This window comes from Megascapheus bottae, chromosome 4 (assembly GCF_031878675.1).
Source record: "Megascapheus bottae isolate mThoBot1 chromosome 4, mThoBot2.hap1, whole genome shotgun sequence".
NCBI classification, from domain to species: Eukaryota; Metazoa; Chordata; class Mammalia; order Rodentia; family Geomyidae; genus Megascapheus; species Megascapheus bottae.
In genome coordinates this window covers 83,181,364-83,324,980 of record NC_143512.1, presented here as the reverse complement: position 1 = coordinate 83,324,980, position 143,617 = coordinate 83,181,364, and the positions used below count along the sequence as shown (strand labels likewise).

General features: G+C 46.7%; 1 protein-coding gene and 1 long non-coding RNA gene across 3 annotated transcripts; one reads left to right on the top strand and one right to left on the bottom strand.

Annotated features, from left to right (window-relative positions):
* Window positions 1–39,454: 39,454 nt before the first annotated feature.
* On the bottom strand, window positions 39,455–40,634 carry LOC150064704 (uncharacterized). Its single transcript, XR_016535186.1, has 2 exons — window positions 40,278–40,634; window positions 39,455–40,140 (listed from the first exon to the last, which is right to left on the bottom strand). It is a non-coding gene; the product is annotated as an uncharacterized LOC150064704 (long non-coding RNA).
* A 505-nt stretch (window positions 40,635–41,139) lies between these two features.
* Ice1 (interactor of little elongation complex ELL subunit 1) lies at window positions 41,140–89,397 on the top strand. Of its 2 annotated transcripts, XM_090332153.1 has the most exons (19): window positions 41,140–41,279; window positions 48,200–48,258; window positions 49,207–49,241; window positions 51,601–51,619; window positions 53,499–53,610; window positions 54,823–54,899; window positions 55,759–55,796; window positions 58,421–58,503; window positions 58,698–58,737; window positions 58,822–58,878; window positions 65,490–65,576; window positions 68,488–68,897; window positions 70,159–75,636; window positions 76,884–77,052; window positions 78,973–79,133; window positions 82,519–82,709; window positions 84,823–84,929; window positions 86,772–86,870; window positions 88,893–89,397. In XM_090332153.1, exons 1-19 carry the CDS (start codon window positions 41,196–41,198, stop codon window positions 89,072–89,074), a joined length of 7,488 nt encoding a protein of 2,495 aa, XP_090188279.1. In that variant the 5' UTR covers window positions 41,140–41,195; the 3' UTR covers window positions 89,075–89,397. The 2 variants fall into 2 exon arrangements, with proteins under 2 accessions (XP_090188279.1, XP_090188278.1); XM_090332152.1 differs by lacking the exons at window positions 41,140–41,279; window positions 48,200–48,258; window positions 49,207–49,241 and adding an exon at window positions 64,238–64,327 and having other exon boundaries at window positions 51,570–51,619.
* The last annotated feature ends 54,220 nt before the right edge of the window (window positions 89,398–143,617 follow it).

Genomic DNA, 143,617 nt, shown 5'->3' with positions numbered 1-143,617 from the left:
CTAATACACTTTGGTGGGAATAAAAACTTGTTCAGTCACTCTGGAAAGCAATATAGAATTCTGTAAAAAGCTAAGCACAGAATTATTTTATGATCCAATGATTCCAACTCCCGGGCATTTATCCACCGCACGATCCAAACCAGGATACAGTATAACAACCAGCACAGCCATGTTCGCTGCATCTCTACTCACCATACCCTAGACATGAAATCAGCTTAGATGGCTCTCAATGGGCAAATGGATCAAGAAAACGTGGCATGTGTATGAAACTGAACAAAGAGTGGAAGAGCCACTGTGGTGTGAACAAAACCACTGAGGAATCATAGATTCCAACCCATTAATGTTAGTGAAGAAACTAAAAAGCAAAGTTTAATCGAAGTCAGATGAATGCAGATGGAAAGGCAAGACTGAGACTTTCACCGCCTTCTGTCTCTGTCCCTCACCACAGAAAACAAACCCTGCCCCCTTGCCACATTCCATGTACCTGCCATGAGCCCCAACTCCGTACCATGGTCATACCATGATGTGCAGACTTGAAGGACAGGGGACTATTGCAATAGACACACCTAAGACTGACCCCTGTCTTGGTGGTAAAGGCCCCATGGGAAAACCTTTCGTAAGTCTGCGTGCAGCTTCAAGACTACAAAGCTGCTGCTGGAGAAAATAGGACAGGTGAAATGATAAATGCACATTCTGGGCAGGTATGGTATTCAAAAATAAGCACCAAATGCCTATTTGGGCTATCAGCATCTCAGATCTCTTTCTTCCTTCATCCTGCCCTGTGAACAGTGTGCATTTAACGCCTCCGCTGATGGTAGGCTGGAAATCCAGGCCACAGGACTAGACAAGCAGGAACCACAAAGCAATGGAAAGTGTGGCCTGCCATTGTTTTAAACTACCCACAACCCACAACAGTGTCCCAAAAGCTTCACTTAGTGCTTGCTGGAGCTCACAAGGCATTGTTCCCCTCAGATGGTGAATGTTTCTCTCCCTTTGGAAACATAGTAACAGGAAAGACAGATGTACCCCACTCCCTCTGCAGAATCCCCTAAGGGCTGGCTCCTTCCCTGCTGACAATGTGGCCAAAGAGGCAGGCAGGGTGGTGTGCAGTGGTTTGGACTCTGGGGAGACACAGTCACAGACAGAGCAACTGTTGGCCTTGCTGCATGTCCTTTACCTGAGGGCTGCCCACTCCTCGGTTGCTATGGAAATCAAAACATTGATGTGGAAGAAAAGACAGCGTGTTCCTCTCTATCATGGCCAATGTCTTCTCTAATAAACACACAATAAAATTCTCAGAGAGCAGAAGAGGGCCCAAAGTGGCCTGGGTTTGGGAATACCACGGTTAAAGTTTCTTCACAACACCTCGAGGTCCTGATGTGTTCACTAAAATGTATCCCTGAGGAACTCAAGCAGAAAGAGATGCAACACCACGCAAATTATCATTTCACTGCACCACAAATTTACTGTTGCAGGGGTATGTGTGTGTTTCCTAACATGAAAACGATTGCATTCACATGAAATGTGAACTTATTTCTTTGTGAGATCATGGCCAGCCCAAGGTCTTGCCGGCCTTTTCACTTTTCAACAAATCAGCATAGCCTCGCATAGCTACCCCTGTAGTGAGACATGCCAGCACCCCCACAGTCTGCCGTCACTCACGGGACAGGGAATCATCACTCATTAGAAAACAGTTTTATAAATCTAAACATGTCCACTATCTCTTACGAAAACTGCAGCTTCGGATATTTAAGTTACTTCTTAGTTGTAGTTACTTTAGAGAATGCTCTTCCCACAAAGCCTAGAAATATGTAAGATATTTAATAACAGGTCTTTGAAATTTGTGGAAAGGAAGTATAGCTACCATTCAATATGAATACTATCTTCTGTAGGGTAAGAGTATGTGCTTAACAATGGACTAAGCTCACAGACTGATTTGCTTGAAAAAAATAATTAGCTTTGTATGACTGCTGATCACGCAGTCGAGTCAGTGGAATACACTACTGTTCTCATCTGACTTCAGCTGTGAATGGCAATGTTCAGTACTTCATAACTTTTCCATTAGCTCTTACCGTGGATGAGAACCGGTTCTCTCATGGAAAACCCACACCTTTTCCACAGCACAGATTGCTCTTATTGACCTGCGATCATCTCCAGAGACGGTAGATGGTTCTTCACAGCCCAGGGTCAGGCTTCCCTGCTGGCTCACCTCTTCCCAGATTAAAATGATGTCCCAAGCCTGAGAGTCAAGCTGCTGAAGTGCTAGTTGATCCACTCATATCCCCACTGTCCCAAGACACTACAGCCGCTTCCCAAAGTCCCCCGAGGCTCCCCCCAGCTTCTAATGCTACATTATTCTCACAATCTCCAAAATGAGTTAACTTTGACCTTAGAGAAGAAAAGGTGAAATGTACATAAAACCTCTCATACCAGGTAACTGTCTGGCTTATATTCCACAAGGAAAACCCAATATTCTAATATGCAAACATAAAATCATAGATGACTGGATGGATGGACAGATGGATAGCCATATTAAAAATTAATGTTGCTAGGAAATCATTTTAATATGATCAAAGGATTTTGAAGTTAAAGTTATAGAGCCTTAAATTACATGATAACCAGGAATTTGAAGCCAAAATTTCCCTTCCATTTTTTTTTAGCAATCATATAACCAAATTCCTCTAAAGGTAAATTCAACTCAGTGTTACCAGATGTTTCTAATGTTCATGTGCAGACATGGTAATTTTCTTGTAAGTTACATGGATTACATGAGCACTAAAAAAATGAAATAGAAGTTAAAGTAGTATTTGTTTATGTGTGTGTTTCTATAGTCTCATAGAAATAGCTTCATGTCCTACTTAATCTTAATAGAATACAAGATACAGTCAACCACCAGGTATGCTAAGGCATTTGCCTTTAAAAAGCCCATCTTCAACTTTGCAGATGGGAGAATTTGCCAAGGAAAGCATTCAGACCCTTCCCCGTGGAGTCCTTTGAACAAGAAGGGGGACATTCTTTGATGAAATGCACTGGACTATTCTCACTTATCATGAAACATACACATTTCAGGCTGGAATGTCCTCACACCTAAAAGCAAAATAAACCAGCCTCAACTACATAAACATAAATCACGGAGTGACAAGGAAGGTACTAAATGTATCTTCATCCTGCTGTAGATCTTAAAAGAAATAGACATAAGCACAAGCTTAGCTACTGTTGGAAGCACTGCCAGAGCATGACTCCAAACAGATGAAGGATCTCAGGAAATAATCTGTATTCAGAAAAAAAATGGGCAAGCTGTAGAGGCAATACAGTTTTTTATGTGTGTACTCGTCCTGGGACTTGAACTTTGAACCACGAGTGCAGAGCTAACAATGCAGTTTTTTTTTTTATCCTACTGATTGGTGAAATCATTTCTTCCAAGAAACATTAAAGTGATGTATCTCAACCTTCTAGCATTTCTGAGAGAAGGTAAATAACAAATACAGAACAAATATTCCAGCTGTTTGACTGTCTCCAGCTGAAATGTTTTGAATGATGTGATTGGACCCACCTGTGGTCGCTTTGTGTGCTGAGGCGCCTGAGTGATTGTCCCTGGCGGGGGGAGGGGGGGGTGGGGGGGGAGGATCGTGCAGCAGGCTTGGCCCAGGATTCTCACTGCTGCATCAGGAGGGTGGCTGGTCATGGTTCATGCTGTGGTCACCAGTACTGGACAGCTTAGCCTTCCACTTCCTGCTTTATAGGACAGAGGACTTCGGGGACCATGTGCATATGATGGATGTTTTAGACCTGGGCTTTGTTTGTTTATTTATTTATTTATTTATATTGATTTATTTTTTTTAAATAATTTTTATTGTGATTAATAGAAGGGTTACATTATATATTCACCAGATAGAAGGTGCATAACTTCACAAACATTGATACCCTTTCTCATGACGTGGTTCCCATTTCCCTCCCCCTCTCCCTCCACTTATCTTGATTTTCCCCCTTCCCTATCTAATTTCAAATAATCAATTAAGCACATATAAAATATATCCAATAACAAGGTGAAATATTGTAACAATATGAGATAACCAAGGGATGGCAAAAGAGATGAAAGATAACATAGTACATTAAGGACAACAGTCACTCATTATATGGCTTTTTCTTTCCTTATTCTGGTAGACCTGGGCTTTTTATATCAAGTCTACACCTTTCTAGAAGTGACGGGAAAGGACTGATAGACTGAAACCAGGGGCGCTGCTTGGAAGTGTTAGTTAACAGCCAAAGCTGCAGGGACACATCCTTAAATAGAATAAGAATGACCATATCATTGTAGAATATTGAGAGCCAACCATGTCTAATATTCCATATTAAATCCTTCTAGCTCTTTCAGCCATCCCTTCAGCCCAAAGAATGACTTGGATTTTTATAACCTTGGATGGCAATGTAATGATGATAGCATAAAATGGTGACAAAAAGATTTAGGATTGCATTTGGGCTTTGGCATTTTTTTTTATTGTAATTAGTAAAAGGGTTACATGATATTTGCCAGATAGAAGGTGCATTAATTCACGTACATTGATACCCTTTCACATGTCTTGGTACCCGTTTCCCTCCCCCCCCACCCCCCACCCGTCTTGGTTTTCCCCCCTTCCCTATCAAATTTCAAATATCCAAATACAAATAAGTTCAATATATCACATAATAAAGTGAGATACTATACCAATATGAGATAACCAAGGGACAGCAAAGGAGATGAGAGACAACATAGTACATTAAGGATAACAATCATTCATTATATGGCTTTTATTTCACTATCCTGGAGGTCCTTTTAATTAGCTTCACATTATATGTCCTTATGTATCAAGATTTTGCTCTATTGCAAATCTCTGCTAGTAGAGCCCAAGGTTTCTACTGATTATGACGAATGAGGGAAACCATTGAGCCTAAGTTCCTTTGAGTCTGGCTTACTTCACTTAATATGATTTTTTCCAACTCTTTCCATTTCCTAACAAATGGGGCGATGTCATTCTTTCTGACAGCAGCATAGAATTCCATTGTGTACAAATACCACAACTTGTTGATCCACTCATCAACTGAGGGACATCTAGGTTGGTTCCATATCTTTGCTATGGTGAATAGTGCTGCAATGGACATTGTTGTGCTAGTGGGTTTAGTATGTCCTTGTTTCTGGGTGGTTGGGTAAATGCCAAGTAGTGGAATTGCTGGGTCATAGGGGAGTTCTATGTTTAGCCTTTTGAGGCACTGCCACACTGCTTTCCATAGTGGTTGAACGAGTTTGCACTCCCACCAACAGTGTAGTAGTGATCCCTCCTGGCCACATCCCCTCCAGCATCTGTTGTCATTCGTTTTCCTGATCTTGGCCATTCTAGCTGGAGTGAGGTGGAATCTTAGAGTTGTTTTGATTTGCATTTCTTTTATGACCAGAGATGTTGAGCATTTCTTCATGTGTCTATAGGCCATTTTTGTTTCTTCTTCAGAGAAGACTCTCTTTAAGTCTTTGGCCCATTTTTTAATGGGATGGTTGTTACTTTGGAGGTTAGTTTTGGAGTGATTCAATTTTTTGAGTTGTTGATATATTTTAGATATGAGGCCTTTGTCAGTTGTTTGGTTGGTGAATATCTTCTCCCACTCTGTAGGCTTCCTGATTAGTTTACTAGCTATGTCCTTTGCCATACAAAAGCTCTGCAGTTTAATGCAGTCCCACTTATCCAGCCTTTCTCTGATTTGTTGTGATTCTTGGTCTTTATTAAGAAAGTTTCGACCTGTGCCAAGGAGGCCTAGTGTATCTCCTATTCCTTCCTGTAGAGTTTTCAGTGTGTCAGCTTTTACCTCCAGGTCTTTGATCCATTTGGAGTTAATTCTATTGCAAGGTGACAAAGAAGGATCCAGTTTTAGTTTTCTGCAGGTGCTTAACCAGTTCTGCCAGCACAACTTGTTGAAGAGGCTATCTTTCTTCCATTCTATTTTTTTGGCTCCCTTGTCAAAGATTAGGTGGCCATAGGTCTGTGGTTTAATATCTGGGTCCTCAGTTCTATTCCATTGGTCTTCAGGCCTGTTCCTGTGCCAGTACCAAGCTGTTTTGAGAATTATAGCTCTGTAATAGAGTCTAAAGTTTGGAATTGAAATTCCTCCAGCGCTGTTCTTTCTGCTAAGAAGTGTTTTTGCTATACGGGGTCTTTTATTATTCCATATGAAATTTTGGATTGCCTCTTCTATTTCTTTAAAGAATGACATTGGGATGTTGATGGGTATTGCATTGAATTTGTAGATAGCTCTTGGCAAGATTGTCATTTTCACAATGTTGATTCTTCCAATCCAGGAGCATGGGAGGTTTTTCCATTTCCTTAGTTCTGCTTTAATTTCCTTTTTTAGGGTTTTAAAGTTTTCGTCAAAAAGGTCCTTTACATTCTTAGTTAAGCTAATTCCTAGGTACTTTATTGTCTTTGAGGCTATTGTGAAAGGAGTTTCTTTCCTGATTATTGCCTCATTCCTCTCACTGTTGGCATAAAGGAAGGCAGTTGATTTTTGAGGGTTGATTTTATAGCCTGCTACTCTTCCAAAGCTTTGAATCAGCTCAAGGAGCTTGGGAGTAGAGTCTATAGGATTCTTTAAATACAGAATCATGTCATCTGCAAAGAGGGATAGTTTTATTTCCTCTTTCCCTACTTGGATCCCCTTTATGCTTGCTTCTTGCCTTATTGCACTGGCTAGGAATTCTAGTACTATGTTAAAGAGGAGTGGAGAGAGTGGGCATCCTTGTCTCGTTCCTGATTTTAGAGGGAATGGCTTTAGATTTTCACCATTAAGTGTAATACTAGCAGTAGGTTTCTCATACACAGCCTTTATTACATTGAGGAATGTTCCATGGATTCCTAGTTTCTCCACAGCTTTTAACATAAAGGGGTGTTAGATCTTGTCAAATGCCTTTTCTGTATCTATTGAGACAATCATGTGATTTTTGTCCTTGCTCCTGTTGATGTGTTGAATTATATTAATTGATTTGCGTATGTTGAACCAGCTTTGCCTCCCTGTGATGAATCCTGTTTGATCATAGTGTATAATTTTTTTGATGAGTTGTTGTAGACGGTTGGCCAGTATTTTGTTGAGAAGTTTTGCATCGATGTTCATCAAAGATATAGGTCTATGGTTCTCTTTCTTTGATGAATCTCTGTCTGGTTTGGGGATGAGAGCTATACTGGCTTCATAGAATGAGTTTGGTAAGGAACCTTCATTTTCAATTTCGTTGAAGAGCTTGAGGAGTATTGGTGTGAGCTCTGCTTTGAAGACCTTATAGAATTCAGCTGTGAATCCATCTGGCCCTGGGCTTTTCTTAGGTGGAAGTTCTCTGATTGCCATTTCTATTTCAGAGCTTGAAATAGGCCTGTTGAGTTGGGTTAGTTCTTCTTGGTTCAGTGTGGGTATGTTAATATTGGCTAGGAATTCATCCATTTCATCTAGATTCTCAAATTTGTTGGCATAAAGGTTTGAGAAGTATTCCCTCATGATATTCTGGATCTTGGTAATTTCTGTCGTGATATTACCATTTTCATCTGCGATTTTGTTTATTTCGATATGCTCTCTTCTTTTTTTGGTAAGATTTGCTAAGGGCTTGTCAATTTTGTTAATTCTTTCAAAGAACCAACTCCTTGTTTTGTTGATTCTTTCTATAGTTTTTTTGGATTCCAAATCATTTAATTCTGCTTTGATTTTAATTATTTGCTTTCTTCTACTGGGATTAGGGTTGGTTTGTTGCTCTTTTTCCAGGAGCTTAAGGTGAGACATTAACTTGTTGGTTTGCAATTTTTCCAACTTGTTGTTATAGGCACTCAGCGCTATAAATTTTCCTCTGAGTACTGCCTTTGCTGTGTCTCAAAGGAGTTGGTAGTTTGTGTGCTCCTTACTGTTAAATTTCATAAACTGTTGGATTTCTGTTCTGATCTCTTCGATGACCCATTGGTGATTCAACAATGTGTTGTTCAGTCTCCATGAGTTTACAGGGTTTTCGTTGGTGGAGATGATGTGTGTTCAGTTCCAGTTTGATGCCTTTGTGGTCTGAGAGTGTGCATGGATTAATTTCTGTGTTTCTGAATCTGTCCAGGTTTGTTTTATGGCCTAAGATGTGATCTATTTTGGAAAATGTTCCATGTGCTGCTGAGAAAAACGTATATTGTGTCGTTGCTGGGTGGAATATTCTGCAGATGTCTGTTAGATCTAGTTGGTCTATATAGTTGTTCAGTTCTAAGGTTTCTCTGTTGAGTTTTTGCCTTGTTGATCTGTCCATAGGTGAAAGTGGTGTGTTAAAGTCACCGACAATCACTGTATTTCGATCTATGTATGGTTTCAGTGTAAGTAAAGTTTGCTTGATGAAGTTTGGAGCTCCGGGATTGGGTGTGTAAATATTTAGGATCGTTATGTCTTCCTGGAGGAAAGATCCCTTTAGTAGTATGTAGTAACCTTCTTTGTCTTTTCTTACTAATTTTGGTTTGAAGTCTATTTTATCTGATATGAGGATGGCAACTCCAGCCTGTTTATGGGGGCCATTAGCTTGATAGAGTTTATTCCAACCTCTCACTTTCAAAAGATGCTTGTCTTTTTGGGTAAGATGTGTCTCTTGAAGACAGCAGAACGATGGCTCTTGCTTTTTGATCCAACTAGACAGCCTATGCCGTTTAATTGGAGAGTTGAGTCCATTGATATTGAGAGTTAGGATTGAGAGATATTTATTAGGTCCTACCATTTTTAAAAGCTTTTATTTGGGCCTGTGTCTTGACAGTTCTTGTGGTCCTCAGGTGGTATGCTGTTTAGGTGCCATTTCTTTCCCTATATTGCATTTATTTTGGTTTTCTATGTATAGAACATCTTTCAGAATTCTCTGTAGTGTTGGTTTTGTTGCGACATATTGTTGCAGCTTTTCCCTGGAATGGAATGTTTTTATTGTTCCCTCAGTTATGAATGAGAGCTTAGCTGGGTATAGGATTCTTGGTTGGTAGTTATTTGACTTAAGGGCATGACATATATGCTTCCAGTCACTTCTTGCTTGCATGGTCTCTGCGCTGAGTAATCTGGGGTTATTCTGATTGGTTTTCCTTTATAGGTTACTGAACCCTTTTCCCTGGCTGCCTTTAGGATCCTTTTTTTGGTTTCTACTGATCCAGTTCGGATTACGATGTGGCGGTGAGATGTTCTTTTCTGGTCAGGTCTGTTTGGGGTTCTAAAAGCTTCTTGTATCTGGATGGGTCTGCCCTTCTGGATATTTGGGAAATTCTCTGAGATGATTCCTTGAAGTATATTTCCAATACCATTGACCTCTTTCTCCAGACCCTCCTTAATACCAATTAGCCTTAAATTAGGCTTCCTAATTGTATCTTGGACCTCCTGAAGCGCTCTCTCATTTTTCCTAGATTTGGATTGACTCATTTTCTATTCTTTCTCTATAATAACTAAATTATCTTCAGCCCCGGAAATTCTCTCCTCTGCATTGTCTAACCTGCTATCAAAGCTATCTACTTTATTTTTCATCTCCCTTGCTACTAATTGCTCATTTTTGATGCCTTGCATCTCTTCTTTTAGATCAAGTATGGATTTCTTTAGCTCCTTGATTTCCATTTGAGTGGTTAGCTCAGTAGCTTTATTTTCTTTGAACATTTGCTGGAGTTCGGTCACCTTTTTATTTGTGGATTCTATGAATTCATCCATCTTTCTTTGAACAGCCTTTATTATGGCCTCCTTTATGGCTTCTTCTTTTTTACTTATCACCTTGTTTATGGTTTCCTCTTGTTCAGCTATGGCTTCCTCCCTTATCTCTTTCTTTATATTTTCACATTTTTCATTAATGATGTTTATCAATTGCATTTGTACAGCACTTGGAAGACTCTCCTCTAGGTTTGCCAGTGACTGTTCCATTGGCTGTTTACATTGGGTGGGGGAGGTGGGAGGTGTTGTTTCTTGATTTGACATTTTTCTTGAGTTTCTTGTTCTGCCCATTTGAAAATGGGAGCAAGATTAATACTAAACACGATTGTAGTTTTTCAGATATAACCAATCTAGACCTCTGTAGCTGGCAGACTCTAGATGTTCACAAGTTTTGACTGGTGTTATCACTCTTTCTTTTTGTGCAGTTACGTACTAGTCTAATTATTCGCTGATAAGCGATTTATATCCAAAACAATAAGCCTCTCAATCCAATCTCTATTGTCTTTAAGTCCCTCTGAGCCTAGAGAATGATTAAACACCTAGATATACAATGTTGCTCAACAGCCATCAAGTGTAGATCCATGCAGTATAAGGGTTGAAAGAGGAGCAGAGGTCCAGAGATAGAGAAATAGAATGAGAGAGGTCAGGGGGTAAATAGGTAGAGTATTTGAGTACAATGTTTGGAAAGTATTAGAATAAAACTTATGTGTTGCTGCACGACTAGCTCTTAGCCCAACCAGTGGCCTCACAGTGGACCATGGGATGGATCTGCAAGCTTCCGTCTGAGCGTGGTTGGGGGACGTTTTCCTGTGCTGCTTCTAGGGGCGGCCCCAAGCCAAGGGTGTGGGGATTGAGAGTTTCAGGAGCTCTCGGCAGGACCAGCAGGAGGCCCCTCTGTTCCCAGGGGCGGGGCCCAGCTGGGGATGTGGGCTCCAAGGGCGGAGCTGCGCCTTTTTGGTTCTCAGAAGGGGAGCTTGGCTGCTGGTAGGCCCTTCAGATCCCTTCTGTGTTTCCACTGCTTTGTCAGAGTCTGTGACTGTGGGGGCGGCCCTCGGTGGTGTCTTGCTCAGGATTCCCAGCTGGAGGATGCCCCGCTCGAGAATTGAGGGGGGGCAGATGCTGGCTCCTGTTTACCCGAACCCCCTACCCACTTTTGTAAGGCAGGGTCTCAAAGCCCTCCACTCTCCAGATCCAGTGGCCTGGGTGAGGAGCCTGGTGGGCGGGTGTCAGTCTCCAGTCAGAGGGCTGGGGGTTGAGCCCGTTGGGCGGGTGGGAGTTGGGGCAGCCCCGCCTCCCTTGGTGGGGTGCTGGGACTTATGGGTGGCCCGCCTGTCAATCTCCAGTCAATGGCCTGAGGGAGGGGGCTGTTGAGGGGAGGGACAGGATTCTAAATTCCTTGCCCCCCTGCTCCCGCCAGTCTTTCTCGGGCGGGGTGTTGGGGTGTGAGTTAAGTTCTATTGCTTGGCACCCACTCCGCTTTCCCGATGTGTTTGGGGATGCGCTGTATTACTCACGCCTCTGCGTCCATCTGCGGATGCTCCACGGTGGTGGGGAGTCTTTCACTCCCCTCGGGTCTCTGCTGCCACCTGTGTTCTGCGTCTGGGTTCCACCGTTTGCTGTTCTGGTTCCGCGTCTGGGTTCCGCTGCTTCCGCCGTTCGCTGGCCCGGTTCTGTGCTGGTTTCTGCAGCCGTTGGGCTCCCAGCCTGGCGCCCTCCACTGCCGCCGCTTTTCGTGGGTTAGAGCCGGTGCCCGCCCCCGCTTTCCCTGCGTGGAGCCGGTGCCCGCTCAAGCCGCTGTTCGCAGCTTGGTCTGGTGCAGCTTTCTGCGGCTTTGGGCGAGAGGTGTGGGGGGGGGGTCCTCGCGTTCCGAATTCTTTGAGAAAGTTGGATGTGAGCTTTATCTGGATTTCTTTTCCGGTTTGAGTCTTCTCCGTTGCTTTTTGAGTTTGTTGATGTGGATTTCTTTAGATAGTTGGCTCGTGGGACTCCCTGGTTCTCTCTTTTTGTCAGAGAAAGCAAGGCAGCGTCCGGCTTTGGCATTTTTTGAGAGCGAAATACTCTTTATAATCACTTTCTTTCCAAGAAATGAGTGTCCAGGAAACAGACAGTGGGACCCTCAGACCCGGGAGTGTGAATCAGGAAGGAGAGATAAGCCAGTTTGCTGGCCACTTGGAAAATGGAAATGACGCAATTAGTGAAGAAAACTTTGAGATGTTAGACAGCATTCTCCTCTGTGTCACATAAATACATTTCTTCTCCTATGGCCACTCACATTTCTAATGGCACACAAGACACATGCACAGATTCCCCTCCACAGACTTTCCGTTTTGTTCTGCAAGAATGGACATGTACACACAGAACCCATTTGGAGAAATGGTTCAGGTCCTGACAAGGACAAGTTAAGGTTTCATTGTAAGTGGTCACTTATAGAAAGCCAGGCTGGAGTCCAGGCTTGGGGAGAGGGCTAGAGGCATTTCTCTCTTCTCCCCTCAGCTCTTTCTACCTCCCAGGGTTATAAAGATTCGGTGCCCTAGCATCCTAGATTTGATAGTTCAGCAACAACTCTCAGCACATGAGGACATCCATGCCAGTCCCGGGTAAGCTCTCATTCCAGCACTGGCAATGGAGAGTGGTTTGACTGGTTGTCTTGCCTTGGAGCCAAAGACCAAACTCAAACCGGAAATAAAACCCAGTCTCTTGCCCTATGCTTTCCTGAACTGGACTCCAGCCTTTAGTTGTGTGTAATGAAAAAACTGACTCCCTGGGGTCCTGAAGAGAGGAGGGACGGGGCACCAGGTCATGACCACCCGGTACCAGGTACCTGACGTCAGACTGTCTCCTGGTGCTCCAGTCCTGTAGGGCATGCTTCACTGATCTGGTTTCTGAGAATGACTGATAGCTATTTCTCTGAGTGGTGGGATTATTGTGCAGAAAGGCTGAGAGTGCCTTTACATGAAAAGAATGCAGTTTGGTGTAAATTTGAAGAAAAAAAAAACCAAGGTATACTAGGAAAGAAACAAAAAGTGATGAATCATTTGGTTTCTTGAAGTAGTTAATAATAAGGCCAATCATTCGATTTCATTTACCCAAAGTCCTGTGAGGGATCAACTGGATCGACCCTTTCTCCTGGAACTCTTGGCATTCCAGCGGAAAGGAGTGCACTCTGTGATTCTCAAACTCCCAAGCACAGGAGGGCCACATTTCAGCTTTGTGAGGCCGCTTGCGGCTGACCCGGGGGGGGGGGGGAGGCTGAGTGGGCGCCGGTGCAATGTGGTCTCTCGATTGCTCAGCGAGCCCATTGCTGCTGGCCCAGTGCCCCTGCTTTGAGAACTCCTGAGGTTGCTCCTCAGCCTGGTATGTGGAAATCCTACCACACCCTGCCTGAGCTCTGCACATGGCAAAGAGGAGTGGAGAAGATGGATGCAGGAGTGGCCAGTTAACCACCAAGATTTTCAAATATTTGATGATCTCTGCATCACATTGGTCACTTGAAAAGGAAACTTGTTGAAGCCATGGGGCCAGAGACTGGATAATTTTTCTTCTTCCTCTTACACCGGAGGCATTGGCCTTTGACTGTGGTTTCCTTCCAATTGATGTCAGGCTAATACTGGACAGAATTACACCCTGTTGGTCACTCTTTAAGGCCTCCATGGAATTTGAAGTGTCTTTTGTTTCCAACATCCTGAAATACTTAAATAACGCCTTCCAGATCAAATACAATCTCCTGCTGTTGTTTGTTTGCAGTGTTTCTGAGGTCACTGGAGAGCCCCTCCCGAATGCTGGCACACAGCTGAACTCTTTTTACCTTGGAGGTTAATTGGAAAGAACATCCTGGAAAGAAGCAAGTAATGCAACACCGGGAAGGCAGACAAGAGTGAAGCCTCAGGCCAGGCTGCTGTGCCACCAGTGAAGACAAATGAAAAACCCAGGACATAACAGTGCCCGCCTGCTGGGTCTGAAGCAACAGAGTGGACAACTTGCCCTTGGCACTAGCCAATCCCAGGGTTTGTTCTTTCTTGGGGTTTGATCTATTGTACCTGTCAGGGAAAAAATCAAAACTCTGCTGCTCAGGGTTCAGACACAGCCACACTGCTGGAGTGCTGAAGACCCACAGCTGCACAGACACCATCTCCTGTGACGTCTGCAACACAGCGATCTCTGCAGAGGTGGCTTCTGCACACAGGTCCCTTCTTTAAAATGGCGCCGATGGACGATGGAATGTGATTCCTTTCCTTCCAAGACCTTATCTCTTGCCAATTCCAATCCACATCGCTGACTCACTGTGGGGTGTCTCCAGCCCTTCTGAGGCAGGGTGCTGGGAGGAATTCTTCAGGGTCCTGGGTTCGGAGTCCTTGACAGCACCAGGCAGTGTGAGGACACAGTAAGGAAGTATTTGGAGTAGCAGGAATATGAATAAAGAAAAGATCAGAAGACAAACTCACAGACCAACAGGTTTTATCAGACTGAACAACGCGAACTGAGCACAGCGTCCGTGACCTCTTCAGCCCCACTGGAGAAGACCTGGCTCGATCTCCTTACAGCCCATGTCTCTTTTTCTTAGGCAGAGGAGTGAAATCGGGTGGGGTGGGGGTGGGGAGCAGGATGGGAGCAGGGAGGGGCTCTTTGTGCAGAGATGGAGGTGGAATGGGAGAGCCATTTAACCTTGTATGAGAGGTTTTAACTGCTTCTTGTTAACCAGCAATACTGCCTACAGTTCGCCAGTATCTCTACTACAGCCACAGGGTATATTTGGGGAAGAGAAAGGTGAGGGGAGATGATTTAGTTTGTTGGGCAGCCGGGGCAGTTCTGGCATTTTTCAGGATGTGGCTGTATATCACAGTGTCTCCAGTTTAAGTTCATTTTCCATCAAAAGCAGCGGCCATTTTGTAAAATCTCAAGAGGACGAGGCAATGTAGTAGGCACTTGTAGTTCCAGCTACTTGAGGTCACAGGTGGGAAGATTAGGTTTCAGGCCAGCTTGGAGTAAAGATTGAAACCATACCTGATAAATAAGCCAAAAGCCACAAGACTAGAGAGTGGCTCTCCTCAGCAAGCAATGGCCTAGCAAGTGCACGCGAGACAGCTTGAGCTTGCGTTCCCTCAGATTGCAATCTCAGTCAATACCAAATAAACGCAATGTTCTTCTCAACTGGACTGACTTAGTTCTAGGTGGACGCACCAATCCTGTTGCCCTCTACTTTTTATAGTGTACATGAAACCACTTTCGATCAAAGAGGACAGGGACGGACGTAACTAGGAAATTAGAACATCGGTGTACTTTTTTGCTCTGAAATTATTAGTGCCTTTGTGAATTTGGCTTTTACGTGAGTGCAAAGAGAACTAACTGATGTGTGTGGGTTTTTGCAATGTGATATATTGCAAATTCAAGTTTATGCACAGATGAGGAATCCTCCTGGAGTACACAGATGTGCCATCAGATATCCAGAGGCCAAACACCTAATAGTGTGCTGTGTCTCTGTGGCCCGCTTTCGCTGTGTATACAGTAGGTGTATTAAGTGATTAAGAATAATAACTAATAGTTATATTTGTATATTAAAACAATTACAAAAATAGGTTGTTATAAGTTAGGTACCTATATTCTGACTGTCTCTCCTCCTCCTTCTCTTCCACCCTCCCTCTTTCCCTTTCTCTCTCCCTCCTTCTCTCCTTTTCCCTCCTCCTTCTTTGGATTTATTCTAATATTAGAATTTTCAGTCCAAAGTTGAGCTCAGTTCGCTGAAAATGAGGACAATAGCAACATTGCAGACAAAGCAGGAGTGCTCTCCTTATGACTCAGGTTAGCATATGTTTCCAACCACTTGAGAATTGTTTGGACACTTGTATCTCTTTATTCCTAAAAACGGACATTCTGTAATGCATCTATAGTAAGGTTATTATTATTATTTCTCTCTGTTTACCATGAACGGAGTAGATGTGCACGCACAGGCAGAGCATGGGGCTCGGTGCATCGGTGACTTCACAGTAACTCAACACGGAAACCCAGTATCTGGATTCCAGTTTTGTCCTGTGGGCGATTCAATCAGGTCTTTTATTACTGTTTCTCCAGTCTGTGACTGTACATTACTTTGGCTATAGCTTTGTACATCATGGCTTCTGGAACAGCCGCTCGAGGGTGTTTTTTGTTTGTTTCTTTGTTTGGTCTATCGTAGCTGTGACCTTTGGGAAAGACCGGCCTTTCCATGCTCTCCGAGTGCACGGTCTCCTTCACTCCTGCAGACGGGACCTGCTCTCCTCTTGAGGGCTCTCCTGCTCCTGGCATGGAGCTGTCTTCCCCTCTGGGTGCGGCGATTCTTCTTAGCTTGTTCATGTCTTAGTCGGTTTCTCCGCATGGTGTGCTGGTATATTCTCCCTGTCCTCCAGGGAGACTCTCACCAGAGGAGAAGGAGCTTCGGACAGTCCCTCACGCAGCCCCATCTGCTCCGACCCTGAGCACACAGAGCTTCCTTACAGTTAGGATTTCCACCTGAGCCTCCCTCTTCCGTGATGGCTGTGAACCTGGTCTCTCAGCCTCCAACACCCAGCCCTTCCACCAGCCCCTCTCGGGGCAGGAGCTGGGCTTCCTCTCGCCTAAGGCTTTAGTCGATACAATTCATTACAATCGACATACATTTGCAGACGTTATTTCCAATAACGCATTATCATCTTTAATTATGTCACAATTCTCCTTGTCCCAGATTTAACAAGTGGCTCCTTCTCATGGCGACTCTGTCCTTGTGAGATGCCTCTTCTTTCTTTTCTTGGATCATGGGATATTTCACACTGATGGATTATTTCTCTTACCAAACTCCACTTCAGGCAATAGGTTATGGCTTTTAGACACTGGAATTGTCTTGTCATTACCAATTCTGGTTTCACCAGAGCCCAGCCTACCCCACATCTGATTACCCTAAATGTCTAATCTTGTTCTTTGTCTCCAGGCCATCCTGGGGTTGTGTGGTAGATGTGGTTTTTTTCCATATATTTTTATTGTAATTAATAGAAGGGTTACATTCTATTCACCAGATAGAAGGTGCATTACTTCACATACATTGATACCCTTTCTCATGTCTTGGTCCCCATTTCCCTCCCTCCCATCCCCACCCCTCATCTTGTTTCCCCCCTTCCATATCCAATTTCAAATAACCAAATAAAAATATATCCAATATATCAGATAACAAGGTGAAATACTGTAACAATATGAGATAACCAAGGGACAGCAAAAGAGATGAGAGATAACATAATACATTAAGGACAACAATCACTCATTATATGGCTTTTGTTTCTATATCCTGGAGGTCCTTTCATTTAGCATCATACTATATAGCCTTATGTATCTAGGTTTTATTCTATTGTAAATCTCTGCTAGGAGAACCCAAGGTTTCTACTGATTAGGACAAATGAGGGAAACCTTTGAGTCTGGCTTACTTAGTGTGATTTTTTTCTAAGTCTTTCCATTTCCTTACAAATGGGGCGATGTCGTTCTTTCTGATGGCAGCATAGAATTCCATTGTGTACAAATACCACATCTTGTTGATCCTCTCATCAACTGAGAGACATCTGGGTTCGTTCCATATCTTTGCTATGGTAAATAGTGCTGCAATGAACATCATTGTGCTAGTGGATTTAGTATGCCCTTGTTTCTGGATGGTTGGGTAAATGCCAACTAGTGGAATTGCTGGGTCATAGGGGAGCTCTATGTTTAGTCTTTTGAGGAGCTGCCATACTGCTTTCCATAGTGGTTGAATAAGTTTGCACTCCCAACAACAGCGTAGTAGTGATCCCTCCTGGCCGCATCCTCTCCAGCATCTGTTGCTATTAGATTTCTTGATCCTGGCAATTCTAACTGGAGTCAGGTGGAATCTTAAGAGTTGTTTCGATTTGCATTTCTTTTATGGCTAGAGATGTCGAGCATTTCTTCATGTGTCCACAGGACATTCTCATTTCTTCTTCAGAGAAGACTCTCTTTAAGTCTTTGACCCATCTTTTGATGGGATGGTTGTTTCTTTGGAGATTAGTTTTGGAGTGATTTAATTTTTTGAGCTGGTGATATATTTTAGATATGAGGTCTTTGTCTGTTGTATGGTTAGTGAAGATCTTCTCCCACTCTGTAGGCTTTCTAGTTAATGTGCTAGCTATGTCCTTTGCCATACAGAAGCTCTGCAGTTTAATGCAGTCCCACTTATCCAGCCTTTCTCTGATTTGTTGTGATTCTTGGTCCTTATTAGGAAAGTTTCGACCCGTGCCAAGGAGACCTAGTGTATCTCCTATTCCTTCTTGTAAAGTTTTCAGTGAATCTGATTTTACCTCGAGGGCTTTGATGTTTTGAGCAAAGATCTTGTTAGACTGGTTTTGCCAGACTCTCCTGGACAATTGCTGTTCCCTTCAGAAATGTTCTATTCACACCCCAGCCCTCCTGTGTCGGGTATAAATTCCTGCTTTTTCTAGTGGCAAACAGAATTAAACCATTTCATACTGAGGTCTCTTATCTCCCTAGTGACATAGATTTTTGAATTAATATCTGGGTCCCAGGTTCTCTGATTGTCCCAGTTTGTCATGTTGTTGACAAAGGTCATCTGCAATTGCTTCACCAGCCCTTAGGATGTGCTGCTGTCACACCAGGGATAAGGAGTTGACCTCAGTGGGTTACTCTGATGTTCTAAGGAACCCTCCCGTCAGTGTTTACAACTCTTGCGTGGAAAGTCACGAGTCAAGTGACTCCTTGGGTAAAAGAGACAGCAATCTCAGTGCGCCTGTAGAAATTGTTGCTGATGGCACCAAGAGAGTGGTCCTCAGCAGGTGTGGAAAGAAGGGGTACAGAGCACCCCAGGAGCTTGAACCTCCCACATGCTCAGTGTGCTTGCTGTGTCATTGCTTCTCTCCATGGGACGCAGTGAATTCCAGTGCTGGGCACAGGATGTCATGCCTGTGGATTATGTCACTCAACTTCTGCCTCGAGGAAATGACTCTTTCAACACCCTGCAGACGACATGGTTTACTGGCTTGGATCTGGATGGATGTAGATTCATGAAAGAACAAAATTATTTCTTATCTGGCCAAAGGGGTGGTGAGAGGAGGCCAGGAAAGTCTAAGACCCCACTGATCTGGCCCTTGGTGCTGTAGACACTGCCATGCTCACTGCCTACTCACTGTTCCAAATGCCACCAATGAAGGGATTTCCTTTTCTTTTAGTGACACTGCAATGCAAGCCTGAATGAAGTGCCTTGAGTAATAGCTGTGAAGTGTCTCAAGAACCAAGAAACAGCACCTCACTCTCCCATCCTATCTTCCCTGTGGCCTTAGAGAGGGGCACTTAGAGACAGTCCTTCCTCTCCGTGTGCTCAGACAAGCGGCCCAGGTTCTTTCTTGTGTCATAGACTGGTGTGAGTCCATTTCAACTCCCCTGTGCCATGGCTGTGAGTCTGTGTTCACGCAGACTTTCTGTATTTTGACAACGTGGGCTTGGACTTTGAGTTGACTTCAGCCAAGCCACCACTGTTGATGACCACAGATGAACTGAGAGTCCAGTCATGGACTGACCTCTGTCCCTCCCTATTAACTAATTCCCAACTCTCTTCTGTTTGGACCTGATCTAGACAGCCTGCTTCACCCTTCAGATTCCAAGTGAGATGTGTCTACTGCCACAGGAAGAATGGCCAACCCTAAGACTGCCAGGAGACCCCACCCCAACGCCGAAGCTGTGCCCAGCCTCACCCTGGGGCCTGCCCACCACACACAGCCAGCCCTGTACCCTGTGTCCCCAGACCTCATCCAACTCCTCCCCCCAACCCCCATAATTGCGGCAGTCACTCCCACCCCACAGAAAGGCTTTTGGAAGTGGGTGCTGGGGTGCAGTCGGGGTGAGGTAATTGTGTTTTAACTTTATTATGAATGGGTCATGTTTCTAGGAGTAGGAGCATGCCTGGCAAGTGGATTTGAGACCAAACTCTTGGTTCCATCACCAGGGATGGGATTCGTGTTCCTTGGCCCTGCCAGAAACACAGCTGTGTAGACAAGCCTCAGTGACCTAAGCTCCCCAGCTATGAGCTGGCCAATCCAGCTGCTAAGGGGAACTCTGCCCCAAGGTGTGAGAGGGAGGTTTCGTGGTGCAGTCTGGCCGAGAGGGTCAGCAGCTACAAGGAAGGGGATCACTGTTTTAGGAGCTGCAGATGGACTGTGTGCTACAACCTGGAAAGTGAGAAGGCTGTGGCGGCTCCTCTCCTGGAGTAGGGAGAGAACTGGAGGAGGAGGAGATCTGAGAAAATCACCAAATGGAGAAGGCAGTGCCTCTCAAGAAACACAAAAGGATGGACTTGTCTGTCCAAAGGACAGAAAGGTAGGTAATAAGAGAAACAATGTATGTTTCAGTCCTAAAATATTCAGTTATTTGCTGGAAGGAATTAGTGAGACGTAGAATCCTCATGTTGATCTTGCTTTCTTTAGTGGTGCGTGTACACAAGCTCACACTGGCGCAGGACTCCTTGCAACTTGAGATATAGCGTTTGCCTGGGAATTTCTTCCCTTTCTCTGGTTCCTGCCTCCCAAGCAAAGTCTTCCAGTTGCCCCTGACACATGAATCGAGAATCGAGAAGCTCCCAGACGACCTGCTTCCGTCCCCCATTTCCTCTCCTCCCCTCCTGTCATTGTTTCCTCCCTGGGACAATGTGACAGGAAGAAAGAGGACAGCTAAGAAGTCTGAACAACTCTAGTTCATTTTAGCCAAACTTTTCTGCTTATTTTTGGACAATAGGTAACGTAAGTTGGCTCAAGTGGTAGAATGCCTACCGAGCAAATACAAGGCCCGCAGTTCAAACCCCAGTATTACAAGAAAAAAGTTGATAAGGTAGTACTAAAGAATGCCTTTTCTAGTTCTTTTGAGAAAAACATTTTCAACAATATCCCAAGGAAAAAAATGCAATGGAAATCTCTCAATGAAATTTACTCATATTTCTTTATCTCATATTTCTTTCAATCAAATCTAAACTGAATCTTCAAACTAGAGTAAGAAATTCAGTGAATGGGTATCAATCACTATATATGAGTAGGTAAAAAGTGGACAATATAGAAAGCTATATAACAAATTCTAATGTTCATTTTCTCCAGTTAACTGGTTTAGAAATTCCTACATTAAGTCCCAGAGCTGGAAACTAACTCCTTTGAAAATGTGCTTATTTTATCATTTGAATCAGCTAATGTAGTAAATAAAATAGGGCAGGTGTCACCAGTGGAGCTTGATTCCCACTTACTCTTGTACTCTTATGACATGGTGTTGTTGCTGGGTTATGGATAAATAAAATGATGTGATGGCTGTGATGGATGCCTGACTCTCTTGTTGTCTCACTTCCTCTAAAGTGAGCTTGGAGAGAGGAGAACAAAGTCACAGGATTGTCTCAGAGAGAATGAAAAATTGCTCTGTGTACCTTTCTAAGAACTTGAATTCTAAGAAAGTCATCAGACCAAATCCCACAGCGGAAAGCAAGCTCCCGAACCTTCTCACAACAGTGACTCATGGTCTACAATTGCTAGGTCAATTTCAAGTATATACATTCATCTAAAACACACAGGTACAATTTTCTTCATGACATGTTTATAACAAAGATGTACATCATTATTGATGGAAGTAACTTTAAATCATTTAGTTTGATTTTCATTTACCTCTGGTGCCTGGATTAGCACCACATTGATTTCTTTATCTGTTGCCTTCTGTTTTGCCTAAAGTCCCAGTGCTTAATTTGTAAACACAAACAGTAAGTTACTTCGCATTTTACACTCAAAGATGATTTTATTATATATTTCCATCTTAACAAAGCGAACCTTTATGAAAAATTGCCTTGAAGTATCAACAATGGGACCATATCAGTTCCTTCTTGGGCTTCTTTCTACAAGTTATGACAAATACAACTGCTTGGTCAAAAGAACAAAAACAAGACAAAATACTGGATTCCTGGATTATTTCTCATGTGCACCAATCTAATTGCACTAAACCATATTTTCAAAAGTAAGGAATTTAGAAATAATAGCATTTAGTCCACTGAGTTCAGTGGCACATTTTGTCAGTACCCTTAAAGTCCACAGAGTTCAGATATTTGCAATACACTTGAGACACGGGGCCCAGATTCACTGGAACCCAAGAGAGAAGGAAGAGATGTGGTTGGGGAGGCATTAGGCTAAGGCAGAGCTCAGCTACCACTCTGTCTTTCTAATTATAGAGGTGTTCCCTACGGCATGTCCCCTACTGCCAACCTGCAAACCCAGGAGCAAAGAAGCCAATGGGCTTGAGTGTTTGATGATGACGTTATTGGTGGAAAGGCCTTTACTAGTCCTCTTCAGTGAAAGGTCTACTTCCAGCAGCTGAGCATGTCTGAAGATGCATTGTTATAAACAGTGCCCTCTCCCTCATTTTAAGAAAATATGTTCCAAGACCCCCAGAGGACAACTCAGCCTTCTCAGCATCTGATGTTTTTCTTGCTCTATTAAGTAGAAAACTTGCAGCTGCTCACTTAAGGAAGCACTGTCCTACCTGGATTGCCTGCCTCTCTGTCCTTCCACTGCAGAGCTACTGTTATGTAAAATGAGTTACCTGGATTGCCTGCCTCTCTGTCCTTCCACTGCAGAGCTACTGTTGTTATGTAAAATGAGTTACCTGGATTGCCTGCCTCTCTGTCCTTCCACTGCAGAGCTACTGTTATGTAAAATGAGTTACCTGGATTGCCTGCCTCTCTGTCCTTCCACTGCAGAGCTACTGTTATGTAAAATGAGTTACCTGGATTGCCTGCCTCTCTGTCCTTCCACTGCAGAGCTACTGTTATGTAAAATGAGTTACCTGGATTGCCTGCCTCTCTGTCCTTCCACTGCAGAGCTACTGTTATGTAAAATGAGTTACCTGCTTGGACACCAGAACTGAGACACCAAGACAGTTGCTCTAATAATCAACACAGCTACCAAGTGAGTAGCTTCTGGAGCTGTGTAGTGTGGAGATGTGCAGACCACGTGAAGACCGTGGAGGACACTACAGGATGGTACAGGGTTTCATCGTGCTTTTCGGAACAGTGCAGAGTTTGACATGAATGACTCATTTCTGGAATTTTCCACTTAATGTCTTGGACTGTGATAGCCTGGTGAAGAGCAGATTTCTGTACATAAGTCTGCTTCTATGAAGAGTTATTGACTTGAGCCTCTGAGGTAGGAACTTGATCTCTGATGGCTGAGGAACTCTTATGATGTTATAGATGGCCCAGGAGAAGATCTGGGATTGCTAAACTAGAAACGCTTGTCTCCTGGACTTTGAGGCCGTCAATCTTGAAGTCTTTTTTTCTTTAAAAGAAAATAAAAAGCCATTTTTTTCCTGTCAGTTTCAGGCTTCTCGGTGAAGGTCTAAGATGAGGGATTTTTGTCCTGGTTTGATTTGCCCAAGCTCGAACAATCCCAGGCTCTTTAAAGAGCACAGTTGGGGAAAATCCAGAGGAGCAGACCAAAAGGTACATGAGTATGAGGTGTTAGCTTCCTACTGGAAGCTTGCTGACCTTAGCAGTATCCAGTGCTTTCTCCTGAGCAAGCCAGAGAAGGGAAATGTCACACAGAGATGCACATGCTGATGTACACAGATGTATATCTTGGCATTTTGAATCTGTTTCCCAGCCTGTTTTGTAGGCAAGATCCCATACAGTAAAGAGGCAGACAGAAGGAAATAAAACAGATAAGACTGCTTGTTCAGAATAAGTCTGACTTCCATCAGTTTTTGTTTACGAGCACACAGCAATAGGACAAGAGCATTCATTGTGATGATTTTGTAGATGCATACAGCACACTTTGAACAAGTTCACCCGTCTATTTTATTCTCTTAAATCGTGCATAGAATTCATAGCAATCTGAGATGGAGGCTAGAACGTGCAGTTTCCATCCTTCCTGCTCCTGTATGCCACAGTTTGGAGTCTTAAGAAGGATCCAAATTCAATAGGGATAGCTATTTAAGATGACAAAGTCAATTGATTTAAAATTTCATTTTATTAATCTCCAGGAATTTGTCTCTAGTGGATCTGATGACTCAAGGATTTCATGTTGGCCTCCTCTGAGAGCTTGGGAAAGCCCCATGTGCCCACCAAGGAGGAAGGGAAGGAGGAGGATGATGAGAAGGAAGACACAGCTGATCAAACACAGACAGGCGGGGACAGCTGCTTATCCCAACATCAATGAGCTGTTTTGGTTGATGCAGATGTAACTGAAATGCCCCGTTTGCATTGAGCTCACCAGGACGGGAAAACCATCAGAAGCATCAGCCTGGCCTCAGGTTATGAGCAGTGCCTTGGTTTTCATTGGCTCCATCTTACAGCTGTTTCTAAATTGGAGCAAATGATCTGGCCGCAAATGTATGCAGATCTCATCTCATCTCATCTGCAGACTGACACAAGGCGACATCACAAATGAACATAAAAGATCTTCAGTCAAAAGGGCAGATCTTCATGTGGAAAAGAAGACACAGTCCTCATTCCCTCTGCACAGCGACAGCGAGTCTTAGCAGAGCAGACCGGCCTGGCAGCTGTGACTTCGTAATCACCAGGAAAGGCATGTTCCCCGCAACAAGTTCAAGACCGCCATGTTTGTGCAGAACAACTCAATGCAGATGTTGGCTGTTGCATGGAATGTTTTACAGTGGATTCCATTATCGAAACTTTTATCATGCTCAGCCACATCAATCACCCATGAAGAATAAATATGCCTCTTTTCAACCCGGAAAATACTGGGCGATGCTTGGGTTTAGAAGGATTGCTGCAACCACATGCTTCGGTACCATGGACCAAAGAAAATCATTTCTTCCTAAAATGACTCCAGTCTTTGCAATCGTGATAACTGGAAGTCATTTTAGCTACAAAGTTTGGCAAAACTCAGGTTCAAACATGCACCGTCACATCTATACACATATGCCAGGCAAATCCTTAATTATTGTAATGCGTTAAGAGAGTGGATCTCACCAAAAAGAACTCAGCTGAGTGGTTTGCTTGTGGTTGAACATTTCCCCCCTGTGAAGCTAGAAATATCACGGTAAATGCGGTGATTAACAGCATCCATATCTGCAGCTCAGAGAGCGTTGACACAGATGTTTGGCTAATCATTCACAGCAAATAGCTGTTCCCATAAAGGCCAAGATTAGTCGGAATTGGCATGCATTTCTTTCTTCTCTGAGCCTCATGTGATTATAGATGATGTTTTGTTAGAGTGTTTCCATGCAACCTCATAAATGATGTAAAACCCAAGAAAAACACAGACCCTCTGCCAAAACCAAACGCAATACGCATCAGAAAGACTGTGACTTCAATTCAGGTAAAGGTACCCGGAAACTTGCTTTGGTCTCTTGTCATTCAAAACCTGAGGAGAACCAGAAGACGCTGCCCTGACATTAATATCCACGTAAGTCCCACGAGGCTGCCAACATCCCCACCACATGAAGCTCCATGGACAGTGCAGCCTGGCCTCCAGTGGACACGGCAGCCAGCACCCTCGGCCCCACGCCTTCTCTCTGCAAGAACGTGCTGCCATCAGCTCTTCTATCCCCCCACCACGGAAGGCCTTGTGGAAAACACAGAAGCCAAACTGCATCTTGGAACCAGAAGACACACAATCTTGTTCTTGGGTGTTCCACCACTAAGCCGTAAGCAAGCAAATGTCTGTTCCTCATAAGTTACTGAGCCTCAGGTACTTTGCTATAGCAACACAAACGGCTAAGACACAAGAACCTCATGCAGTCATAAGCTATCGCTGTCTTATCAGCTCTAGTTTAACCCCTTGTTTGCCTAGTAACTCCCAATGCTTGCACTGCAATATACCTGTACATGCTGGTCTCATCAAGGAATAAAAGTAGCAAGCTTCTCCTAAACAAAGTGTGCAGGGAACAAGGGAGAAAAGTGGGCTACATTCTTTGTACCTTCACATCTCCTGCTGCTAAAGAGCTTCTTCTGTTTGCATCAGTTTCCAGGATCTTCCACTCTCTCTTTACCTGATACCTCCTGCTCGCTCCCAAAGGCCAGGTTCAGGGACCAGCACATAGCCAGCCTCTTCTGAGATGCATTTCAGCATCCACCACCCTCCCTACTAGCCCGTGAGCTTCCTAGAGAGGAAGATCTGTCTTTAACGTATTTCCTAGCACTGTGCAAAGGAACTTTTGGCAAAGATAAATCTGCTGGGCATGTGCCTGCCCCAGGGTGGCACATGGGGTGCTTGGAGGTGTGGGGGGTGTGACTGAGGTTCAGTGCGTCTTGGCTGTGTGTTAAGTAACTTGACCTCATATTTCCATCTCTAGCGGTGATATCGCGCATCGCTCTCTGTTCTGAAACCTAGGGAAAGTACGCATCTTCCTTTTGATTATTCCTAACCTCTGGAGAAGAGGCGTGATGCTGCCTGGTGGGACAATCCCCTAGGGCCTCCCCGGCCCCTCTGTGGATCTGGAGACGTGGACTGGAGCAGTGTCTGGGCCCATGTGCTGCTCTGGAGGAAGCAATTGCACTCCACGCGCTGGGCTCAGGGTCCACAGAGGCCCTGCTAGGTGGCAATGCTCCTGTGCTTCCCTGCCCTCCCCAAAGGGGCATCATAAGAAGACGGGGCGTGAGCAGGGCCAGGCGACAGGGACTGGGACTGTGGCATGGTGACAGGCTCTTTTAAGCATGTACTTCTCCTTTGAACCTGCCAACTTCCAGGTGTCATCTGAAAGCAGGAGAAAAGCTTGAAGCCTCTCCTCCCTTTCGTGTCAGATTTTGCCCAGAGCCCTTCTCTCTGCAGTCACCCCGTGACCATCCTGGAAACCGGAAAGGCTCATCCACATGGTGCTCTCACCACGACCAGGGAATAGCTGACGCCCCAGAGAAGATGGCTGCCTGGGCCAGGCCTCTGATTGCTAGACTACTGGCGACAGGAGCTGCTAAATAATTATGCCAATGTCTCCCTCCCATCTCAGTGCTCTGTTCAACCCCAAAGCTCCCGTCTGGCCCCTGAAGATTGATGGACAGGCTCACTTCTCCTCCGTAGTGTCCTCTCTGTCCTCTGCCTCCTTACCTCTTCATTTGGGGTGTTGGGGTGAAAGGCTTGACTGACAGTTTGGACCTCTAGTGGAGGATCTTGGGCCTAGACTTCCTGGTAACAGCCCTTCATGTGTAAACATCATGGGATGCCAGGACTTGACACCCTAGTTCTCAGAGTTCAAGGCTCTTTCTGTGACACTGGGTGGTAGAGAAGCTGGCCGGGGTGGGGGCATCCAGGGGACCGAGGAAGAACTTCAGAGCATGAACAGCTTGTGGATTGTCCCGTGCATGCTGGAAAGACATGTTCCTGACGCCCCGGAGAGGCTGAGGTGGGATGAGACAGGTGGGGACAGGGAAATGTCCAGGAAAGCTGACCGCCACAGCCACCACCACTGTGTTTCTCCCTGAGACTTAAGGTCTGTCAGCACGAGGAGACCATGCCAATCGAAGCACAACAGAGACCTGTCTGCCTTTTCTCCATCTCAGAACAAAGGAAGACTCGGTGAGGGAGCTCATGGCTCCTGTGGCCTGTGTCAAGGCCTGTGCACGTAGCGGGCCGGGGTTCACACACTGTCGCTTTTCCAGGTCAGGGAAGTTGCGCGGGGGGGGGGGGGGACACTGAAATGTCCCCCAGATCTTCTTACGTTTTATTTCTCACAGTGGGCTAACAGCTATGAGATACATTTACATTCCCTGTTAAGCAAGCCACACCATGGTCATTGCACAGATATGATGTTTTCAATTATACTTTTACTATCTTGCTGTTGTCTTCCAACTTTGTAATCCTTCTTTCTCATCACTCTCTGGTAATTCCTGATCTGTAGCCCCTTCTCCTTCTCACAGGACAGTCATTAAACTGACCCAATCACCAGGAAGGAGTGGAAAGAATGAATGGGTTTGGCTTTCAATATCCCTAAATAGGCAGCTGGGAAGTGGCTGAAAATGAAAAGCAGGTGGCTTAATGCTATTAACAATGGTCTGCTTGAGGAAAGGAGCCCGGGGCTCCGCTCCTTGGGTTTGGTTTTATCCATGACTCCAGGGCTCTGCGGGGACAGCCTGGCAGGGACGCCCACTGGGAAGAGAAGGAGGATGCCTCGGTCCTCTTCTCTCCCCTGTGCTTCCCGTGGAAGTGGAGAATCACAGCGCCCACGACCAATCCGGCAGGAGTACCTGGCCAGCCCAGCAGAGAGGAGGGTGGGGGAAGCAGTTAGGCAGGTTTTAGAATTTTCAGCACCTTCTTTCCCAGGCTTCCTGAGCCTAGAGAACCACATTCAGACAATCAATGGCCCCAGAGAGTCGGGTTTGGCTTGAGTTCCTCACTGGCGAGGGTCTCTCTATAAACTTTACAAACCCTGTAACTTTTACACACTTGCAGTTAAAACCCCAGAATGTTCAATGAGAGGCACTCTGGGATGACACTGGCATGGCACGAGGCTGTCACAGCCAAGTCAAATGCATTGCCAGTTGGGGAGCAGGAAGAGGAAAGAGGCACTGTGTTACCAAAGTGCAATTGTTGCTAGTTATTTCATTGCCCCAAATGGGTGGAGCATTATAGAAACTATGGGCGCTAAAGTAGACCCTTGAAACCATCCACAATTCCACCTTCCATCAGTAGAGAGTCTAGACCCAGGGAAACAGGCAGCAGGGAAAGGACTCGTGGCGGGTACAGAGCTGACTCCTAAAGCGGGCCCTCAGGGTTTTGGACGTGGTGTGCAAACTCAAATAAGGTCGTTCAGTCACACATCTTGTGGGCCACCTCGAGAGCACAGGAAAGGCTAGTGCAGGGCTGTCCTGCTGTGCGCCACATACAGGAAGTAATGTGGGAGGGATACTGCACGACAGACCGCTCCAAAGACAGCCGCCCTCCCCTCTTCTTCCCTTCCAGAGTCTGCATAATTGGTTCAGTCACATGCTCTTTGGTGGGGAGGGGGTGGCCTTGGAGCTTGAATTCAGGGCCTGGGCGCTGTAGGGCTCTATCAGCTGAGTCATAGCTCCATTTCCAGCTTTTTGGTGGCTCTTTGGAGATAAGAGTCTCAGGAACTTTATGCTCAGGATGGCTTTGAACCACAATCCTCAGATCTTGGTGACCAGAGCTACCAAGACCTGGCGATCAAATGCTACTGAGGTATGACTGTGAAAGAATCTTGTAGATGGAACAAAGGTGAAAAGTAAGTTGAGTTCGAGAGAAAGAGCCCAGCAACAGAGTGAGCCCTGAACCATGCCAGGCCTCTTCCTGAAGGGAGAGACTGGAGGTGAGGGAAGCAGGCGGGAACCTCACAGAGAGAAACCGCAGTGGCCTTCGTGGTGGTGGACCTTTAGCCCGAGAGCGATGAAGAACTGAGTTCTGTCAGAACCTGCATGAGACGAACAGGCTCTTCACTTGAGCCTCTGGAAAAGAAGGAAAGGCAGCAATACCCTGCTGTCCCCTGCGAGAGACTTTGGGCAGAAAGCCCAGTTTCTCTGTGCCCAGCCATCTGACCTACAGACTGCAGAGAGCTGATGCCTAGCTGCAAATGCACAGCAACTTTCCATGGCACAGGAAGACCAGCCAGGCGTGTTTAGAACCATCAGCCTCAACTCTTGATCCAGTCCCACCATCCCACAGCGGCATGCTATTGGTGTCTTGCATGTCCACCAGACCAGAGAGATGAGAGCTGACCTCCTTTCTTCACTGGTGCGTCTGCTCAAGAAACGCTCAGAACTTACCTGTGGACATGGATGCTGGCCTCGAAGACACAGCTAATCCCGCTCTGGTGGGTGGCGAGTCGTATTCATTACAGTTCCTTTTATTTTCAGTATGGGAGACGTGTTGTATGTGCTTCCCAACAGTGTGAAGTAAATGGCTTCGTTCCAGCTGCAGCCTGCACTCAAAGGTTGACTTCTGCCTCTCGATGTACCGTGCCATGCTCTTCCAGTTCTCATACTGCCAGGGGCATCACCAGAGTCCAGGCCTGGAGGGTCCTGACTTAGAGAGGTCTGCTCAACACTGGCTCAGACTGGCAGCTCCCTGCCCATCTCACCCCCAAAGCACTCCCTCCAGACACTGTGCAGTCCCTGGGACCCATAGGCCCAGTCTGAGAAAAACTTGTTCAGAGGCTAGGAAAAGTGGACAGAGTTTCGCAAGGTACTGGCCTCGCTATCTCATGGGCTATCTCTGTAGGCTATCTAACAGTCAGGCTCTCAGCTAATGGGAGGACACTTCTTCTGGTCTTGGGGCCACACATTCCCGGGCAGAGGAAAATGAGTCCTAACGTTAGGGATTCTTTTCATTCTGAAGACATGTGGTCCTACCTTTCAGTGAGCAGAGGGAAGTTTATGCTCTCAGAATACTTACTGAGACCTGAAAATAGCTTTCTGGCAGGGACATACTTGGCCTTAGAAAGAAAACACACTCTCCCTAAAAATATAATGATAACACCACAAAAATGGACTCTGGTGTTTTACACCTACATTCCTAGTTACTCAAGAAGCTGAGACCTGGACAATCTTGGTTGGAACCTACCCCTGGGCAGAAAAGTTAAAGAGAATCTTATCTCCAGTGATCAGAAAAATGCCTGACTGGAGGTATCGCCCAAGTGATAGAGCAGTAGCTACATACACAAAGAAGTTGAGCAAGAGTGAAGTGTCCTGAATTCAAGCCCTGGTACTGGCACCATTTTACTTACCTAAATTCTATAAAAATAAAGTCTATCCATTTGTAAATAAAAACCATTGTCTAAAAGACCTGTTCTATCAGATAAAGAAGTATATTATAAATCAAGGGTAATTTCCATGCTGTGGCTTTGAGCCAAGACACAAGTCTAATCCAGGGAGTACATGAGGCACTTGAGCACGGCTCAGAGACTTCACATATGAGCAACAATGACATCAAAGATGAATTATGCAAGTGTTGATATAAAGAGAACTGGCTAACTCTTTGGGGAGAAAAGTTATATCACTAGCTCTCATTTTATTTTAAAATGAATTTCAAGTGCAATAGAAATCTAAATAGAAAATAAAATCCTTAATATAGTAGAAGAAAGTGTAGTCCTGGGGCTGAGAAAGAACATTTCTATAGAATCCCAGAAGTGAAGCCATAAAGAGAAGCAGTGATAGAGCTGATGATTTATGCAACATATAAATTCCTATATTAAAGAAAAATGTGCTTAAAAAGTCAAAGAAATTTTTAGAAGAAAATATTTGCAAGGCTCATAAAAGACAAGTGGCTTGAAGTGTGTGTGTGTGTGTGTGTGTGTGTGTGTGTGCGTGTGTGTGTGTGTGTGTTGATCCTGGTCTTGAACTCAGGGCCTGGGCATTTTTCCTTAGATTTTTTGGTCAAGGCTAGCACTCTATCACTTGGGCCACAGCTCCAGTTACAGCTTTTGGGTAGTTAATTGGAGACAAGCGTCTCAGAGACTTTTGTGCTTGGGCTGGCTTTGAACTGTGATCCTCAGATCTCAGCCTCCTGAGTAGTTAGGACGGTAGCTGTGAGCACTGGTCCTTGGCTTTGAATAATTCTTGTAGAGTGAGAAAAGGCTACATTTCTTACAAGGAAAATGGACAAATGACCTGAATAACAAAAGCAAATTGTAACACAAATGGCCAAACCATCCATCTGCCATTTGCCATTTCTGATAATGAAATAAATGGACATCAATAATGAGAGGCTTTGTGCTGGTTTGATGACACAGTCCGTGGACGCGACGGCAGACTTCACAAATTCTTAGAGGACAGTGCAAAAAATGATCACAACTCGAAGTGAGAAGATGACTGCCTTTTCATTTCTTATGAAGGCTATGGGCTGTGGTTTCAGTCACTGCTTTCTACTGAGTAGGAGAAATTAGAGCCTGTGGTGGTAGCCTTAGAAAGCGTCCTAGGTCAAAGCCCAGGGCTTTGGTATCTTTCTGATCATAGCTCCCTCCTTCACCTCCTTGCAGGGCTCTTTGGTAAGGATGTCTTTCTCTAGGTCAGCTGCTGCAAGCCTGCTGGTCACATCCATGTCTGAGATGAATACATCTTCAGATAGAGCCAAACTACACGCTTCTGGGAAAGACAGGCTTCCAGCTTTTAAAAAAAATGATATTTAGAACTTTTACAAACATTGCGAAGTCCTTCGGTGAGGACACTGCTTCTTCAGAGCAATGGTGGTTTAGCTGCTGAGAAATGACTCCCTGAATATAATTGCTGGTGAAAGGCAGGGTAAATAAGCTTGTAACTTCTCTAAAGGCTAAAATAATTATATCATTGCGACTGAGTTTGTACTTGCTAGGCAGGTGTTCTGTCACTTGAGCCCCATCCCATCTCTTTTTTGTGTTTACTTCGGTTCTTTTTTTCAGGCAGAGTCTCAAGCTTTAGCCTGACCTCAGCCATGATCCTCTCCTGTAGCTGGGATAAACAACAAATGCATACTACCGTGCCAGCCTTACCCATTGAGATGGGGTCACCAGCATTCTCCCTGAGGGCGGTCTTAAACCAGTGATCCCTTTCTCTTCTGCCTCTCTCTATACAGTAATTTCTTTTCAAAAAAATAAAAAAACCCAAAACAAAAAAAAACCCAAAACCAAAAAGGAGTAGCAATTCTATCATTGGTTGTAATCTCCAGGTAATAGCTAGAGAGGCGGACATTGTTTGGAAGTAGTGTTGGTAGTTGCACTTGTGAGCTGGGGTCATTCTGGCATTCACTCCATGATGCCCATCACAGAAACAAATCTGATCAGTTGCCCATACCTGACTTCAGCACACAGGCACCACATGGGAATCCTGTGGGAAGACCCAGGACGCCAAGCTTCTCAGCCATAGCAACTGTGTGGTCACTGGGTTTGGGACTCGCACCTGAATTCTCAGCCGCTCAGAAGTGGCAGGTCTGGAGGACTACAGTTGGAGGATAGCCGGGGTGGGAGTGGGGGTGGGGAGAAGTTACTGGAATGTGGAACCCAGTCTTAACAGAAAAAGCTGGATGCAGTGGCACAGGCCTTCGAGCTCAGCTACGGTCAGAAGCATACATAGAATGAGTGAAATCTAAGCTTGCCCAGGCCAAAAAACAAGATGGTCTTGGAAAAGAAACAAAAGCAACATGGGAAGCACAAGTCCCTAGAAAGTAACTGCAATGTCATCGGTACAGATACATGTTCATGGTCAGGACATATTGGTAAGTAAAAAAAAGAAGATGAAAAGCTATCTATAATGATTATATGACCAGAAAGATGTCTATCTATAGCTATGGATAAATGGATAACGATTCTGATGCAGAGAGAGGGGACTTCAGAGCTGGGCTCGCTCTGCTAGGGTTTGAGCATACCCTCTCCACCTCCACCATAGGGCAAGGCGGGCCACAGTGGTCCACACAGTCCAGTGAATGCAAAGTTTGCCTGGGTGGGTGAATTCCCACATAAGCCCCGCTTTTCTGGTGGTGATGTGTAGAGGAGGAAATCCTGCACTCTATACCATATGGGAATTTCATCAAATCTACTGGAAAACAGGAATTTCCCCTGTGGAAAAAAAACAAAACAACAAAGGCTTTTAGATAAGTGAATTCAAAACATAAACTCTGGCAGGAACAAGAACTTTTGTTTCTTTCCTTCACTAAATTTGTGCCACTTGGTGTGCGGACAGGAGATCCTATTTGTCAGGTTTAAAATGTATTGGATTCTTTTTGTTTTTGTCAGTGGTAAATATATGGCTTAAACATAGTTGTTCACAGAGAAAATTTAACTGTCTTCTTCTTGTCGCCATTTATCTATGGAAAAATAACACCCTTTTAGCTTCTCAGGATTCCTGTTTAGTGAGTCAATATATTAGTCTCATGTTGAGGCAGAAAATTTGAAACAGCAGTGAACAATGTTTTTATACACACAAGACATACCTATCTGTGCTGACTCTAGAACCTAAAGCATTTCATGACCCCCTCCTGGGCTGGTTCCATGTGCTTTGTTTCCCACTCACCCATTATTCCCAAGCAATCATGATTGTGGGTTAAACCCGGCTTTGCGAATTGGTGAGATATAATACACCTTATGGCAGACTCTGTGATAAAGTGTTTCTCAGGATTTATGACTGACACATTAACAAGAGTAGAGCAATGTAAGACATAAGGAAAAATGCAAGAGACAACACAATCCAGTGTGAGATGGACTTCATGAACCAATCCTATGCTAAATTCTGGATGAGTTACTAGGACAATGCAGGCATCTGACTCAGATGAATTAGTGGTAAGTGGTGCAAGTGCTAGCGGGGCAGGAAGGTTGAGGCAGGGTGCACAGATGAGGTGAGGCAGGCCCTCTCTGTGCAGACATGCAGAAGGAAGGCAGCTCAAGGGATGGTTATAATACTTGTTTCATAGAAGAAGTTTGCTGGTGGCCCTTGTTTTCTGTTTCATGAATGACTTTGAGAAGTTCACTTGATTTCTCTTGTTTGACTTCTCTTGGAATCAGTCTAGTTTTAGAAGGATTCTGTCCCTTTATTTCATTGACAATTCTTGTCATGATTTGAGTAAGCTTATTATTTGGATATTTTCCCTCCATCTACTCCTCATTTCTTTTATTATGATATTATCGATTTAGCTTTTATGACATGCTGTCTTATTTGTTCATGAGTTTCATGAAGTTTTTTTTCCCTGGGTTTACTCATCTGAATCCAGAGGGTGTAGAGGTTTCAGTCTCCTAAATATTCTTTATTAGTGACTTTGTAGCTTGGTTCAGGCGTATGAGTGTTGGTAGTGTGGATATCAGTTGACAAATCGCCATTCTCAGTGCTCAAGATACTGTGCTGGACTTCTTTATTCTCGGGGTGAGGAATCATGGTTCCAAGCTTATTGTGGCTGGAAATCCACAGTCTTGTGCTGGGGTTAAGTTCTAAGGAAGAGTGTCACTGTTTCTGTTGTGGTCTTCTTAGATACATTTAGGATTTGAGGGATATCTTTTTGTTCTTTAACCAGAACAAGTATAGGGAGAATGCTGAGGGGATAGTCCTGTCAGAATAATTCCAGGCATTTTCATATATGTATATATACACATATGTATATGTGTGTAATATATATATATATAGTGAAGGAGTGGAAGTTAAGCTTTATGCTTTACAGGAGAGTTAAGTGGAAGGGTGGGGTGAGGTAAGCAAGCTGCAGAAAGAAAAAAGTAGTTCCAGTTGTATGAGGTCAGGACACACTGGAGTAGTCTGGGAGAAATGAGTAAGCATGTAAGCACACACAGGTGAATATGAGACAGGAACCACATTTTATCAAAGAGAAAAACAGGAGAAAGACAAACAGGTAAAAAGATTAATGAGGCAAACAAAGGCAGAAAATGAAAAAACAAAAATGAAAAAAACCTCCACAACAAACAAAACAAAAATAAGAACAACAACAACAACAAAAAAACCAGGTGATATTCAGGTAGTCTGGTTGTTAGGTGTCAGCAGCGGTACTCAGTAGACTCTATATTGTAAAGGAACTGTACAAGTTTTGGGTGGGGACGGGATGTAAAACCTGAGAGAGAGAGAGAGAGAGAGAGAGAGAGAGAGAGAGAGAGAGAGAGAGAGAGAGAGAGAGAGAGAGGAGACATTGTCCAAAAAGAAATGGATTCTACCTGACATGTAATAGCAGCCCCTCTGTACATTACTCATTTTTAAAAAAAATTTAAGAAGCGAAGACTGGATAATCAGTAATGGGGTTCAGAAATGACAGTTTAATTAAAAACAGTGGGGTGAATCCCCCCAAAGGCAAAGTCCAAGATTATAATGAAATGCATAGCAGTTCTATGATGCAATGTGCAACTGAACATGAGGTGGCCTTTTTCAGATTTGCAGATGAAAGAAACCATGGGGTAAGACAAGTACCGCACTCAAAATAGTGGAGTCAATGCAAGGACAAAGGCAAACAGACATAACACGGCAGTTAGGGATTCCAGGTTGTTATCTATGACTAATATGCATATTTATAGTTTCAGTCCAAGTGTGGCAGTCTTGCTTCATCATAAGATCTCACGTGGGAGAAAGACTTCAGAGTTCAAGCAATGACTTATAGCCCTGCCTCTTTTGTCTGTCTCAGTGGAGAGTCTCATGGCTGCCCGACTGCCAGGTTGGCAGGGGTAGGGGGATAGGGGAGAGAATCACTTCTACATCATGATGAGATACACCAGACATCTTTGCACTGCTGTAGCTTCCTACTTGGTGGAAAGACTACAGGGAAAACCCATGGTTCCAGCCTCCCACTTCCCTCTGCCATCTGTGCAGCAATTCATGGCCAGCTTGTCTTCCTTCTTGGCTGTCATGGGCTCCACCGAAAGTTCTCACTGAGAGATGCAGTGTAGTGAATGCACAGAACGGTTCTCAGGGTCCCCCCTCCCCCGGTGCAGTAAAGAGGTGACTCCTTCCATGGTATGGACACAGCCCCAGCTGTGTCCCCGCAGTTCCAGGCACCCCAGGTTGAGTGCCTGGTGTCCTCGAGTGCAGGTGTTGGGCATTTGAGTGACTGGAGGGACCTTATAGGCCACAGGTTTCTCTCCTACCCTCTTCTTTGGGACTGGCGTTGGGGCACAGCCTGGCACATGCATTCCTGCCCAGAGCTTCCTTTTCCTTTACCACCTCCACCTCGAGCATACTCTTCCTTCTCTCTTCTCCACCTGGAGGCTGCAGGAAGATTCTTATGCAACCAGCTATTGTAACTGGTCACAGACAGCCCCCACCCCGCCCCCCACATACACAACAAGGCAGAACCACAGACCTTTAAATGGTTGCTTGAATATTGTGTGAATTTGAATTTTATTCTAATTCAATTTGTTGCTTTACAATAGGTATTCCCACCAGCTGAGTGAACCTGATACCCCAGGAACTGGCATACTCCCCCCCCTCGTCCCCACACCTAGCCCCAGCCCCTGGCTTCACACCCACTTGAGGAGCAGCACTGAGGCACTGAGACAGAAGCAAGCTGGTGCTCCCTGGCGGCAAATTGGGGTACCATTGCCAGAAAAGGAGTGTGTGGAAGAACTGGGGCCAAGCTGGTAGACTGTGTACAAGCAGACCACAAAGAGTTCTGACCAAATGCTCTCCACTGGAGGATGGGTGGCTCAGTGGCCCCTCATCTCATGAGTCCAACAGGAGTAGTGTATTTAAATCTAAAACACACAGGAAAACATTCCCATCTGGTGGCTATATGCTAGCATTACACCCACGAGCTGAAAATCAAACCAGTCCAATCAGTGCACACAGTCCCTTGGCTTTGTATTATCTTTCGCGGTAGAGGAGGGGTTCAGCAGCATGCCCACTGATGAGTGCAATGCATCTTGGTGAATGCACCCAAACTGCTCCTTAAGACATGTCTCGAGAAAGAAAAATAGTAAACGCATCCAATGAAAGATTAGCTCTCGCCCTAAATCGAACTTTCCATTTAGAGTTTCCCCTGGTTTACAGATCAACTTGATTAGCCAGCTCATAGAATCACGTGTTTCTAAACAGAATCAAATGTCTCGTTTCCGCCGGGTCTGGTGCCTGGCAGTCGTGTCGAGGTGGGGAGAGTGAGGACACTCAACAGGGAATGGGAGCCCACAGGTCCGTCCACGGGAGGACAGAAAAAAATACGTTTACATCCTTGCCCCTTCTTCTCCCCATGAGTGAGCTATTTTGTGTTGCTAAGAACACAGTGCTACAGCTGGCAGGGTATTCTAAAGAGGCGATATCGGCTCGGGCTCTCAGGTCCAAGATTCTTAGGCTACAATGGGGTCTTCATGGTTTCTTCTGGCAGGACACAGGGCAGCAGGAGGAAAGGAAGAGGGGTGTGAATGTAAGTCCTCTTCTCTCCTGAACCCTCCCCATCAAGCCTTCAGTGGTCAACGTAGTCACCTGGGGTCTAAGCCTGCTGGCTCCATCTAACCCGAATCACTTCTCAAAAGCATATTCTCCAAGTACTTTGTGATGAGGAGGAAGCCCTATTAGTGAGCTTCAAGGGTGACAAACCATATTCAAACCATAACATATTCTCCTCCTTTCTCTCCCTCTCTCTCCCCAGCCCCAGCATTTTAACAGGTTTCAGAATTAATTCAAATGTCAAAGTTGTATTCTCTGGGCAAATGCTTTCTGGTGAGAGTGCTTAAAACATCAAAACCAGGTTACCTCCGAGACACAACAGCAGCACAGACATGGCTAAGACATTAGCTCGTGGGCTCTTGTCTGGCCTCCCAGGGGTAGTGCTCCCTGGGATCCACCCAGCACTACTCTGAGGTGCAGGTTCAAGGCCCCATGACAGCTCTCGCAAGCTTCTTTGGGAACCTGACCCCTGCAGCTCCCTGCAGCAGGTGACGAAGGCCAGTGGGCACCCCTTCTGGCTCCAGTAGGATGTGCAGATGAGGTCTCTTGGGCTGTGGCAAATGTCTACCTGGCCTCCTGGGCTTTCCTGTGAAGTCAGGTGGGTGGAAACTGCCATGACCCTGTAGCTTTCATGTTCTCTCTGTGCCAGGAAGCCCAGCGGCACTTCCTTGTGAGGGTTACACTTGAACAGAGGTTGAAGCTGGGTCAGTGCTTTGTCAGATAAAAGCAATAACATGCTGAGGTAGCCCTAGCTACTGAGTCTTTGCAGTGGGGCAAAGATTCGTCTGGCTGGCTCCTTCCTTCCCCCATGAACAAGCCTTTTCATTTCCATGGCAAGGCTGCCAATTTCCCAAATCTTTGTTATCATTAATTATTAACTCTGAAGTCTCACTGTAAATCTGACTAAAACCAGCCAACAGATTCCCATAGCATTCCTGGGTGCTCAGTTCTGTAATTTCCTTTATGGAGTAAATTGCTGTCACTTTTCAGTTCAGCCTTTCACAAAGTCTCAGGCCATGGGCTCAATGTATCCAAGTGTCCTCACAACCTCCATCCCTATTCTTTTCTTTTTCTTTCTTTTTTTTTGTGGGGCTTGAACTCTAGGCCTGGGCACTCTCCCTGAGCTCTTCAGCACAAGACTACCACCCCACCCCTGGGCACTCTCCCTGAGATCTTCAGCCCAAAGCTACCGCCCTACCCCTGGGTCTGGGCATTGTCCCTAAGCTCTTCAGCTCAAGGCTACTGCCCTAACCCTTGAGCCACAGCAGCACTTCCAATTTTCTAGTGCCTGGGCTTGCTTTGAACACAATCCTCAGATCTCAGCCTCCTGAGTAGTTAGGGCTGGGATTATAGGCGTGAACCCCACCCCCCCTGCCCAGCTCTATTCTTATTTATACCTGAAGTCTCAAGCAACAAAATCACCCCAAAACATTGGTATATAAATTTTGCATAGCAAAATTTTGACAGCAAAGTTTTGGTTTCTATAAGGTTCACTTCTCTGAATTTCCGGACTTCTGCCTGTCTTTCAATCCCAATGCCTAGTGTATATATCTAGATATTTTTTTTTTCATCACTCTAGTCCTGGAATTGATTTTGTCTTGTCTTTTCAGTTACTTAGTAACACATAGATTCCTTTAAATCCCTTTTCTGTTACTAAGTACAATACCACAGCCTGGAAACATTTTAGACATTGGTTTTGACACATAGATTGAGAAAGGCTGAAGGGAGCATGTGGTGATTGTCTTTTTGTCAGCAATCCTGAGATACGGTGTCATAAAGTTAATGATTGTGCTCATGTGTATGTGTTTCCTTCCTCTAATCTTTCTTTTTCAAAGCCTCCAGTATTAAGGTGGTTGTGTTCCACCGGAATTACCTTACCCAATCCTAATTACTCATCATCCCTACCTCTAAATAGGATAGTGAGTAGTTTACCATGGGGATTAAACTGAGATGAGTTTGGGAGAAGGTAAGCCATGCTCAGACCAAAGCAGGAGGCATTTAATATGTATCTCAAAATAGATAATGCCATCAACAAACAGTTAATAACCACTCTCTACATAGCAAATCTTATCGCATACAAAGCATCATTCATTCAAAATGTGGGATTAAAAAAAAATGAAACAATGTTATGGGACGAAGAGAAAGTGGGTGTTTCTTAGGGCGGCAGAGGTAAAACAGAGAACCTAGGCCAGGAAGGATTTCCACACACGGAAGTGGAAGAAAAGCTGTCCCACAGAAGAAAAAAGAAAAAAGTATGTCCAAATCACGAAGGTGGCAATAAAGATTCCGTATCTTGCCATGCTAAGAGTTCGCAGGGCCTTGCCAGGGGAGAGGTGAGAAGGCCTCCTCCACTTGATATTTTGGGGGAAAAGTATGCAGTTGGAAAAAGCAAAAAAGGGCAGTGATCTGAAAGGTAAATTTTCCTAGGACCCGAAGTCATGACTGTCAGTTCAACAGCTCCTTCCCGGCTTTCACTTTCCCTGGTGATTCTGTCTTTCTGTCCACCTGTGTGACAGAAAACCGGGGAACCTGGCCGTCCCACAGGTGGGATCAGGCCTGTCTGGCGGAGTGTCCCTGATGTTGCACATCTGGCGTCCCCAGTGCACGGCACGAGGTGGACAGGTGGACCAGGAAAGGGCTGCCACCACAGTGAAGAAAACCACCTAGAGGAAAATCGGGACTTTGTTTTTCTTTTCTTTTGCAGTGGCAGGGTTCACCCTGCGCGGCCAGGGGGAGGCTGGGTGCGATCCACAGCCCTGGGTCTTAAGCCTGGCCATGCCCTCGCCCCATGTCTTCTGACCTGGGCTCCGCTGCTGCGCTGGGAGGGGAGGGAGGAGACCAGGGCGGGCTTCGGGGCGCGGGTTCGCTCGGCCAGCTAGGCCTGGGGTGGGAACGTGGCCTCCCTCGGCTTCTCCGGGCCCGGGTGGGGCGGACGCGGACCCCGGCTGGGCACCGCGGCCACGGGAGCCTGAGCCCCGGGGCCCAGGCCAGGCCCGGCCACCGCCGGCCTGACAGCGGAGCCGCGTCGCGTCCGGGAGGCGTCACCCTGCCTCCCCCGTGGCCCCGCTCCGTCTCCGTCCTCCCCTCGACCCCTCCAGTCCGGTCCAGGCCCCACTCCCGCGACGACGAACCGTACGGCACCATCCCGGGCCGCGCGCGGGGCCTCTCCCACTGCCGCCGCGCGCGCGTGACGTCATCGCGAGGCGCCGCCCCCGGGCACGCCCCCCCCCCCCCCCCCCCGGCTTTAGGTGTCTACGCGAAGCCCGCCTCGAGGTGAGCGGTCCAGAAAGGCGCCGCCCTTCGTGGTGAGGGAGAAGGTTCCCCGCGTCCCGCCTCCTCGGCCGTCGGTGTGCGCGAGCGTCTTGCCGCCGCGGCTCGAGGCCTCGCTCGGCGTTTCCGTCCGGGCACCGCGCCGGGCAGCCCGCGTCGCGGCGGGGGCGGGGCCGGCCGGGGCGGGGCGGGGTCCTGGCGGGAGCGCGTCGCGCCGGGCGGGGTGGGGGGCGCCGCCGGGTCTCGCGTTTCTCTCCCGGCGCGGAGGTGGCGGTCGGCAGGGCGCTTCGTCGTCTCCACGGGGACCTCCGTGCACGGATGGACCCGCCCGGGCCCGGCGGGGAGCGGGGGCCCGGCAGGCGGCGGCCCCGGCGGCGCCCGCGGAGGCCACATCGGGGCGAAGCCCAGCGTCTGTGAGGCGCGCGAGCCCCGGGCCGAGGGCGGCACCATGATGCCGGGCGAGACCCACTCGGCGGCCCCCGGCACGGCGGCGGACCTCGCGCAGTGCCCGGGCTGCGCCTCCCTGCAGCAGGTACGCGGGGCCCCGGCGGGGGGGTGGGGGTCGGCCCGGGGCCCCGCCCCTGGCCCTCCGCCCCTCCGCCCTCCCCTCCGCCCTCCCCCTCGGTCCCTCCGCCCCCCGGCCCTCCGACCCCCTCCGCCCTCCACCCCCCTGGCTCCCTGGCCCTCCGGCCCCCGCCCCTCCGCCCCCTCCGGCCCTCCGCCCCCTCCGCCCCTACGGTGTCCGGGGCGCCGGTCCCTCTGCCCCGCCCGCCCCCCCCTCCACCGGGGTCTCCAGCCCAGCATCTCGCCCCGCGGGGCGTGGTCTCGCGGTCTCGCGGGGGGTGGGGGGTCCCCTTTCTTCCCGACCCCAGCCCGGGGCCGTCGGGGCCCGGAGAGTGACAGCTCAAGGCCTTTCCTTCCAGGAGGCCCCGCGCTGCCCGCCCGCCAGTGCTTTTTGCAGGCAGGATGTTGCATCGTGCGTGCATTGTCTGGCTGCACGTCTGGGGGCGGGGAGGGGGGGGCCCGCATTCCCAGCCTGAATTTACAAAGCCGACTGGCATGTTCATTGCATGACTGAAGGACTCCGAGGCCTGTGGGTGGAGACGCGGTTTGTAGCAGCAGCCTGGGTTGTGGATTCTTTCCGCGGCCTTGTCAGTCTTGCTCCAGATCCTCGGGGAACCAGGGACTGGCTCAGAGTATGGATTATTTCCTGCAACGCCCCCAGCTAGCTGTCTGACGGCGGAGCCTCTTTTGACTCCTCGTCAGAGTCTTCACGGATGAGAGCATCACGTACACCACGGTTGAGCCTTGTGGTGAAGCAGGCGGGCACAACCTATCCTAAGGAAGACCCTTACAGTGTTGGGGAAAGAAAGAAAGGAGGGTGTTGAGATGGTGGCTTTGTCGCTTGGTTGGGGTGATGAGAAGCCGTGTGTTGGAGCCAGTGGCATTCGGAGGTTGAAGGGAATTGCTTATCCTTGCCTACTGCCCCGAGCCTTCTGGGAAGGGGGGGGATTGACAGGTGGAAAGATGAGTGTGTGAGGGGCGCAAGAGTGCCTTTGCCTAGCAGGACTTGGACAACCTGGCAGGAGCAGAGGGGAGAGGGTTGATGATGTCAGACTGGAAAGAGCTGCAGACTAGATGGCCGTCAGGGGACAGTGTGGCTGTTACTGTTAATTGCAGCAGCGTCTCCGAAGGTACTCCACATGTATTTACTAATAGTTGGGAGCGGGAGATTGAGGACTTACGCTGGCACTCCAAGCACAATTGTAACCATCAGCGTTGTGAAGCTATCTTATATGGCACTCCTCACTGCCTTAATCTCAGACACGTAGGTGAATCTCCTGAAGCTTGGGTCGTTGTATTTATTATTTGAGCTGGTTGATTGGTTCAGCAGATATTGATCCCCTGCTGCTGGACACAGAAGATTCTTCATCTCCTGGAGCATCATTCCTCCTGGGCAGGGCAACAAATAAGTCAGTGTTAGAAAATGATGAATTATCAGGGAGGGCATGCACCAGTAAGAAAAAGGGTAGTGGCTGTGGGAATTTAGGTTTCCCTAGGGAAGCTACCTTGAGCAAAGGGTGAGCAAATGTGTTCTGTTAATACAGTGGCAAAAAGCATTTCACTAAGAAACCTGGAGTATATGGCTCTGTCTTGATGTAGGTGCTTGCCCACGTTTCTGGGAAGACCAGGAAGGCCAGCAGGTCTGGAGTACATGAATGCTCAGAGTCTGATGAGAATATAAATGCACCAGCAGGCTTGGTCGTGTGAGGGTACAGACCTTTGTAGGTTCTGGGCTTCTTTGAATGAGATAGTGAGTCATTGGAGAAGGAGAAAGGAAAAGGAAGACAAGACAGAAGGGCTGTTAGAGATACAGGACTGAAGTTTTGGCATGACGTTAGGTAGGACCCAGATTTTCAGCCGTTTTCTCATTTACTCTTTGTGAGCACTATGTCCTTTCCATGGTCTATTATACTTGTAGGCAAGAGTAGAGGAAGCCAGTTTTGGTAGATACTGAGTTCACTGTAAGAGTTTTACAGGGAGTTAGAAGTAGGAGGAAGATGAAAATGAAAGAATATATTTTTTACTTAAACTTTGAGAACCACCTAGTTAATGAGTAGCCTTTGAAGATGAACATGGAGAAAGAGAAAAGGTTAGACAAACAAGGAATACGTTATAGTGATTCAGTATTGGGAACAATGAAAATGGGGGAAGAATCAATTTGTTATAGTCCTCTTCAGGAAAGATATTTCTGCATTTGCTGTACATTGCCACTGCAGGTACTATGTTATATACTTGGATTAAACTTTTGCATGAGAGAGAAACTGTAACATTGGTTCTAATAAATTGAAATGATCTTGCTGAAAACCGACAAGCAGTGTGTTATAGTCTTTCCCATGTCAGTGATATGACTGCATTCTGACTGTAACTTGAAGGTAGCGGGTTTCAGAATTGAACTCATTTACTTGACCTGAAAAGCTTCCTTTCATATCTTCTCTTTTTTCTCTTTTGCCTCATTTACTAGCTAAAGAAATGCAGTTGGCTGCGCTAAGATTTTTGCTGCCTGCAGAAATATATCTGAATATATATATATTGAGTGCTTCAGTTTATTGTGAATAGCTTTCTAATGTAGCTTCCTTAATCTCCTCATTTCATTTCCTCACTTTCCTTGAAGACAGTGTTTTGTCATTGAAATCCAGTCCACATGGGTTGCAAAACTGTCAGTGCTTCAAACCAATGTGGTCTGATGATTGCAGGTATATTAAGTTTTAAGTCATGTTAATCAACTATCATGTCACTTTATTCTGGTGCAGAGAGCCCTGCTTTGCTGACTTCACTAGAGCAAATTGCCCATACTCTTAGGAATCCAGATGACAGTTTGAAGCTCTTGAGCTGATGAACTAGGTTCAATTCAGTCAATTGGGTGCTTGACGGACCTGGGACAAAATTGAGCTTATAATTTGTATAAACCTGTGCTCAGCTCGCATTTATCACAGATAGAGGTTGGAACGTCATTGCTTGGAACTTGAAATATGTTTTCCCTCGTCTGTTGTTATACAAATTGTTCTATGACAAGGCATGCTTACAGAATTGTAATTCATTTACCAATCAGTGATTGACTCGCTCCTGGCATGTGGTGTGCTGTATAGTTTTGAGCAGAGGCAGCACAGGGCTCGTTGGAGTTGGAGTTAGAGAGAAAAGGCGCCCACCCTGGGGTTAAGCGTAATGTCATTTTAGTAGGAGATGCCCAGGGAGCCCGTCCTTTGGGCTGCTCTGTGGATGTGCACAGCCGAGAGCTCTGTGAAGGAAGCAGCCTGAGGTCAAGGACATGGCTTGCAGGTCACTGGAGGAAAGAGATGGGGAAAGTGGTGTTTGCAGAGGCTGCAGGCTGTGCAGAAGGCCGGAGGAGAGTAGTTTACTACAGGTGAGGGCCAACAGAAAAGATAGAGGTTAGATTTCCTAAAAAAATAGGAACACTCTCCAACAATATCACCTGTGGTTCTTCACATGCTGCTGCCAGTATCAGCGTGGCTGTTCTGATCTTTCACAGCACCATTCCTGTTTGCTGCCTGGACCAAGAATGGCTTCTGTCAGGAACGTATTACGTTTCATTGTCATGGCTCTCCAGTCTCCATTTAGTCTTTGCCATTTGTGTTTGTGGAAGTTTATGTTGTAGAGCCTTGCACTCCTCTGGAGACATGTGGCGAGGAGGAGACCTTCTGGTGTCACACTGTGCTGGGTAGCCAGAGATGACACTTGGCCCCAGTGACTCCCTAAGGCTTAGTAACTAAGCTAGCAGAGGGCAGAGGCACACCAGTGGAGTCTCAGGGGACCCACGTGAGAACATATGGACATCCCTCTGAGACTCAGGATGGCTGGTCATGTAGGCGTCCTTGCAGAAAGGAAGCAGGGGTTCTCCATAAACCACATCACGCAGTGAGGCAGGCAGTGAGTGGGGGAGAGTGCTTTCCCGGTTTCCTCCTTTGCAAATGCCAGCCTGTGACTGATCTGGTAGGCAGGCCTTTCTAACGCAAGTGCGTTCACTGTACTCTTCCCTGGGCACACACGCTTGGGTGCTGAAACCATAGTGTGCTCAGAGTCAGTGATGCCCCCAGCATCCTGTCTTCCATCCCTGAACATCATCAGTGGGTGGGTTGAGAATCTTCTTTCACCTCTCTGTGTGTGTTGAACTGGCTCCCAGATACCCCTGGAGTCTCTCATTTAAATAAGGTAGGGCATATTTGCAAATCATGTTCACACAGCCTATTCTTTAAGTCATCTCTCGATAAGTTAACACAAATAATGAGTAAGAGTGGCTACACTGTATTGTTTAGGGAAAAAATCAAAAGTCTGTGCATGTGCATGTTTAGGACATAGAGACAGCTAATAGTAGGTAGTCAGGACTTCAGTCTGTCTTGGTGTGAGGGGACAGATTCTTCAGCCAGGAGTACCCAACAGTTCTCTACGTAATAAACTTAACTTTATTATACACATGTTTGTGCTCTACCGTCTCCGTACACATTTTTTTTTTTTGCCAATCCTGGGCTTGAGCTCAGGGCCTGAGCACTGTCCTTGGACTTTCTCAAGGCTAGAGCTCTACCACTTGAGCCTCAGCACCACGTCCAGCTTTTTTTCTATGTATGTGGTTCCAAGAAATTGAACCCAGGTTTTCCTGCATGCTAGGCAAGTACTCTACCACTAAGCCAAACTCCTGATCCTCCCTACACTTTTTGAATAAGGAAAAGGAATCTAATTTTATGAGTCTTGTATATTATTAAACATACTGAACTGTGTAAAAAAATTCAAAAGTCTCTTTCTGAACCCAGATTGGAGAAGCAACTTCAGCAGGGTTGGGGATTAAATCCAGCATGGTGTGAGAGTAGAGCAGATGTAGCATTTAGTTGTTCTTATCCCAGGAATTCAAAACTGCTTTGCCATTAGACAATTTGCTATGTTACACTGCAACTTATAAAATAAAAGGAGAGGAAAAAAACCATATTTATACTAGAGACCAATTTAATATAGTAAAATTTGTAATAGACTTTTTAATAGACTATGTATAGAAGGTTCATGACGTGTTGAGAGAATATTTATCAGAAACATGGACCAGAACAAATTGAGTCAATTGTCATTTAAGACAAGGAAGTCTGTCATCTCACCTGCTATTCACCATTGTTTTCAGGGCCCTTTCAATCCAAGAAGGCCAGGGCAAACAAATGAACCATAAAATAATCACTGTGGGCATGGAAAACTGAAATTTGCAGATCAGTTATTTAATGTTGTAAGAATTACTTTGCACATACTCTGTTTAGCTCCTTGTATCTATTAAGAAGTGGCGCCTTTTATATAATGAGCAAGTCTACTATAATTAGCAAGCCATATATATATATATATATATATATATATATATGGATCTGTAATATCCCTACACAGCGGTAAAAGCAAATTGGTAAATGCAGTACAATAGAAACATATAAAGGGAGATGTCATGGAAGGGACAGGAGCAAGTTATCTTGAGGCAGAGACATAAAAAACTTGCACAGAGGGAATTCAAGATTGAAAATAGGTAAATGTAGTGTTTCATATATTTTGATTTTACTATGTATTGCCAGAATTATTTTCAGATACTACAGCTCTAGTAGTGGAGTTTTCTCCCTCACCTCAGTACCAGAGTTTTATTCCAATACAATATAATGGATGAAAGATGAATAATGCAGTGGATGGGGCTTTGAGCTTCATTAGTGGAATTTATATTCCTTGATGCGAGAAAGGTGGAAGGCCTTTTGATGTGCCTGCTGTCTATTCTGGACTCATCATGTCTGAATTGACATTCTATATTCTTTACTTCCTATAACTGATTAGTAAGGTCTATAAATTCTTTTCCTATTCTTTTTATAAATGACTGTTTGAAGCAAGCCATTCTTCTGTTAGCAGTTTTATAGGATTCAGTGCCATGTGTATGTGTGTATACATATATTTATGAATATACTATAATATGCTATAGTTATATATGAATATATGTATTAATATATACTATAATTAACACAATATGTTATAATGTATTGCATTTATGCATATAAATATATATATATACATACAAACATCTATCAATATACACATTTGGGGGAGAGTGGTCATGAGGCTTGAGCTCAGGGCTTGGGCACAGCCCCTGAGCTCTTTTGCTCAAGGGTAGGGCACTACCAATTTGAGCCACAGTACCACTTTTGATTTTCTGGTAGTTATGTAAGTCTCATAACTTGAAGGCAGCCTGGCCTGCCTTCAAACCTTGATCTTCAAATCTCAACCTCCTGAGTAGCAAGGAGTACAAGCATGAACCACTGGTACCCAGCTAGATACAAAATTTTGATTTCAGATACATTAAATTTGCACTTTGGTGTGTAATTTAAGAAATCTTTATTAACTTTGAAATTTTAAAGATATCATCCTACTATATCAGCCTGCCAGTATTAAAGTTTCATCATTGTAATCTATATCATACACCTTGAATACAATGAAAAGCTAATTTAAATGCATAATGCTAAACACAGTTTTTGTTGCTTTTCTGATTTATGTTTTTCGAGTATTTATTATGCTATACCTAAGAATAATTTCTAGTGGACTTAGAAGTACAATTAAAGAAAAAAGACCCAAAAAAACACAAATGATACATAGCATTCTTTTATCCTTTGGGGGGTAGGAAAGAACCTTCTAAACATGTCTAACTATGCCATACAATTCTGAAGTGTTTTAGAACTTGTGTGTGTGTGTCTGTGTTAATGATCAGTTGGCAGCACATACATATTTGTAACCTACCCTATATTGTTTAAAGCATGTGTGTAAAGTATGAATGAGAAACTTGCTTACGTTGGTGTTCATAAGACATAATGTTAACCTAAGTAAAGCAGTGGACTGCAACAGTAACGAAGCTAACTGAAACTTTTTTTCTTTCAGAATTTAAATGAATATGTTGAAGCACTAATTACCCTGAAACAAAAAATTATCAATACAGAGTAAGTGTACTTGCATGTGTTTGGTAGAATATTGTAAAGCTGGCCAGTTGGCCAGCTGGCATTGGACATTGGGACTCGGGCCCACCTGGCGGCTGTGGGGACTTAATTCTTGTGGTATCTGCCTAGTCCTGTTAACAATCCAGATGTTTGGTGCTCTTCTTAAAGTTTCCTTTAACAAAGATCCTGAGTTAGGAGTAAATTAAACTGGAGTATTTTAACTGTTTCTATTTTTTATTTTTGTTTTTGGTTTTTCCTTTTTGGCAGAATGGGGTTTGTACTGCAGGCCTCGTGCTGCCTGGGAAATGCTATGTTGCTGAGCCACATGTCTTCCCTTCTGTACTGGCTGTTTTTGAGATAGGGTTTTGCTTCCTGCCTGAGTGTACGCTAGGACCTTATTCTTCTCGTTTTTCATTTCTGGTGTGGCTGGAATCATAATTGCACACCACCATGCCCAGCCTGTCCGTTGAGAGAGCGTCTCGTAGACCTCTGCCCAGGCTGGCTGGGAATGGTAATCCCTGTCTCAATGTCTCAGTAGCTAGGATGATAGGTGCATAGCACTCTGCCTAGTTGTCAGTACAAGAAACATGTGCCATACGTCCCAGCTGAGCCCCAGTCTTGGCCTACCAAGGAGTTTCTAGAATATAGCCTGAACCATCGGCACCAAGCCTGTCGCCAAGTCCTTTACTCTAAGCTGTATCCCAAATTTGCTCACAATATGTTAAGGCTATGATGGTAGATTTATTTATTTTTTGAATTACTAATAGTTTTGTGACTTGACCAACATGGATGGAAAGGATTTTTACACAGAAAGCTCTTCACATCGGTTCAGTGCTTTGGGGGAATGAATTAATTAACTTAGGGATCTAGGAAAAGAGGCTGACTTACACATGTTGAAACATGGGGTTAACGTGGTACAGACTAACCTAACTCTTCTTTTCTTGGTTACAGTAACTTGTTAACAGAATATCAGAAGAAGTGTGATGATATCCTTTCACTGGCTTTTTTCTTTCATATTTTTGGAGTATACTTAGGTATAATAATAGAAAGAGATTTGACACAGGTCTGTCAATCATCTTTAAAGACAATATTTATTAGTATTTATCTGCACAAGAACCTGCTCACGGGCACAGTAGATACCAGTTTTCACAGGAGGAAAGCTTACAGTGTCATTTTCTTCTCTTATTGTATCTGATGAGCTTTTCTAAGAACATGTCTCTGTCTCTGTCTCTGTCTCTGTCTCTGTCTCTCTCTCTCTCTCTCTCTCTCTCTCTCTCTCTCTTTCTCTCTCTCTCTCTCTCTCTCTTTCTCTCTTTTGCCAGTCCTAGGTCTTGAACTCAGGACCTGAGCACTGTCCATGGGCTTTCTCAAAGCTAGGACTCTACCACTTGAGCCACAGCACCACTTCTGGCTTTTGTTCTATGTTGTGGATCGAACCTAGGTCTTCACGCATGCTTGGCAAGCACTCTACCACTAGGCCAAACGCCCAGCCCAATATGTCTCATTTGGGCCAAAAATGTGCCATCCTAGAATATGTTCTTAGCTTTAAGAATAATTGTTGCTGCATTCCGTGCTTATTGAAGGTTAGTTTTGAATCTGCACAGTGTATACTGTGAGAATATTTAAAATGTGGAAAATGGACTTCTTGTTCTTGTGACTTGAAAAGAGTGAGTATCTAGGCCCCAAATTATAGAAACAGTATAATTTTACGTTGATAAGACAGTTCCTGTGTATTCAGATAATATTGGGGCTTTGAGACATAAGCGTGGGGGAATGCCTGCAGTGTAGTCAGCTCTGGGTAGTTTGTCAGCAGTGAGAAAAAGTACATAGAGCTGATCCTTCCAGGTATTTCGGTGGTAACCCTTGATTTGAAATCTCTCCATTAAAATAGATAGACATCTCTGTTAGACTGGAGAGAGCCCTGCAGATCCAGCTTGGTCTTGGTGCTGGCACAGACACTGCTGTCCGGGCAGTAGTAGTACTTCCAGCGTACCTGGACTGACACGTGACCACCGATTACTTTCTGTCCTCATGCCATTTCTAATTTGCATGGGCAGAACAATAAAATCATGATACCACTCCTGGATTTACTTTTAGTACCTGGAGTTGCACTTGAAATACAGAAATCACTGTTAGTCTTATGTTTTGTTAAAATAGCCTGTATTTAATTATAAATGCTTGCTGTTAGAAGAGTAATGCCTTCAGTAGTAAAAACTATACAGTGCATTGCAGCTATGTTTAGATAACTAAACAGGAACATTGATAGACCAGCCATAGATATTAAGAGAGCACATGTTCATTATATCACTTTGGGAGAAATGATGTAAACATTTTGAGTTGATTATCCATGAATCTAGCAAGGAAAATACTGGTTTACTTTCATAGTGTTTTTCTACTAAAGACTAAAATAAAAATTAGGATAATTCCTCGAAGCAGTTAAAGCCTTCACATTATTTTTGAACTATAGAAATTTGTTCTGTGATTTGATATAAGGCCTTAGTGTCAGCATATAAGTGTTTTTTTAAACTGCTTTGGCATTTGCCCCATCAGGTATTTGTCAGACCTCAAAATGTAGTAGTTTGGCCCACATTCATGTTACTAGTGCTGTACATTAATATGGCCTCTCTTCTGATTTGATTGCTTTGCTACAGTAGTACTGATGTTTTCTCATTTATTCCAGAATAAGAAAGGTATTCCCATTAACATTACTTCAACTCTGTATAATTCTGGCTGCTAGTCCTGTTTATTACTCCTCCTTTCATCACATACTTATTGAGCTTTTATTCTGTAAAACTATAGTAATTTAAGAAAAATAAAAATGTGCTTCTTAGCTTTGAGCTTACATTGTAAAATACAAAGCTGTGGGTGTGTTTTTATAAACATGATTTTCTTTGCTGTTATATAAATATGAATGTGTAAAAATGAAAGTAAAGAATTATGCTTTGATATTTTAGAATATTTTAGACCATTGATGTGGGGAAATGAGTTTACGAAATTACATAAATTATAAAAATCATGGCTGATATAGATTCTCTGTTCTGTCTCTATTTCTTTTCAAATATTAAGTGTAGATATACATGATTTTTTTTTATAAGATTATAACCCCTGTGTGCAGGAGTTATTTCTGCAGTGCTTAAAAAATGAAGTCTGGGTTTTGGGGAGACCTATCAATCATCTGTCTTCTAGCTACAGATTGCTTTGTCTCGTAGTGTAATTTAAACCCCGTCCTCTATTTTTGCAGAATATAGTCAACACTTGTGATCATAGTAGCTATTAGTAAAGCAAGTTTTATTCCAGACACGTGTCGGGAGATAGTCTCTTCAAGTTTTCTTTAACAAGTTTTACAGCTGCAGTTTGCTCGAAGGTGAGTGACCTTATCTTTGTCATTGATGATGAGCTCGTCATGAAAAGTAGATATCTCCGGCCACATGTTTGAACAGGATCTCATGAAATCCACTTAGCTTGACTCTTCATAGAGAATGTTGTGTCATCATCTTGTTACACCATTCTGATGAATTTATTATTTAGGACTTAAATTAGAACCTTATGTTTTACTTTTCAGTGACTTTTTATTCTTACATTACCATTTTAATAAAACTTTAATTGCTGTTATCTACATAAATGAGATTTTTTGATGCTATTTATTTATTTGGTGATAGAATTGAACTCAAGGCTTCTTACTTGCTAGATAAGTGTTATACCATTTGATCCACAAATTCCCATCAGATTTTGATAATGCTTTTATAAACTAGTTATTTTATTACTTAAAATAAGGTAAAATATGGTTACAATACAAGCAGAATTGTATGTACATTGCTGAATCATAATCATACCATAGAGCAATGAGTTCAGTGTTCACATTACCAGATGGTTAGTAGTTTTCAGAGGGTCTCCAGCACATGGAGAGGTATAGTATTTGGTTTTCAAGACGCTTTTTGATTTGCTTGATCTGTAATGTTTGAGAATTAAAAACATTTTTTTTTTTTTTGCCAGTCTTGGGTCTTGAACACAGGGCCTGGGCACTGTCCTTGGTCTTTCTGAAGGCTAGAGCTCTACTACTTGAGCCACAGCACCATTTCTGGCTTTTTTCTGTTTATGTGGTACTGAGGAATTGAACCCCGGTCTTCATGCATGCTAGGCAAGCACTTTAACACTAGGCCAAACTCCCAGCCCCTAAAAACTTTTTTTTTTTTTACTGTGAGTAGAATGAATAAATTTCAACAGAAAGATTTTTTAATTCTTTTTTGTTCCGAATTGGAAATCTCATATTGTGTGGTATGGGGTGTGTGTGTGTGTGTGTGTGTGTATTCAGGTGTACACATACCCTTCTTTTGGGGGGCGGGGACTTGAAGTCAGGACCTAGCTGCTAATCCTTAGCTTTGTTACTCAGTGTAGCACCCTACCATTTGAGCCGCAGCTCCAGTTACAGCTTTTTTAATGGTTAGAGATGAGAGTCTCATGGGTTCTCTTGCTCTGGCATGCTTGGAATGGAGATTTATTTATCATACTTTGGCTTGCTGAGGAGCTAGGATTAAAGGTTAAGCTGTTGGCATCAGTATATCTGTGTGTGTACATGTATGCATATATGTATGTACATATATTTGTTTGTTTGTTTGTTTGTTTTGGTCAGTCGTGGGGCTTGAAGTCTGAGCCTGGATGCAATCCCTCAGCTCTTCATCTCAGGGCTACCATTCTGCCAGCTCTACCACTTGAGCCACAGTGTCACTTCCAGTTTTCCTGTGGTTAATTGGAGATAAGAGAATCGTGTACTCATACCCAGGCTGGCGCTGAACTATGATCCTCAGATCTCAGCCTCCTGAGTAGCTACAATTATAGACATAAGCCATTGGTGCCTGGCATCAGTGTACATGCATGTACACACATATACATACACACACATATATACACACATGTATGCACACACACACACACATATATTTTGTGGGGGGGGGGCGGAGGGGTCATAGGGCTTGAACTCTGGGCCTGGGCACTGTCCCTGAGCTCTTCAGCTCCAGGCTACCACCCTACCCCTGGAGACTCAGCCTCCCTTCTCGTTTTCTAGAGATAAAAGTCTCATGTTCTTTAGTGCCTAGGCTGGATTTGAACCAGGATCCTCAGATCTCAACCTCCCGAGTAGCTAGGATTACAGGTGTGAGCCACCGTGCCTGGCATCAGTGTGTATTTTTAATAACACTGTAGATACTTTTATATTGTGGTGTTAATAATTTGTTGTCCATTTGTAGGGAGAATAGTACTCTGCATCACCAAGTGGAACAGATGCTCCAAAAAATCTCTCCTCTGCAGAAATGCCAGGAAGAGTTGGGAGCATTAAAAGCAGAACTAGAAGAGAAGAAGGTACCTAGACTCATTTTGTTACTATTAGGATTGAGTTATAAGGACTTTTTTTTAATATGTTAACAAATGAAGTAAGTGTTTGTTAGCACTCTTTCACTACATCACTGTGGTGATTGGCTTGATGGTGATTATTGGCTCTCCAATACTGTTATTAGTGCCATCAGTAACGGCATCTTGCAGCTGTGACTTTTTATGGCTTTTGTGTGTCCCACATTTTATGTCACATTTTCCTTGCCTTACATGGGAAATAGCAAACATACCTTTGTTTTGCCAGTCCTGTAGCTTGAACTCAGGGTATGGGTATGTCCCTGAGCCTCTTTGTGCTCAAGCCTAGAGCTCTACTTCAGTGCTTAATTTATTGGAGATAAGGGTCTCTCAGACTTTCTTTGCCTGGACTGTCTTTGATCTGTGATCCTCAGATCTCAGCTTCCGAAATAGCTAGGATTACAGACTTGAGCCACTGGTGCCTGGCTTGTCTTTATATTATCAGGAAATTCTTGGTTTGTTTAACTGGGCAGTGAAAGTTAAACGATCACGATGTTCAGTTTTATCTGCCCTTCATATAAGCTCTTTAGCAATATTCTCAAGAAAATCTGAACATTGGAGAACGAGTTCAAAGGTTCAGTGATAAACCCTAATCAGTCTCAGTGAGTGTCTCTGAAAGAATAAATCCTCCTGTCAAAACACCAAATGCCTCCTGGGGGCTGATTTGTTGCTGAGGTCAGTAATGGTCAAGTCACCTCCTCTCCTCTGGGGCTCACCAGCTGTATCCTTCCCAGCCTGGGTCTCCATCAGGCTGTAGACCCCATACATTCTACCCCGCTTCTGTTATGTTTAATGATTTTCTAGTTCTGTACGAACTTCTATACTAGTTCTATACTAAGGTTTTTCTTCAGGCTATATTGGATTTTAGTTGATTATGGTAAAAAGTGTTAGTTACTTGACATACCTATTCCTACGACAATTTCAAATTGACTTAGAATAGCACATTGTTTTAAGTTTTGTAGCTGTGTTTGGTTATATTGTACATTATCTTAGCTCTAGCACTTGTAAATCTGGTTATAGTCATGAAAATGTTCGTTAAGTTGTACCTCAGTTTCTTGCCAAATTGGTATTTCTTTAGTTTATTTTATGCTAATAAAGAATAATTAGCTTATCAAGATCAGTGACTTTAACTTTGAGAATACTTCTGTTTTGTTTTATTTTTTAAAGAGTTCTCTAAAGTTATATCAGGCTTCTCACCAGGAGTATGCTCGTGTGAAAGAAGAATGCTTAAGAAGTGATGCCCAGTAAGTTGTTTTAAAGTTACTACATAACTAGTCTCATTTTTGAAACAAGATAATCTGTAACTAATATTTTTCCTCTCTCTTTGGATTTGTTGACCATAATTAGCTGTGTGATGCTAAATTAATCCTTGAACTTTAATTTCCATCTTATGACATGAGTCATACCTAATTTAAAAGATGTCCAAATGCAGTTATTGGCTCCTTCCTTTGTACTAATATTAAATAGATGTCATCTGTTGTAGTGTCTCATCTGTGGAAAGGGAGTCTGTGTTACCAGGAATGAAAGGGCTGAGTATTTTGAGATTTGATATCATGTCCACGTTATTTCTGAGGCAGACAGCAAGCTGTACACACACAGTTTACTCTGAGGTGATGTGACAGTAATGGAGTAATGGACATCTCCTCAGATGTCCATCTTAAACAGATGACTGCCCCATGGGGCAGAGGAGGTCTTAGGTGTGCTTCTGACAAAGCTGAGATAGATCCATAGAGTGCACATTTCATATGGGAAAGGAATGTTTATAAAAAAAAAACATTTTTAGTAGTAATACACTCAACATAGTACAGTGTTGTATGGCAACTTTGTCCTGGCTTATTCAATTATCCAAAGAATTGATGGCAGTTTAAAAAAAAACAGTTTTAGAAATAATGTACTCAACATGATACAGTGTTGTATGGCAGTTCTGTCCTGGATTTTATTCTGTCATCCAAAGAGTTGCTGGCAGTTTCAGGTAGTGACATGTGATTTTAGTTGTGACTAAAACTTTGTTATACAAATCTTCCTAATTAGAATTATGGATTGTAATACACGCGTTTGTTATGTACTTTGTTTGCCAATTAACTTACAAAATTTGATCACTAGGAAGAAGAAGCTGGAAGCTAAAGTGAAGAAGCTGGAAGGTAAATGCTACTTTTCTTACAAGGCAAATGGAAACCCTTGGCCATACAATCCTTGGTGACAAGGTTGTAGAGCTTGCCCCAGTTTTTGAGCAGTTGTGGATTTTCATGGTTCATACCTGCACAACTGCAGCCAAGAATCTGTTAGGAAGCAGGCAATCTGTTAGGAAGAAGGGCATCTTCCAGGAAGCAGGCACTCTGTTAGGAAGCAGAGAATCTGCTAGAAAGCAGGGAATCTGTCAGGAAGAAGGGAATCTGCTAGGAAGCAGGGAATCTGTTAGGAAGCAGGGGATCTGTTAGGAAGCAAGTGTGTACATTCCTCTGCTGTTCATTGTTAGATCCATACATGGAGATGGAAGCTGGCAGTCCCAGCAGAGTTGAAGGTTATGCTATTAAAAAAAAGCAGTAATTAGGACTGGGAGTTTGGCCTAGTGATAGAGTGCTTGCCTAGCGTACATGAAGACCTGGATTTGATTCCTCAGTACCACATACACAGAAAAGCCGGAAGTGGTGCTGTGGCTCAAGTGGTAGAGTTCTAGCCTTGAGAAAACCCAAGGACAGTGCTTAGGCCCTGAGTTCAAGTCCTAGGACTGGCAAAAAAAAAAAATACTCCACTTGAGAGGTTGAGATCAGGAAGATCAGTGTTGTAGGCCAGCCTGGGCATAACTGAAGACTGTCTTATCAAAAAACACGTCTCCGCTGTCGTGGGGAGTGAAAAAACAGGATTGCAGTCCAGGAGCCTGCATGGGAAGGAACTGAGACCCTATTTCACACAGAACTGGCACCAGCTGGGCACCAGTGTCTTCACCACCCAGGAGGCTGAGGTGTGATGTCACAATGGGCACCAGTGTCTTCACCACCCAGGAGGCTGGGGTGTGATGTCACAGTGGGGAAGTGTCCTCATTAGGAGTACCCATAGGCCTTACCTGCAGTTAACCACCACACAGCTGGGAGTGGAGCACCGTCTCCCGTGGGAGAACCTCAGCTGACTGAGAGCACAGAGTCCTGAGTTCATGCCCCAGTACCAGCACGTACAAACAATGACATAATAAGTACAGAAAGTAGCGTACCTGCCTCGCAAGCAAGAAGACCCGAGCTATCTAGACTCATCCAAACGTGTCAGGCCTCAACTCTATGAATGATCCTACAGCTTCTTCCCCTAATTTAATTATTGCTCAGACACAAACAGCATTAAGAACAACATTCCAGTGTTCTAGGCCTTGCCTCCTGCTTGTATGTGGAGGTTTGTATTTAAGGAAATATTTTTTAGAGATTCATGTCTGTGCAGCTTAGAGAAGAACTGTTCTATGAAGAAAAATGTAGCCTTCATTTTTCACATAGCAGAAAAATTTTCTCCTATAAAATGATATGCCATACTAATGGTAAGAGTGCTTGCCTAGCTTGCAAACCTGAGTTTGATTCCTCGGTTCCACATACATAGAAAGAGCTGGTAGTGGTGCTGTGGCTCAAATGGTAGAGCTCTAGCCTTGAGAAAGACCAAGGACAGTGCTCAGGCCCTGAGTTCAAGCCCAGGACTGGCAAAAAAAAATATGATATGGCATAATACTTGTCCAAGTGCACGTTAGAGGAGTCAGTGATGGTTCTAGCACTGGGTATGAGCACACCATGTCCATAAGGTCAGCCTGGATCAGATTCTTAGTAGTGTGCACACTCTGGCAATTGAGGACCTCAATGGAATACACAGTTTGCTAATGCTTCAGACTAGAAAAACAATGAGTCGATCTCTAATCCAAATGGGGAATTCCAGGTAAGAATAGCAATAGCCACAGGAACATTAAGAAAGTTGTCTTCTTCGGTGCAGGGAGTTTGGCCTAGTGGTAGAGTGCTTGCCTAGCATGCACAAAGACCCTGGCTTGATTTCTCGGTACCGCATACAAAGAACAAGCTGGAAGTGGTGCTGTGGCTCAAGTGGTAGAGCTCTAGCCTTGAAAAAGCCCACGGACAGTGCTCAGCCTCAGGCCCTGAGTTCAAGCCCCAGAACTGGCAGAAAGAAAAGAAAGAAAAAGAAAAGAATAGAAAGAAACATTGTCTTCCTGATGAAGAAATATGACTGGGTCTGATTTCTGGGATAGGACTGCTATTCTAATGTCTCTACGATTATTACTGATTATTGAATTCAGAAGACCCACAGGTCCAGCAGCATCTTCTTACACATGGTGTCATCTGAGTGGGAGGGACTGGAATTGCTTTGGCTGGCTTAGAAAAAAAAATTTACAGTCTCTTATCAGTTGAATTAGTATGCAGTTTAGAACAAAAGGCCTTTCTGAATTTAACTTTGGTAAAATGTGACGGGACAGTACCACTATGAAAAAGGTACAGCAATACAGAGAAGGACAGGAAGGAAGATTGCAGCCCAGGTTGGCCTAGGCATAAAGAGACTTTACCTCAGAAATAACCAAGAGTTTCTAAAAAGGGGGTTGGAGGCTTGGCTCAAGTGGTAGAATGCCTGCCTTACAAAGACAGAGCCTTGGATTTAAGCCCCAGAACTGGGAAAAAAACAAGAAAAACTTAGACTAGAATAGAATAGATTTTACATAGTCCATTAACCCTGTAGTAAAAGTTGCTGAGATATTTTTCTATTGCCTCATTGTGCTTTTTAAATATAGAGGCTGCTCTCAAGCAAACTCAAGACTTCAAGCAACTAAAAAATGAAAAGAAAATACTGGAGAGGGAATTTAAGAAGACCCAGGTATTCACTCCATGAAGTTCCTGTCTTCTGCACTCCTGGCAGAAGTGTCTCTTTACTGGGACTAAGCAGAGCCCTGCCACTTCATTACCACAGTCCCAGTGGCCTGTTGAGTTGCGCCTGGGTTGCATTGGGTCCCCTGGGTCTGCACTTATTATCCAGAATAAACACTCAGCCTCTGTTTCCTTCTTCCACAGGAAAGGCTTGTTGAGTTCTCTACACAGAAAAATGCAAAGGGTAAGTAGTCCCTCAAAGCTCGCTGAAACAGAATGTTTCATTCTGCAATATTTTTTAAATTGTTTTTCCCCCACACGTTTTTAGGGTTGAGACATATTGGGACACAAATTTCAAGTGATTCCTATGGAGGCATAGATAAAAGTGAGTATATTTCAACTTTTACTTATTACTTTTAGTGGCTTTGTAGACTGTTGCTCTTTCACGTAATTGTGAAAATGCTAGAGCTTGGTAGATGTTTCATATTTGAAGAAATCATAAATTTTTGGGGGGTTTATGTTTTATACACAGAAACACACAAATTCACTATTACAGTGAATTAAAGGATTAAATAAGAGAATATTGTTTGGGAAAGGAAAACTAGAGGTAATTTTCAGACTTTTCAGTGAGGATAGGTTGTCTTCCTGGGTTATAAATTTATTACATTAATCAAATTTCCTCAGTGTCTAATTTGTAAACAGTGTTGAAAGTCAGAGACGAAAACTAGCTTCAAAGACTTGCAGGGAACGCTAAGAGTTCTGTGGAGATCCAAGTGACATGACGTGGAAATCTTGGCTCTAGGAAGTGAGTGCTCCCCCAGAGTGAGTGCAGCTGGTGAGGGCGCCTGCGAGGCTCACAGAGCTGAATGGTAGAGCGTGCCTTCATTTGGTGTTGGCAGGGCCCTGTCCATTTGCTGTTTTGCTTTCCACTTTAAAAGCAGCAGTTCTGAACTTGAACTTACAGAGATCCCAAAATTAGAATGCAAAGGTGGATATTTTCACCTAGCTAATCCAGTATGTTTTTTCCAAGTGTATATGATTAAAACTTCGTTTTTGGTCCAAGTATGTAGTACATCTTGAGAAATTACTGTAACCCTTTTTTTTCTCCTTTAATTTGGAGAAATCCTTTTTCTTCATTGAGATTAAAATAAGAATGTGTTTTTATTGGATTAGGACTTGACCAGTTCACACTTTTCGGTGGTTGGGCACTGTCGGGTCTCTAACACAAATGCTCAGTACTGCAGCCATCTTTTTAATGCACTTGTGTGTAGAAAGAGAGGCTGACACTTTGTGTCCCCAGAGCAAGAGGAGACTTGACAGCATTTCTCTTCCCACTCAGCAGAACACTGTGAGGTTCATTTTTTTTTTTACTAGCAAAGCAGATTTGCCTCAGGTCTCACCGTTTAAAGCAGGGTCCACTACTTCTCCTGGGTAGTTGCTCATTGTCCTTATATTCCACCTTTTTTATTTGTAATTTTTATTTTGTTTTATTTTTTTTACCAGTCCTGGGCCTGAGCTCAGGGCCTGAGCACTGTCCTTGGACTTTCTCAAGGCTAGAGCTCTACCACTTGAGCTTCAGCACCACTTGTGGCTTTTTTCTATGTATGTGGTACCGAGGAACCGAACCCTGGTCTTTGTGCATGCTAGGCAAACACTCTACTACTAGGCCAAACTCCCGGCCCCACCACCTTTATTTTTAAAGAACTTTTTATCTCAAGTGAAATGAATTTATCTTTTGGTCTTACTAATGATGACAGCATGAATACTGCCTGTTGTATATTTGACTTTTCTGGAAGTCAGCTCTACACCTTGACACATTTAATTCCCAATTCTAAATTGTATCCTTAATGTTTTTTTCCTGTTACCACACGTCTTTGGAAGAAATGGGCAAATTTGACAATGAGGAGTATTGAATTGACTTTCCTTTCAAATTCCAATAAAAGTGACTCAAATAATAAATAACTCTCCAGATGACATGGTGCCAGCCACCTACAATGATTCTAGCACTGGGAAGACTGAGTCAGGGGAGTCATTATACAAGCCTGGTCTACATAATGAGAAACTTTCTCCAATAAGTAAACTAAAAGGAAGCTTTCCTGGATAGATAAAAGTGAGCCATAAGTAGAGATTATTGTGGAAGGTGGAAATTAGCTAGTAATAACTGTAAAGGAGATAGCACTTCTCACCAAGCAAGGCCCCAGGTCAGAGGGCAGGTGTGTCAGAGCAGGATGACAGCTCTCCAGATGACTGATTAAAGGGTGAAACCATGCCATGCAGCAGGTTTCAGAAGCTGTGGTCTGACCTTTGCTTACAGTCTGCAACTCCAATATAGGTTTTTTTTGTGTTTTTTTTTCTTCTGCATTTACCTATGATATAAGTGGTTTGTGGATGGTATGGATATCAGAAAATTGGGTAATTGCAGCCACTGCTGCTGTGCCTAGAAGAGGAGTCTATATGTTTTGTATAAGTTTTTACAGTTGTATTGACACCCTCCACTCCCTGTTTATAGTAAAGATAGGATCCTGTAGTTCACAAACCAAAAGTCTACATTTACTGTGGAAGGAATAGTTCAAGAATTTAGGTTAAAGGAAAACACTTCGGCTACCAAAAGAATCTTGCCTAACCTCTCTCCCGACTTGTAAAAAGAAATGACAAGAAAAAGAAAAGACTTCAGATACAAGGAAACAGGAAATGGATCCTTGGTGAGGAAAAAAAAGAAAGAAGTTAACATCTAAAGTGGCTGAGTACAGTGGCTCACACCTGTAATCCTAGCTACTCAGGAGCCTGAGAGCTGAGGATCATGGTTCAAAGCCAGCCCAAACACCATAAAACTGTGAGACTTTTATTTCCATAACCACCAGAAAATTGGAAGTGACACTGTAGCTCAAGTGGTAGAGTGCTAGCCTTGTGCTAGCCTTGAGCCGAAGACCTCAGGGAAAGCACCCAGGCCTGGAGTTCAAGCCCCATGACCGACAAGAAAAAAAAAAAAAACCCTCGTGTATTTTCTTCTTTTCTTTTTTGTTTTTCTTTTTTGATGTTGGTTCCGGGGCTTGAATTCAGGATCTGGATCCTGTACTTGAGCTTCTTTTGCTCAAAACTACTGTTTCTGTCACTTAAAGCCACAGCTCTACTTAGGCTTTTTGGTGGTTAATTGGAGATGAGAGTCTCACAGATTTTCTTCCCAGGGGCTGGCTTTGAGCTGTGATCCTCAGAACTCAGCCTCCTGAGTAGCTAGGATTATAGACATGATCCACTGTGTCTGGTCTAGAAAGCCTAACAGCTTAGCCACATGCTGTTGCTGTGAATTGAGCCATTTGTGGATCTTGACATCTTCAAATGTGGCAGAAGTAAAATCACTGGATATTGGACATGTAGAATTTTGATTTGGTGAATTAAGAGATTATCTCTTGAGCATTTCTTCCTGTGTTGTGGAAGTACAAAAATTTGGAAGAAAAATCCAGATTCATCTGTTAGGACTTCTAAACCGAAGGATATAACTGCAAGTATTCACAGAGGTCATCAGGTGATAGTGGGAAACTTCCCTGGGCAGATACCACATGTAATGTGTGTGTGCATACTGGGGGTTCTGTGTAGGGACTCCAGTTGGAGACATACATAAGACCCCGTGAAGCGGCAAGAGGACTACAGAAGGATAGATCAGGTAGTATAACAATGGTGACATGAGAATAGGAAGGCATCTAATAATACCAGTAGCAATTTTCAAGCTTAGAAGCAAATTTACACGGATAGAAAAGCACTGTGGAGGATGTGAGACCAACTTGGTTTTCGTTTCTCTTCCCCTTCATCACCAAGGTAAATTTGGCTGGGCTGACTAGTCATTTCTCTCTCCTCATCCCAGCCTGTGACCCTCGCAGGCACGTGCTCTGCGTTTCAGAGGATGATGTCCTCCGCGAGCAGAGTAGCATTCCCTGGTGAAGAAGGACAAGAGATGATTGAGACTGAAGGGTTCAATTCACTATGGTTTTTTTTTTTTTTTTTTTTTTTCTTTCCTAACCAAATCTCTTAGAAATCCAAGGGTGAAAAGGGGCCATTTCTTCTCAGGGAGCGTCCGTGTTACTTAGAACCAGGAAGTAAACATGGCAAGAGCTAGAACTGGATGCACAGTTCCTGACTTGTGAATTAGAAATGACTCACACCGAGAGTTCTTTAAGATGTTTCCAAATGCTTATAAATTTTGTCTAATGTACAACAAAAACCCTAACTATGATCAACGATGTTAATAAAATTCTCTCTCCTTGCGTGCGTTAAGGAGGTACGCAAGCCAAGCAGTGAGACTGGGGCTGCGTCTTGACAGTCCTCCCGCCGCCGAGCCTGTCTGCAGTGCTGAGCTGCATGCAGAGTGCAGTGAAGAGGCGGGCAGAGCCCCAGCCTGCAGTCGTGTGGCCTGGGAGCATGTCCCGAGGCACTCAGGCCAGCCCCGTGCCAGTGTGACCACTGGACGACGGAGGTCTTTCCTAGATCACGCTCACATAGACTCGGTCCTGAACCGAAAAATAACGCAGAAGACACAAGAATTTTAGTACCATACTAGATCACGTGGTTTGTGGGGCACTGTTGTAAAGCTTTCAGTGAGACCTGGTATTTTCAGTATTCATTTGCTGAGTTAGAACTTAAGAAAACTTGGAATGTGTTCATTCTGTTCCCTTAGGCTCCCACCACTGCAGCAAAACCAAGTGAGGAGCACTCTGGTACAGCTGCAGAAGTTCTAAGCGTTACAGCCATGAGAGGAATGGGCACTCACCTTTTCAGATCTCTCTCTGTTGCAGTGTAAAGTAAACATTATAACATCGAAGCATGAATACAAATTCTGACTGTTCTCAGGAGCATTAGAACTGGTTCAAAGGGTTATTGTTTGTCTCTGTTCAGCACGTATTTTAACTAAGAAATAATGATTTGATAAGTGTTTAATCTTGAGAAAGACGAGGCCTTACTCTCAGAAACAGGGCAGGGGTAGTTTTGGCTATTGCCATCTTCTATGTACAGGGCATCAACATCAGGGCATACTTACACACTGCATGTACTAAGTTAGAGTCCAAGTTGCCACTGTTCACTATGCCCAGAAGACTTCACTGGAAACGGCGGCAGATATGCCACAGCATGTATGTTTCCTTTGTGCATGCCGTGTCGTGTGTACCACATGTCATTTCATGATACTGTCAGAGAAGAGATGGCATTGACCCAAGCCATTCTCCAGTGGTGACTGGAACATTAGATTCCTAAGAAAAGACCTAAATAGCATGCACTGCCTCTAGGACAAAAACTCAAATTGTCCTGAAGATGCAAAAAGAAGACCCGACCACCTCCCTTTCCATTCCTGGATGAAGATGCCCATGTTTCCTGAACCTATCTGTAGCTAGATAGTCTCACTTGAAATCTCAGAGCAGGAGGAGAGAGGTTCCGAGTAATAAAAGGACAGGCCCCTCATACTACAATCATACCGGCGCTGACAGTGCAGTGAAGGGAAAAGGTCCTGAAGTGGTCACTTGGAGGGTGACAGTGAATGCATGTTAGAGGCCATGATGCAAGGCGGTGGAATGAGGGTCTACCTTCACAGCCAAGGCCTGAGCCCGCACTCTGAGGGTGTGTGTGCCTTGCTGGGGAGGTTAGCTTCAGGGAGCTCAGGCTAGAAGTGGTCAGTGGTCAGAGGTCTTTCGGACTGGGCATGAGGCTGGTTATCAATCTCCGTGAGAATGGAAAAGTAACTGTTTTTCTTTTTTTTTAAGGTTCCCTGTTTGCTGCTTTGGGTATACGTAATAAGCAGGGATCCTGGTCAGGTCATTTAAGCAAAGGGGAATACAGTTTGGAAGCTTTGGGTAGGTTACATCACAATGTAGATAAGCTGCTCAAAATGAAAACCTTGGAACGTAACACACAGTACATGCCAGGTGGACTGTGCTCAGGAGAGATTGTTTAGACTCATTCCATAACTGTGTCCCCTTTCTGTGGACTTCACTTTTGGAACAGCTTTAGTTTTCCATTTTAAGTAAGTCCAACCCATTTTAAAGTCTGTAATCGATGCCTGGGAATATTTTGTTTTAAAAGAATAAATAGTCTTTTCATCTATGAACTGGATGAAAAAATTTTACTTAAAATAAATGCTGAAATTTAGAAACTGAAGTTGAAGGAAACCTGGAACATTGATCTGAAGTTACCTAATTCTTAAGCCACTTGTAGTTGGATTTTAATTAGTTTGGTTATTTTCCTATGCACACTTCACCACAAGCTTTTCTTACTTATATTTTCATGAATAGTTTCTGGTTTTTGAAGGTGTATTTGCAATTTGTGTACTATAAACTTTGTGTACTAAACCTACAGCTTTAAAACCTGAGAATTGTAATCTTAGAATTTCATAAAGGCAATCACGATTTCACTTCTCTTGACCTTTCAACTTGAATCAGTAATTCTTCCTATCTCAGGAAGATGGAGATAAACTTCAAAGGTTTTATTATTGAAAGCAGGTGTTTCTCTGTTTACTCACATGTGTGTCTACACTTAGGAACCTGCTTCCACACACATGTTCCAGCCCATTCTCCCCTCAGTCCATGGGTCACTACTGCAGTCTCTGCACCTCCCTTCCCACCCAGTTTATTTACAGTTAAAGACCGTTAGCCTTTCTGTCTGTGGGATGCTTCCCTGCCATTCTTGCGGCATATCTGGAGTACCAGACTCTTACCATCATACCCCTTGACTGCCTCTGTCCCTAACTATCTCAGAGCTTTCTGAGGAAAATGCATAGGCTAGAGCAAAATAGATGGGTCGAGTGTTATGCCTACCCACCTCCTCTAAAGTACCAGAAAATCAGTGTTTACTAATTAACTTTTTACAAAATTACTACAGATGTTCTATCAATAATAAGGAAATTGTGCGCAATAACTGGGTTTGATGAGTCCCTAATACATAGTTTCACAGGAATATATGTGGACCTCATATGGATTCAGCCAGTTGGCACTATGTTAATACATTGCTCTTTCACAGAAAAAGTAAAACTGCTCCTGAAGGAACTCTGGCTATGTGTGAACACAGCGCACAGGCTCCCCCGCGATGCCAGCAGGCACACTCCAGGTGAGATGGGCTTAATTACATAGAAACAGGGAAAGTCACAAGCTACGTGCAGTGGTTCACTGCTGCAGTCCCTGCTGTGTGGGACATTGAAAAGATGTGGAGCCATCCCAGCTGTGTGTGTGTGTGTGGGGGGTGTCTATTAAGACTACATTTCAAGAAGAAAAGGCTAGGTGTTGGAGCAGGCATGGTGCTCAACTCTGATCCCAGTTGGGTGGGAAGCAGGGATTGCCCAACCTCGCCAGAGCCCAGCCCTGAGTTCAACCCCTGTCAGTGCTACCCTTGCCTCTAAAACACTTGGAAATGCTTTACTGTCCAAGGTCTACTAATCTCCCACGAGTCTTAGCACTGAAAGAATGAAATTCATCACAGAACCTTCAGAACAGCTTGTGACAGCCAGGCCTATCTGGCAGGCATATGTAGAAGATGGAAGGATGTTTTATTTTGTCTGTCTGTCTGTCTGTCTGTCTTCCTTCCTTCCTTCCTTCCTTCCTTCCTTTCTTTCTTTTTTTTGGGGGGGGGTAGTTCTGGGCTTGAGCTCAGGGTCTGAGCACTGTCCTTGGGCTTTCTCAAGGCTATAACCCTACCACTTGAGCCACAGCACCACTTCTGGCTTTTTCTATGTATATGATACCAGGGTCTTTGTGCATACTCGGCAAACACCCTACCACGAGGCCACATTCTCAGTTTTTAAATCTTTTCATGAGATCGATCCACTCCACTCCGAGATGTCCTGGAGACATTCTGCCATGTCTTCAGTCTACTCGGGATCTCAGGCTTGGAAATAAGTAACAGCCCTTATTAACAAAGGGGAGGTTAGTGATTGTACGCAGGTTTTTATTACTTTATTAATATCTTAAGTTCTAGTTAATATAAGTGATACAGATATGCATCTCGTTTTCCTTCTAGGCTTTTCTGTAGCCAGTTTCGTCTAGAATGTTAATGGGAAGTTGGTGATTCTTTTTACTGGATTTAGAACTTCCTGGTGTATGGAGGCTCACTTGTGGCTCTTTTGAATGTATTTACCTCAATTTGCTTTCCTAAATGATAATCCTGACAGAAGCCAGGTGGAAGCTGCAGTTTAACATTTATTCAGGCTGCTGCTGCCTGTGTACCAATAAGTAGTTATATTTGTGTATTAGTGAAATGAGTTTCTTCACTTAATAATGTTTTCTTTGAAACATACTTTTAAGGATTTACCTTTTGCTGTTATCTTTCCCGAGGTAGAAGGAAAAACATGGCAAATTTAGAATCGTCTTCTATCTGAAAATATATTATTTCCCCCCATGCACTCTCAGATCACTCATAATCCTAGCTAAGTGGTAGGCTAAAAAGCCAGGGAGTCACAGCTTGAGGCTGGCCTAGCAGAGCTGTTTCTAGAGTCTGTCTTCAGAATAATCAGAAAAACAAGAATGAGCAATGTGGTGGAACGACAGCATAGTGTGAACAGCGCTTCCATTGTGATCATATCAGGAGAGTTACAGACCAGTGTGGAGAATCCCCTTACCATCTTAACTCGGATTTTCCACTACCAGACATCACAGCCGGAGTCTATGGTATAGTCTTGTGAACTGCACGTATCCTGTCCCTTTCTGGAGTCCAGTCAGGACCCACATTACATTTAGAAATCATCTTCGTTTCATTCACTCTCCCTATTGTTTGATGTCTTTGACACCCTAGAGAATGTTATTTTACAGAAAGCTGACCATGTCAGGCCTCTGTGAGGATGTCTCTGTGCCCAGGCTCTGAGCTGCAGAGAGGCAGTGTGGATGTGCATTGTCCAACTGCTACTATGGAATGGAGAATCCAAAAGTGGATCTTACTTCCCACACTTGCTGCTAGAGTGTTTTCCTGATAGTGATTTTTATCCTCAGTTTTTCTTATTTTGTCAACTAGAATTCTTAGTGGGTAAATGTTGGTCCTTTGCTCTTTATTTGTTCTTTTATCTCTTTGTGTATGTCCGTATTATTGCTCACATAATTATTCTGTACCATACAGACAATGCTGTCCTGCACATCTGGTGGGTGCTGGGGTCATCTTTAGGGTGGTAGCTCCCTTGCCCCCTGGGTCCACTCCATCCTGTTTGTGTCTCAAATTGAATCTTACTTAGCCTTATAACCCCATGTTTTCAGAGAGCTCTGATTTGTATAAAGCACACTTAAAACCCCTTTCAAACATAGCAAAAGTTGATGAAGATTTGCAGGGATCCACCAATTTTTGCTGATAATCACATCCCTAGAAAGCTTTTCTGGTAACTTGGTGTTGCTTTATCCTGTGAAGGGCTAGGTGTTGAACAGAAAATGGTCATGGGTAGGTGAGGTGCAGGTTGACTTCAGAGAGAAGAAGGTAGTGCCTCCCTGCCACATCCCCTGTTGAAGGGGAAGTTCTGTAGAGCCCGAATGAGTCGGCAAGGCCATTATTCCTGCAGTCATGCCAACCCCGATGTGAACTGGCACCCTCGGCATCTGTCACCTTCTGTGACTTCCTGGGATGGTGTTTGGAAACGCATCCGTTCAGTTACCTTTTCAAAAAATGTTTCCACTTATGTGGACCTAATACCGCAAGCACTTTGAACTGTTAACACAAGGGTTTTTAGCAAACCATTTTCTTAGCCAGGCGCAGTGGCTCACGCCTGTAATCCTAGCCATTCAGGAGGCTGAGATCTGAGGACTGGTTCAAAGCCAGCCAGGCACTAAAGTCCATGAGATTTATTTCCAGTTAACCACTAGAAAACCGAAGTGGTGCTGCAGCCCAGGGGTAGGGAGGGCGGTAGCCTAGAGCTGAGGAGCTCAGGGACAGTGCACAGGCCCAGAGTTCAAGCCCCATGACCCACAAAACAACACAACACTTTTCTTGGTATGATGAGTATTTGATATTGATTTGATGTGGACTGATCTCCTTCCTCCTGCCTCAGAAAAATCTGCCCAAGATGACAGCAGCTTCACATCTAGGGAGGATGGCACAGAGTCCTCGTCACAAGGCAGTCCATCCCGGGCCTCCACAGCACAGGCGTGCCTGGCAGAGCTGGCCATGGAAGTGGAGGAGAGCTTTGCTCCCCGTGGAAGTGTGCACAGGGAGAGGTCCTTGGGAGCTGCTCTGAGTCGTGACCCAGCTCCACACGAGGACAGGGGTCCTGCAGTGGTCATGCAAAATCCTGATGAGAGCAAAACAGTCTCCTCTGACCAGGCTCCATGTTTTGATGAAGATCTTCAAGCTGCAATCGACTTCTTCAGATTTCCTCTTCCTCTTGTGTCTCCAGTGCCCTCTCCTCCTCTGACATCCTCTCCAAACCACCAGCGCCCTTTCCCTTCCTTACTGGCACCGGTGAGTCACTCTTCTGGCTTGGGGTTCATGTGGGTGGCTTGGCTTTGTCGTCTTATGTCTGTGATCCTCCAGGGGGTCTCAGTGGACTGAGGCAACACCATTCATTTCAGCCTGTCTCACTAGACACTCGTGTGGAAAGTTAGAAATACCCAGTGCCCATTGGGTCAGCAGGCATGCCTTTCATTTTGTTTCATGGTTGCATTTTTATTTGTTCTTAACCACAGCCATATTATAAGTTTTCTGTAAGAACACTGTCCCGGCAGTGGTAATAGGTAAGGACCGAATGAAGCACAGACTCACAGGTATCCAGTTTATAGTGTTAGAATAAGCCCCAGGTATGGCATATATGGTTGTTGGTCTCTAGTAGCAGCTAGATTCTTCACCTTCACTTGAATTCGCTGTAGTTTTTTTGTATTACATTTTTTTTTTTTTTTGTAATTTTTGTTTGCAGTCTTGATGAAGCAGATTTGCAGAGCTTTTGGCTGAAGCGTCAGATGAATCCTCTCCCAGGATATAGCACAGATATCTGTTTGTTCTAGCATCAAGCTAGGCACGGGGCTGGGGCAGAGTGGGAAAAAAGGATGCAGTGCCAGGAGCATTGTGTACAGGTCGGGGAGGAAGGTGCATTGCATTAGAACCCTATGGGGCTGGGAGGCCCTATGGGAGAAGAGAGCCAGTGGGGAGAGGATGCTTGTGTGTCTGAAAGGGAGAGCCTCCTCGTAGAGTCTTAAGATGAGGAGCTAGTAGTGTGCTGGTATAGACCTGGGAAGTCAGGCACCAGGAAAGTATTCATGCAGGCTGGCCAAGAATGGGACATCTGGACCCAAGCCGTGACGCAGATGTTAAGGAAATGGCATGGGGCTAGTTTGAGAATATTGGTGGACAGACAGCAAGAGTTGATAAGTAACCCTTTCCGTGTGATCTTCAGGGGAGAGGAACAGACACACCTTAGGTCCTAAGTGGAACAGGGCTCAGGAGAGGGCATTTGTGGTGTGAGGACAGGGAGACTGGATGGTTTCTGGAGGTTTCTGGGTTTCCTTATGGAGCCGGAGGGGTAGAATCGCACTAGAGATTGAGACATTGCCTGCTGGAAATGGCCAGAGTCTAGGCTATTCAGGCTCCTTGAAGGATGACTTTCAGAATTCTTCAAGGAGTGCAGACCCCTCCCCGCTACATACCTGTCCATGCCTATAATTGATGCTGATTGGCATGTTTGGTCTTTGGATGAATGAATAACTGGTGTGATTTATGTCATTTTAAGGAAACCTACTTTGGAGAGTACACCGATTCCAGCGATAATGAAGCCCCACATGAGGATTCTGCTGGGTCTGCGACAGAAGATGACATGGCTGAAGCTCAGGCTTGCTTTGGCCTATCCAGAAAAAGTAAAGGAAGTGGTGCCTGGAAGGGCACGCCCAAATCAAAAGAAGCTGTCCAAGCTCGGAATAGGTGTACAGTGAATGAAGTGAGAACTGTGGTGGGTGAGACCTCAGCCCCCCTGGGGGTGCCGTCAGGCTTCACGGAGGCCGAGAGAAGCCTGGAGAGGAGTCAGTCTGCGCCCGCTGAGAGAGTGCTTCCCGGCCCCTCCAGGAGCCTGGTGGGGGAAGATCTGTCAGACAGCCGGTCAGCAGGCAACGGGGCCACAGCTTCCAAACCCGGCTTGTATTTCAGGCCCCTTGGCAAGAGGCCTCTGAATGAACTCATGGACTCTGAGGAGAAAGCCTCGTCATCGAAGAAGATAGGCTCACCCCTGTCTGGGTTCACTAAGGGTTCATTTGCCGATGAGATTGCTTTCAGATCCGATTGTGCTACAGGTTTTGCCTCTTTTCCAAATACACCTAGAGAAACAGCCAAGGAAGGGGAAGATGAGCTCGAGTCCACGTCAGAGTCCTCAGACTCAGAAGATGATGATCCAGGGGACGGGTTTGGTCCAGGGGGACTGGACGTTGGAGGAACCACTTCTTCCTCTGCCTCAGCACCAGGGTGTAGTTTCAGCCATCCTCAGCCCTCAAAGTTAGAATATATTAATGATGCAGATAGGCCGTCCAGAGCAATGCCTGCCGAACAGAACCGGTCACCTCCGCAGTCTGAGCCACCGGAGCCTTCCGTGCAGAGGTACAGCTTACATCCTTTGAACCCTGGACGGGAGGCACTGACATTGAGGAGCCCAAGGAGCAGGCAGACAGGTGTAAAAACTGTGGAGGACAGGCTCAGAATCTCAGTTTCTCAGCCGTTGAGGAGGATGACAGGAGATGGACAGGGTGGAAGCCGAGACACCGAGGCAGCTTCACCTTCGCCCTCGCCCTCACCCTCGCCCTCGCCTTCCTCCTCGGGGTCCCAGTCTGGCTCCAGTGAGAGTGACTCTGATGCAGATAAAAGCACTTTGTGGCACTATGGCGACTTAGTAAGGAGAGGTGGTGAAGGAACTCCAAGTGTTCCCTTAGAGCATGCACACGACTCGACACATCAGCTAGAAAAAGCAGGGCCAGCCTTGCAAGATCGAGGCTCTTCAGCCACGCTGGAGCTTGCGAAAGAACATACCAGCCCTTCTTCCTTACTGCTCAGTCCAGTGCCAGTTATACCAGAACAGGCAGGTCCTGAGCAGGGCCAGAATGACAGTGCCACAGGACCACGTGAGAAGAAGAAATTGACCTCAGCCTCAGAGAACAATGATAATGAAACGGATCACGTATCTGCAGCAAAGGATGCAGACTCAGGACCACAGGAGCACAAACTGACCTCAGCATCAGAAAACTGCCATAACAAAGCAGATCACGTATCTGCAGCAAAGGATGCAGACTCAGAACCGCAGGAGCACAAGTTGTCCTTAACATCAGAAAACTGCGATAACAGAGCAGATCACGTATCTGCAGCAAAGGATGCAGACTCAGGACCACAGGAGCACAAGTTGTCCTTAACATCAGAGAACTGCGGTAGTGAAATGGATCACGTATCTGCAACAAAGGATGCAGACTCAGGACCACAGGCGCACGAATCGACCTTACCATCAGAGAACTGCTATAGTGAAATGGATAACGTATCTGCAGCAGAGGATGGGGACTCGGAACTGCAGGAGCACAAACTGACCTCAGCATCAGAGAACTGCGATAACAGAGCAGATCACGTATCTGCAGCAGAGGATGGAGACTCAGAACCACAGGCGGACGAATCAACCTCAGCATCAGAGAACTGCGATAGTGAGATGGATCACGTATCTGCAGCAAAGGATGGGGACTTGGAACCACAGGAGCATGAATTAACCTTAACATCAGAGAACTGCGATAGTGAAATGGATCACGTATCTGCAGCAGAGGATGCAGACTCAGAACCACATGCGCACGAATCGACCTCAGCATCAGAAAATTGGGATAACGAAATGGATCCTGTATCTACAGCAAAGGGTGTAGACTCAGGACCACAGGCGCACGAGCTGACCTTAACATCAGAGAACTGCAATAGTGAGATGGATCATGTATCTGCAGCAGAGGATGCAGACTCAGAGCCACAGGCGCACGAATCGACCTCAGCATCAGAGAACTGCGATAGTGAAATGGATCACTTATCTGCAGCAAAGGATGCGGACTCAGAACCACAGGAGCTCAAATCAACCCCAGCATCAGAAAATTGGGATAACGAAACGGATCCCGTATCTACAGCAAAGGGTGTAGACTCAGGACCACAGGCGCACGAGCTGACCTTAACATCAGAGAACTACAGCAATGAAATGGGCCACCTGTCTACAGCAAAGGGTGCAGGGGAAGGGGGTGGAGCAACAGGAAACACTGAGGAAGAGCCTGCGGAGAGAAGCACTTCTCCAGAACTTTCTCTGTCTTGTAGTACACAAGATTTTGGTTCTCAAGATATTTCTTTACCAGCAGAAAATGGTGATGGTTCCACAGGTAGGAAGTTGTCTTTCTCCTCTGAAGACAACCTCTGCCAAAGCCAGGATTCCTCAAAAGAAGCCGCAGTGCTGGAGGAGGGGCCCAGCGGCGAGGCCCAGCAGACCTCCTCTGGGACAGAAAACAGTGAACCACCCTCTGAGCCAGCCGTGTCAGGAGGACACCCTGAAGAAGAGGTCCCTTGTGGGCGTGCGGACAGACCAGACATTGATGCCTTGGCTTTTGCCAACGGTTCTGCCACGCAGCAGAGTTCTAGTGAACTTTCCAGACTGACATCCCCAGCACCCCGGGCTTCTCCCCAGCCCTTTCTTGCTGCAGGCACCACTCTTCCTTCATCACCTTTCAGGACAGATGAGAGGGCACAGGAAATCCCCATCAGTAGCCTTCCAGGCACTTCGTCCGAGGCTGGAAAAGACACTGGGGCAGAGGAGAGCAAGCCCTTTAGCTGTAGTGAGGGAGAGCAGGAGGCTGGCACGGCAGTGGGCAGTGGCTCTCGGGGGACTTTGGGGGAGAGAATGGCTGTGGCCGCTGAGGACAGGCCCTCTGTAGATGTAGGGTTCCTGACCTTGGCCCTGCAAGATTTTAACATCAGTGCCCTTCCTGACAGGGACGGAATTTCTGCCTCAGAAGTTGCTGTGTTCCTTGAAGGCTGTCAGTTGAAGGACTGCAGCTCAGGGGACTCTGTTCCAGAATGTTCGAGCAGTGGAACGCTAAATAAAGATGTGAGCCAAGAGTTAGTGCAAAGCGGCATCTCAGAAGAGACACAGGAGAGGCAACTGTGTGCAGAAGAAATGCCGGATAACATTCCAGAATGGATTGAATCCGAAGAGGAGACCTCCTCAGGAAATGCAAGTCAGCTTGTCCAGTCTTCCTTGGAGACCATGTCTGAGGTTCTTAGCAAGATTGGGCAAGAGCTTCAGACAAACTGTGGGCACCATGCCGAGGAGGATACCGGAAGTTTATCACTCTTAAGTGAGACTAGCAGCACAGCGACTGGAGCTGTGAGGGAGAGCAGTGCCCCCGCGGGAGCGAGCAGCTCGGCTCCCCATTCCCCAGAACAGCCCCCGCCCCTCACCGAGGAGGAGTGTGCTGACGGCCGCTCTCCTGCACGCGGGCTCTCTCAGGGCGGGCTCGCAGTTGATCCTGCAGCTGCGTGTGTGGACACCGGGAAGGACGGCCTGGCTGGGCCTGTGGGCTCCTCAGCCCTAACCTCTGACTCTGCAGCAGAGTCCAGAATGGAGCAAAGCTCTGGTGATGAGTCTGAAACGTTTCAGAGCCACATGTCTGCACTGGCCTCAGAAGTCCCGGGAACATACCCAGAGAAAGGCCACGCCGTAGGTGTTGAGAAAGAGACTGGCTGGATGGTCTCCCCGGACACAGCTCATTCTCTGGAGGAGGAGGGGGACGGGGACTCTGTCTGCATGACTTCCACAGAGATTGCCCCAGACAGCAGTCATGCTGCCCCTCCATCTCAAGAGCCCCTGAGTGACGGGGCCTTTCCAGGGGCCCAAGGGGATGTGTCCTGCAACGGCCAGAGTGCCAACTTTGATAAAAGCCGCTTGCGTAATAGGCCTGTTAAGCCTAGCATATGGATCAGTTCTCAGATGTACGACCAGACCTTTGAGGCTCAGAATGTGGCATCTGATCATACGTATTATAACTCAAAACTAGAGCCCCTGGGCAAAAATAAGACTCCTCGGTCCAAGATTTCAAACAAAGAACAGTCAAACAAGCCAGTGAAGACTTCATTGAGCAAGGAAGAATTTCCCCACAGCCATCTGCCTCAGCCCCTCTCAGGAGAAACTGGTCCCGAAAGCCAGAAAGGCCAGACTCCGCCCATTCTGGTGCAGGCTGACCCCTCTGTTTCCACAGATGGTGCCCTGGACGCCCTGAGCAAAATACGACAAGAGGTGGGGCCCCCGCTGCCTCCACTCCTGGCTCCATTGATAGCCACCCCTCCAAGGGCCGTCCCACCACTCTCACCTCTCCCCTGCAGTCCTTCCCCGGCCTGTGACACCCCGGGCCCCCCTGTTCTGTCTCCTCGCCCAGAAGACCCCCCGAGCTCTTCTCCCTCGGAGCCCTCGCCGTCTCCGTCCTCTGCAGCTGGGGGGAGGATATTGTCCTCGCCTCTGCAGTTCTGTGCGGCCACGCCCAAGCACGCCCTCCCTGTGCCCGGACGACTCCCTCCCTGCGCGCCCGGGCCAGCTGCGGTGGGAGGACCCCAGGAGAACTCCGTGAAGATCCTTGACACCATGTACCCCGAGCTGTCGGCCAGGGCCCGCACCCTCAGCATCCTCAAGGGCAACATGCAGCTGTCTGGAGGGACGTCGGCCGACGGGAGGGCCCTGCCAGGCCGCGTCAGCGCCCTCCTGGGCCTCAAAGCCATCACCTCCACAACAACTGCCTTTGTCAAAACAGGAAGTGGCTCTGGTGTCAGTGGCAGTCAGGGTAGGTCGAGAGACGTGGGGACCCAGCAGGCCCCGAGTGGGAAAAGAGCACTGCCTACGCCTGCACCCAGGAGCGCTAAGAGACTGCGCCTGGACGGCGAGTCTCCGGAGCCAGAGCCCAGGGGGGCGTCGGGGGCTGTGGAGAGACCCCTGCCGGCTGAGCCCACCGCCGAGCAGGGAAGCAGCCTGGTTCCCCAGCTGCCTGCCGGCCCCAAAGAGACGGTGGAGTCGCATGACCAAGCTGTCGTGCATGCCCTGAAGAAAGTCGCCGAGTCCACCTTTGACCTGTTGCCTGTCATCAGGAGCCATGTCTACGTGGGAAACATCTCCAAGAAGCCCGTGATGAGAGATCAGGAGAAGGAGGTCGTGTACGAGTTCAGCACAACAAAAAAGGTACGTGGCTGCTTTTTCCTAAGGCCACCCAGCTATGCCATGCCCGCAGCGGCACCAGTGCAGACGACCCGAGCAAGCAAATGGCTGAGGCCTTCCACCAGCATTGTGTAAGCATTCGCTTAAAATCTTACAGGGGAAAAGGTATTTTGTCTTGGTGAAATTGCTTGTTCCTGTTTGGTCCTGCCACGTTTAAAGGTTCAAGATGATTTCCTTCAGCCCTTTTGTAATCACAAAATACACCTTTGTTTTCTTGGGACAGACTGTCCTCTCCTGAGTAGCATTCCTTAGCGTTGTTAGCATCAGTGCTCTTTGTAGGGTGGGCGGCAGGGGATTGTGAAGGCTCAGGGCCCTCCAGCCTCTGCCCAGGTCCTAGTCCCTGCTCACGGGTCTTCCAGCCTCCACTCAGGTTCTGGTTACTGTGCAGGTCGCCTTTCCTTTAGAAGAGAGTCACCAGCACTCACTTCACTGCCTGGACCTCTGTGGTGTATGTGTTTTGTTTGGTTTTGACTACAAAGAATATGAAAATTCTGTATCTGAAAGGGTTTTCTTTTCTTTTTATCTTTTTTTTTTTTTTTTTTTGCCAGTCCTGGGGCTTGAACTCGTGGCCTGGGTGCTGTCTCTTGAGCCTCTTTGTGCTCAAGGCTAGCGCTCTACGACTTGAGCCACAGTGCCCCTTTTGGCTTGTTCTGTGTAGTTTTTTTTTTTTTTTTTTGGAGATAAAAGTATCATGGATTTTCCTGCCCAGGCTGGCTTTGAACCGGCATCCTCCTCCTAAAGATGTCAGTCTCCTAAGTAGCTGGACTTGCAGATAGGAGCCACTGGCTAGCGTTTTTCATTCAGTATGGAGTGAATTCAAATTATCATTTAGTACTCTCATTTAGTACTGGTAATCACTGAAAATACCACCTAGTATCTTAAAATATAAGCAGTACAGTGAGTACAAGTTTAGGAAGCAAGAAATGGAACTAGAACAAGACTTGACCTAATATCAACCCATAGATTCTTCTTGCAAGAACCTGGAAATGATGACTTACTTGAGTGGTGGAGTGACGATCAGTCTGTCCGGGCATGGCACCGGGCGTCTGCAGCGTGACCGGCCACAGGAAGCCGGCAGACCTCCTCTGCTGTTGTTGCAGCACTGTCGCCCATCCTGCAAGTTTAGATGCTTAATTGTGTGATATGTAGCTATTTTTAGATATCCTAGAAATAAATGAATGTACTTTGCTTGCTTCCTTGTTCCTATCCAGCATTTAGCAGAGTGCCTGCTTCGCTCCATCCTCGCAGAGCTAAAACTTCAGAGGAAGTCTGTAGATCACAGTTACATCCATGCCTTGTGCAGAGTGTATGTGGGCATTTGCCGGCAGCTGGGAGACTTGGAAAGAGCTCGCTTGTTTTGCTATAGCCTACTTAAGGAAGGTATGTTTAGATTGCGGTTTTGTGTCCAAATTATATGATTACTTTTATGTCCTAAATTGGGTATGTGGTTTTTTTTGCTGTTGACTGTGTATTCTTTATTAAAGTAGTGTTGGATCGTCCATCTAGTGGAGGATATCTTGCTGTTCTGCCTAACTTTGCTGTGCTGTTTTCAGTAGAGTTTCCTGGAATGTACTTATGATCAGCATGTGCATTTCTACCTCCAGTGTATTTTAGCGTGCCCTGACGTAGTCAGATCCACAGTTCCTCTTCAAATGACTGGGCTGTGGGAATGGGCCCACAGACAGGAGTGTCAGGGGAGGCCTGAGGACCGCTGTGCGGTGCTCTCTCCCTCTGCTTCTGTCTCCAGTCTCTTGTAAGGAATGAAACCAGGAGCCACTCCTTCCTCAGTGCAACAGACCTTCAGCATTTGTGACCTGGGAAACGGTATAGAAGTGCCGTGCGCCATTATTACCTCAGACAGGCCGTGCAGAGGGGGTGCCTCTGTATTTCTGTTTGCTTTTTCGTCAGCAAGTCATTATGATGGGACTTGCCCTAAGTGTTGGGAGCTCCGTGGGCCAGGTCACGTGCAGGGGTGACGGTGCATGAGGACTGAAAGGCCACATAGCTCATCCCAGAAACTCACCAGCTTTCCTAGTGCTGAGCCGTGGAGATAAAGGGACCTGAGCTCAGCCGCAGCCTGTTGCTGTTCTTAGACAGGATCCTTGTCCTCTCGGCCCCACCTTCCCAGAGCTCACTCTGTGGCTCCTCCTCAGTCCGTGTCCTGTGTTGGTTTTTATTTGTCTTCCTGGCCTTGATTGTTCCACGTTACATGATAAATTCATTTCATCGTCCTCTGGATTGTGCATTCTGAGAAAGCAGAACTGTATCTTCTTCGCACGGCCCTCTGTGTATTGTCAGCAGCCATGAACTGTGTGTGGTGTGGGAAGATGCAGAGGAAGTGTGTAGTAAAGAAGAGAGGAGAGAATTTTAGGCAAAGCCTTTTGAGAGCAAAAACTATCAACAGATGAAGACAGGCTGTCTAAAGATCAGAGGAAAATGCGAGGGACACGTCTTCCTGACACACTGCATGAGTCACAAGACATTTCTTGGCTATCTGACCCCAAGTCCCCCTTGCTAGGTGTGTGACTGATAGAAACAGAGAGGCCTCCCTGTACAGTCCACACCTGGAGACAGGTGGATCTGCAGGAGACCTCCCACACTGGAAATTCTCCTCAGTGCTCCCCTAGTGCATGGAACCACAGGAATGGGCCCCGGACACTGTGTTGAGTAGAAAAACCAGACAGAAAAGAGTTTACATAAGCCTTGTAGTGACATAAGCAAATCAAGGCTTCTCTGTATCTGTGAGTGAGGTGATTTCCCTCCCGTACAGCCGTGAACAGAGTAAGCTGGGTCCAGGGTGAGAGTGGAGGGTGGGGTGAGGGGCTGTGGTTCTGGTTACCTGGGTTTATTCTTTTACCAAAATATTACAATCACCTGTAAATTTAAAAAAGAAAGAATATGTAGTTTGTTAATCACTCTTTACATCGAAAATCTTCTAACTCATACCTCTGTATTGGCATACATAAAAAAACTTCTTGTAATGACGTAGGTAAATTGGGAGAATCTTGACACTGAAGAAATTAGAGACTAAATATTGTCTTTTTTGTCTGGGAGTTTTATTTTTTTTCCTTTGGCATGCACTGCTGTATATTTATATACCATGTTTAAAAGTGAACAAAAATGGCCAAGAGGAAAGAGCAAAGGTTTGAAATAGCCACTAAGGTCCAACCTTAACCTGGTCGTCCGTTCATAATCCTTTAGTAGCGGTCAGGCGCCAGTGAAATAAATACATTGCACTTACAGCTTTAAACTGCAGTCACCTGATCATATGTCACTTTACTTTCTGGTTTTCTTTCACAGATTTTCCAGAGTCTGAGAAATTGGCTTTGTTTATTGCAAACATGTGGGATGATGTATTTGTTTCTCAGTCGGTGATTAGTAAAGCAATGCAGTTAGTTGCCAGGCAACGTGCAAAGGGAGAGGTTCTTAACTGTTTGAGAGCCTTCCTCAACTGGGAAAAGGTGAGATTTGTTTTTATTTCTTTAATGCCATATTTCAAGACCATACCTACATGATGCTGTTTTAGCTGTGTGTTAGTTCATAGGCAGCTTAGAGATTTTTTTTTTTTTTTGCCAGTCCTGGACCTTGAACTCAGGGCTTGGGCACTGTCCTTGAGTTCTTGGGCTTTCTCAAGGCTAGAGCTCTACCACTTGAGTCACAGCACCATTTTTTTTCGTGCATGCTAGGCAAGCACTCTACCATTAGGCTAAACTCCTGGCCCTAGCTTAGAGATTTTTTTTTTTTAACTTTTTTTACACTCGTGACTGATGAAATCCATACACAAGTGTATATGAATAAAGTGCTGTTGGAGCTATAAATTACTTGATTCTACACAAACATTTAGAGAGATGAAAAGGTTGATATCCTCAATTTCTTCCAACATAGGCTTTTTCTTTTTTTTTTTTCCCCCCACCGGGCAAGGAACACATTTTATTCTAAGTTTTTTTTAAAAAGTCATTTTAAAAAAGGTTTCTGATCAACTTAAAAGGTAAAGGAAATAGGAATAACACAGAAGACTCAAAAGCTGAGAAATCAACAAGGTCTTCAAGGTACTATTTGTTTACTGTAGTTATGTGGGCTTGTACCTGTATAGTGAAGAACTTTAGTTTACTAAAGCAAAACTAAATTTTACTTTCTGCTTTTATAAATCCAGGTATACGGAAAACCTTCAGACTATTAAATATTTAGTATTCAATTTGTCTTAAAAATGTCTTACACACATAGCAAGGAAAAGAAGTAGGTTTAACAAATTACCAAAATTTCATGGCATAAATAAATGGAGAAAATAGATGCGTTAAACATAATTTATAATATACAATTACTACATATTAGTGTGAACAGAAATTTGTTTTTAAATAGCTTAGCTTTTATTCTGTCAATGGTTAGCTGTGTGACCATTAGCCAATGATTCAACCTTTAAGAATATGTTCCTTTGTCTGTATAGAAATAGTGATGCAGGCTTGTTTTTTTTCCTTTCATTTTTTTGAGGACCTGTGACTAGTTGTTGATAGTGATTTGCCATATTTTCTATAAATGTGACACAATTAATTCCAACATAGGCTTTTTCTTACCCTAATATTTTATGTTTTTCTTCTAGTTGATGGAGCTTGTTGCTCTAAATCCTTTGTTCTCATATTACCTTTTATTTTATTTTTCTTTAGTTGTTTGATTTAGATTCATGTCCTTTCATGGTTTTATCTAATGAGATGCTAACAATATTTTTAGTTTTTATCTTTTGAATCATTATCTAGGCACAGGAGAGGAGAGCTCAAATTGTTTTCTAGACTCAGGAGAGAAGAACTTGAATTGTCTTCTAGACTTGAGAGAAGAGAGCTGGAGTTGTTTTCTAGATCTGGTAGAAGACAACTTGAATTCTAAATCCAGGAATAAACGTGGGAGATCATTTCCTAGACCCAGGAGAGGAGAGCTCAAATTGTTTTCTAGACCCAAGAGAGGAAGAGCTTGTATCATTTCCTAGGCACAGGAGAGGAGAGCTCGAATCATTTTCCAGACTCGGGAGAGGAGTGCTCTAAATTTTCTGAGGGTGTAAAGTCTACTGTTCGAGATCCTGGCTCACTTACAGAGGACCCTCCTTCTCCAACACCACAGACAGCCACACGTGCACAGTAGGGAGTGCTGTCTATCCAGAATGATTCCATTTGCAAGGATTGTGAGTTTGGCTTAGTTTTGTTTTACTTTGAAACAATTGCAGTCTTGATATATTTATTTAGCATGCCCATTCTGAAACTCCAAAATGTTCTGAATCTGAAGCTCTTAGAGCATTATGAGAATAAGTTTCAGGTTTTCAGGTTAGGAGTACACAACCCATAGGACATGGTTGGTAAAATTCCCTCTGTCGGCATTTTCAGAACCACATATCTATCCAGTTTATGCTGTTGAGTTAAGGTCCTTAAAGGGTACACTTTAGAAGTGACTGGTTGGTTTAAATTACTACTCAGTTTTAAAGTTATAAAATTAGAAATCTGCTTACCAGACATTTAAATCCATAAATTGTGCTCCATTTGTAGACCAGGTAATGACTGCAAAGGTAATAGTCCTGCTCTGGCCACTGACTCATGGTATGTTAACTCAGATTGAACAGAGGACCCTTTTTCAAGTGATGAGCACTGTTCTAAACTTCAGTGTTTTAGATGTGATTAGTGTCTGGTCCAAGACTATATATATACTCCTCAAAGCACTCCACAGTACATCTTAAAAGCTGAGCAACGAAATAGTTCAGAGCACTAAATCAGCTTCTGAATGTAAAGATCAAACTGAGAACGCCAAGTATGGATTACGTTAAATACTCAAGCACTGCATACTGAACTACATTCTCCTCACATTTTTATTTGCAAGCATGATTCTGGTATCAGGTGGTCTGCTCCATGACAATAGTTAAATAGCAGATTCTCGACATTGTATCAATGACAGATACACAGATTATCACATAAAATTACTATAAAATTTATTTGTTAGCCAGTGTGTAATTTTGATTTGTGTCTAAACTCACTCCTGCGTCTCGCGGGTGCTCACAGTCACTGAATTTTTTTTTTAAGGGAGAGCAGTATTAATCCTTTGGGGTGAGCTGGGTTATCAAGTAGATTGTTATGGACCATAACTTGACTGTGGGTATATGATAGAGAATTCAAGAAGTTTGGGGGGCATTTATACCCAAACCACAGATCAACATGAAAATATCACATTTCCAACCCAAGCGCCTTGATTAAGGTTAGCCTGAATTGGGAAGGCCCCGCCCGCTCCACTGATAGGTTTATTTATTTGAGAGAAGTCAAGTTGTTGTCCACAAAAAGAATTGTAATGAATGGTCAGTGGCAGTAGCCCAAAGCCGCAGTAATCCGATATCTGTCAGTGGAGACGTTCTCCTACTAACACTGACTGCATCTACGATATGCAGGAATATCAACTAGCCATACGTGGATAGGAAATAATCCAGACATCGTGGCATAGCCAGACTCAATTTTATGGCTTTGTAGAAAAGGCAGACTAATTTCCCGAGCCAGAAAGAAAGCAAAATGTAAGGAAATTTATAAGGATCATTATTATTTTTAATTTAATTCTCAGATTGGCATAGTGAATCTTTACAGTCCTCTCTGGATCACAGCTAAGCTCTTCTCTACCTGATTGAATGTTACCTATAATTTTTTACCTGGTCTGTCAGCCACTACCATCCTGTAATCATTTTGTGATGAGCATTATGATTGAGAGAAACATAGTGTCTTAGGAAGATCGCAGAATCCCCCTGTTAGTGTCCATTGAGGTTGCTGACAGAATGCTGTGTGCCTCAGAGCTTGAACTGCCCTTTACAATTTGCTGTTCTTCCACCAGAGCGCACCGGTGGATGTCGGCATCATGGTGTCGAAGCTGCTGCTGACGATACAGTTATGTCCAAAGACAGAGTTCCAGGCCAGCGAGAAGTACGGCGAAGACCTTAGCGGGCACACCTGGGAGTACATATTTGCCATCGATCTGCTCTGCTGCCATCAGAAGTGGATCTGGACACACGACAACATTATAAGGTTTGCTGACTTAAAATAAAAAGGGTTGCTCTAACTGCAAGGTAATCTGTTGAATGCTTCAGTGTTCCGAGTCATATTTGTAGCCCAAGGAGTTGAGATGTTTACAGATAACTTCCTTTGAATGAGTCGGTGACACGGTCCCCGAACATTGCCCTCACAGTCATTGGCTGCATTTTCCAGTAACTGCTCCCCACGTGCTGTTGCATTTTGTTCCCGCCTCTCCCCAGCAGTACTACTCCTGGGAACGGGGTGCCGGCGCAAAGGAGGGGTTCAGTACGCATGTGCTGAATAAAGCTTTGTGGTCATTCTGACCACAAAGACTGACAAATCTGAAAGCATGGAAAGGAACAGCAGCAGTTCAAGTCACAGTCTAGCCACGCTTCACTTGAGACCCCATTCAGCCCGGGACTGTCAGGTTCCACTCTGCTCATCCGCATTCCAGCACTAGTTGTGTACTACTTTGAGAGATAGGGACAGGAACCCCTCAGATTCTGTCATGGAATCCTGTCTGAGGAAGGCTGGCCTGATGGAGTTTATAAGATTTGAAAAGCATTCCAAATCTAAAGGATGAACAAACTAGGACCTTGAAATACTTGAAGAATGGATACCGTAAAAACAGCCTTTGCAGGGCCGGGAGTTTGGCCTAGTGGTAGAGTGCTTGCCTAGCATGCACGAAGACCCGGGTTCGATTCCTCGGCACCACATACATAGAAAAAAGCTGGAAGTGGTGCTGAGGCTCAAGTGGTAGAGCTCCAGCCTTGAGAAAGTCCAAGGACAGTGCTCAGGCCCTGAACTCAAGACCAGGACTGGCAAAAAAGAAAAAGGAAGGAAGGGAAGGGAAAAGGAAGGGGAAGGGGAAGAGAAGGGAAAGGGAAGGGAAAAGGGAAAGGAAAGGGAAAGAAAAAAAGCCTTTGCGAAGATGTTTCGGTGTGCAGGAGTGCACTTTTACCCTGGTTATCAATGCCAGGACAGATTAGATGTCTAATATCAGTAGGAATTGTATCACGTAGAATGAGATTTAGTTGTGTTAAAATACCTAATTGTAAACAGGATTTTTGTGTATTTACCTGGACAAGTATTTCATAGTCAGTTACTAAGTGTCAGAGCCCTATGGCCAGAGCCTGAATGAGTCACGCGGTGTCTGATTCCTCTCATGGATCGTGGCTCTTCTGTCCCCAGTTACAATGAGGAGACCACTGACACCATCAGAATGTCAGAATACTTTGTCCACAGTGCTCCCTCCTACAAGCAGCAAGGATGTGATGCGAGGATGGGATGTGAGGGCCTTGCATGAGACCCACTCTTCTCAGCACCTCAGGCCTCACAGTGTGGTGATGTTTCCCTAGAGTGGCCAGTCGAAATTAATAGTCTTTCTCTGAGCCAGCATTCTTTGGGTTGTTCTTTGTTTTTTCTTTTTCCTGTGGGATGGGCACCATGCAGGAAGGAGGACCTGATTGGTTGTCAGTCCTGTCATTTCTGGCTGTGGGATGAGCTCCATGCAGGAAGGAGGACCTGGCTGGTAGTCAGTCATGGCAGTTCATGCGTGGGTTTGGACATTTGGACATTCGTGTCCCTCTGGCTTAGCCCTTAAGCACCCATGACTTCATCTGATACCCACTAGTGGACTGCAGGCTTCTAGATCTGTACCTGCCTTCATGCTGAGGCTCCGGGGAGAGCCCAGAGTCCATCTCTTCCTAATTCAGTGTAACAGAGTAAAGACACAGGTAGTTGTAGCCCCTACATGCAGTATGGGCACCGGGATCCTGAGAACTGGAGACGGGCTGGGCTCCCGGCGCTTGTTCTCCCAAGCAAGGATGGAGGGGCCCTCTCATCATGGTCCTCGCCGTCTTGAGACAGTGTGTGAGGCCATGCCTGCAAACCTGACCCCTCGTGAAGCCGAAGCCCGCTAACGGGTAGAAAAATCTCAAACTTTCCAGGTCCGCTTAACCAGCAGAAAGTGGCTGGCATAACTCATGGTAGAGTGCTAACTACAGGCAAGCAAGCTAAACTCAAGCCCGAGACCCGAGTTCAAACTTGAAGTGCCAACAACAGCGGCAGCAAAATCAACCCAGCTCTGCCTGACGGGCTTGTCTCTTTCCCTGTCGTCTTGCAGTAAGGAGCTGTGGCCGGTCATGGATAAGTGGATAAAATACAGGAAAGGACACAGCAACATCACTTTCACCCCCGACGTGATCATAGCGTCCGTCCTGAGACTGATCGGTGAGTCACAAAGATGTGCGGAGCCCAGCGCGGGGCTCCCGCCTGCCAGCCTAGCTACGAGATTTGAGGGTCAAAGCCAGCCCCAGCACAAAACGACCTGAGACTCATCTTCAGTGGACCTCTAGAAATCAGGAAGGGGGGCTGGGCTCAAGGGCAGGGTGGTGGCCTTGAGCTGAAGAGCTCAGGGACAGCCCCCCGGCCAAGTTCAAGCCCACGACACACCAAAAAAAAAAAAAGTGTGAGAATTGGGTCGATACTTCCAGTGTCATCCTGGGTTAGGAATGAGCCAGATACTCTGTCCTCACAGATCACAGTCCTCATGGTGTGTGTCTCAGGTGCAAGACTGGTTCCCTCACAGACTCAGGGTTCAAAGTAGAGAGGCTCGCACACAGCATGTGTACAGTCATATGTTTGAATCTGTTGAGTGAAATCAGAGCATGGTTCAAAGGGCATAAAGGGCATGCAAATATAATATTGTCGTAAAGGCACATCCCACCTATTCCAGAATCTTCTTTTGTAAGAGCCTGGCTGTTTGGGGACAGGGTAGTGGCGAAGACGCCCACAGGACACCTGCTGGCAGAGTCCACTCCCTCCCCTCCTGCACCTCTGCACCTCTGCCCTTGCTACAGGGGTGGAGCCGTGCCTTCCAGGGCCCTCAGCATCTGGTACCTGTCAGTCGTCAGCCGGAACTCAAGACCAGTCCTTCCTCTGGGTCCGCCGTCCATCAGTGTGGACTGCATTAGAAATGAAAATCCACAGTAGGAACCTCGTTAACAGAGAGGACACTTTAGTTAAAAAATCACTACAACTGAAACCAAAGTGGTGGGATGCAGTACCCCTGTGCGTCTCCCATCGTGTCCGCTCATTGCCCGCTCTCAGCTCTGCAGCCACTGTCTCGCTGAGCTGAAGTTGAAGTGAATCCATTCATATAGATTTGTAGTTGGTAGAAGCTTTTTCAAATAATTGTAGATGTCTCCTCCATAACACAGGAAGCTCAAGCAACAGAACTTTCTCTTTCTCTTGAGACAAGGCCTAGCTATGTTGCCCACGAGAATTTCTCCTGCTCATGCAAGCGTGCTCCCGCTTGAGCCATCTCCTAACCCCCGGGGTCCTGCTTTGGAGACAGGGTCTCATGAACTTTGCCTAGGCTGACCTCAAATCAAGATCCTCCTGCTTCTGCCTTCTGAGTAGATGAGGTTAGATCCCAGGTGTGTGCCACCTCACCTGGCCTGGCACAGGCGTCTCTCGCTGAAATGCTGGTCCGCAGCTGCAGCCTGCAGTGGGTCTTGCGGTGAAGGTGATGCTCAGTGGCCAGATGTGGGGCTGCCCTTGCCACTCACACCCCACCGCACGCAGCCTGCACGCAGCAGCTGTACCTTCCATGTGGGCCTTGCCGCCCCAGGCCCGGCCTCGCGCTGTGGCTGCCTGGGCCTTGGCCTTCAACCCTTGCCCTGGTGGCTCTGCCCTGGTCTCTGCGGTGCCCATCCTCATCCTAGCTCTGGACCGAGAGCCGAGTCTGAGGACTCCGGGAGCCAAGGGCCGTGCTGTGCAGTGTACCGGGGTGCCAGAACCCCCAGTCACTACCCCTCAGACTCCATTTGCCGTGTGGCAGCTTCACCGGGAAAACAGTGTGTATGTGTGTCCCTGTGTGCATGAACCAGTGACTCGCTCTCTCCATTGCCCCTCCTGGAAGACAGTGGTGCAGAATGCTCGTTAAGAGCTGTTTTCACTGAAGAACAGCCACTGCTAAACGGCGCTGTGTGTGCCGCAAAGGCCTACCGTGACGTGATCACCACTTCACCAGACTTCACGCTTTGTGTTTTGTGTTGTTTATTTGCACAGGTCGCTTAGGCCAGTTGGGTTTGAAGGAAGGATTTCCAACTGCAGTGAAAAATATTAGCTCGGTTATTGGAACGTTTATACAGCATGCCCAGGATGAAGGTAAAACTCTCATTAAAATTGCTTTTGTTTTGCCTGCATTTTTCTATATGCTGCGCTCTGGGCTTCATTCCCAGCTCATGCCGGTGCTAAAATGTGTGTGCGTGTGTGTGTGTGTATGTGCCTGTGCATGCACATGTGTGTGTGTGTATGTGCCTGTGCATGCACGTGTGTGTGCGCCTGTGCATGCACGTGTGTGTGTGCCTGTGTGTGTGTGTGCATGTGCATGCATGTGTGTGCGCCTGTGCATGGACGTGTGTGTGTGTATGTGCCTGTGCATACATGTGTGTGTGTGCATGTGCATGCACGTGTGTGTGCGCGCCTGTGCATGCACATGTGTGTGTGCGTGTCTGTGTGTGTGTGTGTGCATGTGCATGCATGTGTGTGTGTGTGCGCCTGTGCATGCACGTGTGTGTGTGTGTGCCTGTGCATGCATGTGTGTGTGTGTGTGTGGCGTGCTGGTGTGTGGGGTTTATTGATGGGGAGCAGTGCGCCATGCTGGGCCTTGCTTCCCTTTCCACCTGCTGCTCGTCTTCCCTCCCCTCAGCCCTGCCTGTGGCTCTGGGCCTGTGCTGACTGCGAGGGCAGCAGCACTGTGTGCCGGGGAGCTGGACACTAGCGCCTGCTTCCCGTGAGGAGAGCCCTGCCGAGCACAGCCGCGGTGGGATCCCGCCCCCCTACCCTGCACATCGGAGGGTGGTGCCCTGTTCTTCTGTAGACAGGCTTACCTCCGAGTCCCCCTTAGGAGTGAGTCTGTTGTGGGCTCGGTGTCCTAAGCTTGACGCCGGGCTAATGGCTGTCAGCGTGTCACTGGAGCCAGGTGAGGCGCAGGCTTTTCCAGTCTCGGGGGAACAGAGCCTAAGGAGTGACTTTGCCAGTCAGTGTGGACCTGTTCTGTGGCCATGGTGGGCTCTTCCGGTGTGAGGAAGAGGTGGCCCGGCCCTGCCCTTCAGCACGGCTGGGAGCTCAGCTCAGCCTTCTGGGCATTGCTGCATCCTTTCTCCACAAACACAGTGCCATTTGCTCAGATTCAGAGCCAGGAAGCGTCCTGCCCGGCTGTGTGTCCAGGTCTGTCCGCTGGGGCAGCCGAGCTCAGCTCCTGCAGACATCCCCGTCCCCTGGGACCTCCTTAGCCCTTGCACGTCTCACCAGGGCTCCTAGTGCCCCCCCCCACCCCCGAGTGTGTGAGTAGGGAAAGAAGTGATTAAAACAAAAGCCATGCCTGCCTCTTCAGGACTCACATCTGGATGTGGGAGGTTTCGGGTTGTGTATGTGTTTTAATACAGTTTGAGTGTCCTTAATACCAAAATTCAAGTGTTTTCCTAATCTGAGACCTCTGAGTACTGGTAGTTTAGCGCAGGCAGAGATTCTCCAGCAAGCATCTTTCTTTCACAGAATTACTAAAATGACGTATAAAATTACCCTCCCATGGTTCAAGATGGGGTAGGTGAAATGTAAATGAATCTCATGTTTCATCCCGAGTCCTGTGCCTGGAGTTGTGTGTGTGTGTGTGTGATGTGGGTGTGTGTATGTGTGTGTATGTGTGTATGTGGTGTGGGTGTGTGGGCATGTGCACAGCCGTGCCAGGGTCCAGAATGACAGCAGCAGCTGCCCTACAGAGTGCCGGGTCAGGCCCACAGGTGCCCCGGGGCTCAGGCTGGAAGGGTGGAGGGGGCGCACGGAACCTTGTGGGTGAGTGTGGCGGGCAGTGTGGTGGACTCAGGTCCAGTCTGCTCCGGAGCCCGGGGGTGGGGTTTGGCAGGGCTGCGGCACCTCTGGACTTGGTGTGGAGCCTGGGTGCCAGGGGTGCTGCCCTGGGCCAGAGGAGCGGGGCTCGGGGCACACGGTGCGGCTGCATTCCTGCCCGAGACGTCCTTCATCACAGACAACTCTGGACAGATGCTTTGTCACAGCTTAATTTGCATGGCTGGAAGTCCGCTGTCTTGGTGCGGGTGACAGCGTGGGGAGGGGGTGGCGATGCCTCCCTGTGTTGCTGTGTCCTCATTAACTGGGAGGTCTTTTCAGATATCCCGTGGGGTGTCCAGCTGGCCGCCGTGTACGCGCTTTGCGACTTGAGCCCCAGCAATCCGGCCGAGATAGCCCAGGTCCTGGAGGACTGGCGACGCGGGGCCCCCAACAGCGTTCCATCGGCCATCCTCTCCTACCTGGAGGAGGTGGGTGCCCTGAGCGAGGCCGGCGGGCCCTGAGCGTCTGCCCTGTGACACAGAGGGCCCGCTGCATCCACGGACGGAGGCCCTGCAGGCCCTGCCTCCTCCCCCAGTCCGCGGCCCCACGCAGGACTGAGGCTCCACGCGTGACTGCCCCACATAGGACTGCGGACCGCACCTCCCCACGCAGGCCTGCGCCCCCTTGCCCAGACTGTGGCCCCACGCAGGCCCCGTCTCCTCCCCCTAGGCTGCGGCCCCACACAGGACTGAGGCTCCACGTTTACCTGACCCCACCGCCCAGACCACTGCCCCACCTAGAACTGCAGACCGCGCCTCCCCACCCCAGGCTGGGAATCCAAGCAGGTCCAAAAGTCCACACAGCCCCACACAGAAGGACTGAAAGGAAACGGGGCAGGAGTCTGGGCCTGGCAGGGGGGCCAGCAAGCGCGCCAACCACACTCTCCAGCACCATGTCAGCCTGGCTGTTCTGTCTTGTGATGTGTCAGTTGTATTACTGTGTTTTGGTCAAACTAAAAAAAACTTGAACTTAGCCCTTTTTTTGCTGCAGAAAGTGTCCCAGTAGTGGCTTTTTAAAACTGAGTGTCAATTTATAATGAATTTAGCAGTAGAAAAAACATGATTTGGTTCCTGAGCTGCTTTGGACTTGATTTGATGCTCAAGTGAATGACTATGAAGAGCAGATTTGTTTTAAAAAAACCAACCCCGTGCGGTGCCGTCTCAGCCAGGGTGGGCAATGCCTGCCCAGGCGCGGCGCCAGTGCCGGCTGACGCTCCCTGTGTCTCTGCCGCCCTGCAGCGGCGTGGGAGGAGCGAAGGGAGCAGGCGGCCGGCCCACGTCTCCCGCATGCCACCCTGTGTCTCACCTTGGGTGATGTTCCACTTGGGAATTTTCGTATTTGTATATAGAAAATGGGTTCAATAACTCGCCGTGACTCTGACCTGTCTTACTCCTCATTTCTTAACTCTTGTATGTGTTTTTATAATAAAAATAAAAGCCCTGTGCACTCTCATGGTGAATGCAGTGTGCCGCTGTCGCCACCGGTCATCCACACGTGAGGAGGATCCTCTGAGCAGAGCCGGGAGGACGGCGTCCCTCGGGGCTTGGACTTGCGGTCTAACCACCATGGCTGCCCTTCAGAGCAGGTTTTTGTAGGGAATTGACCTGACATTGCCTCTCCTTCCAGCAGTCTATCTGGAGGTGTCTGTACTGGGTGCAGGCCGGGGCGGGGGTGCTCACCAGTGCAGTGCAGAGCTGTGTGCTGCATGTTCTCGGGGGAGCCATCAACCCACCATCGCCCTGTGAGGAAAGCAGGAGGCTGGAGCTCCCGTGTGATGCCACCTTAAAGGGAGACTGTGAGACTCCCTGTGTGTGTGTGTGTCCACCAAGGGAGAAAATGCCTTCAGGCCCATCCGCTGATGGTTGGCAGAGGCCTGAGGAGGGTGAAGAGGAGGACCAGAGCAGGGCAGGCGGTGGGAGGAGCCGGCCCCACTCTCCCCGCCCCTCCACCAAGGCCCTGGGCAGGCACAGAGGAGGATGTCAGGTGGCTTCAAATAGACAGGACAGGAAGGCAGGAAGCTGGGTCGGGGAAGGGGGGTTTTGCACACCAGGGTGTGCAATGGCTCAATTTCCCCTCAGTGTGGACATCTCGGAGCATGGGGCTGTCAGGAGCCCAGCCCCTGGGTGCCTCTGAGCACTCGGTAAGTGTCAGCATGGAGTTGGTGCTGTGACCTCCCGGAGTGGGTGGTTTTTAGCTGGTACCCAAGAAGAACATGGCTGTGGGCTTTTATCATCGGGACCAAAGAGCGAGGCGCCCCAGTGCAGGGCCCAGGTGAGTGGTTGGGGGGGGTGCTTGAGGATGAGTCGGCACTCCCATCCTGCACTGCACGGATGCTGGATCCGTGCCTCTGGGGAAGCCAACAGCTCTGAGCAGCTATAGCTGCTGTTCCTGGATCTGGACAAGAGAATGCTGCCAGGTGACCTGTTGGGTCTGCCACAGGTTGGAGGGGGAGTGGTGAGCAGATTGTGGACAGAGTAATCATCTTGGTGGGTTTTCTCCATCCTGGTCATCAGTGCATGTTAACTATCCGAATCAAAACAATCTTAATGAAGACACCTCTGACCCAGGGTACCCATTCCTGTGCAATCCATCAACCGCCCTTCCCCAGGCATGGTCAGCTTTGCTTTGCTGCCCCCTTGCTTCCTTTATCATCTTTTCTTGCGAAGGTGGTGTATGGAGGGGTTGCGGTTACCTGAGTCAGGTAACGAGCACGTTTCTTTTTGGACAGTCTCCCCTCCCTCATGTTCTCCCAGTGTGACCTACAAAGCAGAATGTGGGATCAGAAGCATTACCGTGAGGCCAGCAGAGGGTGCTGTGGACCTGCCTGTCTGCATTATTTCAAGTGGAAAAGGAGAAAATTAATATTGATTGATAGAATGTCAAAGGGGGAAAGAAAGAAACAGATACTCTCCCTATTGGTTCTTTTTTTTTCTCTGGTGACTTTAAAACACTAAAGCAAAACACCTTGACCGAAAAAAGGGTCCATGTGTGTGTGAGGCAGAGATGGAGGCATCTTTCTCTTTCCTCACCAAGGCCCTGGCACAAGGAAGAGTACCCATACTCCCTGTCCCAACCCTGGCACATTCTCTCAAGCAGAACTTCATGAAGCGGTGAGACAGTAGAAGTTGAAATGTGAGCCTGACCACCTGTCTCACGAAGACTGAAGAGCTGGCACAGGCTCTCCTGCACACGTTCCACATTTCTTAAAGTCAGGAGGAGCCATTTATACATGAACTGTGTTTTCTGCTTCCTTCCATTTGCCTGACACTTGTTCAAAGAAAGTGCACATAAGTGTGAAACCCAGGAAGTGACATTTTCGCTCCACACGGAATAGTAAGGAATGCCTGCTTTTCTACCAGGAGACCGCCATCGAATATCCTTTAGTATTGTGGGTAGGGTTGTCACTGTGTGTGGACAGTCACTTTGTCTTGCACAGTCAAGTTCATCTCCTACATCGCTGTTGAGTTGTGAGCAACGCCCAAGGAGAGGCGCTGTGGTCTGGGTGTGTGGAGATGAGCATATCCTGCTTTTGAAAGGACTTTGTGTTGGGGGAAGCACTCTGATCTCACACCTTGAGGTCTATTAACCAGTACCGATTATCCCATGACACCCTGGAATGCAAACAGTTTTAATGCTTTCGTGTGTCTGTTAAAAATTAAGAAGAAAACGTGTGAAGCAGAATTGGGTCCCCTGGTGGCTTTTGCTGGTGTCTCGTGTCGTGTGACCCTCTCCTAGTGGAGAGAAATCCCTTGAGGAAGCTGCTTCCCACTGCAGAAACGGGGTGGAATGTGTACTGGCTTCACCTTCCTTGGAAGAGCCCCGTGGCTCCCTAGCTGCCCGCATCCCACATTCGGTAAATGCAGGCCATTCTTTTGTTGGTGCGTTGAAAAAAATCTGTGGGTGAAATCTCCAGTGGAGCAGAAAACAGAATTTTTGAAGTCCTCCCACCTGACCTTTTCTATTTCGTCTTTTTAAAATCTAAAATGCAACCTTTATCGCGCAGTAGTCATGCAGAACCATACTTTGCATGCGCTTTCTGTCTGTGAATGCTGTTTGTTTGAAGAGGAGGAATAGGCTGTGTGGATCTTAATGCAGTTTTGCACATTTTTAATTGCTAAACAGAAACCTTGGCATTAGATAAAACCTAAAGCAAGAACGAATACAGTTCCAGAAATAGTAAGCCTATTTTAATTTTTTAGATTTTCTACAACTTCTTTTCTGATAAACTTGGGGGGGGGGCGGGAAAGCCAGCATGCCGTGAGTGGATTGTATTATTTGCAAGTTGTATTATTTGCTTTATATCTTGACTTTACCTGTTGATAGTTTCCATTAAAATTTCACAATGCAGCCAAGGAAGCAGAGAGAAAGGAGTGGAGAAAACAGGACTCTCAAAAGACAGAAACCCCAGTGCTTGGAGCCTCTACTCGATTTTAAAAATATTAGTATGCCTGTCCCACAGAAGGGTTCTTCAAGGAAACAGTTTGGCATCCCCGGCCCCGCTCATGGCTGCAGTTTCCTGCTCTGGCCAGCAGGAGGAGCTGTGCAGTGTGGTCCCAAATCCAAGAGTAAGCAAGGTTTGAGACCCCAAAGAATAAATAAATAAGTAAAACTGTGTTCAGATCAGCAGTGCCACCTTTTCCCCAGACTTGCCCCTGGGTGTGTATCTCAGTACAACACAGAAACAAGGACGGGATCAGCTGCAAATGGCCGAACCCCGCAGAGAGGGGCTTTCTTCTGCAGGTGGCCGGAAGTGCCAGTGAGAACCCCTGACGGAAGTGCCATAGGCTGTTGGGGCCTGAACGTTTTTCCTCTAGAAAATGCCAAGCCCCTGAGGAACGCTTATGCACTGCGAGGATTTAACTTCGTGAGCCTTCCACCAAGGAGACTCCTCCTGTCCTTTGGTTATCCTGGCAGGTCCTGCTGGCTTGTGACAGGTTCTCTTGCCAGCTTGTGGTCACAGTTGGTCTTCACTCTTGGAGTGGAATGTTTTGCTTGCTTTCTTTTGTCTTTGTTTTGTTGTTCGTTCTGGGTGCCAGAGATGGACTGCGCAGGGATTTGAATGACATGCTCAAGTTCGGACACAGATATCCCTGTATACTTCGTGAATGTGCGAACTTGTCACAGTGTCCTGGTTGCAGTTAATTTGCTGTCAAAAGTTTTTTTCTCTGTGGGGAACTCAGAGTAGATTTTCTTTTTTTTTCCTTTTCCCCTGCTTGGTTTTATTTTGGTTTAAGTTAAAAGGATTGTGATGCCCGTCTTTTTCCGAGCATGTTTGCCTGACGCTCTGGCTGGACCCCCAGAGCTGGACCCCTGAGCTGGCCTGCTGGATTTCCCATCTCCTGCAGAAGCCATGGAATGTGTTTCCAGCATCCGTCATGCTGCCTTTGCACACACGACAGACAGGGTCCACAGCCAAGAACCTACCACAGGCTCCAGTTTCCAATCCCCCTGTACTGGCAAGTGGAGGGTGGTACCCTGTTCTGTGCTTCTGATTTCTAAGCATCTCTGGAGCTCACAAAGAAAGACCAGAGTCTCCATCACTAGTCCCAGGGGTTGTCAGAGTGGTGGCTCCTGGGACTCACTGGAAGGAAACAGAAGACTTTCCTGTCTGAAGTACGAGGATAGTAAAGATTTCTTAGGAACCAAAATACATGCAAGTAGATTTTATTTTTAAATGATGTCATACCTCATCGAGATGAAAGTTCATCTCTGATCTCCCTCCTTCCACCCATCTCTCCCCTATCCTGGATCACTGAGGGATCTCAGGGCATCTGTGGTCCTGGGAAAACACAGACTAAGCCAGGCACTGTCTCCTCAGCTGTGCTGGCAGGAAGCCGGTGCCCCGTGTGAAAGGTCATTTATCCGGAAGTGATTGATGAGGATGTCTTTCAGATGACATTTGGGGATGGCAGCCTTCATATTTCTGAGTCCAGACTCCACATGGGGTGTCGCATGGCTCATCCCATAATTCTTCCCGACATGTCTGCTCATTATCGCCTCGATGAAAAACGGAGGTGAGCCACAAGGTCAGAAAGCTGCAATCATGGAGTTGCTTCGTCCTCAGCTCAGGGTCAGGGTCTCGTGGGTGAGAAGTCTCACTTGGGACTTGGCCCACAGGGCACTGGCTTGGAAGGCTCTGTCCACCCACCTGGCCTGGGGCTGGTCCTCCTGCCCCTTCACGGCCTCCAGGAGGGACCTAGGTCTCGGCTCCTGGGGACTCTGTCCGAAGCTCCCTCCCATAGCCCCAAGGGGCTTCTGAGAATGCATGTCCTCCTCGCCCAGAAAGCATGGTTGGGCATGGAAGCCTGCAAAGGACCCATCCCTGGCCACCCGAGGGCCAGGGGTATGGATGTCATCAGCTCCTGTAAAACTGCCTCAACACAGGCAGCGTCCAGTGCAGAAGGGAGGCTCGTGGGGCCGAGTGGGAGAGGGCAAGCCGGGATCCCCGAGGCCTGAAGCTATGGACTCTGGTTACCAGCTGCACTCTGGGTACAGGATGGGGCCCTCGTCCTGAACTCACACTCCAGGCTTGCACCAGGCAGGACAGAGAGTTCTGCTCACCAGCCCCCGCCCCACCTCCTAGGAGTGGCTCTAGAGAGGCCCTCAGCCCCATTCTGCCTGCTCTTCCTTGTGCTTTCATCAGGCCAGCTTCTCACACCGTACCCTCAGTACACAGGGCAGCCTGCACTTAATCTAGCACCTGCGGTTAAATGGAAGCTGCCTGTGAGAAACCACTGCGCTGTGTGGAGTCTCCAGCATCACTTCCTTGCCAGTCCTGCCTGCCCCTGCTGGGACCCCCCCCCACACACACAGCTCCCTCCTTCCCCCTGCTCCCCCTGCTCCCCCTCCCCCACCCGCTGCAGTCCTCCTCTGGAGCTGCATGTTTCTTCCTTCCAAGACTGCACGTGAGACCAGCCGCGACTTCGCTCATTCTCCTGCACACATGCTCTGAACTGTTGTGGCACAGTCAAAGGCCCCCTACTTTTCTGTTTTCCCCTTGTCATTCTTCGGGTGTGTCCTGCGTGGCTCTTCAGACCTGCACAAAGCTCCGAGGCTCCATGGTGAGCTAGCCTGGAGTTAGGCGAGGCTGTGCTTCCTTGATCTACCTCTGGTGTCTCCCTGTGGGCTCATCTGGAGAGCTTCACTGGGCTTTTTGCCCGCAAACTTGCCAGGAACCACCCAGAGTAGTTGGGTTTGTCCTTCATGCTGTAACAAAATACTTAAGCACAGGCTTAACATTGAGGCTTAAATATTAAGCACACCATGGTAGAGCCGGAGGTGCAGCACGAGGTCAGGTCCTGTGGAGCTCGCCTGTGGGCTGGTGTGACCGTGGTGTGAGGGCGTGGGAGAGCTCACACAGCCACACAGACAGCCAGACCTCTTTTTAGACTCTTCTAGGAGCAATACTGCAATGGCCTCCCTTCTTCCCAACCGACCCTGCCTCTTAAAGATCCCACACCTCTGCATTCCACCACGCTGCAGGCCAGACCGCCAGCACCCGGACCCTGAGAGCGGAGCACGGCCAGGCCAGATCAGCAGCCCGAATCCACTTCTCCAGTACCAGTTCCCAGTAGTGGGAAATAGCACAGTGGGGCAAACTGCCTAGCTGAGGAGAGGCGGGGATGCTGTCCTTGTCCTCTGAGTGGGTGAGGTGGGGAGCTCTGGAGCGAAACCACTGCTCCAGCCCGACAGCAAACATCTCATTTCATGTGTCTGTTTTCCTGAGGTGGAAAGTTGCTTGCAGAATCTGCAAGTCAAAAAAACAACATACAATAAACTTGAATAACTTCTCGGTTCTATAATAAAACCAATATGTGCGAATCATTTCTGAAGTGGTACCAGCGCCCCGGAATCCCCGTTCTTCGAGAGGGCGCTCTGAATTGGAGTGTGTGTGTGGGGGAGAGAGAGAGCGAGAGAGCGAGAGAGCGAGAGAGAGAGAGAGAGAGAGAGAGAGAAGGAGAGAGAGAGAGGGGGAGAGAGAGTGGCAATCAGGGCTTTGGTATATCCAAGAGTTTCAAGAGGGTGTACCTACACCCTCTTTTCAGAGGTCTACAAAAGAAACCATTGTTTCTCAAAATGAGTGTCAAAAGACAAGGGTGGAAGCAAGGTGGAAATCCCAGCAGCTTTCTTCAGAGTCCTTTGGACATGTGAGGCCATTTTTCCCTGCTGTGGTGAATCGTTACAAATAAGAAGAGATTCTTTCACAGCTGTTGACTGTCTAGCCCCTTGAGCACTCATAAAATGGTCCATGGGTTGTAATGAGAGGTGAGACAGGCCGTGAGTTACAGCCTGCTGCCCAAGCAATAGGCAAACATAAGAGAGAGTTCTTTCCTCTCAGAATGGCATGCAAGTCCTGCAAGCAACTCAGCAAATTTACCCACGGTTGGAGTCTCAAGCCGAAGACGAGCGCTAGCTTTTTGAGAGACTAGTCCGGAAGGACTGCAAAACACTTAGGAAACCTCTGTGTGCATGACATGCTAGCACCCCCAGAGAGGCATCTTGAGAAATGGACAGTCTACACTGGAGGTACCCGCCTTGCTTGTGCCATAAGCTTGAAATTCTTGTCGGTTCACTTTCCAGCCAAGCAGAAAAGAGTTCATATTTACTTTCATATGGAGGATGAAGGAACCAAGCAGCAGGACTGCTGATGTCAGAGCATGAATTGGGGTCCCCAGCACCAGCCCGGCCCGGAGCTTGGGGGAAATGGGTTATTGGACCTGCCATGCCCTTGTTCTTGCTTTTGGAACACTCATTGGGTCATTCATCCCACTCTGTTTTTGGAAAACCTGTGCAGCCAATCCCACCAGTTCCAGCACAGTGCTGTGTGTGAGAGCTGGAGGTGGGTTACACCATGAGAACCTGCAGCTACATGTGGAGGAGGTTTACACCAATAGAACCTGCAGGTGCATCTGGAGGGGGGTTACCTCGTGAGAACCTGCAACTGCATCAGGAGGGGGTTTGCACGGTGAGAACCTGAAGGTGCATCTGGAGGGGGTTTACACCATGAGAACCTGCAGGTGCATCTGGAGGTGGTTTACCTCATGAGAACCTGCAGGTGCATCTGGAGGAGGTTTACACCATGAGAACCTGCAGGTGCATCTGGAGGAGGTTTACCTCCTGAGAACCTGCAGGTGCATCTGGAGGGGGTTTAACTCATGAGAACCTGCAGGTTCATCTGGAGGAGGTTTACACCATGAGAACCTGCAGGTGCATCTGGAGGGGGGTTTACACCATGAGAACCAGCAGGTGCATCTGGAGGGGGTTTACCTCCTGAGAACCTGCAGGTGCATCTCGAGGGGGTTTATACCGTGAGAACCTGCAGGTGCATCTGCAGGAGGTTTACACCATGAGAACCTGCAGGTGCATCTGGAGGTGGTGTACACCATGAGAACCTGCAGGTGCATCTGGAGGTGGTGTACACCATGAGAACCTGCAGGTGCATCTGGAGGAGGTTTACACCATGAGAACGTGCAGGTGCATCTGGAGGAGGTTTACACCGTGAGAACCTGCAGGTGCATCTGGAGGTGGTGTACACCATGAGAACCTGCAGGTGCATCTGGAGGAGGTTTACCTCCTGAGATCCTGCAGGTGCATCTGGAGGAGGTTTACCTCCTGAGATCCTGCAGGTGCATCTGGAGGGGATTTACCTCGTGAGAACCTGCAGGTGCATCTGGAGGAGGTTTACCTTGTGAGAACCTGCAGGTGCATCTGGAGGAGGTTTACCTCGTGAGAACCTGCAGGTGCATCTGAAGGTGGTTTACACCATGAGAACCTGCAGGTACATCTGGAGGGGTTTACCTCCTGAGAACCTGCAGGGGCATCTGGAGGGGGTTTACCTCGTGAGAACCTGCAGGTGCATCTGGAGGGGGTTTACCTCGTGAGAACCTGCAGGTGCATCTCGAGGGGGTTTACACCGTGAAAACCTGCAGGTGCATCTGGAGGACGTTTATCTCGTGAGAACCTGCAGGTGCATCTGGAGGTGGTTTACACCATGAGAACCTGCAGATGCATCTGGAGGTGGTTTACCTCGTGAGAACCTGCAGGTGCATCTGGAGGGGGTTTACACCATGAGAACCTGCAGGTGCATCTGGAGGGGGTTTACCTCCTGAGTACCTGCAGGTGCATCTCCAGGGGGTTTACACCATGAGAACCTGCAGGTGCATCTGGAGGGGGTTTACCTCCTGAGAACCTGCAGGTGCATCTCGAGGGGGTTTATACCGTGAGAACCTGCAGGTGCATCTGGAGGAGGTTTACACCATGAGAACCTGCAGGTGCATCTGGAGGAGGTTTACACCATGAGAACCTGCAGGTGCATCTGGAGGAGGTTTACACCATGAGAACCTGCAGGTGCATCTGGAGGGGGTTTACCTCATGAGAACCTGCAGGTTCATCTGGAGGAGGTTTACACCATGAGAACCTGCAGGTGCATCTGGAGGGGGTTTACCTCCTGAGTACCTGCAGGTGCATCTCCAGGGGGTTTACACCATGAGAACCTGCAGGTGCATCAGGAGGGGGGTTTACACCATGAGAACCTGCAGGTGCATCTGGAGGAGGTTTAACTCATGAGAACCAGCAGGTGCATCTGGAGGGGGTTTACCTCCTGAGAACCTGCAGGTGCATCTCGAGGGGGTTTATACCGTGAGAACCTGCAGGTGCATCTGGAGGAGGTTTACACCATGAGAACCTGCAGGTGCATCTGGAGGTGGTGTACACCATGAGAACCTGCAGGTGCATCTGGAGGTGGTTTACACCATGAGAACCTGCAGGTGCATCTGGAGGGGGTTTACCTCCTGAGAACCTGCAGGTGCAGGTGGTGCATGCTCCCACAATTTTGGTCTCTGAGCATATCAGGACCAGCAGCACCCTGGCCAGCCCACACTGGTGGATGTGGCACAGTTTCAAGGAAAACTCTGCTTCCAATACTTCAAGAATTTTCTTTGCTCTCGTTTTATCTTAATGAAGACGGAAAATTCCATACTGTGGAAAATAATGTGAGTATATTTGCAACTGTTTGGCAAAATTGACACCTATTCTAATACTTGGATTCATCAGTTTGTTTGTTTTCTTCCCTAATGGCACTTGTCTCTGGATCCCCTCAGAGTGAGGCCCAGGTGGGGATGGAATGTCTTGCCTCTGAACCATCTCTGCATGCTCATGGTTCCTGTGCTGAATGTTTGGTCCCCAGCCGGGGGCACTGTTTTGGGCGATGATGGACCTTCAGGAGATGGGGGTGTGGAGGACGTGGGTCACGGTGGCATGCTGTGAAGGATGCACTGTGACTTCCACCACTTCCCTTCTTCTCTCCATTCTCCAGGCTCAGTGAGCACAGCAGCCCGCTCTTCCATAGCACCTACCATGACGATGTTCTGCCAGCTCTTGCCTCAGGACCTGAGCCATGGAGCTGGCCAGCCACAGGCTGGGGCCTCTGGAACCAGGAGCCAATATAAATCCTTCCTCTTGTAATTTGTTAGCATCACAGCAGCCACCAACTGTCTGACACAGATGGCAATACAAAGGAAATTCTATGATGACACCACCAGTCAAGATTGCCTTTTCTTTGTCTCAATGGCTCTTGTCTGATGTCTCCCATGCTTCAGCTAATTCAAGACCTAGGTGCCGGGGCCAACCGGCAGCAAACCAGGGTTCGCAGATTGGGGTTCCTGAAATCGGGGGCAAGGACTAGGAAGAAATAGAAGAGAGACAGACACACCGGGTCCGGGATGTCCGCAGTCCAGGCAAAGACTGCCGAGACTGCCGTGTTTATTTTCCACTCCCCCTTCTTCCCTCCTCCTGACCCAGGGAACCTCCAGGTGTTACATTCATATGGTAATTCTCAGGTCATTTACATAGAATAGGGCCAGAAAGCAATAAGACAATAAAGCCATCGTCTGATGCAAGTCAAGGTACAGTTTGATTCCACTCTGGCTCCCAACACCTAGGTATCCTGAAAAGTCATTTAACCTGGGGTACACTGAGTATGCCTCAACCCGAGACTTCATTCATCTTAAGGAGCTTGGAGCTTGGCTGGAGACTCAGAGCATCCCATGCCCTTTCTCCACTCCTCTTCCTTTGAAAGCTCCCTTCATCTGTGTTTTCATCCCGTGCTGTAATATGCCAATTATTCTAGCTACCTCTCTTGTCATTCTGTGTTTACATATGCTTGTGAGATAAATTGAACTATGTGTTTTCTGCTTGAAATTAATACTTTTCTTAATTACAGAACTAAATTTAGCTGGGGACACTGCAGCTGTGTTGGCCTGCACATCCATTATGGCTGTCCTTTGAATTGAAATCTTACGACCCTTTGAAAATAAATGTGGTGAATGCCTCAAGAGCCTTAAGTCATTAATCCTCTTTAACCCAGTAATTGAACTTCTGAAAATCCATCGTGCAAAATGAGTTCCAAACTGAAGCACAACATTACACACAAAGATATTCAGGATAGCATGATTCATAATGGAATCATGGAAAAGAGCCTGAATCTCCCCAAATTGTCCTAGGTTTCTAAAACTATTTTCAAAAGTGGAAGCAAATGCACTAAACTATAATGATATAAATGTTCGGGTAAGATTCGGCGGTGGTGAAATGGATGGTTTTGCTCTAGGGACCGTGGAGAACGAGTGGCTGGGCAGGCAGAGCTGAGCAGTGCCCTGGTGAAAGGACCATGGAGAAGCCACAATAGCCGAGACCACAGAGGGGCCGCAGCTCATGACATGGTTCTCAAGAGGTCACTGGGGTCACGCCCACCGAAGGTATGCAGCAGGCACAGTGCCCGTCTTTCCGTGGAGGGGAGTGTGGCCTGTGCATTGCAGCACGGCAGGGGAAGGAGACCGCTTTGCTTTGCCCCCAGGAGCCAACCTCAAAGCTGTGGGTGACTGAGGGAGCCCCAAGACCGGAAAGGCCGCCCAGGCCTCTGACACGGGGCATTCTCCTACCCAGGGCAAAGGTACCCAGCCCCCGGAAGACGCAGATGAGAACCATCATAGTCTTGGTTTCTGTGCCACACTGATGGGAAGTGTTTTCTCTTAGCCTTTGAAGAGTTATGAGCAGTCATTCAAAACCCACACTACCGAGTTCTGAGAAGGACTGGTTTCCTCTCGGGGCTCACTATTCCCAATCCTAGGAACATTCCCGGAAATGGCACAAGAATAAGTGAGGCTAGATTGGCTTATATCCATCTGCAGATAGCAGGAGACAAAGCGTGTGCAGAGCACAGCCGATGCACGCCACACGACGTGCAGATACAGCTGTGCATTTTCCTGCACGCTTTAAATTGCCCTTAGATTTGTTATGATGCCTGCTATCACAAAGAGCTGTTATACTTCAATGCATAATGACAATAAAAACAGTGACATGACAGATATATTATTTTTACATATTTTTTACTACTTATACATGTATTTATAATTTAAAGATGTGAAACTCATGAATACAGAGTAGGTACTCACCTATCTCTCCCTCCCTCTTTTGGTCTTTCTGAATTCATGAGTAAATTTGAAATAATTAATTCAATGTACTCAAGAAGTGCATTGAATGATTATTTCCAGCACCCAGTGGTATGTTCTTTGTGTGTTTTTCCAATGCCACATGTCACATGCTGTCTGGGATTTTTGGACCTTTTGTGTAACCCAGGCTAGATGACTGCTAGCACACCTCTGCATAGATTACATGATACGCATTTCAAATGTGGGTCACGGAAATGTTTCTTAAGCTGAGCAAGCAGTCCTTCCTTGAGTGGAAAGGAGCAAAATGATCAATTGCTGCCGTTTGCAGTCATGAAAGAATCACCGTCTACGTGCATTTCTATGTGCTTGCAAGCCACTACTTGTGTTAATCCTTTCTTTTTTTTCTTATACTTTCAAGACGTATTAGAGCTTAAACCCGAGTCTCACACTTGCTAGGCAGGCACTCTACCTCTGCACCAAGTCTCCAGACCTGTGTCTCCTGGTTAGTTTCTGAAATTAGGTCTTATTCTCTGGCTGAATGAACCTCTGAGCACAGTCCACCTATATTGTCAGGACGACAGCTGCATGCCACCACATCCAGCTCTTCATTGAGAAAGTGTGTCTCTTCTTTGCTTGGACTAGCCTCGAACAGTAATCCTCCTAGCTTCTAACTTCAGCTTCTGAAATAGGCGGATTATAAGACTAAGCGACTGATGCATTCTTGTATTATTACATTTCTCATATGCATTAAGTCTGTATTCATGGGAACTCATAATTCTCAGGTTTTATTGATTTTTGAAGGATTTTGAGGGCCGGGAGCTTTGCCTATGGGTAGAATGCCTGCCTAACAAGTACGAAGACCTGGGTTCAATTCCTTGGTACCACATACCTAGAAAATAATGAAAGTGGCGCTGAGGCTTGAGTGGTAGAGCTCTAGCCTTGAGAAAGTCCAAGGACAGTGCTCAGGCCCTGAGCTCTATGCCATGGGACTGGCAAAAATAAATAAAGACATAAATACATAATTAAAGGATTTTGAAAACATGTTTGACTTTTAGCATGAGTTAAAAGCTAACTCATTTCCTATTCTTTAGAGAGGAATGCTGTAAAGTCTCTGCATAATCTCTGTTTTGTGGGACACAGTTCTCCGGCAGTTGGCTACCCACTTGACTTCCTATCAAATACAAGCGGAGTCAACCTGGGAGCAACGGCCGATCATGGTGAGAACAGTTTAGTCCAACTCTCCTTCTTTCCGTACTGCCATTTTCTTGGGTGCAAAGTGTGATGAATAATAGTGACCTGCATTGTGGGGTTGCTTTCAAAACAAGTGAACAAAATCACTGATGTGTCTTCCCCTACCATAGACGTCTCTAGAATAAATGTACTTCTGTAGGTTTTAATGAGGGATGTGGCCACCACACTCTTGTCATACCGCCCTCCTCCCCTTCCCCTCCCCCATCCCGCCCCACAGCCCCTGTCCATCCACTCCCCACAGTGCTGTCCTTCGGCCTGGCTTCAGCGAACTGTCGGAGTCACTCACAGGCTCCATGGTAAAATCTCCCTTCCTGGTCTCCACCCACTCTGACATGCAGTCCTGCAGTCCTCCATGCACAGAGGCCCAGGGGCCTGTGTCATCTGGACCCCGGCCCAGCTCACTGCTGATCCGAGCAAGCCATCCTCCTTCCTCACAGTGGATCTCAAGAGCGCTTGGCTAGGGAATGAGGCTCTGTGAGACTGACTCCCCATTGCATTTCTTCTGCTCTGTTATTTGCTTTGTAACTTAAGTTTTATTTTTTTGTGGTTTCCTGAGAAAATGATTTGAGATTGGCTTATATGTCTTGAAAACCCCCATCCTGGCCCAACTCCTTGAAAATCAAGTAACATGGCATATTTTATTGAAAGCTGGAAATGATCAAAAAATATGAGGTCATGATGGATCCTGAGAGGTACTTTCTAACTTAACTTTTAAAAGGTGAACTCTTTACATCCTTCCTGACATGCAGAAGTAGACAGAAAAAGGGAAAGAGAAGGAGATAACCTAGAACCACTCTTTCTCTCTGCCAGTCTTATGTCTGGATACAAATGACTGCCCAGTGGTGTTCACATACCTCAGGATGTCTGAGAATCTATGTAGCTTCATTCTAAGCACCAGTCCTCTGCCCATGGGAGATCAACCAGCCTCCCTATTAAATTAATGAGACACTGAGCAGACCATCATGCAAAGACAGTCTGCCTGTGGGAGCCTTCACAGAGCTCACAGCCCACTGCAGCTACAATGGCCGGGATTCTGGAAGGAAACGGTTGCACTGAAGAATCCTTAAGACTGGGAACTGCCCTCCCCACAAAGGAGTTCTGTCATGTCCGGAAGATCTGCACTCTGAAACATCTGAGTCCTGAGAGGACCAAACGGGACTTCAGAGAGCAGCAAGGAGACATTCTGGGAGGCCCAACCTTAACAATAGTCACTTATATTTTACTATAAAGAGGGACTAATACTCCACAGCTGACATGCTCATCCCTTATGTATTCTGCTCCTCATTTCCTGGCTGTCCCATCTCCTGAGCATCAGGAGAAAACTGGACAGACTCCCCAAGAGCGTTGGAGAGGACTTGTCTGCTTCCTAGCCATCACACCACACCCACTGTGCTACACTCACTGGATTCCATGGAGGGAAGAGGGCGGTCAGAAAAGAAAAGGCTCACCACACACTCTGGATGACACAGGCACCACAAACAGCGCCATGCCCCCTGCTCCCTCTCCTGGGCCTTAGACTCTGTGCCTTCTGCTTCTCAAGGGCACAGCTTGTGTGAGGCTCCCTTCTGCCCTTCACAATCGATTCTCATTCCCAGTTGGGTCATTTCTACCAGCAAAAGAGTATCTCCTTACTCATGGCATTGTTAAAAAATGCCCTTCCTCTTAGTTCACATTTCCCTCCAGCTGCTGCTCACTTTTGTCCTTTTTTTTTGCCACTTCCAGGCTTGAGCTCAGGGCCTGAGCACTGTCCTTGGGCTTTCTCAAGGCTAGAGCTCTACCCCTTGAGCCTCAGCAGCACTTCTGGCATTTGTTCTATGTATGTGGTACTGAGGAATCGAACCTGGGTCTTTGTGCATGCTAGGCAAGCACTTTAACCACTAGGCCAAACTCCCGGCCCACAGTTTTGTTCTTGAAATGAGTTGCAGCAGACACTTGTCTCTGCTCCTGCGGGTCATGTGACAGCTTCAGTGTGGCATCAGGGCCAGTCCTCAGCCAGTGCTCTTTCCTGAGAAACAGCTTCACCCCTAGACCCACAACTGGCTTTCCTCCAGGACTCGTGCATGTCCCCTGCAGGACTCCCTTCTCCTCCCTCGTCTCAGGCCTTGGCAACCCGAGGTTTTGATCCTGCAGCTTGACCCCTTCTGTGGTTCTCAAAGCTCTTCATCCACTGTTGACCCCACAGTCTTTCCGCTGCTGCTCATCCGCCGAAGTCTTGAAGCAAGCCATTTTCTTTCAAGCTCGGGTCCTGGACCCTGCTCCTCTCTTTCCTCTCTCCCCTCTGCATTCTCCACCTTCTTTCCCTCCCTCCTGCTCAGCTCTCTCATCCATGGGGTGCTGAAGACTTTCTCAGGCACTACTGGGTTTGTTAGTACAGGTGAGATGACAGAATGGTAAGGACATCGAGACGGTAAAGTTAGATCTGCACCTACACAAGCCGGTGTTGGAAGAACAGCGAAGCCTGTATCTTCTCTGTCAGGCAGGACTGTTGCCACCGTTGCCTAGTGCACTTCCATGAGGTTTTCCAGTTTGATTTCGGGCCCAGACTCCAGTAACTGGGGCTGTGGTTGCTTTTTATCTCCCTTGATCTGTGTGTAACTATGAAGAGACTCCCAGAGTGACTGACTCAACCAGTCTCCCCGAAGTCTGCCTCCTTCACTGGCGTGGTTGAAGATACGTGGTGCCCGCCTCTGTTTCCCATCTGGAGAATGGAATGGGGACAGCATTTGCAGGTCACCTAGCTGTCTCACATAGGACAGGGCTACCAAACCTGTTTCCTGTTGCTGTGAGATCTATCGACAATGATCACATGGATATGAGACTGAATACAAGAAGCAAAAACATGTATATCCGAATTTTGATGTTGAAGGAGACTTACGTTTAGTTTTAGGCTAATTCAGCGTTGATCACTATCACACTGCCAGAGGAAGGCAACTTAATGTGGGAGAGGTATTGCTGGGTTCTTTGTGTTCTGTCTAGGATCAGTATGATGCTCTGGTGGAGGAAAGGAACCATAATTAATAGGAAGACAGGAAATCATGGTTTATTCACAAAGCAGAATGACACCTCAGTATGGAGGCAGGCAGTTGAGATAAGGGCTGCAGGCACAGAGGACTTCAGAATGAGGGGTTTTATTACCCAGAAAGGTGGGGTTATTGGGTGGGAGTAAACTTAGGCCTCTCCTATGGCCTTCCTTCCATCATCTGCTGGCTGGACCAGCTGTCTCAGTATGGGAAGTCCTACACCTCTGTTTGTAGGAAGATCTGATGGCTTCTGTGCATTCGCATCTCTTCATCCTTCTAGGTTTAGCTCTGCCAATGAATGTAGCATTTGTCACTCGGGTTGCATGCCCCCCTTTGTATGGAGGCATCATGCAATAACAATGACTGCAGAACCATGCCATGGTTTGCTATGTCATCGTTCTGTGCCTGCTCATTTTGGTAGTTGTCATGGTTTCTCATATTGATATGGTAGAAACAAGTTTACCTCTCTGTGGCCTGGTGACAGCGTCCCCAGCCAGCCTTCCTGCAGCTGTGCTTTCTGTGTTATACCCAACTTCCTGGCGGACTTCTTTCCGGGCTCAGAAAGACAGAACTATTCGAATACTTTATTGTGAAATTAGAAACACACAGACTCTTTTTCAAGAATGTTCTCTTTTCAAGGAATGTAAGATGAAGGTGCCCACGTCCAGAGACTGCAGCAGGCCTCTAGGAAATGTCTTTCAATAGAAAACTTGTCTTTTTATTTGCTTTGATTAAAAACAGCAGCATTCCCGGCTGCCAAAGAACTCACCTGGGCTTCATCTCATCATTCTCAGTAAATGGACCAGGCACGCATCACAATGAGCTGTACTGGGGACATCAAGGCAAAAGCCTTTCAGAAAGACTCCCTACAGCCCAGAGCAGGCTGGACTTTCAAGACCGTAGACAACCAGGTTCTGAATCTCCCTCCCTTAGCCATTTGGTCAGATTCTTCCTGGGGCCTGGCACCATCCGCTCTGTGTCCATTGTGCACATAGCCATGCGTCCTGGCTTGTCCATGGTTGCCAGGCTCCTCTAGTGCACAGGACAAGGACCACTGCCATCTTTCCATGGTCATGAAGGAGAAAGGACCACCTCCCTGGCTCCTCTAGTGTTAGGCATACTTTATTGTTATGGTGTGCTAGAGGTATGAGGTTGTGCATTCAAGGGAGGGCTATGAAATTTAAAGAACAATAGAGTGATTCCGCAACAGTATTGATGGTGCTGTTGAGCTGGATGCTGACGCTGGTGATAGTGACAGGGGTTGGGGGGAGGATGGTAGTGGTAATGGAGACAATGACAGTGATGGTGAGGGAGACATGTTGATGAGGTGATCCCCATTTAGAGAGTTTCCTCTGTTTCAGGGGCCCATCTCTCCTTTAACCTTGAAGCCCGAGGGGCTGCAGTTCTTAGCACTGGCTCGACTTGATGTGCTCGAGTGGTGTTCTAATTGGAATCTTCCTCTTCTTGCTGGACACAGGCCCCCTGCAGATGTCCTGACACTTTACTCGTGGGGTGTGGAAGTTGAGATGCAATCCTCATCCTAGGTCCTCATGGGATTCCGAGGTTGGACTGGAAGACCAAGGTGCTTAGAAATGGGTGGGGTGTCAGGAGGACTCCCAGCTAGGCTGGAGCAGGAGAAACATCCTGGCTTATGACATGGGAATGGGTCAGCATTCACCGAGTGGGGTAAAGGCGCGGATGGACACAGGAAGGCACGCAGGGTGGTTTCACCGCTCCTGGACCAGGCAGAGCTCCCCCACAGCGCCTGAGTAGACAACGGCTCTCCTGGACAGAACCCGCTTGGCACACTCATGCGTGGGAGCTTGAGAGTGGACCTGGTGAGGGCCTCGTCTGAGCTCACCCCCACTCAACACCACAGTACTACCTGATATTAGGGCATAGTCCACCAGTCAGACTCCTTATCAGACCTTTGCTCTTTCTATTGTAATGGGAATTTCAATTCTACAACCGTTGAATTTTCAGTGGAAAAACTTGTATCATTTCATGATTCTAAGAGTGACAAAATGGTTTCTTATTTCATAATCCAATTCAGAGGACTAATTTTTAAGATACATATTTTCATTGGTAGGTATTTAATTTTACATAGAAGTTTTACAGATTCTTCACATGCCATCTAACATTTTGGTTGTATTAACCCCTCTATTACTCTTTATTCTTTTTCTACTTCTTTTTCCTCTATTACTTTCATGACCTTGGTTTTCCTCTTCCATTTTCCCCTAGTATCCACAAATAAAATATGTGATGTTTGTCTTTATTAGGCTGACTTATTTAACTTACCAGGATAACTTCTAGGTCCCTCCATTTTCAAACAAACTAAGGAAGCGACATAACTTCCTCACTTTTAATGGCTGAGATAAACTGAACTGTGTTATTTACAACATATTTTCTTTACCCATCAATCCATGATGGCACCTAGGTTGACACACAGGGTCACTTTGTTCCTTAGGTTAGTGATGTGTAGAAGGTGAGCACTTGTTCTTGGGAGGGTCAGTATAAATGTCTGGCTGCACTTATTCCTGCCTTCCATTTCAAATTCTTTGCTCTTTGCATCTTTCATGGAAGCTATCTTTACATATGTATATACAAATATATGATGTCCCAACCAAAGCCTGGGTGTTTACTGAGTCACCCTGTGGATGTTGGAGTGCCTTGGCTTCCAGTTTCCATTTTGCCCCTGGGACTCTGTTCAGTCTCTGCCATCTCTACTTATTCTGAGATTTTATTCAGAAGGTGTAAGTGTGTTCAGGATAAAATCGGCCAAATGCCAGACACATCTGTCTATAATTTATCTTTTTCTCAAAGGTTGGTTCTATGGTTTTTAAATTGCTGTTTTTGATTTTTCCCCTCATTTTTAGATATTTAAACAGTATAGTCTTCAATTTTGTGGTTGTTCATATTGGGGAGATTTAGTCTGTTAATTGTGCTGATAAAACTCATCTGCAGGGCAATAACTTAGCCATCTCTTAGATAAATACACCTCTGAATAGTTCAGTACACAATGTATAGCAAGGGGTTGAACAGAATCATGTAGCTGGGGTCCTCAGACCTGCATCTCTCCAATTACAGCTCCGCCATCAGAAAGAGGGCTCATACATCAGCACTGCCATTTTTTTGTTTTTTTGCTTTATGAAGCTCCTAGCACCAGGGCGCTGCCTCTTCATTGTGCTCTCTACCTCCATGGGACTGTGAGATTCCTGGAAGCCCCAGGCCCTCAGTGCTGTGCTGCCCTGCACAGCCCCACTTGCTCTGGAACTTCTGCAGCCCTGGACACCCACTGCCACCAGCCTTTTCCTCCTGGAAAATCATCACTGCCTGGTGATTACCATTGCCCTCCATGGATAACACATTTGTTACAAGGCATGTGGCAGATCTGATTTAAAACTTTTCCAGCTCACTTACAGAGCTATCATTTGGCGGCCATGTCTGTGTGCCCGTGCTGTCATTAAGTGCTTTCCTTTATAGGTGTGGATGACACCTCACCTCATGTCACTCCATGATTTCCTGTTTCCCATCCACTTTACAGATTAGGCAGCAAGCTGAGCAGATGACTTTGATTGCTGGGGATCATGCAGGGAATGAGGCAGACTCATAGCCCAGCTGTGCATGGAGTTTGGGCTGAGTTAGAAACCTCTGATTCTGGGACTTGTGTGGAACTGCGTTAACAAAGACATAATGAGAAAAAAAATAACTGAATTAAAAAGGAATAAAAATCCCTGACTATATACAGATCTCAACAGGTTCACAACAAAATGCTGACAACCACAAATCATAGGGAAAATCAATTACTTCTTATATGTTAGATAAACTGCTATCAGATAACAAAGATAAGAGATGCTGGTGAGGCTGCAGGAAAAAGGGGCCTCTTTTCATGTCCTTCCCACTGTTGAGGGAAATGTGAATTAGGATAGCCATTAAGTAAATCAGTATGGACATTCCTCAGCAAATTAGAAATAGGACAATATAAGGGAATAAACCTACACATTTTGGGGCATATGGCAAAAGGAATTGAAATCAATATACTGATTTGTACTCTGTTTATTTTAAGCACTATTCACAACAGCTAAGCTATGAAAATGAGTATTCCTTAACAGACGACTGAATAGAAACATGTCCTGCCTATGCCATTTGGCATGCACTGTATTAACAAACCAAGCACAGACAGACAAACTGCGCAATCCCACTGATATGTGGAATCGGAAAGACTGCATTTCAGAGTAGTTTAGAGAGAGGAGACTCAAGATGTCTTCTAGAAAAAAAGTAACATCATGACATGATGTACATGTTGGTACATACTATAATTATTTCACAATGTATACATCGGCCATGTATGCATGCTATTGAAAATTATCAGCCAAAAGATTGTATCCGCCACAGAAATGAAATCAGAAGGATTTAGAGATTGCTCTCTTTAATATGGCTAGACCTCATCTAATCATTTGAAGGCAATAGAAGAGACTAATACCCACCCCTGCCCCTAGAAAAATGATTTGTTCAGTCAGACTCAACACAGCAACCTAAGCTGGGACTTCTCCACCCTCTTGCTTCTCACATCCAAGACCTGCAGCCCACAGCTGTTGAACCAATGCCTGAAGAATTCTCATATATATATATGTGTGTGTGTGTGTGTGTGTGTGTGTGTGTGTGTGTGTGTGTGTGTGTATGTACATATGTGCATGTATGCATGCACGCATATAATGTATACGAGGGTTTTATGTACAAGAAGATTAACAAGTTGTTCCAAGTCTCATATTTGTTTTAAGTTTTAGAGACATCTTGTAAGCCATCTACCTGTTCTGGAACTCATCATATACATCAAGGTTTCCAACTTGCACTCCCCTGGTGTGGGCCTGCCAAGCGTGGGGTTATACCACCATCCAGCCTGCTCTCACAACTTCCAGGTCATATTCTAAGAACAATATCTGCACAGAGTCACATTCCCTCCATTCAGTGCGGAAGCACTTGGTTTTAACTTCATCTTTTTTCTACATGCATTATTCCAGCAGCCCATGACTGAGAACTAAAAGTGTTTTCCTACATGCCAGTGCTGATACTCTATTAACATGGTTGAAAGCACGCCACAGATCCTTTGCCAGCACATACACTGCATGAGGGTTTGTGAAGCAGTCTTGAAGGTAGGGAGGCCCTCCTGACATCATGGGACCCCTACGTGGAGAGCAGACTTAGAGTCTGGCCAGAGTGCTTGGCTCACAGAGGGAAACAGAAATGAGAGGGTGTGGTCCTTCCTCAAGGCATGCTCAGAGAAGATGCAGGCTGTGGCTGGTGGGGCTCTGCCCCAGAGCCGGTGCGGCAGCGGTGCAGGCCGTGGACAGGCATTTGAGGCCTCTGTCTCGGTGGAGCAGTGTTAGCTGTGGCGTCCACACAGGGTGGAGTTTGAGGGCTGTGGATGTTGCTTGCATGTCACTGTGTGTCCCCGAGGAACTCAGTCCACTCCTGTGTGATGGCACAGGTGTTGTCTCGGTCACAGACAGCAGGGCTGGGTGTGGTGGTCTTGACCAGCTCCCAATCCTTCAGTCCCCTCATGGGGCTGAGAATGCTTTGCTAAATGACATATCATGTTTAGCACTCAGTCTTAGACTTATAACTAACAGCAAAAGGCAGAGTCTCACATATTATTTGCACTATGGTGTCTGACTGTAATCTCATTCCATTGAGATCTGTTGATGAGCCATTAGTATGTGACTCTCCCGAGAGCAACGATTCTGTGAGAATTCTGAGCCTGAGGAGCTATTCGGAGCAGATCAAGGCCGGGGTAGAGAGGGCAGTGAGTTATCATGGATGGCTGCACTCTGGATTGACAGTCACCCATCATCTTCATCAGAATAATAAAAACCTAAAGAAGCCTTTGAGTAGAAAACAAAACATCTGTACCATGAACCAGCTTCTCAGGGTTTCTGAAGGGAGATAATGTCCCCAGGTTTTAAGTGCATCAAGGAAAGGCCTCTCTGTCCCCTGTCCCTATGGTGGGACTGTGGCAGGTCATGCGGGAATCACCACCCACACCTTGGCTCTGCAGCTCACACGGCCACACAGGGAAAAGCAGCCTTACAGGAGTAGAATGGGAGAGGGTCAGTGTGGTACCAACAACTCCTTAGTTCTGAAAGTGGCAAGTGGAATGCCCTTAGCTGACTGTGCCATCTCACCTCCTCCTGGAGGATGGTCGTCGTCACCCGGCAGGGTGCTGTGATCCCAGCCCATGAGCCCCAGCCTGGGTCAGCGCTTTCTCTGGGTCCAGCCTGAGAGTCAACCAGCCAGCAATGTACTTAGAGCAGCCTCCCATCCAAGAGAACGTTTCTCCTGCCAGACACCGTGGCTCACGCCTGTCATCCTAGCTACTCAGAAGGCTGAGATCTGAGGATCAAGGTTCAAAGGCAGTCTGGGCACAAAAGGACCTGAGACTCTTATCTCCAATGAACCTCCAGAAATCGGGAAATGTGGCTTGGCTCAAGGTTAGGGCAGTAGCCTTGAGCTGAAGAGCTCAGGGACCGTGCCCAGGCCCAGTGGTAGGGTGGTAGCTGTGAGCTGAGGAGCTCAGGGACAGCACCCAGGCCGAGTTCAAGCCCCATGACCACCGAAAAGAAAATCCAAAGACGAAAATCAAACATTCCTCCTTCTTGTAAGCAGCTCTCAGCCTTGTGCTGGCCTTCTGGAACATGAAGAAACTTGGCAGGTTCCCAGCGGGTTTGGAGGGTGGTGTCTGAGTCTGTCTGCTGGACCAGACCAGCCACCCAGGGTATGGCGGACAGCAGTGTCTGAAGAGCTGGACAGGAGGGAGCACTGGATTGCAGTAAGGACCATTAGCAATGACCTCTCTACCCGTGGGTGACAGGGACGGAAAGACTGACAGACAACCCATCCGTATGTTCCTAGCACGGACACTTTGATTGCTCTCCAGAAACCGTAATAAACTATATTTGCTGGGCACCAGTAGCTCATACCTGCGATCTTAACTTCTCAGGAGGCTGAGATCTGAGGACCTTTCCATTCTAGAAAGGAAAATCTCATATTCTTATCTCCAAAGAACCATCCAAAAAGCCAGAAGTGAAGATGAAGCTCAAGTGATAGAACACCAGCCTTCAGCAAGAAACCTAAAGGACAGGGCCCTCCCTCCCCGGTCACACACATAATAATACACTTCCCTTCATTCAGATGGACAGGACATCAATATAAGAAGGTTGCCATTCTTTGGGTATGAAATAAACTGCAAGCAGCTCCACTTTCTAAGCAAACTCCAGTTTCTATCCTGAGCCACAGGGCGACCCTTTTGAGCAAGAGCAGGCTGGTCAGTATTTGTATGTACTCATTGTGACAAAGAGGCCAGAAGAGGAGAGTGGGCCTCTGTGTGGCATGGAGTGCTGGACAGACAGGCGACGGCACTCACGGGGGGGGGGACACGACTGTCCAGCTCCAGGGCAGCTTGCCTTCTAATCCTGTTTTGGGTCTGATTTTGCCTGACTGCTTTCTGCAGCTGGGGTGGCTTGATGTGAGATGCAACTTGTTTTCCACTGGGGGCCTGACAGCCACGAATCTTCCGTCCACAGAGACCGGGACAGCACGCTCCCCTTTCAGAGCCATCCCTTCTGGAGGGGTGCCGCCTGTGATCCAGAGTGTTCTGATTCCTAGTTGTATCAGAAGCAAACGGCTAACGATGCGCTCCACATTGACTTGGTGAGACACGGGCAGAGTCAGGCACGGCGCCCAGGGTGAGCGGGAAAGCAGGCCTGAGGGTTTGTGTCTGGGCTCAGGTACGCACTGATAATGGATTGTGTCTCACAAACCCCTGCACCTCAGAGTAGATCCATATTTGGGACTAGAGTTATTACAGATTTATTTAGTGAAGCCAAGGTCACCGATGGGTCTTCATCTTACAGAGAAACCTGGACATGGGTGTGTGGACACGGGTGTGTGGACACGGGAAAATGTCATATGGAGGGGTGTGAGGTCATGGGCCAGGGCTGCAGATGATAGTGAGCCGCCACCGGGACCTGGGAGAGAGGCCTGGCTCTAATTCTCAGGCACAGCCCTCAGAGAGAAGCCAACCTGCCCTCCAAGCCTGGATCCCAGCCAGCTGGTCTCCACCACAACCCACCATGCTACTCCAAGCTTCTCCCATCCTAGGTGGGGGAAGTCCGGGTCAGTGAACTCCCCAACCTAGGTGGACACCCCACTTGACCCCCCCCAGGTCATGCTGGGAGGCTCAGCCTGGCTGTCCTGCCTGGTAGGGGGACAGGGTGAGAGCCCTCCCAGAGGGACTGGGAAGTATGAGAAGAGCCTCGTCCCCCCTCAGGAGGACTTGCAGGGTCCTGTGCCTGTTTCTGCAAAGCAGCTCTGATCACTGTCTGCCTCAGGAGCGGGGATGTTTGCACCTTTTTCTAGGAAGGAAGCAGCAGTCCAGGAGGGAGTTGACCTTCTGGTGCAGGAGGGTGAGCGCATGCAAATGAGCTCCTCAGCATCCTCCTGGGAACTTGGTATGTGGAGGGAGAGAATAAGTGAGAATTAATAAACCAGCTCCCTATTTATGGAACTGTCACCACCGACACAGCCAGCTGCTGTGTTCAGCCTTTCTAAAATGTGTGTGTGTGTGTGTGTGTGTGTATACACCTGTGTGTGTATACCTCTGTGTGTGGCGGGGGGCCACACATTCACAGATAAGAACACCATGCCTGGTGCATGAAGACAAGTCAAGAAGCACTGTGTTATTTGGAACTTGATATGTTAGTTAGCTTCTTTTCTTCTCCCATGCCAACTGTGTTTAAACATTAAAGCAAATGTATTCACCAAGTATGGTACTTGCAGTCGTGGAATCCATTGCACAGCCTGTGAAGTTAGAACAGTGGGAGGGCCAGGCTGATGGTGAGAGGCTGACATCGCTGTGCTGCATTGCACTCATACACTAACTGGTTGAGTGGTAGCCCCTTGGCACAACTACTGAAGGATAATAAAAATATAATTAAAAATAAATAAACCAGCCAGGTATCCGTGTGGCTCATACCTGTAATCCTACCTACTCAGGAGGCCTTGAACACAAAAAGGCTCAGGGCCTAAGTTCAAGCCCCAGGACAGATAATAAATAAATAAATAAATAACTGATTGACATAGTGCAGTGACCAGAAACACCAGCCTGGCATGGTTTTTCCTCCTTCCTGGAATGGTGGTCCGTTATACTTACCCATCTCTGATTCTCAGCCCTCACACTGCATTTCTCGGGGTACTCCTCCCTGTCCTGGAACAGGTGGACACCCCTACTGTCTCTGCCCATCTGGTGCCTCCTCTCATCTAACCTCCCTTCCCACCTGGCTCACAACCACTGTCTTCTCCATACTCAGATGTGTACAGACGCCATTCCCGCCCTGCGCGCCTCCCTCCCCCAGGGCAAGATGGAAAGATGGCCCCTAATAAACTCCCTCTAATTCTCCTTCTGGCCTGCCTGTGCATGGTCCTGTGCAATGATTTGCTCACAGCATTTCTGTAGCTTTCTGGCATTCCAGGCCTGAGCAACCCCGGCTCAGCCTGCCTCCTTGTAGGAACAACGTTTTGGCTCAGGTAACTCAGGACCGGACACGGATCCTGGGTGCCGTTCACTTGGCTAAGTGGTATAATGACTTGGTGGTGTCTTAACACTTCCTGTGCCTCCCCAAGGCCTGTGGAGAGACCAGGCTTCTGGCCCAGGGCCCGCCCAACAGGCGCTATCCGTGGTGGGATGGCCAAAGAGACCTGGACAATTTGCGGGGATCCTGTTTGGACCTCACCTCCAGGCTTCACATCGCTGTAATTATTGCTGACTTACCCGCCAGCCACCACGTGAGCTTCAGCAGTTTTTTAGCTTTCAGAGGAAGACTGGTCCCAGGATCTCTGTGGGAAGTGGCCCCTGCTTCAGAAGTGGTGTGGCTAAGTTCCGGGTTCTGATTTATTCAAGTCTTCCAGTTAATCAGGGCCGCTCCGCCTCTGCCTGAGTGACCCAGGGCCTGGGTAATTAGCCCGGCTCTCCTGGGCACCGTGGGGTTTAAGTGCAGCCTTGGCCTCCACAGGGCAAATGTTAATGGTGCTGATTTGATCGCTCCACTCATGAAAATCAAAAATCTCTGCAGACACTTCCAAAGGCTCCCTGGAGAGGCAAAATCCCCTGTCTCCGAGAGCCCCGGGGTCAGACTCAGTTCTTCTATACCCCACCCATGCTGGATGGGAGCAGGGAAGAGCTCAGTCACAGAGGAATTCCAGATGTGAGGGTCACGTGGAGAGGGACGCCCCGGTTCTTAGGCTCTTCCTCCTCACTGTCTCATCCGAGGACGGAGCGGCTGCTTGCAGTGCTGAGCTCCTTCCTCCCCAGTCACCCATCTGTCGCTGCTCATTAGAAGAGCTCTCTGTTTCTGGTTTTTTGCCCTCTTTGAAGAGAGGAATGAATGAGGTCACAGGGATTAATGGCTACTGAAAGCAACTCTATGCCAACATTTCCCTGAGGAAAACTAACCACCGTGTTTTCTGAAGGCAGAGTTCCAGGTAAAGATGCTGGAGAGAGGGCACAGGTCTAGCCGATCAGATAGTCTATGTGGAAGTATTTCTCACTTGCAGGTCCCCTATTCAAAATATCCTTGTCAGATAACTGTCAAACAGGTCAGAGAAATAGATAGATAGATAGATAGATAGATAGATAGATAGATAGATAGATACATACATACATACATACATACATACATACATAGGTAGATACATAGATAGATAGAAAAATAGATGGGCAAATAGACAGAATGATGGAAAGACAGATGGACAGAATCTGCAAAGTCAGTCATTGGCCTTCAGTTTCCTCTGCTGGCTTTCAGAACTCACCAGGGCAGGCAGGGGTGAGTGGAGGCTTCTTCCCTGGGCCCCTGCACAGCCACCCTGAGACTGTTTGTGAATTTCCCTACTTACTGCTGTTTTCCTTTTGAAAACTTGGCTCTGCTTCCTTCAACCATCTAGAGAGAGGGCATTGACTTGGAAAGCAAGGTCTGCTTTCCCTCCCCATCTTTGCCTTCCCTCGTTCTCCTCAGAATCTTTCCAGATCGTTTTCTTCTCCCATGTTTTAACCTTTGCCTGTGCTCCCACGTATTCTACCAACTCCCTTTTGCTCTGAGTTATATTCTTTTCACTTGTTTGCTTTTGCCGTGGTCAAGGCGACGTCAGGAGTTGGAGATGTTGACTGAGGTGTAACTCATAACACCCCTGTGCTTCTTACTTTCCTCAGACCGCTAGCGGGGCCTCCACTGACTGAGGACACTTAGGTGACGAGCAGATAGCCACAAGGCACCTTGTGAAGCTGAAGTATAAATGAACCGTTTATATCTTTCAACTCAACCTTGATGCCCGTTCCTCATGGATCACTCCTTCTCTGGCCCGTTCCTCATCCTGTTTTGTCCTAGGACAGTTTACATGAATCCTGATTTCTAGCTTCTTGGGTCTTCTTTAGCAGGTTTGTAGTGTCTATAAACTCCAGGTTCCTTTCCTTTTTATGGCCCCGATGTTGATGGCTAAGCTAGAATCAGTGCTTCTCAAGCAAACGTGAAAATCCACTTTGTCTGAGTAGAAACCTTTTCTACTTGTCCTTCCGAGCCTCCCTTCCCACGGACATCACTATGCCAAGAAATGACACCAGATGGTCTCGCAGGCCTCTAATCTTCCTGCCTCCCATTCTTATGGGTTCCTATTTGGAAAAATGACCAAGGGAGGAGGGGACAAGGGAAGAAAAAGAAGAGACCTGTGCCTGTCTCACCTGGAGAGGGCAGCATTCGGCCTAAGCCAGGCTGAGGGCTCGGCTCTTTGTCCACTCAGGACAGAAGCAGTTCCCTGGGGGACTGTGGTAAAGCGCTGGCTCAGCAGCAGAAACATTTCACTTGTATGGTGGTGGTTTCTGCCCACACAGCTGGGCGGTGACACGAAGCATGCCCCAATGCCACGGTCCAGTGCAGTGCAAGCCAGCTGGGGTTGCTTCGTTCACTGGAGTTGTTCCATTCAGCCACACGACTCACGGCACCTTTTTAGGCTTCCACACTTTTTGAAGAGAAGACTTTTCAAGTGCTCCTGTTCTGCAAGCAGCTGACCATGAGTAAACAATTTTTGGTGGCTCTAGAGCAGCCAGACAGGTCTCAAAGTCAAAGGTGTTTAAAGCTGGGTGCTTTCCTTGTCCTTTACACTCTGTGTACCCCTGGTCCTGCCATCCCACGAACCCTCCTTCCTCTTCCTGGGTTCACCAGGGAGAATGAACGAGAAGGGGATTCCTCCTTTGTGCTCACCAACAACAGAACTGACTCCGTCTCAGACCAGGTGGGTCTGAAGGCCCAGTCACCGTGGAGGACTCCTCCAACCGCTTCTTTCCGGAGTAGCGGTGGGGAGGAAGCAGTGGCTTCCAGGCTGAAGAAAGCTTTCTCCTCCCTTCAGTTGCTCTTACTTGGTGGACGTGGCTCACCAGCCTGAACTGGGAGGCTTCGAGTTTCATTTACACTGGAGGGTTCACCTGTTCTTCACTGCGGTGTCAAGTCGAGCCTGGAAGTCATTACTTGATCACTCAGCCAGGCCTGGGGCCACCCTGTCATCTTGCGGTGCTCGTGGAGTGAGCATCAAGGCCACACCATGATCAGTAGGAGCAGGTTTTCTCGTCTTTTTTGGGAAAACTGGCATTTTTTAGAAGCTTTGGGCCAAGGAAGGAAATAAAACTCATTATAATTTCCAGTGTATGCTGAATTTTAAAACGGTGAAAAATAAGAGAGAGTTGGAGAGGGAAGAAAACGAGAAAGAATTATGCTGACGTTGCAAGTATTCATCTCAAACACAGCACTGTTTCTCCAGATGTGAGGCCACAGTGCCTTTCCAGACTGCCACAGGACATGGCTTCCCACGTCAAAGGACTTAGTCAAAGGCTGTCATGGTGGCATGGGACTGTGAATGTTAAAAGTTCATACCCACGATCAGGCACAAAGGGGAAGTATAATGCATGAGTTGTTTTTGAATCTGAGAAGTGTGGGTGTGACGGGATCTTCTTGTCGTGGGTGTGATGAAATCCAGTCCTGGGCATGCTGGGATCTTGTGGTGGTCTCATGGAATCCAGTCATGGGTATGACAGGATCCGGTCATGGGTAAGGTAAGAATCCCGTGGTGGGTATGAAGCTGCTGGGATGTCTTCTGGCTCTTCCCTAGACTTCCCTGCAACCTCTCCTCCTAGGTCTGCTGGACTAAAGGATGGGATATAGTCGCGCCTGCACTGACTTCCACATCTGGAGGAGGTGGAGAATCTGGAAGAGCCTTGAATGCTGTTTTCTTTTCCATCCTCTTTGGGGAGGAGATGACATCAGAGAGGGGTCACATCACCCAGGAGGACGCTCGTCTAAGACATACCAATGACAAACCGGCCACATCCACCCCTGTGTACGGAACTCCACTGAAATCATCTGTACATCTCATTTTCTTGGGCAAATGGAAAGAGGGTCCTAGAAAAGCAGGCCAAGAACCAGTTTTAAAAGTCTTGAGTGACAACGCTAAGATTCCACCTCACTCCAGCTAGAATAGCCAGGATCAGGAAAACGAATGACAGCAGATGCTGGAGGGGATGTGGCCAGGAGGGATCACTACTACACTGTTGGTGGGAGTGCAAACTCGTACAACCACTATGGAAAGCAGTGTGGCAGTGCCTCAAAAGGCTAAACATAGAGCTCCCCTATGACCCAGCAATTCCACTACTTGGCATTTACCCAATCATCCAGAAACAAGGGCATACTAAACCCACTAGCACAACAATGTTCATTGCAACACTATTCACCATAGCAAAGATATGGAACCAACCTAGATGTCCCTCAGTTGATGAGTGGATCAACAAGTTGTGGTATTTGTACACAATGGAATTCTATGCTGCTGTCAGAAAGAATGACATCGCCCCATTTGTTAGGAAATGGAAAGACTTAGAAAAAATCATATTAAGTGAAGTAAGCCAGACTCAAAGGAACTTAGGCTCAATGGTTTCCCTCATTCATCATAATCAGTAGAAAACTTGGGCTCTCCTAGCAGAGATCTGCAATAGAGCAAAATCTTGATACATAAGGCCATATAATGTGAAGCTAATTGAAAGGACCTCCAGGATATCGAAACAAAAGCCATATAATGAATGATTGTTGTCCTTAATGTACTATGTTATCTCTCATCTCCTTTGCTGTCCCTTGGGTATCTCATATTGTTACAGTATCTCACTTTGTTATCTGATATTGAATTTATTTGTATTTGGTTATTTGAAATTTGATAGGGAAGGGGGGAAAACCAAGACAGGTGGGGGGTGGGGGAGGTAATGGGTACCAAGACATGTGAAAGGGTATCAATATATGTGAATTAATGCACCGTCTATCTGGCAAATATCATGTAACCCTTTTATTAATTACAATAAAAAATTAAAAAAATAAATAAAAGTCTTTAGTGGTTTAGCTTTCTCATGCTCACATGTATGGAGTCCTTCAAAAGGAAGGATTCAGCTCAGTTATAGGCAAAGCCATCCCTGAAAAGAACATTAGAATTTGTAGGGTTGAATCCAGACTTAGAAAACAACTGGAGGTTGTATGGCCACGATGGTGGCTTCCATTCTTATTTTCTGACATCGCTGCAGTGGACTGTGACAGGACCGATGTGTGTGAAGATCTGTGAAGAGCTGGGATTTCCTTGCCTGCAGGGGTGCTGCCAACACACCTTATTTGGTGTGGCTCCCTGAAGCCCAGCGTTGCTTTTGAGCCATCTGTGTGTTTCCTGGAGCACGCTTGCTCATTCGGTGCTCCTTGTTCAGGGAAGCCACGCTCTGGCTGCATCACTTTGCGTGTCACCCGTCCCTGGAGGCACCTGTCTCCATGTGGAGAGGTGGGAGGCATCAAGTCAACTTCCACGTGTCAGGACCACGTGGCCTCCACTCACCCAGCTCACACTGAAGACACCTTATGTCTTCACGGGAAACTGCCCAGGTGAAGGGGGAGGCTGGGGCAGGGAGGGCCCTGGGGCTGGATTTGTCCTTCTACACTCTGCTTTTGGAAGGGAGTCACTGGATTACACCTGTGCTCAAATGTGGAGATGAAGTGGGGGCCAAACTCAACCTGCGAGGCTGCAGGTGGCATCCTGGGCACCCATTTCTATTGTTTTCATTTTCTCTAAGGTATGCAAATCTATTTTTTCATGGACTCTTCTCAGATTAAAGAAAAAAATGTCCAATAAAGAATACTCTATTTGTATTTTTGGCTGAAGTCTGACACCAGTGGTACGATGGTACCCTTCTTTCTGGAGAGACTGTTCTCTCCCTTTCTCCCTGGCAGCGCTGTTTTGCACTGGCCCTTCCTGTGACCTCAGCTGTCCCTCCTCCGTGACCTCATGGATTAGGAGTCCTGGTCTTCATCCCCTCTTGCCTGCTCCTTCCTTCCAGTCTCACACGGTGACACTCCACACACGCTTTCTCACTCTGCACCCAACAGCCTTGGTTCCTGTCTGGAAAATGCATTTCCACTGCTTCCTGTCGAATGCTCTCCTTCAGCCACACCCCATCTGCATCCATCTTCATCTCCTCTCGATGCAAGGTTCTTTCTGCTTTACCTTGGCTTCTCCTTGACTGAGGGCCCTGAGACCCCAAGTCTGACGAGACAGAGTCTCACATCAAGAGGTTCCCTGAGCCATTTGGCATCCACAGAGACCTGTGGCAGTGAGGTGGGTGAGGGTAAGTGTGGATTATGGTGTTCAATATGCGTATATGGCCGTGTTCAGGGGTTTTAGTTGTTGATATACCAATTGCAGAATAATGCAGAAGACAGTATGAAGGGCAGAGTGTCCTCTGAGCCAAGCCTTGTGTAAGTGGGAGGTGTTTGGTCGCTGGAAACTGGCAGCCATCAGCTATGTCAGACTCTATCGGTGCCGATTTCAGAGGAGGCTGGTGACGCTGGTCAGCATGTCAGGCTCCGTCCTTCCCCATGAGGACGGGACATGGAGGACAGCAAGGAACACGGCTGCTCTCTGCAATGGATTCTCTATTTCTGGTCCTAATGTGCTTCCCTTCAGTTTAGCTGAGGAGAAAAAAAGAATTGCTTCCCTGTTGGAATTTTGAACACTGATTCATTTCAGTGGAAATGCTTGTAATTAATAACAGCCACGACCAAAACGAGGCATTGAAACATATGAGTCCTGGACAGTTTCTGTGCCCAGGAGGCCTGTGGTAATGGCAGCAGATGTGAGAGTAAATTAAATTTACAGCTCCTTGAGCCCCATTCCAGGGGCGAGTTCCCCAAATGGGCTGGTGGATGCAAGTGATTATAAGGTGTGGAGTGCTTTTCACAGAACTGATTATGCATATTTAAAAGTCATTATCATGTTGAGAATGCATAGGTGTGAATACAAAGAAGTAACATTTGCTCTAAGCAGACAATGTCATGCAGCTCCTCCCGCCTACAGATGGCAGCGCATCAAGGTCACCTCAAGGTGAAATGTCAAGGCAGCACTACAGAGAGGGAGTCCCCAACGAAAGGGGGAAGGGAGGTCATGCTCAAGCCTTGGGCCTCTCACCAATCCTGCAGTTGAGGTCCAGAGAGATGGCAGATAGGAACCCCTCAGGCCGGGATCACATGTATGAGGGAGTGGGGGTGTGATTTTCACGTCCTGGCTGGTGGAGACTGTGCTGGACGAGGACCTCCGGGCTGCTTGCACGTAAAGGGAGCTGGCAGACCTCCACCTAGAAGAGCCCAGGGGAGGGGTAACTTCCAGGCAGCCTGCTACGGTCAAGCTGTGGCCCCACACTTGAGTGGTGATATCCTAGATGATGGTCCCGCCATCTCTGCTGGTCCCAGACTTTCTCTGGAAGCCTGGCTTGCCGGTGTGAGCATCCGGGTTGAGACATCTCAGCTCAAGAGGCGGGGTTATGAAGGCATCCACTGCTGGCGCCTCAGAGGCCGAGAGGAAGACTGGGCTCCTGGCATCACTCCTGACCTTGTCACCTGTTGCTCATGGCCAATGTCCTTGGAACACAGACACATAAGCAACCACTTTTGACTGTCCCTTCAGAGATAAAGCTCCTGTGCATTTTTCATAATAATTTTTATGGAAATTGCCATGGGATTTTTATCTCAACATTGTGAGTCATCTGTTAGATGTGGGCTCCCATGGGCCCTCGCGCTTGTTTGGGACTGTGGTCACTGTAGCCAGGATCTTGCCCTCCTCACTGGAGACTGCAGGCTCCGTAGCACAGCAGTAGCCAAGACTGCATTGCCCCCCCCCAACCTCGTGAGCACGGTCACTTCTCAGGCTTCTTTCAGAGAAGATGAACTGCCAAGGTAATAAAGCAAGGGCATTCAATCATTTTCCTAATAAATGCATTTATTGCAACTCCTCACTGCTTTTTAGGCTGAGCATCACAAGGCAGAAGGAACCCACATTTTTACCTAAAGATTAATTCACCTGGAGATTACCTGAGAGGTGGCCCTCACCTCTTCCTGATAAAGAAAATCCCAAATCAATGCCAAGGGTACCGCACTCCCCGAGCATTGGTTCAAGGTCACAGGAAGTGAGAACGCTGTGGACCGAATGCAAGGTTTGAGAGAATGTAAATGTGGATATTGATTTAATTGCATACAGAGCGCATTGTGCTCAGAAGCTTTTGGTAAACAAGACAGGAAAGGAAAAGGTGCTGAACTAGACTATAAATTGAAAAGGTGCCTCTGTGTTGCAGCCATTTTTCTGCTCATTTATTGATCTCCTCCATCAGCTGCTGCTCCCGGCTGAGGCGCCGTCTTCTGATGAAGCCGTCCATGGCCTGGAAGGTGGTGGGGTCCTTTGAGAAAGCTGGAGGAGCTTTCAGACATATTCACTGGAACATTTCCGATTTTCCCGGGGAACGCCTGCACTGTTTTCATCAGCAGCGCTGACATCAGCTTGTCCCAACCTGGAACCTCAGTGAGAGAAGCAGCCAGCACACATGTCTCCCGGTGAGCAGATTCTGTTGTCTGGAAATTAGCATGCTGTGGCACACGATAGTATTTGTAGAAACAAACGTAGCCTTCACCTCCACCACCCACGAGTTCACAAAATTAAAGGACAAGGACGGAGCACAATTTTGAAAAATGCACAGGGAAAGAATGCGCATTCTAAAACGATGTGCTAGGGAACTAATTAGAGACACGACTGAAGCTTTGGCCTCAAAGATAGTCATGGTATCATTTTATGTAAACGTGTTGGAGACACGCTCAAATCTCTCTGCATAACATTTGACAAGATGCCTCAGGTTCCTCTCAGCAATTCCACGGGGTTGTTTTGAGTTTAAAGGGACGAGGCTCTGGGAATGGCGCCTGCCCTACAAGATGCCTGCAACATCAGCCGTGAGCTCTCTGCAGTGGTGACCGTTGCAGAGAGGGTGGCCATACAGTGGAGGCTTCACACCCATGGGTGCTGCAGGCCCCTGGCCAAATGGAAGGACACTCACAGTACTGAGTGAAGAGTGTGGTATCCCACGATTTCATCTGCAACAACAGTGTGGGTTCATGCATATGTGCCTAGTTACACATGTATATGCAAAGGAGAGATGATGGACGGATAGATGGATGACAGATAGATGGACAGACAGACAGATAGACAGATGCCAGGTCACTTAAGTAAAATAATTGTTAGGATGCAGGAACAAGAGTAGTTTGAAATAATAGTCCCTGCAATCTGCCGTGTTTGTTTTGTTTTTTCCAAAATGTTCACTGGGAAAATGTTTTTAGTTAGTAGATAGTCGTTTAAAATAATATTTTCTCAACTTATTAGTATATGAAATTTATAGAAAAGGAATTTAGATGGAGACTAAGAGCTGTTTTCTGCCAGAGAAGTCTATTCATGTACGTATAGATAAACAAACATACAGCTCAAGTTTGAACTTAAAAATTACATCTGGTGATTAATCAACCAAGAAAGATGGAACAAGTAGTCACTCCACATTCCAAGAAATAGAACAGAATTGATGAAGCGATTTCTAAGCTCCTAACATTATAAATATGTCAATGAGGAAAATAGCTCAAAGGTGGAATACTTGAATTCAGCAACAAGAGGGAGGAGAGCGAGGAACAGGAAACAGAGATGCAAATGGGAAGTTTGCAGAATTGGACTCCCTTTCTACTTCATGAGCTATGGCTGTACATAAAGCCAGTAAAGCAAGAATAAGAATAGATTTTCTTTCCCTTTCACGTGTGCTCAGTAGCCATAGCCTTAACTCATGGTCGAAAGAACACAGTGTGTGGGGTTGGTCCAGAATCAACAAAGTTGCCCTCCCTGCACCTGTTCCCTGAGAGATGCTCCAGGAAATTCCACTCTGGAGCTCTCCAAAGCCCACAGACCCTTCTGCTTTGTTAGAGATTCTGACCTGTCTAGGCCCAAGACTACTGAATGTATTAGTTATTTTTTGCTGGCTAGGTTTAGGATTATTTAATACATCTACATTTTCTAGTCCTTTTTTATTAGCAGAAGAATCATTAGTTTAAAAATTTGTAATTCCCTTCTGGTTGTTAGATATTTATCTTGAGTGCATTCTATTCCAAGATTCTCTTTGGCTTTGGTTCTGTGTTAGGGTAAGTGGTGGCAGCTGGTCTCTTGTCATTGGTTTCCAGGCTTCCCGTACACGTGACGTTTGAGAAATCTACCTGCCTCCCGCTTGGGCTCTCTCATCTTTGACTTCCATACACTCAACTCTTGGGTTTTGCTTCCTCTGCTTGACTTATCTTTCTCAGGCACAGTTCTCTGCTTTTCCCCCAGTGAGGTCTTGTCCAAGGCTCTATCTCTGTGCCCGCTGCTGTTGGAAATCTCTTTTCCTCTCACGCCATCGTCAGCTTGCACCTGTGTGGCTGGGTTTCTCATCTTGATTTCTGACCCGCCCCCTCACGTCCTTCACAGCAGCAGGCCATTATATACCTTCCCTGAAGCTCAGCCCACCACCGCTGTTCTCCCATCTGCTGCCTTCATTTCTCCGGTTCCTGACAAAGCCCTCTTCCTACCCTCTTCAGATGTGCAGTGGTCATCTTGCCATTTCTGAGTGTTTATTATGATAGAGGCATGCGGGTTTTCTACTCCTTTGGCTTTTGCTTGCCGGCACAACATTGTTGTTGCTTCTTTGAGTCTGAGTATGGGAAACTCTTTCTGAATCTGCCACTTCAGGAAAGTCTTCTTGTTTTCCTTTTAGCCATTACATCCCAGCTTCCTCAGCTCATCGCTGGAGCCTGCATCCCTTCCACTCCCCAGCTCTGATTCCGTTTACTTCATGATCTGGCTGGATTAAACAACCTGCTGTACATGACATGTGTGTTTCTCCCCCTGGGTTTGGCCAGCCTTTTCTTTCTGCCTAAATTCTTCTCCCATTCCAAATGCCCATTCAGATTCCTTCTTGTTAGTCAACATTCTTCCAAAGGCATTCCCAGAAGTGCTTCCCGACCAGCCTCCTGCCCAGGCCTCAGAAGCTTCCGGACCTCCTGTAGTGTTGTGAACACCTCGTGCGCCCTTACTACTCAGGAGTCAGCAATCAGGACTCAGAAGACAGCTTGGGCCTGACTCTTGTTTCATCACTCAGAAGAGATTTGGCCTCACTCAGGGACTTCTATGAGCATGACCCCCAAAATGGATTGAGGTAGACTAGGAGTTAAGCTGGGATTTAAGTCTCTTTGTATTCCACAAATCAGATACTATGTCACAGAAGGCCGTGGAAGTATAGTGGACAGTCTAACACTGTTAACCAGAATAGAAACAGAAGTAGAATATGTCCTAGTCTTGCCAAGGTACTTGCTAAAGATGTGGCATCTGTGTTTGGTCTATAAACTCACATTGCCGCCTTCTATTCTACTGTTTCAAGCATGTGGGCTTGGTGGCTCATGCCTGTAACCCTAGCTACTCAGGAGGCTGGGCTTCTGTGGATTGACAACAGAGTTCCTTTCCTTATGCAGGAGTTGAATATGCAAGAGCAGAGTCAGCATTTCCAGTTGTTCTGACTGCCAGCTTCTCAGTGAACCTTATCTTGAAGAAGGGGAAAGCGGGCCATCTGTAGTCTTTTATAGGGCGTGAACCTCGGCACAAGGTTTCCTTCCCACATGCTTCCTTTCAAACACAGGCCAGGGGGGACTTGGAGCTGGGCCAGACAGCGGGCTGAGCACAGCGAAGCAACCTTGGAGAAGGATATGGAAACAGCAGGTTTACCTTTGTGATTGTTGTTCTTAATGTGCTATGTGAAGTTATTTCTTCTTTTCCCCTTAAGGCTTGTCTCATGTTGTTCCTGTATCTGATTTTGGTACCTGGTCTATTTGTATATATGTTTATTTGTGTATTTGAAAATGAGAAGGTAAGGGAAAAACAAGATGAGTGGGGAGAAGGTGGGGGAGGGAAAGTGGGTGACAATGGTCAAGAAGTAATGTACCCACTACGTGATGAATGGAACTGCAACTTCTCTGTACATCACCTCAACAATAAAATAAAATAAAATAAAATAAAATCAGTAAAAACAACTCTGGAGAGTGGCTTTCCCAGGACGGCCCTGAGGTCATTAGCCAAGGACATGTGTTGGATGAGGGGGTTGGGGGGTGACCGGGGCTGGGAGAGGAGATGGAAGTCAGAGAGGACAGGAGCGTGTGTAAATGATCACGAGTGTAGTCACTCCCAGGGCCTGTTAGGTACTTAGCATTTAAAGTAGAGAGGTAAATCCTTATCATTATTTTTTTTTTTGCCAGTCCTGGGTTTGGGCTCAGGGCCTGAGCACTCTCCTTGGACTTTCTCAAGGCTAGAGCTCTACCACTTGAGCCTCAGCACCACTTCCAGATTTTTGCTATGTATGTGGCTCTGAGGAATCGAACCTGGGTTTCGTGCATGCTAGGCAAGCACTCTACCACTAGGCCAAACTCCCGGCCCCAATCATTATTATTTTTATACAAGAAGTGGTACGTTTTCATCAAGAACAGATTGTGTAGAAAGAGGAAAAGGGAGATTAAGACAGAAATGATCTGGGGAGGCACAGTCTGAGGGACAGGAGGGTGATGAGAAACTGATTATCTAACACCACTGCTTTCCCTATCAGGCCTAAGTTAATGGCTGCATCCATGACCTGGGATCTCTGAGAAGACAGCAGTGAGATCTTTAGCTGGCTGTGTCTGTCCTGAAAGGACTGTGGGTAATTACATGGGTTTTGTGGCAATGTAAAACCAATTTGTACTCAATATCAGAGAAGAAACTCAGTGCTTGTATAGTTGAGCTGTCAGTCCTGGCTGGCTGGGTAGTGTGAGTGGGGGAAAGATAATAATTTCATTCAAACCATCCAACTCTGAGAACTGAATCTTGCATTGGCATTTGCGTTGGAGCAGACCTGGAGCACACCCGCAAGGGACCTGCTTCGGGGAAGATGGTGCCGAGGGGTTGGGCCCATCCTGTGTGGGGCTTGGGGCCTTGACAAGAGCCTGCATGGATGGATGCTGGTTGGGGTCTTGTAGTTTCTCAAGTGTTAGCTGGCTTGGGAGACCACTGTCCATGCAGACAATCTGGCTCTGACGCTGCGTGCCCCCTCCTGCTAGCCAGCACTCATTTGTCACTCACTGACATGGTGGAGAGGAGGAGAGATTTTATACCTCATGTCCAGGACTGAAATGAGACTGCCTGGAGGCTATTGACAGGGTAGTGAGTATTTGCAGCTGTCTGATAGGCATGCAGAACAGTGATGTCCTGGCAGCCCTCCACTGACCTCCCTCTGTGGCTGGACAGCACGGTGGCCACAGCCGCCAAGCCCTAGGGGCCTCCAGAGTGACTGGACAGCCAGTAGCCGAGGCGCGCCTGTGGGCACAAATCACACCTAACCCGGCGAGCTCTGCGAGGGGGATGGGGCAGCCAGCAGGCCAGAGGTGTGAGAGGTGCACACTTGACAGAACACGTTCTTCATTTGACACGTCGCCTTGGAAACTTATCAGAAGGGAAATTAAAACACACTCTCTCACTGCTTTGGCAATCATTTAATAAAAGATACTGGCTGATGCATTCTGTTAGTGCCTGCCTCCCTGTGCTCCATGGGCAGACAGTGAAAGGTATTGGTATTGGTTCACTGCAGTGGATCCATCAGTGGTCATGAGGTTTGTGCGTAGAAGGGAGAACCTGCCTGCTTACACTAAGAGGGTTTCTGAAGCATTCAGGGGTCCACAGGAAAGCCACCAGGGCACCAAACAGCAGCTCTGTGGGCTGCAGGACTCTGATGTGGCCAGCTGTGCTTCTATGGGGGTGCAGAACTCTGGTATGGCCTGGTGTGTTTGTATGTGGGTCAGACATGTAAACATAGGAAACTGCATAGCTGCCCTGGTTGTCAGGTGCTGGAAGGAAGGGTGGCATCACACAGTGGTGGAAGGCCTGGAGAGCTGGCAGCTCCTGGGTATGGTCCAGCATCTGCCAGGTGCCAGATATGCATCGCTGTCCACTGTGAGTGAGGTGCCTGTACCGGGGGTGAGAACCATGCTGAGCAGAAGCCCGGGCCTTGCATTCCTCGGGAGGCTGGGGCAAGGTCTTACAGATTGGTGGTTCTAGACGGCGTTCGCTCCCTCTCAGTCCAGCAGCTCCCAGGGCCCACATCAAGCTATCATCCACTCAGGTTAATTCGACACTATACCAGACTACTCGACTATGTGCGCGTATGAAAGTAAGATTTATAACAGTTTAACAGTGACACACATACAGTTCAGGAGATGTCTTTTGTAAATAGGATCAGGGAGTCGTTATAAAAGTCTGATATCAAGTATACTGTTATTATATTATATTATATTACTAGATCATAGTAATTCATGGCAGGGTAATGAATCATACGTAGATGTTTGCTGTCTCTTTCCCTCACTTTGTATATTTAAGACATTTTAATGTGAAGAGAGAGAATACTAAAATTCACACGCGTACATCGGCTTTTCCCTCTTTTCTGGTAAGGGGACAATGGTTACACCGTTAGATAGACAGGGTCCATAATGATTATTATCCTTGGAGTGTGCAAGTGTGGTGATGTACTTTGTGGTGACTGGCTAAATGTGACAAAGCCACACCATAACTTTCCTTCCGGTCCATGTGGTGGAGGAACAGAAGAAAGTCCTCCAATAGCTGTCCCCTTGGCCTTCCATAGAAACTGGATTGCACGGTGGATGGAGAGTGCATTTTCCACATAGATCTCATTCCTTGTCCTCTTCTGCTGCTCTTATTTCCATTGGTTAGCATGTGTTACTTGTGGAAAGGAGTTGATTGTGATGCTTCCACACCCGCCTGCATTGGAGTGCCATCAGCATCTCCCCTCAAACACCACCTCTGTCTTCACTGCTCCTGCATGGAGCAGTTCCAACGGGTTTTGCCCTTCTGTTTGCTTCCGTGTGTGTGGAGTTATGTCCATATTCGCATACCTTACCTCCCCTCCTTCTAAATGACAACCCGAAAGGTCTAGCCTGAAGTCAGAGATTCATAAGTTTTCAACGTCATTCTACTTCACCATTGAGACTGGAACCCCATCTCCACCTCTGGGAATGCCCGGCTGTTGTTGTCCCTGACAGTGGTCTCAAGGGACAGCAGGAGTATAGAATGAGAATTAGCTGAGGAAGCATTGTTGTCAAGTCTATTTAAATGGTTTCGTGTGGTCATTTTCCTGTCTCAATGATCATGACCTGGTGCCTTAGTACAGGTCTAGTCTTCGATATTTATAACATGAAAACGAGTTTACATACAACAAAGGTTTGGTTATCTGTGAGAATTACTGCAGAGACTTCCATGTTTCTAAAGCAAAAACAAAACTTGACCGAATATTGACCAGTTGTTATTGTTGATGACAAGAAATGAATTATTTAAACAATATAATTAAATGTTTTTCTTTGGTCTTTGATGATAAGTTCTTAGGATCATAAATGAAATAATCTTCTCAGTAGGAAACAGGAGACAGTTTACTTTTGAGAAGATGGACAGAAATCTTACCTATAGCTCAAATAAGAGGCAAAATTAATAACTGACAGCATGGATAAATTAAAATAAGCTAGTTAGCCTCTTAGGTAGAATTAAGGAGCCATTTATTAATAACTCTGTGTTATGTGTTGGCAAATATTAACTTTTTATAAAGCAATTATATCATGCTGTAACATTTCCATGTCAATTATTCAGAACATCATTTTGATTCCTCTTCCTCTTGCAAACTATGTGACTATCATTCATAATCGTATTAGTACCAGTGACACTTAAAAATGAATTCCGAAAGTCAACCGCAAAATAGCAGTTGTGTTTCTCTATGTAGGAGAGCGATGATGACTCAATGTGGAAAAACCTAATTGCCAGGGGCCTCCGTGGGTTCCTTAAACACAGAGTTAACCTGGGATTTAGGATTCCAGAGCTCTGTAGAGGAGTCTGAGGAGGACGGACTGACATAGAACAAGACAGAGAAAGGAGCCTGCCAGTGTGTAGGCAAAGTCCCGCGGTGGCCTGATCTCAGTCAGGGTGGATTCTGTGATCTCATGGCAGTCACTTGGCTAGGAGTCACTCCTGGGGGCAACTTGGGTAACATCTGCAATATGGTTCCAGCCAAGTAAGGACAGTTCTTTGGAGAAAAGTGGCATCTGTGAGTTATTTATTGGTGGATGCACACAGGTGGGGTAAGGAGCTGGCAGTGCAGCAGAGGGAGGGAAGGAGGGAGGGAAGAAGAGAGGGAGGGAGGGAGGGAGGCTGTGTTGTCCACACCAACGGTGATTCTGTGCTCCCCGTTCTGAAGGGCGTATGAAAGAGGGCTCATCTTATCACCATGTCCCCAGGCCCTCCCACACTGTGTCCATCTTCTGCCACCTGCACTAAGCTCCTCTCACTGTCAACATCAAGAGAAGCCCAAGATGGGGATTCCATCATTTTGATGGTGGAAGAGCCTTGGTGCTGTGAAGATTCCCTGTGGGCCCCATAGCCGAGTGGCTGCTGCTGGGCCAGCTGATTCCAAGACAGCTCAGTTCTCAGGGCAGCCACTGCTGCTGCTTCATGTGGAGAGGGCTCTCGCTGAGTCCCTGACAGCGGCATCAGCCCTCTTATTAGAAGGACTTTCGGACCCACAGGAATGACAGCAGAGCCACAATTGTGGAGAATTTTTGGAGCTGGGAAGTAAAGCCCTCCTGGTCCCATGCAATAGTGACACCATTATCAAGTGAAAGTGTGCAGACAGACAGGTACCAACCGAGCGAGGGAATCTGGGTGAGGCCCCATGGTGTCTGCTGTGCCCAACAGACCTGTACATGAACATTCTGACACCACCACTTTCTGGCTGTGTGAATTAGACAAACAAAATCAGCTCCATACCCCATCAATACAATGAAATAGAATAACTTCTCCAGGATGTTGGCCCTTCAGGATCTGTTTTGGTTGCTATTATTACTATTGTCTATTAATTTAATAGGTGTTTCCAAAATGCCAAGGTTGAACTCGTCTTCTGAGATATAAAACATAGAGATGCATGATATTGAATATTTGGAGGAACAATTAACAAGGACAAGTTCAGTACTCAAGTGTCTCATGTTCATTTGTTTTAATAAAGTGATACAACTGCTCCGTTCTCATGCTGAGTGAAATAATTAATAGCCTGTTGAATAAAGTTTCTCATTAGCTGAATGTAGAAGACAGATATGAGCTCTATCAGCAGGTTTGGTTCATGGGTTAGGAGAGTTTGGCACTAAGCTAGCCCGATTCCAGTATATTCCAGGACTCTGGATGGAAGAAAACCACCTCCAGTCTCTGTGGGTCTCAGAAGCTGACATCTCTCAATGTTCATTTGATGTAAGATTGGCTGAATATGTGAAACAGGTGTCTCCTTATGCTAGTTCAAGTAAAGGGTAGTTACTTTAATTTTACTAATTTACTTAACCTCAAAGAATGGCTAAAAAAATCATACCTGGAAATTTGGAATCAGCAGTCTTCAGGTTTTATCAGTAGGGACACCTCTCATGCTTCTGCGGGAACATGATGAATTCAAACACCTTCAAGTCACTGTGCAAATCCTCAAGACACAGAATATGGTTCCCTACCGACTGGACTGCTTGATGCATACCCAAGGCCGTGTGTCTGCAGCGGGGCAGTGCCTAGTGTAGAGCCGGGCTGACTCATGAAAATAAGAACAATGGGAAGTTAAACTGGCATGGGAAGTTAAGCACAGCAAGAAAAGAGCTGAGCAACAGGTTTGCTTTGAAAACGTACAACATGTGCATCGTTCACTGCCTGTCTTCTTATTGATAACCTTGCTACGGAGGTGTGAAGACTTCATCAGGTAGATAGGGAGACGGAGAGATTATAGCACTGTCGTTGATAAGGTAAAGCTCCACAGCTGCCACATTCCTTTCAGGTTCTGAGGATGAGGGAGCTCTTGCTCAAAGCACCACGGAGAAGCTTTATCAATACTGTCTTCTTCGCTTGAATGGATAAAAATGGTAGCTTTCCACGGTGACAGTAAGCCACCAGTGTGTCTCTTCTTATGCCTGGAGCGTTCCCCTGTGGCCAGGAGTCCTTGCTCACGTGAGAGAATACACCAAGACAGAGTGCCCATCTCACTGCTGCCAGCCTGGGATTCAGCATATAGTCGAATCCTTGAAGGTCTCTCCACCCCCTCCAACCTTCCCCCGACCTCCAAAGAACTCTGCTTCCCTGTCGGGCCCACCAGAGCTTGGCAGCTCAGAGAAAGTGACACCACTTTCCCGTCTCTAGCTAACTCTGCTTACCCAGTTCCCAGTATATTAGCCCATCTTCTGTTGCTGTACGGATGTAATGACAGCTGGGTGCTTCAAAGGACAAGAGAGAGTTTAGCTCCTGGCCTTTTCTGCTTGGCCCCTGGCGAGGAGTCTCTGCAGAGCCATATACGGCGGAGAAAAGAAGTGTCCAAGTACAGGTGGGGCCCAGAATAGACGATGATCTCTGCTTAGCAACCATTCTTGCAAGTACTAGGTCTGTGAGGAAGACCCCAGTCCTCTCTTCCTACAGCCCGCTAGGTTCTACCTGTTGTTAATATTGCTGCAGCGCAGTCCATGGAGCAGCCATGGGTCTATGGGCAAAGAGAACCACACCCAAATCACAGCCCCAAGAGATCATGGCTCCGATTGTCTGGTTATTCTGGAATCCTGCTGAGACTCCGGTGACTGGAGGGAATCTACCTACACGAGGCGCCCAGGGGCCTGCCCTTGGGTTCTGCTGATTCTCTCTGTGCATCCATCACCCTGGGCAGGCAGTCATTTCTGGATGCTCCAGTCTTCCAATGGGACTGCTTTAATTTCCATTACTGATAGGCAATTTATTCCTTCTTTTCATATTTCTTCTTTAATTTGACAGAATTGTGGCAGAAGCAGAGAGATAAGTGGGCTCAGACACTTTGAAAAGATGCCCTGAAACTCAGTGTACATTATTGATCAGTGAATGTAAGAGCAATCCCCTGCTTTCTGATAGGTGCCCACTTCCTGCTAATTTGTGGCATTAGAATTGTAGTAGAGCGTTTTGAGCTTGTTAACTCTGGCCTAAGGTGTTAGAAGTTTCTGTCTCTTTCATGATACTTTTCCCAACAATGCAATGTGACAGACACAGCCTCGGGAAAAAAAAATACAAGAATTTTTGATCGCTGATTTTTCTCATCTTTTGAAATCAATATTATTTCAGACTGATAATAGCTTTGAGAGGAAAAGGCGATTTGTCTTTTCAACAGCTTGTGGGTGTTTGGGTAGATTTCTCTAAATGAGGACATCAGGGGCTCCTCTGGAAGTGAGAATCTTGTTACCATCTTAGACAAAAAGAGAGCAGGAAGGAAAACAACCTGTGCCTTTCCTGTCAGCAGTACATCTTATCAGGAGCCTCCAGCACCACACAGCTCCTCCTTCAGATCTGGCGTCTCACTTGGCACACATGACACGGGCCACTGCTCAGGCAGGCCTAGAGCGCTTGTTACTGCGATGCTGTTAGTCCAGCATTTCTACATCCTCCATAGAAGCTTACCATGGTGTCATAAGGCTTCTTTATTCCACCTGCAGCTGGTAAATGGGATAGGTTTCCCTCTGCTGTACCTGGCTAAAAAGCACAGTTCGGTGAGGAGAAGCTCTTCAAGAGTGGGCAGTGCTGGGTCCTTGACTGGTCAGGGCCTTCGGGCTGAAAGGCAGACATAGAGGCTGACAGCTGTCAACTTTGAGCGCTCGAGTCCTCTGGCTTTGGACTTCAGAAGCAGAGACTTGTATCTTTCGATACTCAGGCCTGAGGCACATTGCTCTAGGCTGTGACCAGCGATAGCCCTGGCACTGGACAGCAATGGTCATCCTTGTCTTCTAGCAACAGTGAGAAGTAGCAGCAGACTGCAGCCAACCACAGCAGGCAGTGTCTGCTCGAGTTGCAGACCTTGGGTCCACCAGGCCTTGGGTGTGTGGACCTGCAGCACGAAGGCTCTCAGCTGGCCAGGGTTGCTGCTCTTTATCTGGATGCTCCGGACTCTGAGCCACAGGCAGTGACAAGCACTGAAGCACTCAGGCCTGTTGTGTCTGCGATCTGAAGCCCCCAAGGCTTGGGCGCTCCCTGGTCCTTGGCGGGTGACCAGGACACAGGCAGCCCCTTCTCTGGCTCTTCACAGTCTTGAATCATCCTTCACTGCTGATGTTCTAACTTAAAACTCATTCTTCTCTCCTTCATGTTCTCTCTGCCTCTTCCTAGTTGCTCTCCTCAGCTGCCCTCTCACTGCCGCTATTTTTATCTGAGCTTTGTAGCGTTTTTACATGATTTAATTGACTACTTATGAAAAAATGACTACTCAAACTTCATTTCTTATTGGCATGATAATTAATAGAAATAAACAATAACATTTTCATTTACCTAAATGATAACAATGGAACAATTAATTTTTCTCCTTCCTTCCTTCCTTCTTTCCTTCCTTCCTTCCTTCCTTCCTTCCTTCCTTCCTTCCTTCCTTCCTTCCTTCCTTTCTCCCTTCCTTTTCTTGTTGGTGCCAGTTTGAAACTGGAGCCTTACAGTTGCTTAGCTTATTTGCTTGGCTGGTGCTCTTTCACTTGAGACACACCTCCAGTCCAGGTTTTTGCTGGTTACTGTGGAGAAAGAGTTTCACAGATGTTTCTGTCTAGCAAGAATGTGGACTGCAGTCCTCTGGATCTCAGCCTCCCAAATACCTAGGATTATAGGCATGGGGTACAGGTGCCCAACTCAGTTGATACTTCGGAGTTCATAAGATTTCTTCCAGTTTTCAGTGAGTCAGTTTTGCTATTCATGTGTGCCGCTGGGTGTTCTTAGCCAGAGAAAGTACCTCTTGATCTCAGCTTTGCAGCCAGCGTCTAACTAATATATATATATATATATATATATATATTATCTTATTAGAGTACTCTGCTGACTTACTAAGGCTTTCTTTTCACAAGACGATTTTACCCACTGAAACCCTCCTCCCGGCTTTGGCTTCCAATCTTCCCGTTCTGGATGCAGTCTAACTCTCCTCCTCTGACTTTCAGAAGTTCCTTCTCCCCTTGGGCTTTATTCTTAACCGCTTTGCTTGCATCATTCATTCTAGACACCTTCTAACGTCACCGAATTCTCCAGTTTGTCACTTGCCTGGCTGTCACTGTAGGAATTAAAAATCATAGTTGCAATCTGAGCTTTTCACCTGTGTGGACATTACAGCTGCTGATGGAGAGCTGGTGTGAGGAGTGGGGGTGAGAGGAGTGTGGATCGAGCACCACTTGGTATGGACGCCGAGTGACTCCCGTCCTGGCTACTCCTGTGGGCATATGGAGTCCTTCCACGAGGTCTCACTTCCCAGCCCAGCAGCCGCCTGGCTGCTTCCTAAGCCAGCAATGCGCTCTCCTGTCCACAGGGTGCTGGCATGCGTGCTCTGTGCACCACCCTCGTGGTTGAACACTCTTTTGCTTATTTGTTTTATTTTAGTACGTTCCAGTTTTGGAATTAGACTTAAGTGGTTGTACAGTGGGGTCTCCATCAGCCCCTCAGTCTGTGAGTACAATGCAGCTTAATCTGTGTTCTCTTTGTTTCTCATAACTCCACCCCTCCACGTTCATACGTGTACTAGAATAGGAAGACCTCATGCACCCATCCTCCCTCTCTCTACTTGCCACACCCTCTCCCTGACCTCAGCCCCTCTTGGCCTCACCCCTGTCGGATATAGTTCAGCTTCCTGGTCTGCATTTTGACACTCAGGTGTTAAATTATGCGCTGTTCTGTCTTGTCTTTGCCGAGGATTAGCATTTTCTGAGTGCCCACTGGGAAGCTGGGAGTAAACTAAATATGGATGCTTCAAACTGTGAATAAAACATGACACCAGATGAGAGTAAGCAAAGGGACACACACACACACACACACACACACACACACTCTCTCTCTCTCTCTCTCTCTCTCTCTCTCCCTCTCCCAGCACGTCTGATCACATGGTAAGTTACTCCAATGCCCTGTAACAGTGACTTGAGGAAGCTGAGTGCGTAGGAGAGGGCAGCTCCCTTCATGGAGAGCTGGATGCTGGCTTGGGAGCTTAGGAGGGAAGCGTTCCGAACAGAAGAGACAGCACGTGCAAAGGTCTCCAGGCAGATCGGGGCCTGGGGTGTGATGACACGGGAAGGCCACGTGTGCAGCTGGGTTGAGTGGATGAGAGATGCAAGCAGCCCTTCCTGAAGGCGGAAAGCATGGGAAGGAGCGAGGGCTGGGTTCTGGTTGGGACCGAAGCTGGGGTGTGTGCTATGGATGACTGCTTGCCGCTGTGTGGTACAGCCAGCGGCCAGGGAGGGGACCGCAGTGCATCATGGATGCTGGGGTGTGTGGTCTGGGAAAGACCAGGGAGAGACCCCATTTTGGGTAGAGCTGGGACTGAGGGCCGTGAGTGTGAGGAAGGGGGTCAGCTGAGAGGACCGTAGACGTTGGCTGGAGCGAGCATGCTGACATGGAAGATGTGTTTTTCTCTGTCAGTTTTGTTTTACGAAGATGCCATCCAAACACAAGTATACCATTAGCCATGCTGTTGTTATATTAGAGAATGGTGTGGTCACAAAGGGAGCCAGGGCCAGAGCAGGCTCTCTTCTGCAGGGCTCATGTCTGCAGGGCTGGCTCTACAAGAGCACCGAGACCTGGCACAGGTCACTGCGCTTTCCCGACTGCCCTCTGCCTGCTGGCCAGGTGGAAGTGTGGGCAATCGTGAATCCATGGTTCTTTGATCTCAGAATCCCTGGAGTCTTTCCCAGCTCCTCTTTGCCCTTTGCTTCCTGTTATTGACCCCAGACGACCATCTTGATTCACACAGGACTTACCACTCAGTGCTCATGAGCTCACTAAACAAGTTAGACATGGAAGGTGAGACTGGCTGGAAATAGAAAGGAAAGGAAGGTGAGACACAAAAGACAAAGAGTCTCCATTCTCTCGAGGGTTAGGGCCTGGTCGGCCCCTTGGAGAGGTGGGGGTCTCCAGGCTGGGGTGGTGTGTGGAAAGTTTTCCCTTCCAGGGGCTCTTCCGCCTATTGCATCATCATGGTGCCATCTCAGAGCTCCAGGCTTGGACCCCCTCTCTCTCCCCCCACCCCCAGTCCCTTCATCATTGTGTCAGGAAGCTTCACAGTAATCCATGGCTGACACCATGGTCCAACCACTCTTTTCAAGGAGGCTTTGCTATTCAGCACCCTGGCAAATGGAAAGAAGGCTACCACATTCAGAAGCTCGATTAGATGTGGGAAGAAGGCATCGACGTCTACCTGTGTACAGGTGCTGCCATCCTTTCACCCAGCGAGGCCCTGCTGGCTTGTTTTCCTTCCTGCACTGTGAGTGTGAAGTCTGAAGCTTCCCTGTGACCTCGCTGGGGAACAAAACCTTTTAGTGATGAACGCATTACTTAATGTGGGTTTTCACACATCTGGAAGATTATAACTCTTCACATAATTTACATCTCATTTTCAGAATGTAGCAGCCAATTAAATGGTCTTCACTGTCAGATGCTTCCAGGAAATCGTTAACAGTGACATTTCCACTTGCATTCCACAAGTTTCTGTGAAAATAATTAGACTTCCAAAGTGTTTGCTAATAATATGTGATGTGAGAAAATGACTTTTTTTTTTAGGAAGTTAAACAGTTTTATTCCATGGCTAGCATGGAGAATCATACTCGACTTTTCTTTCAAAGAATTCCTGGACTGATAAAGTTGTCTTTTTTTTTGTGGGCCTTGGGGCTTGAACTCAGCCTGGGCACTATCCCTGAGCCTTTCAGCTCAAGGCTACCGCCCTACCCTTGAGCCAAGCCCCACTTCCCCTTTTCTAGAGGTCTCAGGTCCTTTTGTGCCCAGGCTGGCTTTGAATCTTGATCCTCAGATCTCATCCTCCTGAGTAGCTAGGATTATAGGTGTGAACCACCACGCCTGGCTTAAAGTTGTCTTTTATTTGCAGTTTTGTCTCCTAATTTTAAGTTATCAATACCCTGAAAATTAGTCTGGCTGGAATAAAAAGGAAAGAAATGCTCATTGATTAAAAGGACCCAGGTCTCCTTGATGGCCCCCCAGTCCGGGAGGGAAGGGGACCACAGCTGGGAGAGTTCCAGGCCAGCTGCCAGCTAGCCGTGGAAGGGCTCTGAGCCACTGTTCTGGGCTGCCTGTGTCTGCACACCACCCGGGCACACAGAATCTTGGTGCCGTGAGTCGGGGGACAGCTGCCTGGCCAGGTCTCACCAGGGGCCTTCTCTGTAGGATAACAGTTTCCCAGTTTGGGTCACTTTTCCAAACCGGTGGGAAAGGCCCGACCTCGGCCCTTCACTCGAAGAACTCCTCAGACTCAGCCGAGAACCAGCGCTGTTCACTCTCACCTACTGGAGTCTTGGCGTTTGTTTTAGTAAATAAGAACCAGCACTCGTCTTTCTTTTCTGTTTTGTTTTTTTTGAGGAGAGGAAATAGACATGTCCAGCCCTCGTTTTGACAGAAGCCGCCTTTGACTAGCAGTAAGTTGGTGCCTTCATTTTCAAAATTAAGAAATGTAATCTTTCATACTTGTGTTTGTAATGCGTGTCATGGTGAAATGGCACAACAGTTCAAAGACTGCCTCTTGTTTATTTTGTTTTGTTTGCTTTTGTTTCGGAGCACCTGCCATGAAATGACCTGCAGAGTATGCAGAGCGAGTTTCCTCATGAGAGGAAGGCGGGCTTTCAGGACTTGTGCTGAGCTCCTGCTCTGCCAGCCCTTCTCCTGGGGGCCTGCGATGGAGATGTCAGATCCACCGCTTGGATTTGTGACAAGAGATGGCTCTCCCCGCCACACTCAGTCCTTTCAAGTTCCGTAGTCATTTTTCCACATAAATCCGCCTAGGCTGTTGCCAGGTATTTCCTTTCACTTCTTTTTAGGCTGCATAAGCTTTGTGATAATAGGAATGCATATTAACTGGGTGGGTGAATTGGTTTCAGTGTGGTGTTTCTAAACATGCAGGTATTGAAATTGCATCCATGTTTTCTAGGACTCTTTCATGCTCTCCTCTTCCTGCCCCCTTCCTTAGCCTCTGCCTACACCAACAGCGTCTCTTCTAATTTCATGCCGTTTCCACAGTTGAGAGAAAGTACATGACAGTTGTCTTTCTGAGTCTGACTTACGTTGTTTAACCAAATGTCCTCCAGTTCCATCCAGTCTCTTGTAAATGGCATGGACTGATTCCTGTCTCTCTCTTTATGATCTATATAGCCTATCTACCATATTTACGTAATATGTGTTCACCTCTCAGTGTCCAGGCTCCGAGGTTGACTGTGTGACTTGGCTGTTGTGAGCAGTGCTGTAATAAACCGAGTGTGTGTGAAGATGTCTCTGTTGTAAGCAGATGTCATTTACTTCTTCTTCACACAGCTCTCCACATGAGAGCCTCAACTCTGGACCACACCGGAAACAAAGCAGCTTCCCTCTGCCAGAGGTGGAGGTCGCTGGCCTGTCAGCAGGGCAGAAGAAACTCCCATGGGTGGGTGAAGGCTAGGGCAGTGGTGTTCAAGGCAGGCAGCTATGGAGGAGGCCTCCCCCACCAAAGTGAACCCAGGGTTTGCTTCTGCCAGCATTCGACTGAGCCTGGGCCATGTGCATCCGCCCTCCCTTCCCCCCCTCTGCTGGTTCTGGGGTCCTCCCAGACTTGGTGATACCAAATCAGCTTCTTCTACCATTACAGTGTCTGGCACTGCTCAGGCTGCTCCTGTGAGCGCAGGCTGATGTGGAGTTCTGAGCAGGCACCGTGCCCTGCCTCCTTGTTCGGAACTCCTAACACCTTGATTGCCTTTTCACTCAAGCACCATAGACATTTGGACAATTGTTGTATCTACCTACTTGGCTAGCTACCTACCTAGCTACCTAGCTACCTAGCTGTCTGTCTATAGTGCAATGGTTGTCTAGTTCTCTGGGAATTTTGATAAATGAAAATTTGATTTCAAATATGACTAGAGCGTGATTGTTGAGTTGTAACCAGCCAAATACCTGTTCTTGTGCAAAGGACAGATTCAAAAAGTGCACACACACACACACACACCCACAAATGTGACCTGTAAAACAGAAACTGCTGTTGCATCGTGCAGGTGACATGCAAATTACAGTTATATTGAGATGTCACGGTGCTGGCTTGTATTTTAAGCAAGGGATGGCACCTTGTAGCTTTGCCTTGGGCTCTGTTTCGCCATGTTGCCTGATGGTGATGTTTGGGCACTCAGGGAGGCGCCATGTTCTTTGCCCAGAGCTTCTTGCAGAGAGAGGGGCTGCCTGTGGTGTGGTGGAGGGAGTGACGCTGCCTTTGGGGTTTATACCTAAGGAGGGAGCACCAGGAATGACTGAGGGCTTCTGGCTGACTCCCTGACGCCTCTGTCTCTCCCACCTTCAGCATTCAGTGCTGCTCACCGGCAAGGGACGTGGTTTGCATGGAGCAGGCAGGCCAGGAGCCACAGGCTGCAGGGGCTCCACCCATGCCCGCAACCTGGGAGATGGGAGGCTTCGCTCTGCCCCTTCTCAATCATTGTTTGTTTTCAATTACTCTGTTTTCAGGTCTTTCTATTGGCTGGCTTGGATGTCGATAATTGAAATTTGCTACAAGCTTTAAAGCTGAGACTTTCTTGCCCTGCATTCCTAAATACTTGGATTGGAGTTTTCTGATTTTGCATAGAGATTGTCAAAACATCCACTCTTTATTCAGGATTGCACCGTGCAATTTACAAACATAGTGATTCAAAGCATAAACATCTTCAGAAAGTTGTAGTGGCGTATTTTGTACTTTGTGGGCATACATTTTGTATGTACAGTTTAATCTCCATGCATTCAAAAATCAACATAACCTGTGGAGCCACAATCAGATATAGACCATTTTCCAGGACTTCTTTGAGGTCTCCCTTCCCAGTGAAACACCAGCGCTCCACGTGGGTCTCCCCACAGCCTCCATTGGCCTTTAAAGATGCCTACGTCCCAATCTCAGGATACTCGAGCATGCTGTCTTCCATGGAGAAGATGGAATCAAGGTTCTGCATCAGCTGACCTTCGAGGAGGGATGCTTGATTTTCCGAGTGGGCAGAAAGGCCTTCACACACAGGACTCTGAGGACTTCTCAGTGAAGCCATGTGGGGACGATTCCACTGGTCACTCCTGGGTTTCAAGAAGAAGAAGAAAGCCAAAAGCCAAGGCAGCCTCTGCAGATGAGGAGACGGAAGTGATGCCATTCTGCCCGCGGACCTGCAGACAGCAATCAACCTCGGCCAAATGGGATGCTCAGGCAGGAAAAGCATTTGGGGCTTCTAATCCCCAGAATGAGAGAATAATCTTTTTTTTTTAAGCCACTGAGTTAGTGATCATTGTTCCAGCAACAGCACAAAGGTCTGACATATTAAATCAATCTAATTTTTGCGTTCATATTGAGATACCACTTAAAGCACAATGCACAGCTTATATGCTTCTATGTGCTGTCCCAATGGGGCAAGGTACAGGGACCTGTGTGGTTAATCTCCTGATCGTTTAGTCTCAGAGATAGCCCTTTAATTAGTTTCCAGGTAATCTTGCTCCTCTCCCCAAAGAGAACTTCTGTCACCATGAGCTAGTGAAATTATGTAAGTGGAATCATAAATCACAAGTACATATTCTTTTATAGCTGGCTTCTTAGCATAATGATTCATGCAATATTCTCTTGGTAGATGTGGGGGGTTCCAATTTGGGTTTATAATGAATAAAGCTGTTACCAATATTATTTTATAAGTCAGTTCTTGGTCACCTCTTGTCATTTCTCTTCTATAAGGCATTGTAGTTA

What these genes read in the sequence shown, in the direction of transcription:
- Ice1 (XM_090332153.1), top strand. Translation starts at nt 41,196, where the DNA reads ATGATGCCGGGCGAGACCCACTCGGCGGCCCCCGGCACGGCGGCGGAC. An exon ending in TGCTTAAGAAGTGATGCCCA is followed by an intron (nt 54,900 to 55,758) that starts GTAAGTTGTTTT and finishes TTTGATCACTAG; the next exon opens with GAAGAAGAAGCTGGAAGCTA. An exon ending in GGGAATTTAAGAAGACCCAG is followed by an intron (nt 58,504 to 58,697) that starts GTATTCACTCCA and finishes CTTCTTCCACAG; the next exon opens with GAAAGGCTTGTTGAGTTCTC.